The sequence below is a fragment of the Rosa chinensis genome, chromosome 4, assembly GCF_002994745.2.
Source record: "Rosa chinensis cultivar Old Blush chromosome 4, RchiOBHm-V2, whole genome shotgun sequence".
Lineage (NCBI taxonomy): Eukaryota > Viridiplantae > Streptophyta > Magnoliopsida > Rosales > Rosaceae > Rosa > Rosa chinensis.
The window spans coordinates 19739699-19861594 of record NC_037091.1 but is presented as its reverse complement, the minus strand read 5'-3'; the positions used below and the strand labels follow the sequence as shown (position 1 = coordinate 19861594).

The window sequence follows — 121896 nt, the reverse complement described above, 5'->3', positions numbered from 1 at the left end:
TTGTTCGCCAGACAGTTCCTTTCACTCCCTCTTAGTCTTTCAGACTCTCACCTTCTTTATTTCTCTCAGAGATCAAAGTAACCTACTTCTGTTAGTCTCCCTCTTCAATTTCAGGCAATCAATCAATTCAATGCAAGTATGATTTCAAATTAATCAATTCAATTTGGGGCAATTTTAAGGGTTAAGGATTGATATTAAATTCAATTTCGTGGGTTTTGATTTAGCAGTGGATTGAAGATTTCGTGGTCAAATGAACAATGCGGTCGAAATCAATTGCTCTGGAGGTCCAATTCGTATAAGCTGCGCAAGATTTGTCGACTTCAGTTAGACAATGGGTTGCTACAAAGTTGGAAGCTGCACATACTAATCCTCATTGAAAATATGACTACCAAACAAACAAACAAAAATTACGAAGACTAAGCTTATCATGGAAACAAAAATAATACACAAGGATACCACAAAGTCTATGAAAACAGTAGCACTAGATAAACTGAAAATATGACTACCACAACAACCAAACAAAAACAAAATAAAAACATCCCTGTTTTGGATACGGGCTCTCACAATAAATTACTCAAACTGTCATTTCATTAATAGTTAAGACCAAGATATAACCTAGATGTCCTTAGACACATGTTAATGGTATTACCTAAGTTGGACAAATCTTTGCATTCATATCAAGTATTATGTAACCAAAAAAAGAAGAAATTTTTTTTTCATTTACGTACATAAGTAACAAAATAAAAAAGATACAATTGATTGCCTAGTACCATTTACCACAAACAGCATAAATATCTTTTATAAGTTTAACTACCAATACATTGCTTTAACAGTTTAGGCAGTAGCAAGTTGAGGGGCGAGTCTTTCTCTAGTTGCCATCTCTAATGACTGCTTGAAACCTCTTCCCTTGTGAAGGAATATTCTAGGCATAATATCGTTGCCATTACTGTACACACATACCAACTGAGGATGACATAAAGAATGCAGTTGTCCCATGTTTCTTGCTAGTCTAAAGAGTATCATAGTCCTTCACCAAAAAAGAAAATGGTATTGTAGTCCATAATAAGTACTGGATGCACGAAACAGTTAGTCTAACAATGAGTGTTAAAAGTGAAAGTAAAAAAAACACACAAGGACATGAAGAGAACTCATGTTTCTCCCCTCCCACAGCTTAAAATATATATTAATAAGCAAAAAAAAAATGAAAAAATGAAAAAATGAAAAAATGAAAAAATGAAAAAATGAAAAAATGAAAAAATGAAAAAATGAAAAAATGAAAAAATGAAAAAATGAAAAATGAAAAAATGAAAAAATGAAAAAATGAAAAAATGAAAAAATGAAAAAAAGAAAAAAAGAAAAAGAAAGGAGACTCAAATAAGTAACACTAAGCAATTACATACACATTCATCAGATAACCTTGTTTTTTCCTTCCGCATAGTGATTGCAATGGATCCATTACTACACGTGGAATCAAAATCATTCAGTAAGCAAATCCAAATAAATTGCTACACCAATCTCTTTCTTACAGTGATATATATTGTCCATTCACCTGGTTTGAACCCCTTATATAAATTCCAAAACATCAAGACCTGAAAAAAAAAAGAAGTTAAACCTTCAATTGCAGGACAAACCTTAATCTGCAATCTGCATAAACATGCCTTATGCCCTTACCTTTGTATTGCTCAAGTCTTCCTCTTTCTGTTTCAGTCATGACAATTGCAAGTGAATGGACCCCTGCAAATACAGACGATGAAAATCATGAAATTAATCCAAATCATTTTCTCCCATTCATAGCAATTGCATACTAAACCAAACAGTATAATGTAAAAGCTTAACCAAACAGTGACATAAGAAGGGAAAGACTAAGCTAAAATGGGTCAGGATTTGTTCAAATTGTTTAGGAATTGAGATCAATTGGAAAAAGAAACCACAGGTGTTGGGGAAACCAAATTTAGTTCAATGGAGAAGAACAGAGGGGTTACCTGGAACCATAATTAGTCAGATACCTGAAAGATTTAAAGAAAACCACAGGAAAAACTCTATTAGGTGGGAAACTCCAAAATCTTTTGAAAACGAAACCTCAAAAGTTTTCTAAAGAACAAATAGTGTGCGAAAAAAATAATACGATATGTATTTAGTTTTGTACGAAAGAAACCTTAGGTAGAGTAATGTCCAAATCAAATCACAGGGGAGTTAATTGAATATCAAAGGAAGAAGATATGATAAACATGTTAAACAGAAATGAGGTTTCTTCTGATTCTTCCCTTGCAGTTCTAAATGCAGCAGAACTTGACACACTTGTTGAAATTTCATTAATTCTTAATATTTTTGTGGTGTCACCTCATAAAAGAAAATCTACATCCAAGCAATCCGCAAGCTAATGAAGAACATCTTAACTGAGGAATAGACTGAAATCTCAACCCAAAGCCTATAAGCCATATTCAACCCCAGCAGTTCATAAACTTTCAACAACAAAAACAAAGGAATAAAACTAAGTTCTATGAAGTTCAGAAACAAAGCAAACCAAAATTTCAAAATTGAAGCAGCTAAGAAGTTAGAACCCAAGAGACTATCCATACATTGGCCAGTCAATTCTTAGTTAAGATAGCCAACAAAAGCTAATACGGTATGGAGTACTATGTGAAGAATTGAAGAAATTAAAACAAAGATGCGAGGACAGTGATGATCGTGTACTATGTAAACAACATGAAATTAAATTGTTCTTTGAAAGAAAACCATACGAAACAAGCACAAAAATCAATTAGCAAGGAAACCCAAATCAAAGGAAAAAGATAACACACAATTACCGGATAACAATTCCGGGACGGCGCCTACGCCTACTTCAAGAAGGAGGGGAATCTGCAGAAGGCACCGATGCTGAGGTTTAATCAGCCTGATTCGATCTCTCCTTCCCAATATTCTGTGTCTCCTCTTCTCGTTTGGGTATTCATAATAGTTGCTTTCTCCTTCCCAATATTTTGTGGAGACCCAACCGTTCCATGTGGCTGCTGAGAAAAATTAGAGTATTTTTTTTTAGGTTTTAGGTTATTTCCACTGTATATCACGTGCAAGGCATGTGAGTGTAGTAAAACAAGTTTTATTGACCTAGACGTTTTTTTGGCCTAACGGATCCTAACAGCGCGTGTATTGCACGCAACCCAGGTGAGCACCCACCTAGGTGGGTGGAAGAAGCTCCAAAGACTTATAATATAATCATACAAAGACTTGGAGAACACGTGTTCTCCATGTTAGAGCATTAAGACAAAATAGATTAAATTTCCAGCAATCTTATCTTTCATTTGGAGTCCGTGTTCTCCGTGACGGTGCGTTTGGATAAGAAAATTATAAAATCCGTAAGAATTTATAAATGATGGAATCTTTAACTCCATCAATCTAAAATTCCATTAATTGCAATTTCTATTGTTTGGTTGCATCTATTTAGGATTTGAAATGTGTAATAAATTAAGAAAGTTTAAAACAAATAAAAAATAAAATAGAAAAAAATTCTTGTTTTGGAAATAAAAATTGAATACTGCAAAGAAATTCGTAAATAACACCTATTTTGGTGGAAATTGAAGTGAGGAATTTAAATAACGAATTCTTTCATTTTTTTCTACAGAGAAATTTAAAATTTCCAATATGATAATGCCAAACGATGGAATTGGTTTTTAGGAATTATGAAATCCTCACTTTCAATTAAATTCCATCATTTTTTCCCTCATCCAAACACGAAGGAAATTTTATAATTTTGGAATTCCTTGATTTGTTTTCATCCTAGTTTGACTTCTTCCACTGACGTGTTTTCTAACTAGTAATCAGCAAGGAATACCAGAAAAACTCTACCGTAACCTGGGTTTACAAGCAATAAACCTTAAAAAGATAAATCTAGAGTCCACTAGAGAATTGAGAAAAAACTCTCATTTTATTAAATTTGATATGATAAACAGATTCTAATACAATTCGGTAAGATCTACACTTAACATCTTCATAGAGCAATAAAGAGTGGTGGTTTTGACGATCTGCTCCGAGAATAGAGGGAAGAAACTAGGTTTTGGAAAAAGCACAGAAGTGGTTGCTGCCTGTCCGGCGGCGCCCCAACGTCGATCATAGGTCCCGGCCTCATCGACGAGTGGCAGGTGTTGCCGGACGGGATTATGGGGTCTCGGGGCTCCAGTTTTGGTCTCCGATTTGTTCTTCTTGGTCGTGTATGACTTTTCGTTCCTCTCAGGCGGCGGCGCAGGTGGGCATGATGGATGGATGGTTGGCGATCGACGTAGGCTTGGAGGCCAGATCGTGGCGGCGGTATGCCATGGATCGTATGGCGCCGAATATCTCTATGAGTTTGGTCGATAGGTGGAGAGTGCAAGGGTGTCTGACTATCAAGCGGATCGACGAAGTCGGGAGACAAGACCAGCGAGTTTCCTACTGATACTCGGTGTGGGCTCGTAGGGATCTGGCTTTAAGCCTAGATCCGGCCGACAAAAGTTGAGGTTGGTGTGGCTTGCTGCGTGGATTGCGTCTCTCCGACGTTGCGAGTTCGACGGGACAGATTTATGGTGGTGGTTTGCTGGCAGGTCATCTGAGGAGAAGGAAGATGTTTGCAGCGGCTGGTCTATGCCTTTGTTTAAAGTAGTTTTCTTGGTTAGGGTTTTTATTAGGTTTTTCTGGTCTGTAGCATGTCCCTACTCTTTTGAGGTAGGGTTGGGTCAAATTGAGGTGCCATGCATGTGGTGTTTTTCCTGGGGACGATTTGGTTTATTGTGGGTTTTATCTTATGGTCAATGTGCTGACGAGCGATCCTTGTACGTGGTTTGGCATATTTGGGACACGGTGTGGAAGAGGGCGTTGGTTGTTTTAGCGGTTGTCTATGAGGTGGTATCGATATTCTCGAGATTCTCGGTAGTTCGAGACGTTGGGCGGTATAGGTGGTTAGGGGTTAGGCCCTTTCGGCTCATGGAAGTCATTTATGGTGACGGACCCATAACTAGTTTAGGTTTTTGGGAGGAGAGTGGGGAATTCTTATCCACCACTAGTCATTCCCGTGTTATGTAACTTTGTTTTATTTTAATAAAGGTTTCTTATTCTCAAAAAAAAAAAAACAACTTATTCTAATACAAAGCATGATGGTGCTTATATAGGCATCCAAAACCTAAAATCATAATCTATCAAGAAATCCAAAAGAATCCAAATTTAAAAGGAAACTAAGAACTTAAAATAAAAAGAATCCTAAAACAAATGTAAAACTAGCCTAAAAATATTAAATCTTGAATCAGATAATTAAGACGATATATTTTGGCCTAAATCTGTTAGGGCTCACTAAAGTGAGTCTTGAAGATCTTGTCGTTCCCATTCTGGAAAGATATCATGCGTCTTAAACTGACGTTCTGGCCAAAAGTTGATCCAATCTAATTCACAATCAAAACCTGACTTTTCGCACAAGAAACCCGAAAAGTCCAAAACCAAATATTCTTTAATATTCTAGCGGCTAGTAACCTCATTACGCGTGAGTTACCTATTTTCCAATCACTCCTCTTGATTCTACGCTGCTTCTTTGCTTTTATGGTTTCCGACTAAATTGGGCCCATTCTTGTCCTACATCATTCACAGTAACTATTTAACATGGTCATAAAGTCTAATAAGCCCACAGCACAATAATTGTCGAAGAATGTTGACTTTTAGTGTGCTTTGTCAAATTAGGTTTACTTTCTATTGTTGTAATAGGAGAGAAGGTTCTAGATTCTCAATTCAAGTTAGAATAGGAATTCTTATACTCCAAGATATTGTACTTTGTAATCCCTATATATAGGGCTTCTATTATCAATGATAGACACACCAATTCTCTATACAACCTCTCTTGCATCTTATTTCCTTAAACACGTTATCAGCACTAGCCCTAACCCTGAAATCAAAACCCAAAAACCAGAAAAATTTCCCCACTGTTAGCCTCACCATTAGCCTTGCTACCTGCAGCCGCAAGCACCTAGCCCATGCTAGCCTCGCTGCCCCTGCAGCCCAGCGCGCCCCTGCACCTTCTCCCTTTAGCCTCACTGCCTCTGCAGCCCAGGTCCGCAATCGCCCCTGTGCTCACCTGCATCCGCTCGCCCTCTCGCCGACCCATTAGCCCCTCCTTCCTCGCTAGTGTCTGCCCAACGCGGCCCCGCGTTACCCTGTTAGCCCCGCTTCACCTTCTGTCGGTTAGCCTCGCCTCACATCTACCCAGTTAGCCTTGCTTCACCTTCTGTCGGTTAGCCTCGCCTCGCCTCCTGCACGTTAGTCTCGCCTGGTCTCCTCTGCTAACCTCACTTCAAGCTCCCGGTTAGCCTCGCTTCAACACGCTTGCATCAACACGCGCGTGTTTCAAGCTTCAAAACAAACATGTAAGTCTTTACAATTAAAGTTCCTGCTTTCTGTACTTTAAATTTCTTTCTTTTTTCTCGGGGGACTTCCAACCTCCCTTCTTCTTCATCCCACCTTTCTTGTAACATGGGTTCAATTCTTTAGAGCGGAATTGTGGGGAGTTCACACCATATATGAACTAAGAGCGTTCGTTAATTTCGGATATAAACATCATTGTTTCGGTCTAATCCAAATATTCTTAGAAATCGATTTCTTGGTAGTATTGAGGCTCAGAAATCTTATATTAGTTGTCGTAGAAGTTTTTAACTCTGAAACTAATCTATTCTCCTTTTTCTTTTCAGGATGTCGAATGATCAACAAAACTCGACTTTCCCAAGCTTGACTCTTCAAGCACAGATTACCGTAGTTGGGTGACCGATGTTGAGAACCATTTCACTACAAAAGGGATCTTGCCCATAATTCATGCACCAAATCCGAATGTCATACTATAGTGAACGCCAACAAGGAAGGCTACAGATCTCATCTTGATGTGACAACACATGGATGATTCACTCCAATGGGAGTACATGTCGATCTAGGATCCAAGAAAACTATGGGTGGCTCTAGAAGAGCACTTTGGCAATGTCCAAGATTCCCTCCTCCTTGACTTGAAGGTGAAGTGGAATAGTCTACGCTTCGCTGACTTCAAGTCCATCTCTAAATATAATTTAGAAGCTCTGTGCATCAAATCTATGTTGGCATTCTGTGGAATATCACAGATGAAGAGCTAATTTAGAAAACTCTCTCCACCTTCTTCGTCTTAGCGCTTTTGGTAGGGCTGGGATTTTAGCCCGGAAGCCCGGAACCCGACCCGGAACCGGCCCGGGACCGGCCCGAACGGTCCGGGCTTTAATATTTATTTTACATGTTTTTCAAGGCCCGGCCCGAAATAAATAAAATACGGTCCGGGCCCGGGCCCAAAAATAAAAAAAATAAAAAAGCCCGAAGGCCCAAAAATTGGTGCAATTGACACATGTTTGCATATTATTGGTAGGTGTATTCAGGCTTACAATATGTGTGCACAGGCGATTCCTAACCCAACTAAAACTTAAATCACTCAACCCTAACCGAGTCAGCGGCCTCACTCTCTCAGTCTCTTTTCGTTTTCGACTCACTCTCTCTCTCTCTCTCGGCCACCATCCGCAGACCCACCCCGTCGCCGCTTCTACCGCCGACCCACCCTTGCCGGTTCGATCTCTCCTACCCACTGTAAGTAAAACCTTCTCTTTGAACTTCATTGTTGGGATTGAATTCGAAACCACCTCTTCCAATAACCAAAATTGATGCGATTTCCTTTCAATCTTTCATGGCCGTGTGAAGAATCTTCGAGGAAGGTCTGCGAGGAACTGAAGGTCAAGATCTGCGAGGAAGCTTTTTGAGTTGCGGGGATTCTGGGAAGGTCAAGATCTGCACCGTCTGATATCACATGGAAGGTCTACGGCACCGTTATCCGACGTGGAGGACAACACCATCACCGTGGTACTCATAGCTCCAATCTCTCCCTCTTTCTATAAATCTTGCTCCTTTTTTTTTGTGTAATGTTTTTAGGGTTTTTAACTGATCTTGGTGATGTGGGTCTCTGCTGATCTTTCTTGTTGTTGGAAATCGCGCTTCGTGAAGTGAGGGAGAAGCTTTGGCTGCAGGAAGTGAATGCAGATAGTCCATTGAGGGGGTCAAAAAATGAGAAGTCTGAGGAATTTCGGATTGTAAAATTGCAGGAGTTGACGATTGCAAGTGAAAAATTACAGGCCTCATTCCTCAAAGGAACAGATTTGCAGGTTAATTTTGTATAATTTACCCAAAATTTTGGTGTTTTGTTTTTATTTTTTGTTGTTTCCAAGTTGTTGAATTTATGCTTTAGCTTTCAGTGTTGATATTGTTTTCTGTTTTGATTTTTTTTTTCCCTCCTCAGCTTCAGTGTTGAATATGGCCACTGATGATTCGACGATGGCGAAAGAAATTGTTCCAGCTTCTGAAGAAGAACGAAAAGAAGAAAAGCAGCCTCCAACATCACAGAAGATCAAGAGAAAGAGGATAGAGAAGAAAAAAGTGAAGCCATTGAAGCCAAGTTCAAGGAGTTGGGTTTGGGAACACTTTAGCATTCTACAATATTTGGAACTTGTTTTTTACTTTATTTGGAAGTTGGGAGTATTTGATTATGAAGTTGTTTATTTAAAACTTGGAAGATTTTAATCTGCAATTTGTTATGTTGGAGTGTGGATCTTGTTCAGTTGGACTTTGAATTGTTGGAATGTGGAAAACTGGAAGTTTGGAACTTGTTCTTTTTCATTTTGTTTCACTGTATCAGTTAGCTGTTATTTTTTTTTCTCTTCCTCCTAATCAGGTTATTGGGCCAGAAAACCCGGAAAACCCGGCCCGTAAAAATCGGTCCGGGCCCGACTCGGTCCTAAAATTAAAAAATCATTATTTGGGCCCGGCCCGAAAAAAGTTGCCATAACCCGGGCCCATCAAATTTTACCCGGGCTCGGCCCGATCCCAGCCCTAGCTTTTGGTTTCAAAGCAATATAAAAGTGAGTACAATGCTGGACGGATCACGAGGTTTCATCAGCTAATCAATGTTATGTCTATAGCTAAGAAACATGATAACATTCTCGTGAAAAATTATAATTCAAGGCTCGTTGGAACTAAGAGCGTTCACGAGGTGAATTATAATGCACCCAAAGGAGGGAGAAAGGAGCAGAACCCTAAAGATAAGGGACAAAACGAACGTGTGGGTCCATATGACAGTCCTAAAAAGGAAGGTAACCACTAAATTGGAGCGGGAACATATGGCAACTCGGGCCAACATGGGAGAAGAGGGCGTGGCGCAGCTGGTTATGGTGGAGCCGCCATAGGCCGTGGTGGTGGTGCCAATCCCCTTAGGGGACGCCAACAACATGCACAGGGTGCACCTCAATTGAAGGGAGGCAACCACAATGACATTTGTCATAAGTGTGGATCAAGTGAGCAGTGGTTCAAACAATGCAATGCAAGCAACAAGTTAGCTGCACAATACAAGGCGTATAGGGACTTGAGGGAGCAAGAAGCCTATCTCGCCACTAAGGGAGATGATGGAGATGACAATGACGTCAATCTCACTATAACAGACTTCAAATCTGGCGAAGACAAGCACATGGATGCCGCATATTTTGATTAGATAGTGTTTTAATTTTCCAAGAATTATGTAATGGCAATTATTCCTTAATCAATAAATGACAATTGCTTTAACTCTTTCTCGTCTAGATCCATCCAATTAATTGTGATGTCTAGGAAAGGTTTGAACCGAGAGAACGGTTTTACAAGAGAGCATAGCTCCACCAAAATATTGACTTATCTTACCTGATCACAACCAATTGGAGTTATCGAAAGGATGGAGTAATTACTATTTGTCTAAGTTTGATTTTATTATTTTGGATTAGATTTTGGTCAAGAAACTTTGATGTAATCATTGGCTATTATTAATAAAGTCTCGATTTATTTTATTGAATGTCTTGGACACAATTTTAATTTCGAACTTTATTATTTTTAAGTATGTTTCCCGGAGAGCCAGAATGCCTCGTGGATAGTGCCTAGTATGCATACTATACTTCGACATAGGAAATCAGTCATTGAGATGATGCCTACTCGATCTTCAGTGACTATGATGGCTGGGTCATCAAAATTGATTCATGGTTGAGGACCAGCTCAATTTCTGTTGCCAAATGGCACAATTATTAATGTCACCGAAGCTCTATATGCTCCTAGGGCTGGAAGAACCTTTTTGAGCTTTAAAGATATAAAAGCCAATGGTTTTCATGTGGAAACACATTGTGAGAATGGACAAGAGTTCCTTTACATCACCTCTAAGGACTACGGACAAAAACGAGTATTAGAGAAACTTATGTGTCGTTCCAGTGGGTTATATGTAACCACTATTCGAGTAATTGAATCCAACAATGTTATAAGAGATGATCTTTGGGATTCTAACACAAATAGGCTTTGGCATGACCATTTGGGACACCTAGGTGGTGACATGATGATCCGTATATTAAAGACTTCACATGGACATCCTTTCTTCAGAACGAAGAGAAGTAAGAATCAAAAGTTGATTCACGGAGAGACAAGCACCACTGCCGCGCCTCGGGAGGTCGCCGTCGTGCCCCGTCGGCCGGCCAACGCCGGTGCCGTGATCCCCTTACAGCAAAAAGGTGGCTTTGACGCCACTTATGATAATTTGACTCCTCTTTCTACTTCTCAAGTTAATTGTGACTTTGTGGCTCAACCAAAATCCTCATTGGTTGATTCTAAAGCCCATATTTCGTTCTACAAAGCCTACTCTTTAGCAAAATTAGGATCAAGACCATCCTATGCAAAGGGCACTAAAGAAAATATTCCATTCTTGCAAAGAATCCAAGGTGATATTTGTGGACCTATTCAACCACCTTGAGGACCATTTAGATATTTTATGTTGTTGGTTGATGCATCGACACGCTGGTCACATGTCATGCTTTTGTCCACAAGGAGCACTGCTTTTGCTAGACTAGGCACAAATTATTAAGCTACGGGCTCACCACCTTGATCATCCTATTAAGTCAATATGTCTTGACAATGCTAGAAAGTTGACATCAAAAACCTTTTATGATCGATTATTGCATGTCCATTGGGATTGAAGTTGAACATCCAGTTCCTCATGTTCATACCCAAAATGGACTCGCAAAAACTGTCATGCATTAAAAGACTTCAAATGGTTGCTAGAACATTGGTTATGCACACTAATTTCCCTATTTCGATGCTTGATACGTTTTCTGATATTGCTAAAGTGACGAGATCACACATACCTGCTGCAAACGTGCCTGCAAGGATTGATATCCCCAAAAGTGGAGGATATGACGCCATACCTAGGGGAGATAGGCATGACCCCACCGTACCTAGTGGAGATGGCACTGTGGCTAAGGCCAGCCTCCCTACAAGAAAACGAGGGAGGCCCAAAGGTTCGATGGATTCTTGCCCAAGAAAGAAAGCGAGTTTGGCACAAAAAGATCCATTAATCATCGATATAGATAATCCATCTCATGAAGATATTCCGGATTATGGTTATGTCTAAGAGACATCATCAGGGGATGCTCCAATGTCAGAACCAATTCTAGAGAATAGAGAGATCTCCATGAATTACACTAGTGTATATGAGACGTTGAAGAGAAACTCCATTATCCTTGACGATGCGTTTGCATATTCTATTGCTCAAGGCATCATGGAACATGATGATATCAAACCTCGCTCTGTTGGAGAATGTCAACGAAGAGCGGATTGGCCTAAATGGAAAGATGCGATCCAGGCTGAATTGGATTCACTAACAAAGAGACAGGTATTTGGGCCTATAACGCTGACACCACAAAGTATAAAGCCTGTTGGCCATAAATGGGTCTTTGTTAGAAAGCGTAATGAGAAAAATGAGGTAGTTAGATACAAAGCCAGCCTTGTGGCGCAAGGTTTCTCCCAACGCCCTGGAATCGATTACGAGGGGACATATTCTTCCGTAATGGATGTTATAACGTTCCGCTACCTTGTCAGTTTGATAGTTTCTGAAAAACTTGACATGCAGCTTATGGATGTGGTTACAACATATCTCTATGGGGATCTAGATTCAGAGATATATATGAAGGTTCCAGATGGACTTCAATAACCCAAATCAAGTAGCTCTAAACCACGGAGCGCGTTTTCTATAAGATTGAAACGCTCACTATATGGATTGAAACAATCCGAACGGATGTGGTATAACTGTCTAAGTGATTACTTGATTGGGAAGGGATATATAAATAATGAAATATGCCCATGCATGTTTATTAAAAGGACAAGTTCTGGATTTGCAATTGTAGCAGTTTATGTCGATGACATGAACCTAATTGGAACTCTAGATGAGTTAAGAGAAACTGCTAAGTACTTGAAATCCGAATTTGAGATGAAATATCTTGGGAAGACACGGTTTTGTCTCGGATTAGAAATCGAGCACCGTAGTGATGGGATTATGATCCATTAGTCAGCATCCACTCAGAAATTACTAAGACGCTTTAATGAAGACAAAGCAAAGCCTGTGAGTACTCCCATGATTAGCCGAAGTCTTGAGCCTGGAAAAGATCCGTTTCATCCAAAGGATGAGGACGACGAGTTGTTAGAGGAAGAAGTGCCCTACCTAGGTGCAATATGCGCATTATTGTATTTAGCTCAATGCACAAGACTGGACATCTCATTCGCAGTGAACTTGTTAGCAAGACATAGTTCCACCCCAACAAGCCGCCATTGGATTGGTGTAAAGACAATCTTTCGATACTTAAAAGGTACAATTGATATGGGCTTATTTTATCCCTACAAAGAGAAAAGAAATGACAGAAGTTTGGGATCGGACCCCATAAGGCAAAACGCCAATTTTCGTGATGTAGTTGTCGACGCCACTGCCCAAAGTGGCCGGCGTCCTACTACTCCTCCCCTCCATCAAAATGACAACGATATCTTGATGAGTTTTGCTGATGCAGGGTATCTCTGAGCCTCACAAAGGTCGCTCCCAAACGGGTTATGTCTTTACCATGGGAAGCATGAAAACGTTTTAGGATTTTCAGATTGTTAATTGCGATATCTATATGTGATGATGATTGTTTGTTAATTTTGTGCTTCAATCCCACCTTTTATGTGTTTATCTTAATTGTTTCGAAACAATTAGGGTTTGCATGTAATTGAATCTAAATTAAGATTTGCTAGCGTTCTAGGTCTTAATTGCTTAAGTGGAAAACCTATAGTTCCTTAGGTAAATCAACAATGAGTTTTGCATGATAAGATTAGTGTTCTAACTTGTTGTCTTTGCTTAAATCAATCAAATTTTCATTGATCTTTATGCGTTAAATATGTTTTGTTAGTGAGTAGTGTTCTATGACTAGCATTGCATGTTTAATAGGGTTAACTATGGTGCGTTCATCTAGTTAATTTAATTAAGGGAAGTAATAAGGACTTTGTATCTGTTCATCTCTGTTCTTGATTGATTTCTATCTTCATCATATGTTGATTTGTGATTGATAATTTGATATTCTATTTTTGTGTTAATGGTTGATAACTACGTACATTTCCATCTTCTCCATTCATTTACTTCTATCTTGATTCATGGTTTGATCGATCACATGAATTATATAGTTAGATTAGAATACAAACTTTTATAAATCCCCCCTATCTTGTAATTCTGTAAATATATATTTTTTATTTTTCTTTTATACTTTGTGAATAATACTAATTTGTTTAACGTTGTTGACAGGAAGTATATCCCAATCCCCAGCTTCGAACGATACCCTACGTACTTACACTTACTACAATCTGATGCAGGGTTTAAATTGGCACTCACTTTGAGTGTATCACTTGTATTGAGCAAATGAAATTAGGTTTCATCAAGGGCGACAACAGCAAGCATATATCGACTAAGTTCTTTAACAATCAGCAACAACAATCACTTCTAAAGATTGCAGTAAATCAAATCCGATCAGAGGATAATGTGGCGGATTTATTTACTAAGTCGTTACCTAAATCCACATTCGAGAAACATGTAAAGAGTATCGGATTAAGAAAGTTATCTGAACTCCCATGATTGTAGCAATCAGGGGGAGATGTCGACATCAGGAGGAGGATGATGTCTACATGTTCGATCTCGAAGAGTGAAGGATGTGTTGTGCTCTTTTTGTCTTTCGACCAGGGTTATTTTTGTCCCACTGGATTTTTGTTACTTGGCAAGGTTTTCCTAGTTATATTCAGATTCTATTACATTGTATGTACTCTGTAAATCCCTATATAAAGGGCTCCTATTATCAATAATAGAATACACAATTCTCTCGAATCATATTTTCCTACAACATTTATAGGATTTTAGTGTACTCTTAAACGTACATACCCTTGGGCCAACTCCCACTTAGACCGGCTAATGTTGCTGTGGGTTTGAACTTCTATTATAGAATTTAACGACGATAATTCAGATCATAAACTTAGAAAATGTAATGACGAGTTAATCTTCTTGCAGTAATTATTAGATGCGTAGAATTTACATTGTGGCACTTCCTTGAAATTCCAATATTAGTACCAATTAAGAAATGTCATGGAACATATAAAATAGCAGTTTGAATGTTTTACATACCAATGATAACTACTGCTTAGCATATATAGTTTGAGGAGCTGTACATCAAAAAACATCTGCCTAACTGCCTGTAAGTAACGTACATGACTGAAAGATATGACATTTTGCAAGAGGGAAAGAAAGAAAATGAGGAAGGCAGTTACTTCAGCCTACTTCACTAGACGCTAGCTATTTCAATCTTGTATTTCTTCATGATAGGAGTACCAAGCAAGAAGCTATATCCAGTTATCGTTTGAGAGGAATTAGTGTCGAACGCACTAGTGCTATATGCTACCATGATATATAGGAGTGCCCGACATCAAGTGCTGAAATGGGTTAATTGAAGGTTTAGGAATTTCGAGTGCTCCTTCCAGCATTTTCACTACCACACTCATCAAAGGCCTCAACTACTCATGCCTGTACTGAACACACCAGATAACTACTTTTACCATTCTCTCTGCTATCTCTTTATCTTTCTCCTCTATGCCACAAACTAGCATTAGCTCTACTAGTTGTCCGGCTTCAAACTTCTTCCATACCCACCTCGGAAACCAGTCTTGACTCTCCGGAAGATTCAGGTCTAGGTTCCTTCTTCTACCTATGATCTCAAATAATAGCATACCAAAGCTGTACACATCACACTTGTGGGTTATAGGAAACCGCAGCCAAACTTCTGGTGCAGCATAACCAGGAGTTCCCCTCCCCCCTGTCATTGTTATATGAGTGTTGTCTCTGTTGGACAGCTTGGCCAAACCAAAATCAGCTACTTTAGGAAAGAAGTTCACATCCAAAAGAATATTTTCAGGTTGTATATCGTAGTGAACTATCCGCTGCTGGCATTCTTCGTGCAAGTAAACAATCCCTCTAGCTGTCCCAACCGCAATTTCATGAAGCTTTTCGAATCCTAAAATCTTGTTTCCATGGAAAAGAAACTTGTCAAGCGAACCATTTGGCATATACTCATAAAAAAGTGCTCTGAGGTGTCTCTCAAAGAAGAAACCATGAAGACGAACCAAGTTGAAATGATGAATCCTGACAAGGGTACTAACTTCTGCCATGAATTGTTCTTCAATTCTCTTATCAGAGGCAATGTTCATCGTTTTGGTGTGTTGAGTGTTTAGATTCATTTAGGTCGCGTTTTGAACACCAGCCAAGCCCCAAATCACTCTCAGCGACTTCCTCTCCAACTCTTCACTCTCAAGAGCAGCCAATCCCAATCCCTTACTCGAAAAATTGATAACATCATAAAGAGCCCATAAGGTATGATCATTCTAACATCAATGTTTCCTTGTTTTCTATAGATTGTAACCGTAAAACCACTCTTCTTTGCGAGCACGATGGCTAACTACCTCTACCACTAGCTCTCAGTTTTTCGAGCAAGGGGAAATATAGCCCCGAAAGGTAATCAAATTCTTGTTCTTCATGTGCTCGGTGTTCTCTTATCACAGCTTGTTTTGATGATTGGAAGAGTTTGTAAGCAATATTATGGAACTTATTGTAATATATATACATATATATATATATATATATGGGAAAAAAATACAAACAGTACCCAAACTATGGGCCACTAATAACTTTCGTACCTCAACTTCAAAAACTATCATTTTGGTATCTGGACTTTTCACCCCGACCCAAGATTCATACCTGGGATCCACTTTGCCATTAACGGTGTTAAATTTATAAGGATAAATCTGTCATTTCACTGTTCATCTCTCTTACCATGGGTACTGTTCATAATTTTTTTTTTTCTTCTCTCTTCCTGCAAGTGAAAAGACAGATTTACCCTTACAAAGTTAACACCGTTAACGGCAAAGTGGATCCCAGGTATGAATCTTGGGTTGGGGTGAAAAGTCTAGGTACCAAAATGATAGTTTTTGAAGTTTAGGTACGAAAGTTATTAGTGACCTATAGTTTATGTACTGTTAGTAAGTTTTTCCCTATATATATATATATATATATATATATATATATATATATATATATATATATATAGCTGATTGTAATAAGAATGGAAATTGATCCCTATTCCATAATTAGCTAGGTTATCTCTTACATTGGAACTGATTGTAAATGTCTCTTATATGGATCAGTGGCCATGTGCTCGGTGATTTTCCTGCTCATCTATGAAATACTAATACCTTGTAGCTTTTATCTTCTATGTTTCAGAACTTGAATTACTGGTGCAGCCTGGAGGGTAGTAAATTTTCTGTTGGAAAAGTAAACCAAGCCTCATTTAAATAATTGCCTGTTCTATTGTAATAGTTACCTAGTGATGTGCTTTAGTGTGGTACTGTTGTTTGGAGTGGCTATAGGTGAACTATTCTAGGCTGCTGTCCTTTTTTTGGCGTAAATTACTCTAGCATGCTGGCTCTTTGGGTTTAGAGTAGCTTTTGCCTTAAACTATTAGTTGTTGCTGCACAGCTATTATATATGGCTGTGCCTCTTGTACTTTTGGCTAAAAGGGGTGTAAGAGTGTGACTAATGATATGTTCCCTTGTTGCTCCAGTATTCTTGACTTCGTGTGTGTGTGTGTGATAGATTTGCTTGTGTGAACTGTGTATTGTTTCTACATCTGGTATCAGAGCTTGAATAGTAGAATAGGTACAGAGAGAGCATGTATAGCAGAGCAGGTGTTGTGATCGATGGAGAACCGAGGGAATGATTTTCCTCAATGTCCAGTTGGTAAATTTGATGGGAAAGGGAACTTCCAGCACTGGAGATCTCAGATGGAGCTCTTCTTCAAAATAATGGAGTATACAGAGGTGGTGATCAATGGATTTACAGATCCAGGAGACCAAGCAAATCTCACACAAAATCAGAGGGAGGAACTGATTCGAAACAGGAAGAAAGATAACAGAGCCTTGATGTATATTTATGGAGCAATTGATTCTGAAATCTATGAGAAGATTGCACATGTTACCACATCGAAGGAGGCCTGGGATTGTGTGATCAATACCTTTGTGGGAAGAGATAAAGTGAAGAAGGTGAGATTGCAGACTCTATGATGACAGTTCGAGCTTCTTCAAATGGAGAAAATAGAAAGTATCTCTGATTACTTTGCAAGGACATTGGCCATTGTCAATCAAATGAAGGCCAATGGGGAGGTTATCAAAGAACTCCAGATTGTGGAGAAAATCCTTCGAACCTTGACGGAGCGGTTTGAAGGACAGGTCACAGCCATTGAGGAGTCTCAAGACCTTAATGCTATGACGGTGGATGACTTATGAGTTCCTTGCAGGCCTATGAACAAAGGCTGAATGAGAAGTTGGAAATGGTGATTGAAGAAGCATTGCAAACTCAGTTAAGCTTCAAAAAGGAGAAAAATTGGTAGTCCCGTGGTGAGTCAAGCTCAACTCAAAAGAACCAAAACTCAAGTTACAAGAGAGGTTTACAGGGCAGATTTGGAACAAGAAGAGGAAGAGGAAGGGGCTTTCATTGGAGTCAAGGAAGAGATAGAGCAAATGTCCAATGTTTTAATTGTCATGGATATGGTCATTACAAAAATGAATATAGCTTGAGAAGGTCGGAGAACAAGCAGTTTCATGCCAAGTTTGCAGAGGACAACAATGACAGTGAAGAGACTTTGTTGATGGCTTTTAGTGCTATGATTAATGGTGAACAGATCACATGGTACCTGGACACAAGCTGTAGCAATCATATGTCCGGTCACAAGGAGTTGTTCGTTGAGCTAAATGAGTCAATATGGTCAGAGATTACATTTGGGAATTCTGCAAGGATGCCAGTTAAAGGAAAGGGCAAGATTTCTATCCAGCTGAAGAATGGGATGTACAACACCATATGAGATGTATACTATGTGCCTGGCCTTAGTCACAACTTGCTTAGTGTGGGGCAATTATCAGAGAAGGGGTATGACATGAGAATTTTCAAAGGAGTTTTCACCATCAGGGATCCTCGATGAAAACTAATAGCAGAGGTAACCATGGCTCCTAATTGCTTGTTTCCATTATATATGTAGTATGATAAGTTACCTTGCTTTAGTTCTATGGAAAATGGTGATAATTGGTTGTGGCATATGCGTTTTGGGCATTTAAATTTCAATAGCTTAAATGCTCTTGCAAGGAAGAAGTTAGTCTGTGGATTGCCTCCTATTCATGTTCCAGACCAAGTTTGTGAGACTTGTGTTCTTGGAAAAAAGCACAGAGATACTTTTCCGAAAGGGAAGACTCTGAGAGCTCAAATGCCCCTTGAGATTATACACTCTGACTTGTGCTCTGTTGAAGTTCCTTCATATGGTGGTGGGAAATATTTCATCACTTTTATTGACGATTTTAGTAGGAAGACATGGGTGTATATTTTGAAGAATAAGTCTGAAGCATGTGATGCATTCAAAGTCTTCAAGGCTTATATTGAAAAGCAAAGCGGAGGAAAAATAAAGGTGTTGAGAACTGATCGAGGCCAAGAATATATTGTTTGTGATGACTTCTTGAAGAAAAATGGTATTAAACACCAGCTGACAACCAGGTACACGCCTCAACAAAAAGGCGTAGCAGAGAGGAAAAACAGAACCATTATGGATATGGTGAGATGCATGCTGAAATTTAAAAATTTGCCCAAGTATTTTTGGCCAGAAGCTGTTTCTTGTGCAGTATACATTTTGAACAGGTCTCCTAGTAGAAGCATTGATGGAAGTATTCCGTATGAAGTGTGGAGTGGTGAGAAGCCCAACATTCAGCATATGAGGGTGTTTGGATGTATCGCTTTAATTTGCTCATGTTCCAAATCACATAAGGAAGAAGCTTGATGACAAAGCTGATAAGTGCATTTTTATTGGCTATAGCACGGTGACAAAGGGGTACAAGCTTTATAATCCGGAGACAAAGAAAGTAATAGTGAGTCGAGATGTCACTTTTGATGAGCAAAGTGCTTGGGATTGGTGTTCAAAAGAAAAGAGACCAGCCACACTCATTCCATTGGAAGATGATTTAAGTGATGATGATCAGCAGGTTAACAATCCAGAAACTCAATCTCCAGCTAACCAAGTTCCAGAAGCAGAGTCTCTACTAGAAGTTGCATCAATAAGGCCTCAACGTGAGCATCGTTTGCCACCATACTTGAAAGACTATGAGCTGAACACTACAAGGAGAAGTATATCAGATGAAGACATTGTCAACTTTGCTTTGTATGCTGATTGTGATCCTCTTACTTTCAATGAGGCTTGTCATCAACAACATTGGGTCAAGGCAATGGATGATGAAATTCATGCTATTGAAAAGAATGACACATGGGAGCTCACTTCACTTCCAGAAGGAAAGACAACCATTGGGGTCAAATGGGTGTATAAGACCAAGTACAAGCCGAATGGAGATGTGGATCGCTTCAAAGCGAGGTTGGTAGCCAAAGGCTACAAGCAAAGACCAGGTATTGATTATCTTGAAGTTTTTGCTCCTGTTACTAGGCTTGATACTGTTAGAATGGTGATTTCCCTTGCTGCTCATAATTGTTGGAAGATATTGCAAATGGATGTTAAATCTGCATTCTTGAATGGAACTCTTGAGGAGGAAGTCTATCTTGAGCAGCCACTTGGTTATGTGAAGGAAGGCCAATCGGAGAAAGTGTATAAGTTGAAAAAGGCTTTATATGGCCTTAAACAAGCTCCGAGGGCATGGTACACCCGAATTGATTCCTACTTTGTGGAGAATGATTTTGAAAGGTGTCCATATGAGCATACTTTATATGTTAAAGCTAATTTGCAGGGAGATGTTGTTATTGTGTGCTTGTATGTGGACGACCTTATTATCACAGGTAATAATCCAAAGATAGTTGAAGAAATCAGGGAGGCTTTGGCGTATCACTTTGAGATGACTGATATGGGGTTGATGACTTATTTTCTTGGTATCGAAGTGGTGCAAAGTGAGAAGGGGATTTTTATCTCACAAAGGAAGTATGCTGGGGACATTCTTAAACGTTTTAAGATGGAGTTTTGCAACCCAATCTTAACTCCAGTTGAATAGAGATTGAAATTGAAGAATGATGGAAGTGGAGAGTTTGTTAATCCCACACGATACAAGCAACTTGTTGGGAGTTTGCGCTACTTGACGACTACCAGACCTAACATCACATTTGGAGTTGGACTGATAAGAAGATTTATGGAGTCTCCTCGTCAGTCACATATGCAGGCAGCAAAAAGAATACTGAGATATGTCAAAGGAACTCAAAGTGATGGTATTTTGTATGCAGCTCACTGTCTGAATGAACTTGTTGGATACACAGATAGTGATTGGGCAAGAGATGAAAAGGCAAAGAGCACCTCAGGCTATGTTTTTGATATTGGTTCTGGTGTTATATGTTGGTCTTCAAAGAAGCAGCAAGTGGTAGCACTTTCATCAGCTAAAGCAGAGTATGTTGCAGCAAATAGGTGTGCTACTCATGCAATTTGGCTGCGTCGAATTCTTGGAAACTTGCACCAAGAACAGAAAAATCCTACAACAATCTTCTGTGATAATAACTCAGCAATCTCATTGTCAAAGAATCCAGTTTTTCATGAGAGGACAAAGCATATTCATGCCAAGCATCATTACATTTGAGATTTGGTGAAGATGAAAGAGGTTGCAGTTCACTATTGTCCATCTGGAGATCAGGTAGCTGATATATTTACAAAGCCTCTGAAAACAGTTGCTTTCTTGAAGCTGAAGGAGCTAATGGGGATGATGAAGTATGAAGATCTCGGCTTGCCACCTGTTGGAAAAGTAAACCAAGCCTCATTTAAATAATTGCCTATTCTATTGTAATAGTTACCTAGTGATGTGCTTTAGTGTGGTACTGTTGTTTGGAGTGGCTCTAGGTGAACTATCCTAGGCTGCTGTCCTTTTTTTGGGGTAAATTACTCTAGCATGCTGGCTCTTTGGGTTTAGAGCAGCTTTTGCCTTAAACTATTAGTTGTTGCTGCACAGCTATTATATATGGTTGTGCCTCTTGTACTTTTGGCTCAAAGGGGTGTAAGAGTGTGATTAATGATATGTTCCCTTGTTGCTCCAATATTCTTGACTTCGTGTGTGTGTGTGATAGATTTGCTTGTGTGAACTGTGTATTGTTTCTACATTTTCAGCATTGGTAATCTCCTAAAACAGAACAGGTTTTGTGTATGATATTTCTCTATTTCTTGTAATTGCTTAGAAAGACTCGACTCGGGACTGGAGTCCTAATGTTTCTGTTTCTGGAGACCTTACTGTCAATGATTCCTTTTGATAGGGTGATGATAGTTTGGATAGTGATCTTCTAATTGATCTCCAAGGATGAAGTTGATTTCAATAATTGTTCTTGTTGTTTGGTCTTTCAACTATAAATCTTTGGATTTATTTTATGTTTGCTGATTTTGTTGAATCATATGGTTTTAGTACTTGATTATTATGAATGGATGACGCAGTCGGATTGATAACTAGGTTTACCAGCAATAAACCTAATCAAAAGATTCTGGAGTCCACCAGAGATAAAAGAGAATAATCTCAATTTTATTGATAAAAGATGATAGATCCGTTCTGCAGCCGCTTGCGGCTGCATAAATAAGAGAAAAGTACCCTAGGGCGACTAACAACGAAACCTAAGGCCCATGGATAAAAACAAAAACAATCCAAAATTAACTAAGAAAACCAAAAACGGGTAAAATAGAAAAATGCAGTTTTGAGGCCCCAAATGACCCCGAAAGCCCAAAAAAGGTCACAGGTCGTGGCTTAGCCACGAGTTTGATTTCTGGCGAGATTCCCTTTCCGGAAAGGTAAAGTGCGTCCCAATCGGACTCCGGAGGCCCATTTCACGTCTACTAGTCACTTTTCGGTTTCCACCTTTAGCACGATCCAATTGTTCTTGAAATTGGACCGCCATCTGTTCTACATCAGTCTCCTCCACCTCCAAAGAACTCGACCCCGAGTTCTCTTCAGGATAAAGAGCCTCATCTTCACGAAACTCATGCAGATCAGCAACATTGAAAGTGTTAGAAATGCCCATTGAATCTGGAAGTGCAACAACATAAGCATTATCATTGATCTTCTTCACCACCTTAAAAGGACCATATTTTCTGGGCTTCAACTTGTTATAGGTACCAACAGGAAATCTCTCCTTCCTCAGGAACACCATCACGTCATCACCTTCCTGGAACACTTTAACTCGCCGATGCTTGTCAGCTGCAGCTTTATACTTGGCATTAGTTTGTTCCAATTTGGCCTTAATTGATTCTTGAACAAACTGCACATCCTTGGCCATGCTTTCAGCAGCAACACTAACACCAAGAACTTTAGGAAGCTTTACCAAATCCACCACATGTCGAGGAACAGCAGTATAAACTAAGGAGAATGGGGACTTCCCTGTTGCACTATGCACAGCACTGTTATAAGCAAACTCCACCTGTGGTAAAGCATAATCCCATTGTTTGGGCCTATCTCCACAAACACTCCAAACCATGTTACCCAAGGTTCTATTAGTAACCTCTGTCTGTCCATCAGTTTGAGGATGAGCTGTGCTGCTACGGTTCAAAGCTGTTCCAAACATCCTCCACAAGGTAATCCAGAAATGGCTAAGGAACTTGGTGTCTCTGTCAGATGTAATGGACTTGGGTACTCCATGCAAATGAACCACTTCTCTGAAGAACAGTTTAGCTATATTAGAAGCATCAGCAGTCTTCTTACATGCGATGAAATGCACCATCTTAGAGAACCTGTCAACTACCACAAACACTGAATCCACTCCCCTTTGGGTACGGGGTAATCCCAACACAAAATCCATAGCAAGGTCCTGCCAAATATCATCAGGAACAGGTAAAGGTAGATAAAGACCTGTGTTTTGAGACTGACCCTTAGAGACCTGGCAGGTGTAGCACTTTCTTACGATAGTTCCTGCGTCCTTCTTCAACTGTGGCCAGAAATACCTCTCCTCAAGGCTAGCAATAGTTTTGTCTCGGCCCAAGTGCCCACTCAAACCCCCTCCATGCAGATCTCTAATCAGTTTTTCTCGCAATGAAGAACTAGGGATACATAATCGATTGCCTTTGAATAAATACCCTTCATTCATATAAAAATCTGCAACTGCATTATTGCTACTGCATTTGGTCCAGATCTCCTTAAAATCAGTATCTTCCTCATACAACTCCTTCAAGAGCTCAAACCCCACAATCTCCTGAGCTAAGGTGACCAGCAAGGAAGCCCTCCTACTCAAAGCATCTGCCACCCTATTAAGAGTACCAGATTTATGTTGAATCACAAAAGGAATTTTCTGCAGAAAACTCACCCACCTGGCATGCATCTTATTCACAGTTTTCTGACTATTAAGGTACTTCAAGGCTTGATGATCCGTGAACCGTAAAAATTCTCTCTGAATCAGGTAGTGCTCCCATTGCCTCAATGCTCGGAACACTGCATAAAATTCTTGATCATAAGTACTCCACTTCTGGCGAGCTTCACTCAGCTTTTCACTAAAGAATGCTACTGGTTTCTTCTCTTGTGACAATACGGCACCTACTCCCACGCCACTAGCATCACATTCAACCTCAAAAACCTTATCAAAATTAGGAAGAGCGAGAACTGGTGCAGTACAAAGCTTTTCTTTGATCAAGGCAAAACTCTTCTCTTGTTCCTCTTCCCACTGGAATTTGCCTTTCTTCAAACATTCAGTAATAGGGGCAGTAATGGTACTGAAATTCTTCACAAACCTCCTGTAGAAGGTAGCTAAACCATGAAAGCTCCGCACCTCAGAAGCTGTTTTTGGAGCTGGCCATTCTCTTATAGCCCGTACCTTCTCTTCATCAACCTGAATGCCTTCTTCTCCAACCACAAATCCCAGAAATAATAACTTGCTGGTGCAGAATGTACATTTTTTTAGGTTGATGTACAGTTTATTCTCCTGTAAAGCTACCAAAACCTGCTTCAAGTGCACCAGATGTTCTTCTTTGGTCCTGCTATATATCAGTATATCATCAAAATACACTACTACAAAGGAACCTATAAAAGGGCGAAGAACCTAGTTCATAAGCCTCATAAAAGTGTTGGGTGCATTAGACAATCCGAATGGCATAACCATCCACTCGTACAAGCCATCCTTGCTCTTAAAAGCTGTCTTCCATTCATCTCCTGGCTTGATTCGAATCTGGTGATATCCACTTCGAAGGTCTATCTTGGTAAACACTTTGGAACCCTCTAACTCATCTAGCATGTCTTCCAAACGAGGAATAGGGAACCTGTACTTCACAGTTATCTTATTAATGGCCCTGCTATCAACACACATCCGCCATTGATTGCCCTTCTTAGGAACAAGGAGGACTGGAACTGCACAAGGACTCATACTTTCTCGAATGAACCCCTTTTTCAACAAGTCTTCAATCTGCTCTCTCAAAATCTCATTCTCCTTGGGACTCATTCGGTAATGTGGCAGATTGGGCAAGCTAGCTCCAGGCACCACATCAATCTGATGTTGAATGTCTCTCATAGGTGGCAGCTCGTTGGGCAACTCATCCGAGATCAGCTCTTCAAATTCCCCCAATATGTTCTGCACTTCCTTGGGGATCACCACTTCTTCCTTTTCTGCAGACAACAACCCCTTTATCACCACTGGACAGAAAACCTCATATTCTTTAAAGGCCCTCTCCATCTCAAGTTCACTGCTAGACAAGGTTAGGAAACTCTCCACTTTCTTCACACCAGATTTCTCAAATTGACACACAGGAGCCATAGCAATTTTATGGTTATTCCACATAAACAACATCACATTGTCCCTGCCTTTATAAGTCACATCCACATCAAATTGCCAAGGTCGTCCAAACAAAATATGACAAGCATCCATATCAATAATGTCGCATAAAACTTCATCTTTATAATGCTTACTAATGGTTACCGGTACTTTGCAGGATTCAACAACTCGAACTTGTGGACCTTTCTTGACCCACCCGAGGGAATAAGGTGTCTCATGAGGTTGCGTAGGTAACTGCAAATATTCCACCAGTTTCTTGGCCACAAAATTTTCGCAGCTTCCATTATCCACAATTAAATTGCACACTTTGTTATTAATGGAACAAAGTGACCTGAAAATATTGCGCCGCTGCCCTTCTTCTTTAGGACATAATACAGCCCGCTGCAACACAATATTAATCTTCTCAGGAGATTCCTCCTCCGCAAACTCAGCCCCATCATAATCGCCATCTCTTCCAACTTCTTCTTCATCCTCATCATAATCATCTATAAGGGCAATTTGTCTCCTCTTAGGACACACGTTAGACATATGCCCCGGCTTGTTGCATCGATAACAGATATCTATTGTAGGTTTAGCATAGAGATTATTAAACCTCTGATTCGGGGCCCTATTTTGAGCACCACTAGAACTGTTAGAACTGCCCGCGCCTTTAAAAGGAGGATTAGAAGTTTTAAAAGCGTTTTCTGCTCTCTGCAGCGTGGTTGTACCCTTGGCAGTTGAGGCGTTAACCAAATCTGTACTCCTTTGGTAGTTATACCTTTGGAAGGAAGAAGCTCGTGAAGGCTTCTCCATCAACTCTGCCTTCAATGCTAGGTTCGTAACTTCGGCCATAGTATGAACAGTTTGTAACCCAATTCTCTCCTGAATGGAAGGCTTCAGTCCACTGATATAGCGAGCCACCTTCTGGCCTTCAGTTTCCCCTAATTCATTACGCTCCGAGTAGCGTAAGAACTCAGCTGTATAATCACCCACCGTCCTAGTTCCTTGGACACATTCTATGTACAGCCTATATAAAATCTGCTCATAATCATCTGGCAAGAACCTCTCCATCATCAACTGCTTCATTCTTCGCCATGTTCTAACACCCTGCTTCCTCTGCTTCTTTCGAGTGTTCTGCAATTTATCCCACCACACTGCAGCAGTACTCTTCAATCTCCATGCAACATGCTTAACCTGCTTGTGCTCAGGAACTTCCATGATCTCAAAGAACCTGTCCACCTGAAGCTGCCAATCTAGATAATCTTCTACACCCAAGTTGCCCGAAAAGAAAGGAATTTCGGCCTTGACTTTGCAATCTTGGTCAGCTTGTCCTTGTGGTTCATATTGTACCATATCTTCTTCAGACTCAGATTCTGAAGTATGAACAACAACCTCTCTACGTGGAGCCCTAACTCGCTGGCCTCCTTCCCTGCCTCTATTCCGATCGTTGTTGTTGTGGTTGTTTCTCTCTCCCAACAACCCACGAATTTCTCCAATTTGTTCGTCCACCCGATTGTTCATGGTGTTGATGGCAGCGGTAAACGCTGCCGTGAGAGCTTCGATATCCGATTTTGTGACTTCACCCATTGCTACGAAGGCAAATAAAAGAGACAGGGAAGACCTGCTCTGATACCACCTGACGCAGTCGGATTGATAACTAGGTTTACCAGCAATAAACCTAAGCAAAAGATTCTGGAGTCCACCAGAGATAAAAGAGAATAATCTCAATTTTATTGATAAAAGATGATAGATCCGTTCTGCAGCCGCTTGCGGCTGCATAAATAAGAGAAAAGTACCCTAGGGCGACTAACAACGAAACCCTAAGGCTCATGGATAAAAACGAAAACAACCCAAAATTAACTAAGAAAACCAAAAACGGGTAAAATAGAAAAATGCAGTTTTGAGGCCCTAAACGACCCCGAAAGCCCGAAAAAGGTCACAGGTCGTGGCATAGCCACGTGTTTGATTTCTGGCGCGATTCCCTTTCCGGAAAGGTAAAGTGCGTCCCAATCGGACTCCGGAGGCCCATTTCACGTCTACTAGTCACTTTTCGGTTTCCACCTTTAGCACGATCCAATTGTTCTTGACATTGGACCGCCATCTATTCTACATCAATGGATGACAATTTATAATGTCTTTTTTTGTTACAATACATGTTCTATGTATAAGACTAGTTCTATACATAAATACAGCTAATTTATACGTAAGGCCTTACGCCTCAAGGCAAGCGCCTTACTAAGCCTCTCCCGGCTACGCCTCAGCCTTTTAAAACATTAATCAGAGGTACCATTTAGAACCTTCACTGCCACGAGGGTTCCATTACTAAATATTCCTTTATAAACTGCACCAAACCCTCCTGATCCGAGCAAGTTGGTGAAGTATAATCCGAAGTTGTTGAGAAGTAAATCTGATGGGCTTTCTCTCTTTCCATGTCATTCAGAAATTTGTCCATTGTGAGAGTGAGAAAACTTGGTTTATCAGAAATCCTACTCTGATTCCTTTTCCTGCATACTGCAACCAATAATGTGATCTTCACAAAAACGACTACTGCAAAAGACAAGAAAACAATGAAAACCCATTAGCCTCCTAAAAGTAATTTTCAAGTATAACTAACCAGTAACTAATAAACCAAGAAGAAAAATAAGAAAAGGAAAACACACCGAATCCTACAAAAATGGCAACTAATCGTCCACTGCTTGGCGGTGTACTCCAGTAACTCGACATTTAACAAGAGATAGAGTACAGCAGAATAAATAGTATTCTACAAACTTGCAGATATGTAAGTGTGTAACAAATTAGATTACACGCGAAATGGACATTATATTTTGATTATTTTCAAGAAGAGGAAGGACAATGCATAAGAAATTCCATCCATCCTTGAGTTTGACCAATAAGACTACTCTAATGGTATTATGGTATGATTGGTATCCTTTCCTTATCCCATGAATATTCTTGAAGCAGTGTGGACTTTCCACGATGTCTCAGAAGAAACATGGTCGGCTGTAAGAAAAACATACGTCACAAAGTTACAGGAAGCTTGATCTGTTCTTGATCTGATTACTCCTATATAGTAATCGGTTCCAAAGTAATTGGGCTGGGCTTCAGCTTCTGCTCAGAAGCGAGGCCCCGTTGGGCAAGTATAAAAGAAGAGCCACCGATGGAAGCTAGAGATAGAGATAGCGGCGAACGCTAAAATCCTTAAGCTCTGTCTGCAGAGACGCAATGATTTCGGTGGAGGCGTCGGAATGACTATGTATTTCACGTATGAAGAACTCTGTCGTATCGTGAAGAGGAGAGCAGATAAAAGAAAGGCAACAGCACCATCCCCCTCTGTCAACCAACAGTCACCGTCTGCTGTGAAGCCGTGTAAGAATTCTCTCTTTTCGTATCGTTGTTAAAGATATACAGATACATGTTAATTTTATTTCTACAAATACAAATTCGTTTGCTTTATCTTTTAGTTTGGTGTTATAATCCTTCAGTATTCATATATTTGCTAGATTCCTTGATATGAATTTTAATCCATGTAAGAATTCTCTCTTTTTCGTTTCCTTGTTAAAGATTTACAGATACATGTTTTTAATTTTAGATCTACAAATACAAATTCGTTTGTTATCTTTAGATACAAATTCTTGAAGTATTCATATATTAATTCCAAAAAAACAAATCCCTATTTCAAACTGTTCGATCTCACCGATGTTGTACTTAATACTCTCTGAATTTACCTGTCGTACGATGGAATGGATGGCTATTATGTTCTGTTTTGGTTGTCCTTAGAATTGTAAATTAGGTATTAGCTGCATCTTAGCTCATCTGTTTGTAGGCTGCTTATTAGCTGTTGCAGTTTCCTCCTTGTTTTGGTTCCTCCTTTTCTTTTTCACTCTTTTTATCTTTGTTTGCATCTACTCAAGCTTTCATCTCTATTTCGAAATTCTGGGTCTTGAATTTAACACAATGTCTTTCACTTTTATCCTTGGACACAGCAAGACCAAAATTGTTGTCTATGTTAACATTATCACAATGAGATTTTGCTGCTTGTTTATTACTATTCATGTTTTTTTTTTCCTGGTTCATTTTTGAAATCTGATTCGAATTGATAAGAAGCTAGTGAATTTCTAATTAGCTAGCTGCGGTATGCTATTCATCTTCTTCTTCTTCCTCGTTATCCAATGATATAGCATTATAATTTTAACATTTCTAACCTTTCATGCTGACAAGAATGATGCTCCATAACAAGGAGTTGAGAAGTCTCATGTGCAGAGATGATTAGTTAGCGTGAGTGTTGGGTGTGTGTGTCGTGGATGTCTTTTGCTTCATGGATTATTTATGATGCGAAGAAATGTTGTGTCCATCACACATTATTCATTCCAATTCACCAACCAAATTTTTATTCAGCTATAAAACCCCTTACTAATTGGGAACTAGAACTACCGATATACAGAGATGGTATAGAAAAATTTCAATTCAACATTCATGTTAATGGCCCTAGCTATTACAATAATTACTAAATGTTCAGTTTGAACTCTAACAAGTTACGTAGTTTTTTATTCCTTTATAGCGATAACATTTTAATAGATATACATATTATCAGATATTGGAGATTACTAATTTGTAAAGTATTCTAATCGGCGGTGTATATGGATATTAATTTTGGAGAAGGTTTAGTTTGATTTTAGTTATTTTGTGACCTTAACTATTTATGTCTCACTGTGTAAATTGCTGTACGTATTCCATTCTCTAGCTAGATTCACTTTACCATGGACTATAACCTTTTACTGGATGCATGTGGAAGACCTCACTTTACCACGTACTCTGATATCCAACGTTGTTGTATTCCATTCTGTAGCTAGATTCAGTTTACCATGGACGAAGATCCTCACTTTACCATGCATGTACTCTAATTTCTAACATTACTGGTTATAAAAGTTGGTCATTTAATGATTTAAATGACATAGAACCAAAAAAAATAATAATAATAATTTTTTTTTTCTTTCTTTCTGAGAGAAGGACGTCAAGCTTTTATTGATGAACTTAATTCATACAAGGGTCATACAATGGGTAGCAACATAGTTGCTAAGAATAAAGGGAATTTGACCACTCCAAGAAACATCAAATTAAGAGCCAATTTAGCCAACATATGAGCAGCAAAATTAGACTCTCTATACACATGAGTAAAAGAGGACCCAAGTAAAGAATCATGAAGAAAGATAGAATCCTATAATTACTCACAGCAAGTTGACAAGCCCTTCTAGCATCTAGAGCTTCCACCAATGCCGGAGACAAAACCCTGTTAACTTTGCAGCAACAACCACCCACAATCAACCCATCAGAGTCCCTCCCTATCACCCTGATGCCGCCAGAACATGAATTCTTATCAAAAGCACCATCAATATTAGCTTTCAACCAACTGGAGGAGGAGACCAAGGTTTAATTACCCTTGGACCCTTGGTTAATAATAGACTTGATAACAGATTTGGAACGTATGGAGCTCTTAATTTTTATCCCAATTCTGGAACGTATCTAGCTTTTAATTTTAGCTAGATTGTTGATGGTATACCAGTTCACTCAACACCCTTAACAAATATTATCAAGTGGCTTTCGATGAATTTTAATGGGAGCTCTTGATTTTTCTGAAAATTTCAATGGAGTTTAGAGAAGAGGCAGTGGTGATTGTGTTTGAGATTCCATTTTGAAATTGTGGAAATTGATTTCGTTGATATGGCATGTAATATTCATACTCAAACATAAACCGAGGTCCTCTTACTTAAGAGTGCACAGAGGCGATAGAAGCAATACATGAGATTTTGGGTCTGGTGTTTAGGAAAAGAAGAATAGATGGAAGAAAACAAGAAAGAAGAACGAAAGCGAGGAAGAGCAGTACAGAGAGAAGAAACAAGTTTAGCTAAAGACAAGATAAAACTCAAAAATTTGAGAAAAAAATCATGTGAGTTTTCTTGCATGTGACCAATCAGTGCCCAGCAAAGGGGTATTTTAAGTATTACGTTCTAAAAAGCAGGAACAGTTTCGAAATAAGGAGAAAACTTTCTGGTGTTTGATTGGTCATATGTACCACGTGACTGGTGTCTGACGTAGGTAAGAATTTTTCTGTTGCATACCGTTGGATCTCATTATAGCCACGTGGCATTACCTCCTTCAAAGCTTAGGTAGCTTAGGTTATTTTGAATAAAATGGAAAATGAGTTGATGGTCATTTAACTTGAAAAGACTCTGGAAATAATTGCAGCTGCAACAACAAATCAATAACAGTAAATGCACAAAAAAGTGTCTTGGACTATATGCAGTACAGAATCTAATAATATCAGTGACTGATGTACTGAGAGATGAGCAGGTTTGGCAGCTTAAATTCTTAAGCTTGTTCCTGTTTTATATGCATTGTTTGAGTGGTTAATGCCCACCATCATTAGATTACTTAATCTAAGATCTAGCTAAGTGGGTTCGATAGGAAGGAATAGTTTGGACTTTGGAGGTTCCAAACTAGAGCAAGTCCTAAAGACTATTTGTTATTGATTAGTGCATAAAAATCACAACTTGTGTCTCAATTTTCTTTAGGAACTATAATTTCTGGAAAATTGGAATAATAATCACCTGTAACCGCTGATAATTGGAAACTCCTTGTTTTTCCTCTGTGAAGAGACATTCCATTCCCCATGAGACCCTCCAAAGGCACAAAGAAAGAGGCATTGGTATATTTGTACCCAAGACTATGTGTCTGTGACAATTTTTTTTTTTTTTTGTCAAACTGTTTGTGACAATTCTGTATAGTTTGATTCTTTAATCTTCCATCATTTGAAAGCAGATAGATCTTTGTCAAAACCATTTAAACAAGACCATTTTTTTCACCAAAATTGTTGGCCATTTCATTAGCTAAGATCCAATTGAGGTATATGGCATAACCACTCAGAATATACATTTTACGTATTTTTCGAATGTATATCAGTCCCAGATTAACTGTGAGATTTGGTTTCAATGCATCACAATTTCTAATAGTGATTTGTTTAGTGCACCAAAATATGTCCTCTATTGAGGTCCAAATTATGCAATTTCACAGTTCCCCTATAATAATATGGCACTTATTACTGTTAAAGAAGAGTACAATAAGATTTATCCTTCAAGCTGCAAAAATGGATCAGAGGGGGTAATAAGCGAGCCACCGATCAATCATCGCATAACATTCCTTAGCTTTGTACTCTGGAGCCACATGACCCGCACCCTGCATGAAGCGCACACATATAAATTTACAACTTCCATATAATTTACATTCTTTCCATAACTACAGGGAAAATAACTCAGGGAAAATAACTAAGGGGTAGTTCTTGCCTTTACAGTTGCATATTGCAGATTGTAGTCAACGTTTGAGAACTTTTCTGAGTATCTGCATGAGGAAAGCACAGTAAATTAGTCACAGAATTTTTGTAACAAAATTCTGGAATATAAAGAACACACAAAAGCAATAAAATGTTGAGAGATTTTGCTTGATCTTACCCAGCAACTTGACCATCTACATACCACGGCCGCCAAATCTCACTATTTGTCAAATTTAGATCACGGATCCACTCCTGGGTGCCGATGTGTGGAACAGACATGTCATGGTCACCACTGCAATGAAAGTTTTATAGGCATTGTTTTGGAAGTCTCTTAATAGTTATTCCAGGAAATATAAAACTGAATGACAGAAAGAAATTTATAGCGGGACAATTGTGGTTTGCAGCTACAAGATATGTCACCTGTATATAAGAGCTCGAAGGTTTGTGTTACTGAGATTCTTATGATACTCAACGCTACTTGTGACGGTCTTTGTGTAAGCTATGCTCATATTACACCTCTTCCAGACACCAATGGAGTTCTGTTCAGAATCAAGACATTAATCAGTTGCTGAGAAATTGCTAGGTACTTACTGGTCATACATTATTCAACTGGCATCTTATAACTTTCCTTTCAGGTAATAATTAGAAGTTTGCATACTAAATACCTCGCTGACATTAAGAGCTTTGCGGACACTGTGGTCATTAGCCCACACACCCAAGATCACGTAGTTGTAGTACTGTTAAAGGAGGAAGTAGAGAAGTTAGACTCATTAACTCACCAATACATATCTCTCATAAGAAATGTACTCGAGTAGTTACCCGGCACCACAATGCAGGAGTAGATTCTGTTAGAAAATTCTCAGGTAGTTCTCGGATTGATCTTCTTCCTTCTTCTTCTCTGTTGTTTGGTAAGGCCACTTGACAATTGGGTTCCAAGACATGCATAATATTAATTTGAAGAAGCAGCTGAAATGTCAAATGATTTTCTTAGTTTCTATAGACCATAGTAATGGCACAAAGGCATCTAACTAAAGATCAGCTTTTGCCTCTCTGACCTGATCAATAGTTGCAAGATCTATCACACATGCTGTGTTGTTATCGTCTACATTAACGTAATCACCGCCGCAGCTTTCTTTGGTAGCCTGAAAGACCACAGATGCATCAAATTTAAGATTAACTTAGTTTAAACTAACTTTCCAAACAAAAAAATTCTGAAGAAAAAAATTTCGAAAGGGAATACCTCATAAAGTTCATCTGATATGAGTGTCAACCTGTGTGCAAATGGGTTCACTGAGTTGACATCAATGAAGTCATCAGTCTTCGGGTTTCCAAGTATATAACCCTATAACATTACAAAGCTCAATATCATTATGCCTGTTATTTTTTCAGAGTTATTAAACAAGAGTTGAATTTACAAATACTTTTTCCTACTTAAAGCAACCAATTTGCATGTATAAAATGCATCAAAGTTTTGGAAATGAAAGCAAAATGAAAACATCCGAGTTCTGGAGAAAAGAATTATGTACTCGAAGGTTTAGATAGGGCTCCACTCCATCATTGTTACCTGCAGCAAAATTTTATTGGAAAACTTGTAAGAAAAAAAAAAACTAAAATACATAATGAACATATTAAATTTACTTTCCATGAAAAGTAAAAAAAAACACCGACCTCCAAAGGTCATCAAGTATGTAACTTACCATCAAAAAGTTTTTGTACTATTATAGGAAGAGGAATTCCTGAATAAGAATCGCCACCAATGTAGAGTATATTGTTCAAATATTGAGGATGAGCCAACAGCCACTGAATAGCAATTTAGGAAATAAATAAGCCTTAACAATACAGCAGTCCATATGAAACATACATAAAACATTTATGGTTTTGCATTCTTTGCGTTCACTCCTTAGTAAGGTGATGGCGTTTGACATAATTGACATCTTGGTAATTTGTATGAACACTTGTCATTCCAAACAGAAAATGCATGAAAAAAGAGGTTTATGGATTAAAAGGCAGAAAATCATGACTACATTTGTATTGATAACATTGTTTTGGATACGAAGATTTCATAATTTATTCATCATTGTCAAAGTTTAGGCTTTGGTTCTGTTAGAATTTTTCTCTAGACATTCCGCATACCTTCCGCAGAAACTCTACGCTCTGGTCCACGGCATCTTCATCATCTATATAGTAACCTTCTTGGGTTGTAGAGTAAGAGAATCCGGTGCCAACAGGTGAATCTACATATATTATGTTGAGGCCCTGCAAACGTCAATGCTAAGCTTGAGTTAGATAAACATGGCTAGAAAAGGAGTAGTATTGAAGCAAGCATATGAACTGTCAAACTGTGCACCTGTGTCCATGCATATGGGTTGACATGAAGTGAGGGTAGACTTCCATTGTAATCTACATATGTGAAAGATAGTGGACCTGAAAAAATGTAAAAAGAGAATCAATGTTGTAAGTTCTTGAATATATATCATTCCTCCTTGTCTCCATCATTGTCACTAGGAGCCTGAATGGACAAGACTTAATTAAGACTCAAAGAATGACAATGAATAAACCCCAAGTCCTTGAGTAGTATTCTTGTTGTTGGATTTTCATTTGGAGTTTTTCCTTGGACAGTTCAAACCCATTTCTGTATCAACCCAAGCACAAATACACTGTATTCTGTCATGATTTGGCGCGATGATGACTGGGATTAAGTTAGTTTGGGAATTTGGGAGTGCAGAGACAAGTGGTCCTTGCACAACTGAGAACGACAACTAATATATGCAAAAACGGTGGTGATGCAGCACTCCTATTAAGTACAAATGACAAATGACAAGATTAAAATTGGTTATACTCATTGTCTTAGTTCAGTTTCACTGAAAGATGATAGAGTGCATGTCAGACACAGACATAGATTCAACTATAAGCATCTGTATAGAAAATGCTTAATAGATAGTTAGCTTACTACCTACAATATTTGACTCAGGTATTTTCGCCAACACCTTTTCTGCACTCAACTGAACCAACAATCTAAGCTCCACTATTTCTAGTCTTTGTTTTTGTACGTGAAACTTTCTTTTCTCTGTTTTGTAGGCATTTTACTAGTGATAGAGCAACTAATATTAACAGAAAGAATCTGTCTTGATGAAACTAGTTTGTTTCATGATATGAGAGTGACATTTGTAATGAAATTATTGTGAAACACATTACACGCTAAGCTAGTATGTAGTGAACTATAATGTATGATGGTAACACTTGCACTTCTCTATTTGCTTTTTATGTTTTCTTGTATCTTATTATTAGTTCAATTCTCAAACTTAACCTCACCATATCTTGACTTTCCATGACTAGTAATTGGTATTTGAACTAGTATGTATTGAAGTAGCTAGACTAAACGATTGTATAAAAGTTCCATACCACTTTCATAAAAGAAGGCAGAGAGAACAGAGCAGCCAGGGCCTCCAGTGAACCAAAGCATAAGAGGGTCTTCGGAAGGGCTTCTCGTCGACTCAACAAAATAGTAGAACAATTGGGAGGAGTTTGAGTCACCCACACCCACATACCTACAAAACCCAATTACTCAGTACTGCTTCTACAACCTCCAGTTGAAGAGTTTATCAAGGAAAAAAACAACTCAAATGCAGCAGCTAATATAAACTTACCCAGTTTCAAGTGTGAATGGCAGGTCCCCTTCAAAACCAGGTAAACTGGTGACTATGGTTTGGGAGGTAGCAATCCCACAGAAACTTGACAAAAGAACTACATGCAAACACAATAATGGACCGATATATTTCTTAAGACATTGAAGGTTTTCTGGTGCCATTGTTGGTGGCTCTTCTGCAAAAATGCAGCAGAAGACTAGAAGTTGATGAAAGGAAGAGCAACAGGATCGGTGTAGTCTCTTGAAATGTGCTACATTAGAAGTGGTGCAAAATATAAGGGACAAGTTGGTGTATAGTTCGCCGCCGAGTCCAACTGGTATAAGAAAGTTAGTTATGCAACTGTAAATAATACTTGGTGATGAAACTTCGTTAAAACCTTACAAGCACGTGTGCAATGCGGCGTCATTTTTTAACTGAAAAACTCGATGACTCCATATGAATGGCAAAAATGGTAGCTAAAGAACATTAGCTGGAGAAGTTTTCATTCCAAACTAGACGCCTATTAGTTTTATATTGAAATCAACACGACAGTCCCATCTTCGATGCATTTCCCAGGGCCAGACCCCAATCTTCACATTTAATAAGAGCGGAAAAATAAATCAGAAAAAAAAAAAAAAAAAAAACGGTGGTGGGTGTGGCATTTTTGGATTGTGTGTTTCGGATAGGATTATTATTATTATTATTATTATTTTTCATGAATATATTCAAAGTTCAAACGATCGGATTGGATCAATATCAGTGTTACAAACAGCAGAGCTTATGCATTTTTTTTAATGCAACAAAGAAAACAAAAACTACATAACAAACTCACGAACACAACGCCCTCTCAGCTAATTCAAATGGAACTTTTGAGACACAGAAAAATAGAGAATTAAACTAAATAGAAAAATTATTATGAGTATGACCCAATGAAGTTATAAGAAGCAGAGCTTATGTATTTGAAGTTTGAAGCTTAACTGTTTTATTATAGCCAAACTGAAAAAAAATTCACTAGCAAATATTACCCTAAAACCCGTGCACATTTTATTCCAAGCAACTAAAAGTAAAAATTTTGCCTAAAATTGCTCAATTGTTGTACAAATAAAAATTGAGACTAATTTGTTCATGCTTAAACGCATTGTTAAAGGTTTCCTCAATATCATATAATTGATGGATCAAATTTCAACATGTGCGTTGCACCAACCAGAGTTTTGATAGGTTCATAACTAAAATAAGCACGTGAATCAATCAGACGGGATCCAACCTTTTCTTTCCTTTAATGGCTGCGCAATAGTGACACTGACAAGTTAGCTGCTACTTAACTTTCAACAACTAGAATTGTATAAACTCCCAACTGGGTTTAGGGCTCTAAGCTACAGCGCCTATTGTTGGTACAAAATCTGGAATTGAGCCGTCAAGGTTCCAAGCAGTTCGTTCATCAACTGGAATGGATCAAGGTTCCAAGCAGTTCGTTCATCAACTGGAATGGACCCAACTTTCCAAAGGTCCCAACTCCCAAATAGAAACCCTAGCACCTCTATTTCGACTCCCTCGGGTATAACATGACAACTCCAATTGGCCTAAAACATCTATATTGCTGTAACCAAAAAAAAAAATCTATATTGACTCCCACATAGCAGGGCATGAGTTCAAAGTATTGTTAAATCATTCTCAGCTTAGATTAGAACTCATCACAAACTGATCAAAATTACAAGATTTTCTTTCCGATATAAAATTACAAAACTTTGCAGGAACTGCCCCCTCCGATGGGAGAAGGTGGTATATTCCTTCTCATGATCTTGGACTTGGTCAACAAGGGCCTCAAAACTCAAGACCATAATCCTCACCAAGACTACTAAATCTATCGTCATTTATATAATAACAACCAGTTTTGCCTTCTGCCCCAGAGATCAATATCAACCAGACAACAAATCTTCTGATACTCACCTGAAGTTGAGATTGGCAGTACAGTAGAGGGCAATGAATCAAGTTATTCTACTGTGGTAGTCCTCCTTTCTAGCAGTGATTCCATAAACTCTAAACACAATTTAGGTAGGGGTAGAAGATTATGTGATGACCCACTAAAAATGGTCTCCCAAGGCCTTTGTGATGGAGCATATGGGGCTAACAATGTCTGGTCTCTCTTCATCTCAAATTGCGGTAGTTCCCCATAGATAGATGCATATCCATATCGCGCTGTTAAAAAATAATCATACACAATGTCAGTACAAGTTATGAAAATGAGGTTCCCAGATGCAAAAGGAATATTGGTTATAACCCCATCAGGCTGATTTTATTTTCTCACCAACTCAAATGACATTAACTATTTTAATCGTTTGATATTTCTACAGGAAATTCATGGATGCAGTTTATTTGACAAAGATAGACCAGTAAAAAAGTTTTACCTCCCTACAAAAATTAAATTTTTCCTGATGTACACGTAACTAATGTAAATATGTATGCCTTATCAAACTAGATGGATTATCATCTGATGCAAGTGCAGAGATAGTGTAGTAAGAGGAGCAAAAGTAATCACAACAGAAGCTGGGGTAATTCAAAATTACCATATTATCTGGTTATTAAACCCATTTATATTAAGGATACGTTTGATAAATCAAATGTTTTTACAAAGACACTTCTCTTCATAAGAGTACGATATGCAGATCAAGAGTTACTGATGTAAATAAGTCATAAAGACGAACTATATATTTCATTCAAAGCTTGCAAGTTTCAACCTATTCTGCCTGAAGAGTTTGTTTCATTACAAGACTCATACAATTTAGACCCAGGTAGAACATTTCATGTGCGACTAGAATGGCTCTTAGGCCTAGAGTAAGTCAACAGTCATTCTTAAATAAGTGATCCTCATTCTAGGGTACATGTCTATAATAATGCATCATGGTAAAGATCTGGTGCTAGTTTAGTATAGTTCACTCAAAGCAACTCCAATAACTGTATTAGAGGCAATGTCTCCAATAACCGTATAAGAATATACTCTTATACAAGTCCGCGTAACTCATCATTACCACTATATACCAAGCAAAAAAAGAATTAAGTTTTTAAACTGTCAAGAAATGAAATGCGGCAACAAATTCCATAAAGCAACCCACCTGTTTCGTCAACGGCAACACGATCCTTCCCCCTGGTCATTCTAAGTTCACGTGCATCGTAGTCATATGGATCAAAGAGGATGTACTCATGATCGGCATTTATATAGGCAAGCAAAGCTTGTGGTGATTTTCCATCCGCTATACTTTGTTGTTGAAAGGAGTTCCCTTTAAGGAAAGCAAGTCCCCCTCCCTTGGCCTGCAACACAAGCACAAGGATTAACACACTTCATTAAGGAATGAAAATAACATCACTTAGAACAGAGCACAGCATCAGGAACTCACACATAACATGTATACACATCTATATTAAAATACCAAAAGTTATGAATATATGAATCAAAAACAAAATCTTCCTTGAGTTGAACTTTTCAAAGGACATAGATTACCAGAAAGCAAAGGTCCAGACACAAGTAAATGCAAGCAGACCATGAAAGCAGCACGCTAGTAAATCCTAAAGTTCCCTGTTTTCATGACTATTTAGTTGGTATTCATGGAGGTATACATCCCAAAACGCATCTTCAACATATCCATATCAACCCTCAGATGTTTTAGACAGTGCTGTGTCCACGACATTCATATCTTTGTGGACAGAAAAAATAATAATTAAGTCAATGTTTCATGGAGATTAAAGATGAAATAACACTGCATAATCATTACTATACTATGCCAAATGGATTCCAAGACAAAAAAAAATGAGGTAGCATATATCAAAAATGCTCCCAAAAGGAGAAAGGATTCAAGTATATTATACCTTCCTTACGGACCACATAGCCAATGGAACAGGATCTGTTGCATTGAATAATAAGATTACCCCATCTTTTCCTTGAAAAATTGGTTCATTAGAGCCCATAAAAGTAGATGATTTTGGCAAATGGGCAAGAACTGCAAATGATGATGAATCTTTCGCACACGTAACATCTGCAGGATATATAAATAACAGAACATCAATTGCAATGTTGGACACTAGTTTCATCACTATCCCAATTAGTAAAAGGACCATTCCACTTGACATAGATTATATATAAGGAGGTAGATTGTTGCCTAAGATGCTCTGAGCTCTCATGAGTTCAGATACCAGTCAAGCTAGTTTAAAACATTATTGGCTCTTACTGATTGGGTTTCATATCCGTTAGGATACATTATACTGAATTTTACACCAGTATCAAGATAGAAACGTAACTCAAGTCACATTTATTATATCAAAAACAATAGTGATCAGGTGAGGAGGAAAAGAAGAATAAATATACACAACAATGAGAGAAGTACTTTGCAACGCTTAGGAGTTATAAAGAAAGATATTTAAACCTTCTATGTCAAGCTTGTATGACCAAGACTCAGACAGCTTTGACATGCTCCACACAGATAACTGTGGTTTTGAACCCCGGGAGATAGACAAAAGATAGTCCGAATTCCCAGCAAAGGAGAGGGTCACAATTGGCTGAAAGAGAAAACAAAATGCATATCTATACATGTGAGAGGAAGCAATGCAGAATCTGTAGTAAAATGAATTTTATCAGCTGAACTCAATAGTTTAGACTACTGTCAATATAAGATATGCAGTGAGATAAATACAAATAAATAAATAAAAAGAGCCATATTCTAAAGATCTCCCCATTTCAGGCGTTTAAAAATGTTTGAGACCCCTTCATAAAAAAAAATATAAAAAAATAAAATTTAAGACAGCCATCCTCAATAATGGAGTGGCAAGGAGGTCTGAAGTTCTTACACAAATTTTCATTATAAGAATGCAGTGCCACTTGTCCTAATCATACAGGTTCAATCAGTGAGGTTGATTAGAAAGCATAGCTGGTTAATTATTATAGTATAAGACCTGCTTAATATTTTCTCTCTTAAGCTTGAGTTGTAATTTTCTTGATTCTCTTTGTAACTAAGACAGGAGCTTGGGCCCATTCATGGCTTCCTCTCTGTGATTCTTGTATTACAACCTTGCTCAATATCAATAGATATTGAAGGTTTGTTATGAAGCAATTCAAATGGTCTTGGTAGAAGCCAACCCAAATGAAAAGATTAGAAGCTAGACAACAGGCCACATATCCCTAGTTTGTTTTTGAAACAGTATTTATTTCTGAAGACAGATTAAAGTAAAGACAAATAGAATCTGACAACTCACCATCTGCATCTCTCCAAGCACAGCCACAAGCATGTTGTTCACAGGGTCCCATAGTGTGATTACAGTTTCAGCTGCAACAGCCAGAACAGAACCATCGGCAGAAAATGCAGCAGCTGTCATTGGCTTTTTCCTGCAAGGTACATCATAATCCCTAAGAGAGAAATCTCATAACCGTTCCTATGTCTTATGCAGATACCAATAACCAAGAGTTCTAACACCAGGTTATCGATTTATGAAGATGAACATGAACTGTGTTTGTCATTTTCTTCTTCCAGAGAATTTATTGAATTTTGTTTTGCCTTTCTGGGTTTTCCATTTATAAAATCCATACATAAGGTATCAAATTGATGATGCAGTTCAGAATATAAAACTTTATCACCAAGTTATTGTCACATATTCAACTGCCAGAAAGGAGAACAGGGTGAAGGCCCTTGCAAGAAAGTTATCTTCCAAGGTAGAAGAACATACTTGTATGAACCTACAGCATAGCACATCCACCCGGAATGCTGTAGTGTATCTTGTTTCTGCTGAATCTCGTCACTGCAAACCCAAATCTGAAGCATTGAAATAAAATCATAAATCTCATAGGAAACAGATTAACAAATGTGCTATTGATCTCAAAATTACCTTGAAATCCCCACCATATGATGAACTGACAACCATTTGACGGGTAGGATGAAAAGCAAGAGCAGAAACTCCAGCATCCCTACAAATGACCAAAAAGAGTAAACATTAATTATCCTCTGATGCATACTCCACAAAACGTAGAGTACAACCTAATTATTACGTTTATTCAGCTTTAAAACTTTGAAACATGTAAAAGATTGTGAAAATCACAAAAGGGAAGACTTTTGCTCAGGTTAACAAGTCCAGCAGCGATAAACAGTTTCTCACTAGAAGGATCTCAATGAGTAATTGTGTAGAAAAGAAAGTACACAGTCCAATTTTCTTAGTAGATCAGTCAAGGTCGAACCTGTGAGGTTGATACACAATGGTGGACAAGTTGAAATTTTTGTTCTGCGAATCTGATGCCCAGAACTTAAGACACACAAGACCACCTATTCCATCCTCAGGAAGATTAACTTCCACTGTGCTCATCATAGAGCCATCTCCAGACAGAGACACCAAAGTCACTATTACCTGCAGCCATGATATTCCAAGATATGGTAAAATCAGCAATCATATGTTGTAGAAGATACGTGAACTAATGAGATAGTATCAAGTAAAATGAGCAGCTTACAGAGACTTCATCACCCGGTTGATGGTTTCTCTCACAGACTTGAACCTGCCAAACATACAATCCAGAAGAATTTAACTAGCATGTCATCAAAATAGAGCAGATGCTCTCAGGCCAAACACATCTATCTCTATCTATATACTATTTATATACATTTCATGTTAATGTATACTGTCGGAAAAGGGATGGTTCAATTACATGATAAATCCAATTCTTAGACCCCTAGGCCCAGAACTAATAGAACCAGAGCAATACCAATTTTTTAAATTTACATGGAGGGGGTTTGTTTGCAAAAAAGGGGATGCTAATTTCAATCCCCAAAAATATCAAAAGGACACGATTCAATTATGCCCAAATCAGGCAGAAATGTATTTATCATCAATGAATTGATGTCACAACGCTAATGAGTTAAATTCATCAGAAGGATTGCTGCTGTGGGAAGCTATCAATGTGGGAAATTGCCTTGGAAAGAGACATAAGAGAACAAAATGCAATAAAAAGATCTTTGTACCATTTAATCCATGAGAAACATCAAGTACCAATAAAACATCTTTACCTCAGAAATTTCACGGTCATCAAACAAGCTGTAAAACTGGATGCGATAGTTCTCTGTACGCAAGGCAACTAACCCATCAGTGTCATCAAAGGCAAACTTGCTGCATATGCCTTCATATACGTCCGGAGAAGAAAAAGGGAGCTGAAAAAGAAAAACAAAGTACTTAGAAGCTGTCATACTATTTTATCGTCAGATAAAGCTGCTAAAAGTACTTCCAAGGAATGGAACCACAAATACAGCAGCTAGCCTGCTAAACTATAAAGAAGGTAGCTTCAATACCAGTCTACCATATGTCATATCTGGCAAATTAACATTCAACCTGGACGTAGGGCTAAGGTTCATCTCAGGCCTCAAGGCAAGACGACTCAGGAATGCCTTCGGACAATAGTTTGTAAAAAATTTATCATGCGTATTAATCCCTACCAACTTCTAATGCCAAGTTAATGATATGTTTTTTCATGCTTATGCATTTGAAGTGTCAAGTCCATGCCTATCATAGCAGATTCTAAAGGCTCTGAAAAATTAATAAGCAATCAGGTTTTTATTGCACTTACCTCACAAACAAAGGAAAAAATCCCTCTTGTTGCATTTGCAAGTTTTTGATATTATTAGCAACATCTATATTCAACTTATGTGTAGTCCTGTCCTAAATTCTAATGGTGTACACTGTCACCAATTACTACTACCTACTATATAGTGAGTCAATAGCACACTATTATAGTCATTGAAAAAAAAAAGTGTGAAGCACATCAGAATTTACAATATAAACAGACCTTGATCCCTGAAATAGACTTTGTGATTTCCATTGAGGGCATTTTTAGCAAGTGAATTTGATTATCTGCACAAGATAGCTGAAAACCTTATATCAGTCAAACAGTAGAATTGATAACTTTCTTATGGATGGAGATTGTGTATGCTAAAATACTCCATCAGAGTATCTTGAAAGTCATACTTACAGCAGAAAGTGAAGGATCTAGAGAATCAGTTAAATATAGAAGTGGAGATCCAATTCTTGGTAAAAATTTCTTTTTCCCTGTGTCTAGCTGCCAGTCCACAAGAACTCCTTCCTTTCCACCTGAATACCAATATTGTGTCAATGAATGGTTACATAGATGTTGTAAGAAAATTGACAAAGTCGAAAAAAATATTATTAAAAAAATAAAAATAAAACAAGAAGAAGAAGGAAGAGGATGGAAAAGAAAAGAGCAAGGCTTTCCAGACCCATTTTCACCTGACAGCACTCAAAATCCACACACCTGAATATAAATACGCTCCATCAGAAGAAAAACGCAGGAGATTAATTCCAGTAGGATGCCAATGCCAAGTGGTGCAAGAGTCAGCATCATCATCTCCCCTGATCCCAGGTCTTCCTTCCTCATCATTCATTGATCCCTGATTTACTAGTTTGTCACCATCCGAAAATTTACGGTTACCAAACCCTCTCCAGATTAGAATTCTCCCAGATGTATCACCTGCAGCAACTAGCCTCTTTGTTGGATGAAGTGCAAGAAGTGTAAAATTTCTTGTATGGTGTAGTGTAATCTTGGCCACTGGGAGTTTAGAATCTTTAGCAGGGGCTCTCCAGATATGAAGCTTCCGCTTGTTCCGGATGCCAAAGAATTTTCCTGAGGGACTGATAGATATAACTTCTGGTTTCCTTGTCTGTCAAATTAAGCAACCCTTTGTCATACATCTTAAATTACAATAGGAGCGGAAGAAAATTGGAATGACATAACACATTATTATGTCCTGTGATCACTCCCTATAGACCAGAATTATATTCAGACCAGATTATTTTTAATTTAATTTTTTATCAAACAACCAATAACTGGAACTTCATTTCTCCAGAAATCCGTTTTGAGCCACTTGAAACTAGTTAAAGTAAAATACTCCTAGATAACAAGTTCCAGATGCTATGAACAGAGTCAGGTGTCAATTCTCTTCAATCTTTTAAAATGCACAAAAATAATATGATATCAAATAGTAACAGAGAAAGAGAGAGAAACACAAACATAATATGAAAATACTTAGATGAAGGGCATAACAAAACACCCCCCAGAAAAAAAAAAGTTCAACAGATTTTAAAAGCATTTTCTTGAGCTACTGAAGTTTCATTATACTTCTAAGACACACATCTAATACTGCCCTGCTTAGTCACAAGTTCATGCTACAAGGCTTGGTCACAGATGCATGTATTAGCATCAATGTCATGGACTTCAAATGTTTTACCATTCCAGTTTGATCTTGATAATAATATCAATATCTTATAGCCAAGAGATACATCCCCAAACAGATACAATCAAGAAACCCACACATTATCTTCTACCAAAATGCCATGGAAACACAGTCATCAACCGATAGAAAAAAGTGGGAAAACATAAAAATTATATTACTTTATGCAATGACTAATAACAAATGATTTCTTTTTAGTCCGCTTCGTACATTCATTTCCTTCGTATCACATTAAACCCTCATCAATCCCACATATATGCAATAACAACAAAGCCAATAACTTCAAAAGCACATAAATTTCAGCACACAACTACCCCACCTCTGCGAGAATAACACCAGCCAATCGAGACTCAGTCAAACTACACTTGCGAATCTGCCCACGCAAAGCCTTGGGTGCATTGTCTTGGGTGGTGTTTTCAACAGACAAATAAGCAAAAGCATCCGCCGGCATCACCTTCGAATCCGTTTGGCCCAACAACAATGCCGGAATAACCTGAAAAAAAAAAAAAAAAAAACCAAAAAAAATCAAATTTGTATACTTGACCAAACAGAAAATCAAGAGTGACAGAAGGTATTACCATGGAGTAAATAGGCATTTTGATATCAATGGTCTTCATCAACTCGGCGGCGGCAAAGTCCCAATACCTAACGGTGCCGTCAAGCGAGGCCGTCCAGCAGAAGCTGAGGGCTTTGTTACCGGGAACCACTATGACGGCGGTGACCAACGCCGTGTGGCCCTCCAACGACAGTATCTAATTGACAAAAAGAGACATCAATTTCAGGGGGTGCGGCGTGAGTGTAAATTGAGGAAGGAGGGGAAACCTACCTGTAAGCCGGTGGAGGTGCTGAAGACGGAGACGGCGGTGCCGGTGCAGACGAGGAGGCGCTTGGCATCGTTGGAGAAGGCCGGTGGGGCTGAGACGTAGCTCTTGCCGCCCCCAATCATCTTCGGCGGTGGAGTTTGAGAGTCGTCGAAGTAGGTTTGGGGTTTATGGGGTTTAAGGGGTTGTGGTGGCTACTCTCAACTTTTTGTGTTTCTTTTTTCACTGAAAGCGGAAGCCCTTGCCTTGGGTTCTTTGGGCCCAACGACTAAAACGACGCGGTTTATGTTTTTTTTTTTTTTTTTCTTTTGGTATTTTTGTGCTACGTACTCTAATAATTAAAGAGACCGGTCTTTTCCTGGTCATACGAGAGAAGCATATTCGAAGGTTGAAAATCTATAAGTGGCCGAAGAAATGGTATATGGAGCGATTGAGAGCAAATGACAGAGGTAATTCAATGTACGAAATCAATGTCTTCTGTGCGTTTAGAAGGAGGAGTACTCCTTGCTCTTCAATTATGGTTTTCGATTTATATTGCGATATGATACATTGTTGTTCGTAAGTTAAGTCATGTATGCGATACATTGCTGAACCCTAGTAAGAGCTCATTATTGTGGAGGGAGCTGATACACCATCGAGCTCATCAAGTTTATTTGGCATTTTCATGAGTTTCTTTCTCATTTTAACTCAATCTAGATATGTCATGTTGTACATGAAGCAAAAATAATGCAGCATTGCAGCTTGTGGAGAATACATAGTAATTAATATAGTATCAAGTGAGCTACTTATCGGCGCAACGCTCCAATTGATAGGTAATATCAAGAGCGAGAGTCAATAATGATCTGTAGATATTTTAGATTAAATTTTTGTTTATAAGTTATAACTCTACACAGCCAAAAACATTCCTACATTTAAAATTGTTTGTCTATCTGCTAACTAAAACCCTATTTTTGGCCAAAGGAAAAAGACTTGAATCCTACTTTTCATTACCCCAAAGACAAATAGAAGAGGAACACAACAACCCTCGCTCTCCCTCTTCTACCAGCAACCAGCCAACTCTAACAACAACAAAAAAGAAAGAAAAAAAAAATTTTCGAATAAAGACTATAGACATCAGTCAGTATATATAGAGACACAGTACCTTCGAACATAACCAGGTAGCTATTGACCGAAACAACGAAGAATTTGCATGAAGATATGAAAACGTAACCAATTCGATTCAGTTTGATCATAAATGTTTGGTTCGGTTCTTCCTGTTTATCCGAGCCACACCTGCTCTAGTAATCATCGGTACACATTCTCTCTAATTAATCTCTGTTCGCCTTTTGCAGCTAGCTGTCTCATGTTTCAGGGTTATCTGGGCTTTAATCAAAGATGGATAATTTCATTGAAACGAGTGAATGAAAAACTCAAGCGGACTTCATCTGTATTGGGTTGCCCTGCATTGCTACAACAGCAGGGATTTTATCTGGCTCCTTATTTAACTGAAATGATCAAGTGATCACTAACCTTGGCTATCAGGCTATCAATTAACAATGACTTCTTCTAGTTAATGATACTGCATGAAATTTTTGGTTCAAAAGGAACTTCGAGATGCACCTGCAGAATTCGCTGTGGTTTCCGAATGATAAAAACGTGGCCCTTTGACTCCCAAGCTGATCAGGAGCGACACCTGCAGGTAATGCTATTATTCATATATAGCAGCCATACATTGCTTCCTGTTGGCGTGAGTCATACTTACCTTATTTATGTATATATTCTGTAATATTCCGTGATATGTAATATTATGTAATATCTGTAGTATTATTAGGTTTACTACTTATCTTAGGAGTAGTACTTGTCTTATCAGGCCCAATTGTAATTTGTATATAATTCCTTCTTGTAAGGTGAATGATACATCTGAGAGTTATTCAGTCAAAATTATCTCTTGTTTTTCGTTATCTTTGACTTGGTATCAGAGCAGAGATCTGATCCTGGACTCTGACTCATTGTTCTTTGATCCTTGACCCTTGTTTTTTTGTGCTTGGATTTGTTCCTTGTCCTTTGATCCTTTCATCACCGTTGCCTTCTTATATTTCCAAGTACTTTATTGTTTTTTTTTTCCTTCCGCTGCGTATTCACCATGGTGAAAGATCAAGACGTTTCAACCGTGATCAAGCAAGATGGAGATGGTGAGACTTCTCATGGTTCCAACCAAATTTCTGTCTCTGTTAAAGATGATTCAACTGGAAGTTATGGAGGTGTCAAACTCAATGGCTCTAATTACCGAACCTGGAAGAAGATGATGGAGGCTCACCTTTGTGGAATCGATAAGGTGGGCTATGTTGATGGTTCGATTACTGAACCACCAATTGCAGCCAACAATTATTCAAAATGGAAGACTGCAAATGGCTCGGTAACCTCTATTCTTTACAAATCCATGACTGAAGATGTTTCACAGATGATTATGGGGTGTAATACAGCTGAAGAAATCTGGGAAAGCCTTAAGGAGATCTACTTTAACGGAATGGATTTTGCTGAAGTTTATGAGTTGAGTACTCAAGCCTCCCGTATGACACAAGATGGAAAACCAGTTGCCATGTATTTTGAAAAACTAAAGGGGATTTGGCAAGAAATTGATCAGATGCACCCATGTCGCATGAAGTGCCCGGATGATGTCAAGATTTATAAAGAGGAGCAGGATCTCATAAGAGTTCATGTTTTTTTGGCTGGCCTAGATCCAATATTTGAGAATGCAAGGAGTGAATTGCTTCGCCGGACTACCACACCAACCTTGCAGCAAGCCTTTGCTTATATTCGCAAAGATGAGACCCAGAGGGCTGGAACTAGAGTAGTTACTTCAGAAGTTGCAGGCCTTGCAATACAATAAAAGCCATCCAATCCCTCAAGTAATCGGTCACTCTCAGGCAATCGGCCTCCTGCTTCTCTGCGTCCCTCTCCTCAAGGTCCTCCTCCAGGGTTTTCCTCAAATCTGACTTGTAATTACTGCAAGAATCCAGGCCACATCAAAGCAAATTGTTACAGGTTAGTCGGTTTTCCAGCAGGCTACTTTGATAGGCCCCGACCTCAGGACAACAAACCCAAGGGAAAGGCTGTTGTTCATCTTGTTCAAGACCAAGACTACTATGCTGTGACAGAACGAGATTACACCAACTTTGCTGGTAAGGATACCGCATCCGTAAGTCACGGTGGTAATGGTAAAATTAGAGTTGCTTTAAAAATTTCTAGCTTTACTGGTGGCAATACTTGGATAATTGATTCTGGAGCATCTGACCATATGACCTATGATCGTAGTTTCTTTCTTTTTCTCAATCCACCCTCTATTTCCTCTGTTGTCAATGCCAATGGTGATTCTTTTCCTGTTTTAGGAATAGGGTCTGTTCGCCTCACCCCTTCTTTGACACTACATGATGTTCTTTATGTCCCTGATCTCTCTCATCATCTTATATCTGTGCCTCAACTTAATACTCAATCTCGGTGTTCTGTAACATTCTTTCCGTTGTATGTGATTTTTCAGGACCTCCTCACCAGGGAAATAATCGGCAGGGGTTATCTGAGGGGTCGACTATTTCATCTGGATTGCATGTTCGCCGGAATGAAGCCGGAGAAGGCAGTCCAAGCAGCGTTGATTTCGACTGGGGTTACTAATCGAGTTGAAGAATTATGGCTATGGCATCGGAGATTGGGACATCCTTCCTTTAGTGTCATGAAGAAATCTATGCCATCCTTGTTTCTGGGCATTGATGAGTCTAAGTTGCACTGTGAGTCATGTGTCTTAGCTAAAAGTCATCGTACTAGTTATCCTTTGAGTACTACTAGGAGTTCTTTTCCTTTTGAGCTTATTCATTCTGATGTATGGGGACCTTCCCGTGAGTCAACCTTGTCTGGCAAACATTGGTTTGTTTTGTTTATTGATGATTATACCCGTCTTACTTGGGTCTCTTTATTGAAATACAAATATGAAGTCTTCTCTGCTTTCCAAGAATTTTTTGCTCTTGTTCAAAATCAATTTGGAGCCAATATTAAAGTCTTTCGTTCTGATAATGGGGGGGAGTTTGTCAATTCTCAATTTCACCAATTCTTTCATTCTCATGGGATTATTCATCAAACTACTTGCCCTCAAACCCCTGAACAAAATGGGGTGTCAGAAAGAAAGAATCGTCATGTTCTTGACATAGCCCGGTCTCTTCTATTTAGTGCTCATATGCCTAAGTATCTTTGGGGAGATGCAATTCTCACTGCTTGTCATCTCATTAATAGGCTACCTTCCTCTGTTCTCAATGGTCAAACCCCCTATGCTGCCCTTTCAAATCATGTGTCTGTCCCTTCGTTTTCTAATCTCCCTGCTCGTGTCTTTGGGTGTGTTGTGTTCATCCATGTTCCTAAGAATCAAAGGTCTAAACTTGATGCCAGGGCATTAAAGTGTGTTTTTGTGGGCTATGGTGTTAATCAGAAGGGCTACAAATGTTTTCATCCCCCTACACAGAAAGTTTTTGTTACCATGGATGTCACCTTTTATGAGGATGCATGTTACTTTTCTCCCATCAATCCTTCCCTTCAGGGGGAGAAACACACTTTTTTGGAAGAGAAGTCTTGTGGGATTGAAATTCAGCCCATTGAAGCCAATGTCACTCCTGCAGAAACAGAAAAGGCAATTTCCGAACAGAGCATTACGAGTTCCGAAACAGAAAAGGCAATTGCCAAACAGAGCATTGTGAGTTCCGAAACAGAAACGGCAATTGTTGAATCGGCTACCCTTCACCATGCAACTGCCGAACAGAGCATTGCGAGTTCCGAAATAGAAAAGACAATTGCCGAATCATCTACCCTCCGAGAAGGCCAAGCTCCTCCACCCCTCTTAGATACAGATAACCCTTGTCAACCAATCCCTGAGGAGCGTCCCAGTCTTGAGGTTAGTGGTGTTTCTTCTAACTTTGATATTGGTGATAGTGTGCATGTTTTGCCTCCTAGGTCCACCCGTGGTAAACCACCTCGTCAATATGAACCAAGTTTAGATGTTAAGTCTAAGTATGCCATAGCTAACTTTGTATCCACCCACCGGTTATCCAAATCCCATACTTCTTTTGTGAATCAAATATCCTCTGTATGTGTTCCCAGTAAAGTGCAGGATGCTCTCAAGGATCCCAAATGGTCTCAAGCAATGAATGAAGAGATGGAGGCATTGGAGAAGAATAATACTTGGGAGTTGGTGCCACCTCCACAAGGAAAGAGAGTTGTTGGATGTAGATGGGTGTACACTATCAAACACAATGCAGATGGTTCAGTGAACAGGTATAAAGCAAGACTTGTTGCAAAGGGATATACTCAAACATATGGCGTGGATTATGAGGAGACCTTTGCTCCAGTAGCAAAGATTAATACTGTTCGAGTGTTGATGTCTCTAGCAGCTAATCTAGATTGGCCCTTGCAACAGTTTGATGTGAAGAATGCCTTTTTACATGGAGAGCTATCTGAAGAAGTCTATATAGATCTACCACCAGGATATGAGGCAAGCACAGGAGGTAGATTTGTGTGTAAGTTAAATAAGTCCTTGTATGGACTCAAACAATCACCACGAGCTTGGTTTGGAAGATTCTCTCAAGCTATGCGTCGTTTTGGGTACAAGCAGAGCAACTCTGACCATACATTGTTTCTGAAACACTGTGAAGGTAAATTAACTGCCTTGATTATTTATGTTGATGATATGATAATTACTGGTGATAATTCAGAGGAGGTTGAAAGATTAAAAGATCTGCTTGCATCAAAGTTTGAGATGAAAGATCTTGGTTCTCTTAAATATTTTTTGGGGATTGAGGTCGCCAGGGGGAGTTCAGGAATTTTCTTGTGCCAGAGAAAATATGTGCTTGATTTGTTGACAGAGACAGGAATGCTAGGGTGTAGACCTGCTGATACTCCTATTGAGCAGAATCATAAACTGGCTGAGTGCCCTAATCAAACTCTTACAGAGAAGGCTCGCTATCAGAGGTTAGTTGGCAGATTAATCTATCTCTCACATACTCGGCCAGACATTGCATATGCAGTTAGTGTTGTGAGTCAATTCATGCATAATCCAAGTGAAACTCATATGGAAGCTGTGATCCGTATTCTGAGGTATTTAAAGTCTGCACCTGGAAAGGGCTTGATGTTTTCAAAGCATAGTCATCTGGATATTAGTGGTTATACAGATGCAGACTGGGCAGGTTGTGTTACGGATAGAAAATCCACTTCTGGTTACTTCACTTTTGTAGGTGGTAATCTTGTTACTTGGAGAAGTAAGAAACAAAAGGTTGTGGCCAGGTCAAGTGCTGAAGCAGAGTATAGAGGTATGGCTCATGGAGTTTGTGAATTACTTTGGTTGAGAAATTTACTTCGTGAATTGGGATTTAAACCCAAACGAGCCATGAATTTGTATTGTGATAACAAGGCAGCGGTGGATATTGCTCACAACCCAGTTCAACATGACAGAACTAAGCATGTTGAGGTTGATAGACATTTCATTAAAGAGAAGCTCGATGCTAAGCTTATCTCTTTTCCTTTTGTCCACTCAGAAGAACAGTTAGCTGATATTCTCACAAAAACAGTATCGAGTAAGGCATTTCATGACTCACTTGACAAGTTGGGCATTCGTGATCTGTATGCGCCAACTTGAGGGGGAGTGTTGGCGTGAGTCATACTTACCTTATTTATGTAGATATTCTGTAATATTCCGTGATATGTAATATTATGTAATATCTGTAGTATTATTAGGTTTACTACTTACCTTAGGAGTAGTACTTGTCTTATCAGGCCCAATTGTAATTTGTATATAATTCCTTCTTGTAAGGTGAATGATACATCTGAGAGTTATTCAGTCAAAATTATCTCTTGTTTTTCGTTATCTTTGACTCTTCCAAGTTATATTCGGCTTCCCTCATTGTTAACTGTTCATAGAGATAAAGGTTTGCTGATATTAATTTTGTCTTATAAATTGCCTTTCGTCATCTCAACTTCTTCTGCGCTCTATGAGAATTGTTTCTGAATCTCAGACTCACTTGATTATCTATCATATTAAGCAACTGCTGTATGCAAAATTGGCTGAGTCTGATGCTGGGAATAGTAGTGCATATAAAGAGAGCCTTGATGATGGAAAATGAAAATGGTCGTTTCACAATTCTCCCCCATTTCAGCTAATAGCACTGCAGTGCTACCAAAGGACAGTGGTAATAAATCTTGGGAACTAGAACACTTGATTTGAAGTTATCATTTACTTTGCGGTCCCAATTTGAGCATGCAGTAGTTCTGATGAAAATTCCCTTTCTAATATTTTCAGAAACAACAATATTAGATTGAGCTATATATGCATAATATTGAGGTTTGTGTACTTGACATACCCCTTTGTTTGAACACACCCACATACACGAATACAAACACTACTTCTTTAGATTTAATTGAACTTTCCGTAGCATTTGATGAAGAAAATTTGCAAATAGCTGTGCTTTATAATGTCCAAATAACCATTGTTGTCATGACAGAGCTGTTGAAGGATAAATATTTTGTTGGAATCAGTACTTGAAGCAGAGGTAGTGTATAATGCCAAAGAGTTCTTTTCACAGCCTGAACATCAAATATGGTGAACCAAAAAGGTAATGTTGCATTTTGATCTTCTTCATTTTGTTTACGTTTGGAATTTTTAGCATTGTTAAATATATAATTGAACATGGTTTATGTCAAGGCATATTTCGTAGTACGTAATTGAATTTGATCATTAAACAAGGTTTATGTTACGACTTATGAACACATAAAACTATTGGGGATTCTAGCTAAGATATTTATTTTTCACAAACCAATGGAATTAGCATGTGTTTATTTGACTTTGCATATTCAACATGGTCCTAGTCTTATAGTACTAGCTAGATGGCTGCCATTAACCGTTGGTGAAATGCAACAGGATTTGCTTCAATTTCTCTTTGGGATTTGAGCACTTTTCTCTTATTTACCTTGAGGATCTCGCAGAACCAACCCTTGCTTGCTTGGTAGTGGACTCCTGTCTTCAAAGTTTCCTGCTAATTACAGGAGTGTACTTCTCTGTCATGAGTGCATGTACTCGCCATCTCTCTCTCTCTCTCTCTCTCTCTCTCTCTCTCTCTCTCTCTCTATATATATATATATATACATCTATATATATATGGGTAAATTCCTCCTATGGTACCTGAGGTATTGCTACTTGGACAGTTTGATACCCGATGTATTAAAGGGGACAGTTTGGTACCTGAAGTTAGACTCTGTTTGACACTTTGGTACTTCTGTTAATTTTTCTGTTAAATGTAAGGATAAAATTGACATTTAGAATATATGTATAAAAACATGAGTTTGTGGGTTGATTGACGTTTTTCATAATTTTATAGGTATGAATTAATGTTTATGAGTTATGTTGAAGGTGAAATATTCGAATTTTATGTTAAAAAAATATAAAAATTAGATATTTTTTTTGTACTATTCTCTATGAATCCACTGATTTTTCCTCCAAAACTTGGATTTTTCCTCCTCTTCATAAACACAATGCGATGATATTATTTGGTATTATTTTAGGTCTTCATCATTTTTAGGTCATTTAGGAGAAAATGAAAATGAATTAATGTTTTTGGGTTATGTTAAAGTTGACATAATTGAATTTTATGTTTAAAAAAATTTAATTGTACGAGACTAGTTTCAATGAAGTACTTATGGGTGTTCACTATATGATTACTATATTTCTTAAACATAAAATTCGAATATTTCACCATCAACATAACCCATAATTAAGCATTAATTCATACCTATAATATTTTGAAGAAAATCGACCCACAAACTCATGTTTTTTTATTATGTTTTTATACATATATCCTAAATGTCAATTTTATCCTTACATTTAACAGAAAAATTAACAGAAGTACCAAAGTGTCAAACGGAGTCTAACTTCAAGTACCAAACTGTCCCCTTTAATACATCAGGTATCAAACTGTCCAAGTAGCAATACCTCAGGTACCATAGGAGGAATTTACCCTATATATATATGTATATCCCTCTAACCGTGTGACGATATAGATAACTAAATGTTATATACACTCGAGGTATTATATTATGTATATATTTACTAGCTTTGCCAAATTCCTCATCATAAAAATCAAAAAATTAACGAGTAGAAGACTTTATACATATGTGAAAACAAGCCAAACGTTACACCAGCAAACATTAAGAAACAAACAAGAAAGTACAATACTCTAGCATCTAAAGTTCTAAACCTTCTCTGCATCCTAGCTATTCACACTATTACAATGACATAGTCTCTCTTTGACATTGTCTAGGAATTGGAAGTATGCATCTCTCCACTTCTTAAGCACTAAAGGACCACACACTCCCAAAAATCCTACAATGAACCCGAGAGCAACAGAAAGATTAGACTGTGGAATTTGATGTCCATTGTCCACGTGATCTTGGATATTCTTATTATCTGGATCACTGCCATTAATAGGCATGCACTCATTTGGAAGTGGGGCACCACAAAGTTTTGGATTCCCCTCCAATGCAGAAGCATTGAAGCTTTGGATCTGAGTGCTTATTGGTATTTGTCCTTCAAGATTATTGTTTGAAACATTAAAATATTTCAAAAAATTAAGGCTTGCCAATGACGATGGGATTTCTCCAGACAAATGATTTGTGGAGATATCCAATACCTCCAAGTTCTTGAGGTTGGATATTTGCTCTGGAATGTGATGTGCTCATAAGGGGCTAAACTTCCTTGGAACACTTGTGAATTGGACAAAGACCAAATTTTCTTGAATATGTCTTAACTTCAAAGTAAACTCCAAATTCACAATGGGGGGACTAAAATCCATAAACACATACTTCTTTTTCTTTTGCCGTAAGATAAAATATTTTTTTCAATTTTTTTTCTTCTTCTCTTCTTTCTTCTTTTTTTTTTTTTTTTTTTTCACGACATATACAGACTTGCATTTTTTTCTATGGACAAGTCTTACCCCCGCACTTGAACTTCCTTCTCTTCTCCATCTCATTCTTGACGCCAAAAACCTCTTGTATGTCTCAAAAATTAGCTCTACGTACTATGCTTTTAGAATAACGGTAAGGATAAAACTATACTAACGTTAGGGTTTAAGGATTATGAGGGTGATGAAATAAAAGGTTTAATGTAGGCTCAAAGGGGTTTATCTAGGGGGTTGCACATCTTGTGCACACAAATAGGGACACATGGCTATTTGGCAATGGTGGTAATTTTCTAAGGTGTCTTTATCATTTCCAAGGTCCAAGCATATATTGATAAAAGTCTCAACAAATATAAGAGTGAATTCTAGCATTCTATAGTACATTAAAATTAATCTATGGCAAGCAATCAATCAAGGTGAAAGAATAATGAGATCAACAAAATCATCGCCAAGAAAATAAGATGACATATATATTTTTTCATTTAACACTCAACAAAGAAAAGGAAAATAGGCTCAAATATCTCACATAGGTTATGCATGTATGAATCAAAAACTTATCTTAACATGCTCTTTTCTATACCATGTAAGCAAAGCCACATCCACTACACATGCATATGACAATCATACATCCTCATTAACCAAAGAATAAAGTCAAACATCATCTCAATTTTATGATCCTCTTAAGCCATGATTTTTGAAATATATACTCATCATAGTTGTTGAAAGGCATCTTAAGACTCAAAAAAAAAAAAAAAAAAAACAAACAAAGACGCAAAAAGAACAAAGAAAACAAATTTTTTTTTCATTTTTTTTAGGCAGAAATATCACTTTGGTCATCGAACTATGACTCGCTCGACACTTTGGTCATCCAACTTTTAAAAACTTCATTTTGGTCATCGAACTTTATCATCGCATATCATTTTGGTCATTCCGTTTGTTTTTTCTGTTAACTCCAAGGGTATTTTGGAGATTTAAAGTTTTACTCGCCATTTTTTTAACTTAATCCAACTTTTTCCGTCTAAACATAAAACTCCATCCAATTTTGCCAACTTTTCCCTCCTTTTATAATTCCTTGATTTATTAAATCAATATTTTTCTTCCTCTTATATTCCCTCCCTTTGAATCATTCTCTGACTTGATTATTTTTCTCTATTGTATGCTTTGATTACTGATGATGAATGCATGAATAAAAGGAGGGAAAAGTTGGCAAAATTGGATGAAGTTTTTTGTTTAGGCGGGGAAAATTGGATTAAGTTATAAAAATGGTGGGTAAAACATTTCATCTCCAAAATACCTCTAGAATTAACAGAGAAAACGGAGAAAATTGACGGAATGACCAAAGTGATATACGGCAATATAGTTCGATGACCAAAATGAAGTTTTTAAAAGTTGGATGACCAAAGTGTCGAACGAGCCATAGTTCGATGACCAAAGTGATATTTCTCCCTTTTTTTTATAAACCCACAAAACTAACAACATAATAGAAACAAAAATCAAAATTCATTCCCCCACACTTAAATCTAACATTGTCCTCAATGTTGAAAGAATTAAAGCACGCAATGCACATAAAAGCATGGAGAAGACATAAGTGAAAAATAAAAACAAGAAAGTAAAGAGAAGAGTTTAGAGCTCCCTGGGATTTATGAAGAATAGCACAAAACTGATGTTGAAGTAAAAAAAGATCGCAGAAGTCATCAGGAAAAATTTCCGCGCAGATTGAGCACTGTTCGGTATTTCTCAAATATCTCTTAGCTCACAACTCCGAATGATGATCTGCTTTTTTCGTTGAAAACTAGACTCGCGTAGCTTTCTGGTGATATGCAATAAGCCTAGTAAAACTTCCAGGAGGATATCCAGAATCTACGTCAAAAAGAAAGTACAGAACTTGAAACACCAAAAGATAAATACTTAGCAAACTTAAAACCAAAAATTGTAGAAACTAACTAAACAAAATATAAAATCAGATTGGTAATCAAGTTAGAATCAAAATCAATCGTCAATCCCCGGCAACGGCACCAAAAACTTGTTGTGAAATTTTAATTAAAACTCGCAAGCGCATGAATCGTCGTTAGTATAGTGTGCAAGTACGAGGTCGTTCCAACTGAGGATTGATAATAAATTTAAATTCTAACCTAATTAATCCAAACTATGAACACAAAAACACAATGAACAATGACTCGAAATAAGGAGGACTAAGCATAAATACTAAGATTAAGAGGCAAAGAAATATAGGAAAATATGAGCACATCAAATACCCCCACACTTAGACTTTGCTAGTCCTCGAGCAAAACAACAAAAAAACTAACAACACAAAACAAAACACACTAAGCCTTTCAACGCTAGTCTCAAAAATTTCATACTTTCGTGGAATTTCAAGATTGTCTCTCTACATCAACAAGAGCTCTAGTAGGATTTTAGGATACTTTGTGATTTTCCTTTCCATTCGTTTCTATAAACCCTAAACCTTGGCCCCATTACAACCTTAATTGTAAGGCCTCTTTGATCCTTGAAAATAGCAGCATTTGATCTGTGGAGATGAGTTATAAGAGTTGAACCTATGACTTGGGTCCATTTGTGCAAGTAGTTGATATCATTCATGAGATCATACTTGAGAAAAAAAAAATTTCAGAAAAAGCTTTTTCTTTCTATTATATATGAGCTATTTGTTTGTCTTATATATTATCTCTCTCACATATAACTTGAGTGAATATATGCTTTTGCATGAGCCAATGAATCTGAGAGAAGAAAGAGGGTAAACTGGTGAGGATTTGAGTCATAACTTGTTTGAAGCAGAATGTTGCTGGAAAATTTGTTGATGTGAAGTCCCAAATCATGAAGAAGCTGCAATTGGCCAATCTTAATAGGTATATTCCCACTAATGTTATTGTTTATATATATTGCTGGAGGGAAGTAAGACAATTTGTATTGTAAAAATGTTGCACCTTGGGACAAGTAGAGAGGCAATTCAAGTTCAGTATCGTCTTCTTGAGCTGCTGTCAGTTTAGATATAAACATAGGCAGCCTACAAAGATCCTTTGGAAATTCACCTGAAAGTTGGTTGGAACTCAATTTGATATAATAAGGCCTCGGAATATTTCCAACCAACTAGGAATTGACCCTGTGATTCTATTTAAAGACAGAAACAGGACCTCTAGCTTCTTGAGTGTAGATACCCATACAGGTATTTGACCAGTGAGCTCAGAGTTATGCAGAGCTAAAATTAGAAGATTTTCAAATCCATCAGTGCCAACCATGCCAAGATCAGCATGCATTTCCTCACCTATAAAACTCGATTTAAAGGATAAGAATACGAGGCTTCTACAATGCACTAGTATCTGTAGTGCCTTTGTAATATTGGTTAATCTATTTGTACCAACTAAAAGGAAGGACAAGGATTTCAATGATAGAATCTCAGGCTGTATTTCTCCCTCTAGATTGTTTTCACTCAGTCGAATTGCCTTAAGCAATTTGCACGAGTAGAGGCTTAGTGGCAAGGTACCAGAGAAGTTATTTTTCCTGAGATCAAGTTTAGTAAGCTGACTAAGTTTGGAGAAATCAAATAATGAGATATCACCTGCCAAGTTGTTGTCTCCATACGTAGGTCTATAAGGTTTGTGCAATTCATCAGAGATGGGGGAAAGGCCCTTCTAGATTGTTGAAATCAAGGAGCATGACTTGCAACTTGAATCGCTTACCAATACTTGTGGGGAGTCCACCACTCAAGTCATTAGAGCTAAGGTCAAATATTTGGAGGTTGACAAGTCTTTCACTTATGGCTCCATATAGTGAATTTTGAGGTAATGCAACCTCTTGGAGTGTTGAAACTATGTAGATGTCATCTGGTAGAAAGCCAGACAGGTCATTGTAACTAGCACGAAAAACCTGGAGTTTCGAACACTTCCCCAGTCCACGAGAAATACTGCCATTAAATTTATTCAAGGAAAAATCAAATAGCTGTATCAAGGGAGAATGAAGACAAATACAGGATGGGTTAGAACCTGAGAAGGAGTTGTTTCTTACATTGAAACTAGTTAAATTCCAAGCTTGTTGGAAGAAAGAAGGTGGAATTTCACCATGGAAGTGATTGCTGGACAAATCCAGAATCCGGATACTGGATCGTAGGCAAAATGGTAGCTCTCCAAAAAGAAGGTTATAATTGAAATCTAGGCTCTTAAGACTATTCAAGAACAAAAAAATTTTGTTTGATCTAGCGAACCATAAAGTAAATTGTGAGAGAGATTCAAGTGGGTGAGATATGTGAGATTTCCAAGTGATGATGAAGGGAAAACACCTCCTTTGAGTTTGTGGCCTTTGGAAGGTAAGCATAAATTGGTGACCAAACCATGGTCATTACATGTGATGCCCTCCCAGTGGCAACAATTACTGGAAGTCCAATTTAAACACTACTAGCAAAATAACAATACACACAGAGTTACTGTATTTAAAAGCCACAGATATCCGTGCGAAATAGAAATACTAACAGATAACCGTGTGAAATGAGCATAATTGGGCCCACAATAATTTATACAATAACAATATAAACAGAAATCCGTGTGAATAAACAACGGTAACAGATGTTTGTGTAAAAACTAAAACATTTTCACACGGTTATCTGTGTGAATATCAATTCACACTGATTTCTGTACGTATTATAAATTAGTTTATTTAGAAATCGTTAATTTTTTTTATTATGTGAATTATGGAGGGACGGATTTCTGTTACAACATGTTTTTGTACGGATTTCTGTGTGAAATGAGTAACACACGAATATTTGTGTGAAATGTTAACACGGAAATCCGTGTGAATAAACAACAGTAACAGATGTCTGTGTAAAAACTAAAACATTTTCACACGGTTATCTGTGAAAATATCAATTCACACTAATTTCTGTATGTATTATAAATTAGTTTATTTAGAAATCGTTAATTTTTTATATTATGTGAATTATAGAGGGACAGATTTCCGTTACAATAAGTTTTTGATACAGATTTCTGTGTGAAATGAATAACATACGAATATCTGTGTGAAATGTTAACAAGGTCCTTGTGAAAAAAAAACAATTACCTACATAATTCTGTGTGAAAAAGTTTATTAGAGACAAAATTCTGTGTAAACAATAGAATAACAATTGACATGGCAGTTATTAGTTACCGAGGTAAATACACACGGATTTCCATGAGAATTCTACTTATAATTAAACACTACAGGGAAAAAGGTAAATCTCTCCCTCTCATTTTTTTGGAGAAAAATCTCTCCCACTCATATCAAAGGGTAAACCCCGCTTTCTCTCTCTATCTCTCTCGACCTACCCAGCACCGCCACGATGACGCAGTACGACATCCCACCGCCATCACTGATTACTGCAAGAGGTTACTTCAGCACAAGGAGCTCAAATCCGGAGTCCGCGGAAGTCAAATTCGCACTCCAAATCCTCCTTATTCATGTTTGATTCTGCATCTGCAACCGGAAAGCGTCTCTCTCGCCATCTGCGAACCAGCTCACAAGTATTTGAAAGTCCAGAGGTATGCTTCGATTTAGGTTTTCTCATCTTTCTTTTGCTGAATTTGATTCAGTATTCAAATATTGCATCTTCGCACCTTGAAATTTTCTTATTCATTTTCGATTAAATTGATTTATGCTTTATCTCTCTCTCTCTCTCTCTCTCTCTCTCTCAGAGCTTCATATGTGCCTGAAGAGTTGAGATCTTATCATCGACAATTTAGCTCTCGTAGGATTGAAAGCAATATACAAATTCAAAGGCACGCCTCTAGCTATCTTATTTTATCATAATCGGAATTTGCTTATTTGAAATTTCTATGAGGCCAGTGATGTTGCTATTGCTATCTTTGTTGGTTGCTTACCTATAGTCTGTGTTAAGAGTGAAGTCTGAATGATTGTTACTCTCCACTCTAGAATCGTTTTTTTTTCTTTTCAATATGAATTTTGAGATCAATGCACTATTTTTTCTCTTGAAATGTTTGTTTTTGTGGAAGTAGGTGTTTATTGCACACCAGGTGTTCGATTAAATTCCCCTTAAGCTCGGTTTGGGGTTTTAGAATGGAATTATTAATTGACAAACTTGCACTTAGTTGCTATTAAACTCAATAAATGAAGACCACTAGCATAATGATGTGACTTACCGTTTATATTCAATTGACCTCTCCTCTGCTTAATATTTGCCTTAGATTAGTCAGTTTTCTAGTCACCTGATGAAGGAGAGCCACTACGTATAGACTCTTGTATTGCCCTTGCAGCAGCTAATTCCATCTCTAAATTTGAAATAGTCTTATCTAGTGTCCTGATTCAACATACCAAAAATAGTTTCCAATTAGTAACCAGAGAAATCAAAATTAGGGAAATTTAGAGCTTGTGTGTGAGCATAACTTACTGTATAGCATTATGAGTCTCATCCCTGAATGGGGGTAATTGAACTGATCAGAGTAGAGTACCTGGTCACATGACCTATCACTGACAATGACGAACGCCCCCTCCCTCACTCCGCGATACACCATCATCGAGAAAGAGTCGCCAAAGATGGAAAAGCTTGAGACTTTCATCCACGACTCGTAGTCACCGACCTTCATCTGGGCGCGGTTTGAGAAGATGATATGGGAGGCGCAGGACACCGTGTGTGAGACAATCGCCATCCAACTCGAGAATGACGTCACAAGTAGCATCAGAAACCGTTATTTGTTGCTCGAAATCCCAGATTTCGCCGTTCTTGTAGCGCTTCATTGTGTGCGATGAATCAAATTGAAACTGGAGTAATAAAAGGGGGTGAAGGGCACCAACGCACAAGACCAAATCAAAAACCCCAAATCGAAATGAATGTCGCAACCACCAAAATTAACCAATCCTAATCTAAAATATTGAACTTGACTTACCACCAGATTTATCGATTAAAGTACCTGAGAAACCACACCCCCTTTCCTCTTCCTTCAAATCCCTAAATTGAAAACTGTTTCTGTGTAAGAAATGGGATGATCATGAGAGCTTCCATCTCCGAATTCCGTACCTGCCAATCATGAACAGCAGAGGGAAGACAGGGCTAGCCGGCCTTCAACTCTCCGATGTCTAAGTCAGATACATGTAAGAATGTAGATTAGGTAGGAGTAAGTGGAGAATGGTGGCTTACCTTGAGGAGAGACATGTATTTATAGTGTTAGTTAGGGCTTGTCACTCCTTTGTTTCCAATGTGCGTCATTGGAGGAGCCAATTTTCAATTTGATTATAATGGTGAGGCCAGCCCAAGGTTAGCTCTCTAAGAGTGAAAACCAACAAAGAGAAGGATGAACATGGAAAAAGGCAGAATAATAACATCTAGAGGTTGAGTTTCACTGAAACTGGCGTTGTTTGCTCTTGTAGCTTTGCTGCAGTTGGGTGTCCACAACAGTTGAGCTATGGGTGCACATAGTGCCCCCAACTTTTGTGTCGGTCGCTGCCAAGGATCCAAAATCTATTTTCATAGTCTTCTCATGAGCGAGTTGGAGTGGTAAGGGGAGTGGTAAGACCGAATTGCGATGCCGAGAGTTGTAGGAGCCCAGATAGGAGGAAGTAAGTGTGCCCTTAGCTGGTGTGTGTTCGTGACAGGGTGATAAGATCACTTAGGCATGCAAGTATATCTGCTGAGTTTCCATAAGGGTGTTGTCAAATTTTAAATAAACTTCGCAAGAGCACGAATCCGTTGTAGTATAGCTTGTGCAAGTACGAGGTCGTTCCAACTGGGGATTGATAACCAACTCCTACATGTAACTAAATTGACTAAATTACACTGACAATTGACCAAAAAAGACACGCAAATGTTTTTGTGATTTTCGTAAACAAAGAGAAAAATAAAACTAGCTACCAACACAAATTAAGCAATGCAATCGATGTGATTTTTGAAAGAGTTTTAAGAACAACGATGACAAACACTAGGGCTTCCAACTTCATCGTCGCAATCCTATTAATGTTTCTAGTTTTTCCGATCGTTAACTAACAAATCAATGTTGAAGATTCCGTCATATAAGCCTTATGGCAGAGTATTTATATGCATAGGTTCTCCCAAGTATGAAAACTATCTTTGGTAGAGTATAGAATTCAATGTATCCCTAAAACATGGCATCTACTTAGGAACCTGTTTAAGCACAAAGAGAACAAAAGGAATCATGTAAACTGGTATAGCATGGCATCTACTAGACCAATTTATGGCTTTTAATCACAAGAAGCATTCAAGATTTGGCATGGGCATCTACCTACTCTTGCATCCATATAACTTGAAAGAAAATCCTAAAGGTAGCTAATCAATAGAATTTTGAAATCAGTAACAATTCTTATGGTGATTAAAAACTCAACATCGAATTCATAACTAATAATCATCAAACCAAAAACATAGAGTAGTCAAGATAAGGATCCATTGTGACCCTAGCAAAGAATTTAGCTACTTAGAGTCATCACAGAAATGATGATCTTAAGGAAAAGCATAAAATAAACTTGTGAAAGAGAAAAGAAGGAACTTGGTCGAAGGAAGCAGACTCCAACTCCACGCGAACTCAGAATCTTCACTCTTAATCCTCCCTTTCTTGCTTTGCGTCTTTTTCTTTTGGATAAATTTCAGTTTAGTACCCTGTGGTTTGGGGGTAACATCATGTTAGTCCCTGCTATTTCAATTTGATCAGCAACACCCATGTGCTTTCAATTTCAATCAGCCGTGCCCAAATTTTACTGTTTCGTCCAATTTGAACGTTAACTTTGACTGGATTGGCAAAGTAAAATTTGGACGGAACAGTAAAATTTGGGCATGGCTGATTGAAATTGAAAGCACGGGGGTGTTGCTGATCAAATTGAAAGAGCAGGAACTTATATAATGTTACCCCCAAACCACAGGGTACTAAACTGAAATTAATCCTTTTCTTTTTATACGGCTCAAATCCTCATTCAAGTAGGGATTCCTGAACCTCCTTTGACCTGGATCTTCAATAATGATGATGTGGCATACTGAAGATTTCCAAATATATGTGCTGGGCCTTCTAGACATGAACTTGAAAAAGATGTTACAGATTCCAGTCCAAGCTAAACTTCCTTCACTTAAATAGCCATAACTCCTAGAAAAGTCAATCGGAATCGCAAACCATAAAATTCCTCAGAAACTAGACAAATGGGGCTTTCTGTGCATATAGGTACAACTCCTTGTTTTATCCGAGTAGTTCCCAGTAATTCAACGAAGTTACGTGTTCTGCACAACAGTTTCTGTGTGAGTTAGCTCAGCTTAGCTTCTTTTCTTCTTTCTTCGAAACACACCTACAAAAACACCAAACTAACGTAAATGAACCATAAATAAGGAGAACTAAACATATATACCAAGGGTAAGAGGCATAGAAATACATGAAAATATGAGCACATCAAAGGGTGTCCAGAGAAGATTGATGGGTGAACACGGCCCCTCTCCCTTTTTTTTTTTACTCGCTGTTGAATTCAACCTTATTGGAGTTTGGATTTAATCGACAAGGGAGAGAACAAAAAATGGGTCAGCGACAGCAATAGAAGCTTTACCGAAAGCGATGTGATATGTTCATACACAAGCATAATTGAGATGAGTTGGTGAGAGCCGGTCGGCAAGGTCGAGGCACAGAGATTCCGAGACCGAGACCGAGATTTTTTTTTTTCTTCTGGAGATTCCAAGACCAAGAGCAAGGCCGCTTGCAGGAGGCCTAGATTAGGATCATTGGTAAGACTGAGCAAGATCGCTCGCAGGAGACCAAGAGCGAGATGCTTGTAGGAGACTAAGGGCGATAGTGGAGAAGACCGAGGGTGATAGCGGAGAATCAGAGTCCAATTTAGCACTGCTAGAACTTGCCTTGAACCTAAGTCTGGGATTTTAATCGAATGATGATAGTGGCGGTGCGTGAATTCATTCCGGTGGAGCTAATACACCCCAGAAGCATATCGAAGTCCCCCGGTCTCGACCATTTTTGTAGTTGTTCATTGGAATAAGACGGGTGGCCAGCTTGATTCTTATAAATATGATTAATTAGAGAAGAGAAGTTGCAGGCGACTATTTGGGTGTAGAGAGAAGAATCGAAGCTGGAGTGAAGAATGGTTTGAGGTCGTCTAGTGAACAAGGAGAGAGAAATTCTCTCTCTCTCTCTCTCTCTCTCTCTCTCTCTCTCTCTCTCTCTCTCTCTCTCTCGTCCATCCATCTCCTGTTTATGAAATTGGAGTGAATTGGCTTGCAAGTGTGATTAATCAAAAGAGGAAGGGGTTGTAAGTGTGGTCGGTTGCCGCCGGAGAAAATGCGAGGAGAGAGAGAAAAAGCTTTGGGTGCCCAGAGAAACTTCTAGGTGTCAGTGCTTTGGCGCGTGAGTCACTTTCCGACGTCGCTGGAGGATGCTGAGAACAGAGTAGACTCGCTAGAGGATGATGAGTGTCCTAGTGGTGGGGTGAGCTGCGACGTGGTATTAGAGACCAACCATGGAGGAGAGAGAAAATCCCAGATCCACTTTCTCTCTCCTCATAACTCACTGAACCAAAACCCAGAAGCTAAAAGAATATTAATTTGATGTGAGGAAGATGAAGATCAAGAAAGTGATGTGAAGATATGAGCTCTTGGTGTGTTAATAGAGGGAGATCCAAATGGAGAGAAAAATTGGTTGCGGGAAAAAATTTCCGGTGAAATAGTGAAATTGCTCGTGGTGAGCTATGTGGGTGTTTTCCACTTCGGAGGCCCTCCTTCTAGCGCCAAATGTTTATGTGGAAGAAATGGGATGCTCATGAGAGCTTCCATCTCCGGATTTCGTACCTGCTAATCATGAACAAAGGTCAGAAGGAAGACCAAGGTAGCCGGCCTTCAACCCTCTAATGCCTAAGTCAGATACATGTAAGAATATTGTAGACTAGGTAGGAGTAAGTGGAGAATGGTGGCTTACCTTGAATGGTGACATGTATTTATAGTGTTAGTTAGGGCTTGTCATCACCCCATTGTTTCCAGTGTGGGCCTAGGTATGGCCTACCCAATACTGCTAGTGTATGGTATCAACATCATGTTTGGGCATTATTGGAGTTGTTTGAAGTGGTTAGTGAGCCTTGTGCTTCCGATATTTGTGCCTGGAAATTATATATACCAACAAAAACCCTAATTGAGTAGATCGAACCCTAATCAAGTGTTTTCAGAAAATAGTGTTTAAGACAACGGGTTTTGAGAAGAATATGGGTTCGATTGTTTAAGAGAAGAAGACGGGTTCTACTTTCAGAAGAAGAAGATGGGTTTTGCTGTTTTTGTTTTGCTGTTTTTCTTGAAGACTAGCTAAGTGTTGAAAACGGAAGTGGGAGACAATGTGCATTAAGTTTGTCAGAGCGGTAAACAAAGGCGCATTAAGTTTAGTTTTCACTTTGTATAATCAACTCAGACAGCACATAAATGAATTTTGACTAAGTGCTGAAAACAGAAGTGGGAGATAATGTGCATTAAGTTTGTCAGAGCGGTAAACAAAGGCCCATTAAGTTTAGTTTTCACTTTGTATAATCAACTCAGACAGCACATAAATGAATTTTGATTGTCTAATAGTCTACACTTGAAATTTCAGCTTAGGGACCTAACAAGCAAATCTCCCACCTAGTGCGAATCACCAACTCATTTCTCCTGCCTAGGATTGCCATCTCACATTCACACAACAAAAATAGGTCATTCTGTTGTAGGAGCTTAAAATCATATACCAGCATTTCACCCAAAATTTGGCCTTTTTGGGGATAATGACTCTCATTTTGGGGTACATCTAATTTTCTTCCAAACTTGCACAATAGCCTGACAACGTGCGGGTACCGTGCAGGTTCTTAACGGGCCAACCCGGTAAGTACTCATTAGCTTAACGGGTTTTGCGGGCTAAACCTGGCAGGTTTGCAAGTTATCCTTTGGAACCCGTTAAAACTCGTTAAGACTTGTAAGCAGGTTTTTCTTTTTTACTTACTTTTTTTTCAAAGTAACTAGAATCAGTAACAAGAATATACAATTAATTACTACTTTTCCACCCTTAAATATACAATTAATTAAATAGAAAACAACAACATTACTACATCACAAGACACTGCAAGTAGCTTTATTGACATTGAAAGACAATCAAGTAGCAGGTTAACTAAATCGTGATAAACCATGAATAAGAACCATTGACTAGTAGTGAATAAGAAAATAATAACCTAGTTTTTCACTGTTTTGTATTGAACCAAAAAAACAGTGGCTAAATAGTATATGTCATACCGACTTACACCATGCTCCAACAGACCAAATCAATTACCAAGATCACAAAACAATCGAAGGAATCAAGATCAAAGCCTATAACTTCTCCAATCTACAAAGCTCGACCAATATCACCACACAAATTCGAAATACTCAAATACAAAGCCAGGATCAAAAGCTAATCTTCTGACACCAGTTTGAGTACAATAAACAACCAACAACATTGTTCTCAGATCAATTCCATCTCTAATTATCTATGAATTCACCATTTCGACAAACCAAAAATTCCAGCTTCAAAATCTCAACTCTTTTCTTCATTCCCCTGTTTTGTTTCAAATTCCCATATCTTTTCTCAGAAAACTCACCCAAGAATTCGAAAACAAAGAGAATGGATAACTCATTTACCCCAAGCTAATATCGGGTTTGTCAGAAATATCACAACAAAAACTCCATCATTCAAAGTTCAAACCTAGAACCAATAACACACTCAGATTTCAGATTACAAAATGCAATACCCAGATACAAAAACTGCACGGAATCAAAGAAAACCCAAAGCAAAAGACAGATCCAATACCTTGAAACAGATCCAAAAGACAGAGAGATCAGAGACCAGAGAGAGAGAGTTGGGTTTTGGGTGACGGAAAAGAAAAGGGCGCACGAAAAGGGAGGCTGTTGTGCTCGGCTGCTCGCGTTTTTTGTGGTTGTCGAATGACAGAAAGGGTCGAACTGGGTTTTTGGAAGTAAATGGGTTACAGTGGGTTTAGCACGCAAGGCCAGTTAATTTGCGGGCTTTTTGCATGCGGGCTTTCTTAGCACGGATTTAATAAATAGGCGGGTTCGTGCAGGCTTTTACCGTGCGGGTTTGCGGGTTACGGGTTTAAATGCTAGGCCTACACAACACAAACAAAAAATGTGTTGTATGATATTTTGCAACTTGCTCTCATACAACATATACAATTATATTGTTGTACAAGGTGAGTCAAATTTCGACCCAAATTTGAGCAAAAGTGGGAGGGAAATGTGTCGCCTAATTTTTTTTTCATTCAGACAAAAGATAAATTGACAGGACCCGCCCAGAATTTCACCCTAAAATCCGAGGTGGCCCTGTGGGGCCCACCTTAGGAATAGCTCTACCAAAAATTCGGCAAAGTCACCCCTAAAATGGACTACCCAAAAACCTGTAAAACACACAAACACTTCAAGCAAACCAATCTTATACTCCTGGAGCCACCCTGCCCCCAATTACCATTAACTCCACTTTCACAAAACACAAAACTCAACAATACTAAGCCCAAAGGTTATCAGAGCAATACTAATACACATAGATATATACAGAAGAGTAAAGGATCAAGGAATCCAACAATGGGGAAGTAGTGACAATTATGCCTCATATACCATGTACGCCCGACCTCCACTAATTCGCCTACAAACTGGGCATTTAAAACCGAATGGCCCAGGGGAAAGTAATTGAAAAACACGTTAGAGTGAGTGGACAAAAATAAATAAGTAAGTTTATTCAAATGAAAGTAAAGCTTTAATACTTTCCCATATTTATTCCTTTAAAAACTCGATGCATGCACAAATGGTAAAACACATTTAACTTTAAATCCAAGGATTTCAAAACGGTAAACCGACTAGCCTCGCTAGTCACAACATTCGAAAAATATATTGTAAAATCGAAATCTCGTTTCTCAAGAAGATAAGACCAGCCCCGCTGGCTACAGTGAAAATCGGACTAGCCCCGCTAGTCAAGCAACGATAAGATATGGGGAAGAAGTATCACCATACGAAAGAAGGGAGCCTCCTAGGCTTGGGTCGGAGTGTCCCACACTCTGGAGCATCCCATGCTCTGCTCTACTCACCCACGAACACATAGTAAGCAGGGAGGAGTACTAATAGGCTAGCTAGTAATAAAATATAGTGACCCAGGTATGGCGGGTAAAAACCATTCAAACCCAGTAAATCTATAAGGCTTCCCCATAAGTCCCGCGAATAAATAAAACACGGGTACGATTCCCAACCGTACCCGAAAATTCTCGTAAAAAGTTACATAAATCAACAGCGTGTCCCACACGCTAAAAGAATAATTAGATTATCAGCAAGGCATTCCCAATGCCAAACCGAAAGTCGATAAACAAATAGGAAATAACTTCATCGTAATCCCATTTCGAAAATCTTTCCAAAAATCTCAAATCAACGAATAGCAATATACTTAATTATGGAAATCACCTTGGAAAATTACTTCAACGAAATTTAACACAAATCACAAATTCAAAATCATGCATAACAACTTTAATTCGAAAATCCAATTGACATAGTAATAAAATATTTAAATCCGTTTAATATGCTCGATAAATTAAAATAATGATTTAAGTCACTAATTCATTTCCCAAATCAAATCAAGACAAATCAACAATTGCATGCATCCATATTTAAAAGCAAAGGTCCACTCACTATACTATTTAGGCGATCACGCATCCGAGTTCCTTCGTCGAGCAATAGCTCGGTACATCGCCCTGTACACAATTATATTCTGTGAATAACAACTCGGCCATATAATACGATTCCTAAAATCAAATCCTCATAATCACATCTCCACTTCTTCTAGGACTCAACCCAAATTATACAACTAATACCAATTTGCTAATTTAAAGGTTCCAAGGCAGAACCAAGAGATATCCAACGGTCGGATTCTCGTAAATCGATAATCGAAACTCATAATTTTTGAAAATTCATAATACATTCAAAACCTCACCAATCTTCACCAAACTTCATATATAAGCTCCACTATATTTATAGGATTTAATTGGGCTAAAATAGAAATTAAAATCCTACTTTACTCGCCTCCACGGGCCACCAACACTGGCAGCGCGTGGGGACCACGCTCCGGCGGCCACCACCTCCGATGGCCACCAAACTTTGGTAGAATCACCTACTCAACAGACCCAACAACTTTCTCAACTGAGAGAAAGTCCGAAAACGAGTAGAAGTACCTCAACAATTAAGGAGAATGTTGAACCCGATCGGTGAATAGTAATCCAGAAATTCATCTCTTCGATTCTTCATCCACGCTGCAAATCGTGGCTCAAGGCTAGGGGCATAATGATCCTTGGCAAAAACCGAACCTTCGACTCCGGTTTGGTGGCCGGAGACGGCCGGAATCTGAAAATATTGGCGTTTACTCAAAACTGCTACAGTGACCGTCCTCTTCTTCTCATTGCTGCACCTTCAACAGTTCAAATTAAGCTACCAAACGAACCCAGAAATGAAGAGAAGGAAGAGAGCTTTCCAACGACAGCTTATGCGTCAAAATCCATCACCGGATGGAGGAGTTATGGCCGGAAGAAGGTGAAGAGGTCGGAGAGAAAGAGAGAATCGGGGAGAGAGAAGAGAGAGGGCTCGGTAAGTTTCCGAAAAAGGAAACTTACCACAGTAACTCGGCTATTTATAGACAAATTATCATGAACAGTAACTTCCATTTTTCGCTTATAACTTTCGCATACGAGCTCCGATTTTTACGTACCACATATGCACTCGCTCGATTTAATGTCCTCTACAACTTTCATAAGGAAATTTTCTCAAATTTTGACCCAAACAAAAAGTCATCTTTTAGGACCCCCTAAAAGTACTGAAACGACAGTAAAAGTGAAAGTATAGGTCGTTTACCGTCCTAATGATTAGTAAATCGGTAAATTCAGGTTCGGGACGTTACACAAATCCTTATAAGTGTTGTACAATTAGCTTGGACAAAAAAAAAATCTAATTTCTAACGTCCTTATACAACTAAATCTCATTAAACCTGTTGTATGAAGCAGTTTTAATCAACACAAGAGGGGATTTTTTTTCGTTGTCTAAAAAGTGTAGTTTGATAAGGTTTTTGGCATAGTGAAATCAAACGCTTACAGAAGAAAACAGAAGATCAATATTGTAATCGTATCCATGGGGAAAGCCATTATTGGATATATATTCATGTTGATAGGGAAGCCAATTACCTATATATTCAGGTAAACGAAATTGTCCCCCTTCTAAAAGCTTTTCTTTTGTCATCTTTTTACTCAATTATGATAGAATGGAATCAAATTAATTGTCAAGAAAGTGGCATTTGTTTTAGGGTTTCATGTCTCTGTCTAGGGTTTGGTTGTTATTTGCTTCTTCTTCTATTTTTTTGTCTCCATTTGCAATTCTTTAATCTTTGTGTCTGATTGATGTCAGGATTCAGGAATGAAGTGGGTGATTATGTTAAATGACTTAAGTTTAGGGTTCGTCTGCTTGGTTGGTTGTGTTCTTAAATTCCCAACTAATGGGTTAAGTTGTTGTCCTTAAATGAACAAGGGACAAACCTGTGTTGGTGGTTTTGTTTAATTCCCTGTAGTTGGGGCTACATGAATGATTTAGGGCATATTGTTGTGACAGAAGCTGCTATACTATGCCAAAAAGTCCATCAGATGACACACTTCAAATGACAGAATACTCGTTCAATTTGAAAAATTGGTCAGCATTCAGACAACACATTTTTGTTGTTGTTATAGAAGATGATGATTTCCTATCTCAAATTTGGAGAGATATCCAAAATTTAATCAAGTACTTTTCCCTCTCAAATAGCCAAGCTCTAGTTGACTAGAAAATGTTGTGACATTCAGACAACATTTAAATGTCATCTGAGTGTGGAGCTTGTTTTAAAATTTTCTATTTTATTTTGACTTGTGCTTTTGGACATAGATCCCTCGCAATTAAGTCATTTTCTGTCATTCTCACTCGATCAGCTCTCTTGGTAGGAGCATTAAATGCGACGTTTATAATGTTTAAACCCTATATTTTGCTAAGTTATTTCCTTTAACTTGATCAATTTAACTTATTTAGTGTTTTTATAGGTAAAATGGAGTCTCAAAGGCCAAAAATGGCTAAGGAAGGCACAAGTGGCGCAGAAATGAAGAAATGGAAGTTTTCCCAGTTTGACTAGGAAAAGGAATCCCAGTTGGAGTAGGAGTCTGAAGCTGACTTGGACTAGGAGTTCTACTTGGATAAGGAAACCCAATTCTACTCAGAGTGTAGAAGCATCTCGGGAAACAAGTTTGTATTTGACTAGGAAACCTACTCGCACATGGAGTTCTACTTATACTAGGAGACCTGTGGAAGCTAGGAGAAGTCCTTGGAACGTTCATGAAGCATCTAGAAGTCTCGAGAAGGATCATATGTTGTGCACATGGAGAGGAAGTCACAAGGAATTCGGATTTCAAAGTAATATGGAGTTTGGATTTCTAGTTGAGTTTGGATTGGATTTTCCGTGATATTCTTGAAGGTTTTTGAAGTTTCTTGATGTTTCTACTTCATAAAGGCGTGGAAGACATGTGAGAGGCATGTGATGGCAATGGAAAACCTAATTGGACACAAGTTATGCTTTAAAGTCAAATCCATTACAGATTCGGAAATCTGCCTGTGGAGATCAGTCAACTTCAACGGAGTGTCAAAAATAGCTCAGAAAATTATGATCTTTATATGGTTGGAAAACTACTGATGTCTAGTTTCCAGAGCTTTTTATGGCCATTTTAGTTCACTGAGGTCAATTATGCCGGAAATCTATTTTGTGTCAAAGAAGTCCTAAATCAATAAGAACTTGGAGAAGTCAAGTAGAAACGAATTGGGAGAGCCTTGAGACGTTCTCCTATATATACCTAGTGTATTTGACGTCTCAGGGTTACATTCCTTTCTGCACAATTTCGATTTCTCACTAGTGCTCTTGAGTTTTCAGGTTTTCGCATCTTCAAGTTCCTAGCCGTGCCATCCTCCATCCTTGCCGTGAATTCCAACTTGTGCCACCACCTTGGAGCTACTTTGGGTCTTTGGGATGTGACTAAGGGTTGTTCATACCACCTTCCATATGTTTTCTTCATGGTTTAGTGTTCTTTTAGATAGATTTTCTGTTTTGATTTTCTTTTGTGTAAAACCGAAACCATGAGTATGTAATATGATTTTTGGATTCGATTTTGATGTTCTTTTTCAATGTTTGATTTGTTTGTGTGTCTTTGATTCTTGTTAAGTGCCAAAATATGGATTGATAATTTGATTTTGTTTTATAGAAAATTTTTATGTGTTCTTGTTCTTTGGTTCGAAACATAGGATGATTGCATGTAATTGGAGCTAGTAATTAGGTTAACGCTTCGTGACCCTAATTCAATAAGGTAGTAAAGGCTTTGTACAAAGGTCGAAATCAAATTATGCATGTAATGAAAAGACTTTCTTCGAGTACTTGAATTTACATGTTTATTGACTAACTTTCACTTGCTCTTAATGATTCGAATGCATGAGATCATGGGTTGCCTTCAATTGTGTGATACTTGTTTTCGGAATATATTGGTTAGGCGCTTCGTTTGATCAATTGTGTAAAGGGAAGTCAAATAAGGGACATTGGTCGCTTGTATCTTTGTTTCTTGGGTTGGTAACGTCCATGGTAACTACAAGGATAAAAGATTGCATGAATGAATTGATCTTGATTAGTTTTTGATAAATTGTTTTCCAAAAGTTCTTCTTTTCCCACCTATGTATATAAAACGTTTTCTTTGTTTTATGTTTTCTGAAAATTTATATTTTGATCTTCAAAACCCCCCTATCTTTACGTTTTCTTGTTTGTGTAAATAAATAAAATCAACTTAGGTTTTTAGGATTGCATGTTCACGTAAATACCAAGTAAATAATCTGAAAATAACTTAGTTAAATCGTAAATAATTACTTAGGAATTAGTTTTTGGTTGAAAATTACCTTAGTGTTTTCTAGGAATTATTTTGGTGGTTTTTAGGAATTTGTTTTGTGTTTTTTAGGGATTGCTAAAAAATAGCCATTTCTTTGGTGTTTTTTAGGAAAAGTAGTTATAGTTAGTTTTAAATAGGGATTCCTTGTTTGACTTGGTTTAGAATTTGTATCCTTGTTGTATATGGATTTCCTAATGTGAATATGACTTGTAAAATGTATTTAAGTAGGATTAGGATTTCTAAAACCATTCTAACTTGTGTTTCTTTGTTTGTTTCGAATTGTGTGAGTATATATATGTTAACTTTCGTTGCTTTCTCATTCTTTGATCTCTAATTTTGTGTGATACATGTATGTGTGCTCTCTAACTTGTGTTGTTTCGAAATTTATGCATGTTTGTAACTTGTAAACTTCTAATTTCATAATACTTGTATATGTTCTTATATTTTCGTGTGAATTTTGTATATTCTTTTCTTTAAATTCGTTTCACATGTTAGCACCCTCAATCCCCGGTTTTGAACGATACCCTTCTTGCTCTATACTAATGATGATATTTTTCAGGGTTTAAATTGGCGATTGCTTTTGCACGTATCATCTCTCAGCTTGAACTAGGACTCACGAAACTAAAAACTTCAAAAACTAGCCTCTCTCCTTCTCACTCAGCTCTCTCAGATCTTGATTCTCACTCTCTCCTTCGTCTTCTCGGTCTCTCGATTCTTCTTCTTAATCTCACCATATTCTTCTTAATTTCGATTTTAGGTTTGATTTCGATTAGGTTTTTCTTCTATTTGGGGATGGGGTGATTGGATTTTACTTTTCCTCTTATCCTCATCAAAATGACGAACACTGTTCGGTGTTCTAATTACTGAAAACCCAGGCCTCTCTCTCTCTCTAACTCTCAGCCTCTTTCACTGTCGACGACGGCGAAACAGTGACATTCAGTGACTCTTGTCTTGGTCTCTCCATGAATTCGAAGTCAATCACTTAGTGACTCATCATCTCTCTCTCAATCTCTCTTGGACGGTCGCCGCCACTAGCCCTCTCCATCTATCCTCGATGGTCAACGACACTGACCCTTTCTCGTCAAATTAGATCAGGTGCTAGCTTTGGTCGTTTAAGCTTTGTTTTTGAAAAAGGTGTTGGCTTTGGTGAATTTTTCCGGGATTTATGTGATCTAGGTTTTTGTTTGATTTGGTTTTTATTGGGTTTTTGATGCTTTTCTTGCTAGCTTTAGTTGCTGCGATATTGAAGACAAAATAAAAGAATAGAAAATGAAATGGGCTCTGTTTCATTGTTGGTTTGATCTTATTTGAGCTCCTGAATTTGTTTCTTTTGTTCAAATTTTGAAGATTGTAAAGAGTTAATTGGGACGGGGCTTGGCAATTGGATCCATATAGATTCCAAACTACTTTTACTTTCCCTTCATCTTCTGTTTTGAAATTGGTCTTTGTTGTTTGGTTTTTAAAATGTTGGACTACCATTTTGATTGAGTTCTTGTTGTTAGATAGTTTCCTTTGATTCCTCGCGTAGTTCGCATATGTTTTGGTACTTTTTCTAGAGCTATGAATTAAGTATATGTGATTTTGTTTTCTACTAATTATGCGGGCATTATGCTATTTGAATTTGAGTTTCTGAAATTACATATGAGAATAGCGTGAACTTTTTGAAGAGTTTCAAAGAGGCTATGGGCTGTCGAGCTAGCATGGAATATACGGCAGCCCATAGCCTCTTTGAATCTGATTGTTTGGAAGCTTAAGTAGATCAGTTAGGGATTTGAGTATTTCTTCGATTTCTGATTCTTTGGAGGTTGGAGAGGATAGATTGTGTCGGGATTTGCAGTATTTCTTCGATTTCTGATTCTTGGATTTCTTCGATTTTTGATTCGTTGGTGCTATTTGAATTTGGGTTTCTGAATGCAGGTTTGAGATGGTTTTGATTTGTAGTGACTTCAGTTGAGATTTGTAGCATTTGCTGCTGTCTTCTTCACTATTGGTGTGTTTTGTCTTTGTCTTTTTTTTCTTGTTTTGGGTACAAAGAAAGCTTAAGGCCTAGGAAGGAGAGGGCAAGGGCTACGCTGGCCTTGGGTTTTGAGTAAATGTTCTAAATGGGGTGCTTTAGTCCCAAAGTGAGTAGGCAATTTCCAGGACACTAGGATCAGTAATAAAGGAGTGAGCTAGCAGCAATGTACTTTTCAGGAGACCATTACATTATGATCTAACAATCTCTACTTGTATGTACTTTTCAGCAATCCAATGAAGCACTATGTCATGCTAAATAAAGTTTAGAGCCAACCACTGATTTAATCATATGGTATATCACTCCCAGAAGTAACTAAAACATAAGGAATAATTGAGCTTATTTCTTACATCTTAAACATTGCTTGTAATACCATGGAGGAGAACTAATTTCGGAAGAACTGCTGGACGCCCTTTTATTATTACCAGCTATGACTACCATGCCCCCATTGATGAATATGGTGACAAATTTGAATTCATGATAAATATGTGTAAGCATTTCTTTAGATGTATATTATAAGGTGTGAAAATTAAATTACCAGCTTGCAGTCATCTAACTCGTAACTAACTTGATAGATTTGATCAGGCAACCCAAGTGTGGTCACGTAATGGAACTCCATAAAGCTGTTAAGTTATATGAGCAAGCTCTACTAAATATTGATCTGACTGTTACATCCTTAGGGAGATATCCAATAGGTTTGTCAGTCTCTTTAATGGGTTGGGGAAGGGGATATCAACAGGTTTAAGTAAGAATGAGCTTGCCCTGACTTTTCTACAAAGAAAATCAGCATACTTTACGATAGAAAACTCTATCAGCTTACCTATTACTTACCTATGAATAATAAGAATGGTATCAGAAGGTTGGAAAAATTACTCTGTTAAATTATTCCCTAACCTATCATCTAGCACCATCTTGAAAAAAGAATTCATATTCATCCTTGAAGTTCCTGTTGATATCCAATTAAACTAAATTAGTGCTTTAATTTCCAGGCACATGTATCCTCTTCAAAACCAGGAGGTTGCACAGCTTTTCTCTCAAACTGCAATGCAATCTTAGCTGCAATGGTGACTTTCAAAGACTGAAACTGTGAGCTCCCTGCTTGGTCCATCAGCGTCCTTCCTGACTGCAAAAATGTTGCATTCAACACTGCCAAAATTAATGAAATAAACAATGGTCTCTCTGCAATGCTTATTTGCTATTTTCCACAAAATTTGTCTGACATCAAAGTGAGGCCAAATAGGGTTTTCCCTAATGAATTAGCTAAATCATAGGAAACTCTTACAACTGCAGTGTAGCTTCTTTCCATTTATATATATATATCGATCTTATACACAGACATGATGCTCATTGTGCACTTTATTACAGGTGGAACTTCAAACATCCCAAAAATAATTTTTTCCCACTAACTCTGAGTTCTGGTCATGGGAAACCTTTAGTGAAGACATTTCTTCATGGACAGGTGATACAACTCTCACAGTCATTGGTTTCTTAGATCAGTTAAACATCACTAGAGACTCCAATGATTATCTATGGTACACCACCAGGTGAGATTAAGTAACTGAACTTCATTTTCCATTCAATGTATTTGTGAAAAATGTATATCCAATTATATAAGAGAATTTTGTAGAACTGGATGTTTTTGGTGTCGACATAAGTCCATCTGAATCATTTCTGCATGGTGGTAAGCATCCAATTCTCACCGTGTTGTCAGCTGGGAACACTATGCATGTCTTTGTCAATGACCAGCTCTCAGGTATGTAAATTGTTTATATATTTGTGTTGTCAGAAATTGCACCAGCTACTTTTGATTTGGAAGGTAAATGGTCACCTAGGTCTACCTAAGAAAACTATGCCCCTATATCTAAATGTCAGTTATGTTTTGTAATGATAGGATCAACTTATGGGACTCTGCAAGACCTGAGATTCACTTTTACAGGAGATGTAAACATGCATGCTGGTGTGAATAAATTTTTGCTTCTAAGTGTAGCTGTTGGATTACCGGTTGGTTCTTTGATTTGCATTTTTCACTAACTTTCAATATTTGATATACCAATACAAATTTCGTGTTGATAGCTTGATATCATACTGTAGGTCCCTATAATTTGACTTGGTTAATTTGGTAAAGTTTGTATTTGAGTAAATTACATGAGTCAAAAATATATAAGAACTTTCAATATTTGATATACCAATACAAATTTCGTGTTGATAACTTGATATTATATTGCAGGTCCCTACAATTTCATTAATTTGACTTGATTAATTTGGTATAGTTTGTATTTGAGTAAATTACATGAGTTAAAAATAAGAATTCAATGTAATAAGAAACTTCTTGTGGTGTCTTTATACATCTGACTAAATCAGAATCTGGATATGTGATTTGGAAAACTATATGAATATAGGTTCATTGTTGTGATGTAAAATAGAGTGGAGGATACACTAGGGAGCATTTAGACCAGACTTATCCCCTGACTGATAGAAGCTTTTGTGATTTGGATTAGAATTTTCAATATTTATATGAAAACGTGGATATATACTTGGCTTGGATTTAATTTTTTGATTTGGTGTTTACGTTATGATATATTCGGAATGAATCCCAAACTCCCAAGTCGTCAAATTCTTGGTCATAATTCATGTGTTTAGTGACTTTAGTCCAATGGTAATTGAACTACTTCCGGTTGATTTTGTTGCAGAACAATGGTCCTCACTTTGAGACATGGAACTTGGGAGTACTGGGACCAGTTGTTCTACAAGGATTAGATCAAGGAAGTCGAGATTTATCGGGGCAGATATGGTCATACAAGGTCTATAAAGTTTAATTTTGCTGAATTAATTGTGTACTCGAGGAATGCCTCAACTTAGGTATGTTTCTCTTTATAGGTTGGGCTAAACGGAGAATCCATGAATCTCGGATCTCCAACTTCCACCTCTGCAGTGAATTGGACAAGGGTGTTTATAAGGACACAGAATCAACATCCATTGACTTGGTATAAGGTATGAAATAAGAACTACAAATATTGACTACTGCTAAACATTTTCATTCTTGTGCCTTTAGTACCATCGAGCAATTTTGGATAACGGTGCTACTTGAACCCTCAGGCCAATTTTAATGCACCTGAAGGGGACGAGCCTTTGGCTTTGGACATGGGGAGCATGGGGAAGGGTGAAGTACGGATAAATGGGGGGAACATTGGAAGATACTGGACTGTTCATGCTAATGGTAATTGCAGCGCGTGCAGTTATTTTAGTACATTCAGGATTAACAAGTGCCAATTTGGTTGTCTCCAACCAACTCAACAATGGTATGTATAAACTTGTTTACCACTGGATCAGAAAAAAGCATTAAGAACCAATTTACTAATTTCCTATATCTACCTATGTTTCAGGTATCATGTTCCTCGATCTTGGCTCAAGCCATCCCAAAATCTGTTGGTGGTTTCTGAGAAGCTTGCTGGCGATTTTACAAAGATTGATCTTCTGAAAGTCACCCACGTGTTGAGAAATGGCAGACCAAGAACCGAGGCAAACTGAAAGACCAAAAAAGCCTAAACTTAGCCTAGAGTGTACAAACGGGCAGTCCATTTCTACTATTAAATTTTCAAGCTTCGGTACTCCACCTGGAAGCTATGGGAACTATAACCATGGTACTTGTCACGCTCCAAACTCTACCCATGTGCTAAATAAGATACCCTCACAGTAGTGTCACGCTACTACTGTTTTGCTTCAGTTCAGGGTCAGTTTTTCCATTTACCCAATTTCAAGATCAGTAACACCTTGGGGTCAAACTTGCAGTACTGCTAGCTATTTTGCTACGTTGTTTACTTGGTTGCCCGGATTGTGTAGTGCTTCTAGTTTATTAGTTTGCAGTATAGTATGCATATATTTTGCTGGTTGCCCAGATTAGTAGATTTGGGCCATTTTGAACTGATGCTCATGATTAAGTTTGTGTGCATGAGACAATGGTGGATTAATGGAAATTGCAATGAATGATTTTGGATGTGGATTTTATGATTTCATGAATGGGCAATTTTAATTTCCAAATGCATGCATACCAATTGCAACATGGACTACTAACATGTGTTATCTCAAATTGCAAGCAACAACAAAAGCACACCAAAATATGTGGTTGTAGCTGCACAAAAACTAATTAGAAGTCTATTGTCTTTTTGGCATTGGGACAACAGAAAATTGTAGCCTAAATGGAAAAAACAACAACATAAATTAGATGAAAGTGTTGGCTAAAGCGTATAACAACAAATAAGTGTGGTTGGACTTAATCATAGACAATATAAAAGACCTAATATTTGTGGTCCCTTTTATATTCAGACGACAAATATTTGTTGTGTTAATAATCTCAAATGACAGTAAATTGTTGTTGTAATGAAACTGACATAACATAAAGAATATGATATCTATTGTCTTAACCATTTACCAACATCACATATGTACAGTTTCAAAACCTTTCACACAACAGTTAAGTGTCATATGAATGTACCCTAGACCGACACCTAATTATAGTCTGAAACAGTTTACGACCACAAATGTATGTCGTTTAAAGTCAGTTTACACAACATTCAATTGTTGTTGTATGGAAGAAGAGACTACATATGAGCCTTCATATTTCTTACTTAAGGGCATTCATGCCACACAATTAACCAGAAATCTGTCTTGACAATATGCTTCACACAATAGTATTTACAAAAGGCTGTGGTTGTTTTGTTTCTCAGATAACACAAAACTATTGTGTTACCACTTTTAAAGATACAGATGACATTGGTCCTGAAATGTAAAACTCATCAGACAACACAAGACTTTTATTTGTATCTGTCGTTTGATTTTTCAGAAGACAGAACATAAATGTTCTGTCTTCTGATACTCCCAAGACACGACACCGTACTAGACGACAGATTTCGATTCCTTCAGACGACAGAACAGTTCTGTCGTCTGATGGACTTTTTGGCATAGTGCTAGCTAGACTAGGGGTTAATTTAGGGATTGTGTAAAACCTCCCTCCATGGTGTATTATCATAGTAAACAAATCCATTCTTGCATTTGACAAAGGCATCACATTAACTTAAACAAATCACTATGTATTGTAAATGAAATCAAGTAATTTAGTATTTGGTTGTTATTAGTTTTTTTTTTTGGGTCTCCATCTTCAATTCTTTAATCTTTGTGTTTGATTGATGTCAGTAATGAAGTGGGTGCCTTATGCATTTTTAACAGAATAATGAACGAAAGTACTAAAAGGGTTAACAGAGGGATAGTACAGTAAACACTAGACTCTCTAAAAATTTGTAGGTTCCAAAAGTGCATTTCGTGATAATTCATGTACCATATATATGAGGAATTTATCCTCAAAACATTATGTTGATGACATGCTCACCGGAAAAAATAAAGACGTAATTAATTCCACAAAGTAATTCTTGAGCTCTTGCTTTGACACGAAAGACATGGGCAAAGCAAATGTAATACTCGAAATTAAAATTCAAAGAGATGATGATGGGTATGACTCAATCTCACTATTTGAAAAAGTATTAAAGAAGTTTGAACATTATGATGATAGACCTGTTACTACTCCTTTTTATCCCAGCACTAAACTTGAAAAGAATATTGGTGAAGGTGTAGCCTAATTAAATTATTCCCAAGTGATTGGAAGCTTAATGTATATCATGAATAGTACTAGACTAGATATAACTTATTCGGTGAGTAGACTCAGTCAATATACAAGCAATCCAGGAAATGATCATTGGAATGCTCTTGTAAAAGGGTTACTGTATTTAAAACATACCATTAAGTATGGATTACATTAAGAAATATCATGCCGTATTGGAAGAATATAGTGATGCAAATTAGATTCCAAGTAGCACCGAATCCAAATGAACAAGTGGATATATATTCACACTTAAGGGAGCGGCAATATCTTGGAGATCATCCAACAAACGTACATTCACGTTCAATAATGGAATCAGAATTCATAGCCTTAGACAAGGCAACCAAGAAGCAGAATGGCTTCGAAATTTCCTAGAAGATATTCCATTATGGCCTAAGCCTTTAACAACTATTTGTGTCTATTGTGAAAACATGGCAACTCAAGATGGAGCCAAAAATAGCATATATAATGGAAATTCAAGGCATAAAAGGCAAATAAGGCATAACACAATTAATTGCTCAATTATGGAATTATTTTAATTGATTATGTGAAGTCAAAGGAAAATATTATAGACTCTTTAATGAAGGTCTACCAAAAGAGCAAGTTGTATTTACATAAAAGGGAATCAGTTTGATGCCAATTCAATGAATTAACCTTACAGAAACCTAACCTAGTTGATTAGAGATCCCATGGTCTATGTTCAGCAAGCAAATGTGCTAGGGATATTCAGAAGTTTAGAACACACTATTACTCATTAAGTAAAACAATAAGTAGTTAGTTAGAAATAAGTTCCATGTGTACTGAATCACAGTCTAAAATGCATTCATGAACCACTGCTTGATAATACATCATACAGTTATTATATACATGATTGTGTTGAAGAATGTTGACTATAGTGTGCCTTGTCAAACTAGGTTTACTTTCTGTAAATGTAATAGGAGAGAATTCACAATTCAAGTTAGAATAGGAAACCTTATACTTCAAGACTATGTACTTTGTAATCCCTATTTATAAGGCTCCTATTATCAATAATAGACGCACCAATTCTCTCTACAATCTCTCTCGCATCTCATATTCTTAAACACGTTATCAGCATGAGCCCTAACCTTGAAATCAAAAACCCAAACCAGAAAAATCCTTCGCCATTAGCCTTGCAAGCCCCTAGTCCACATTCCACCCCCTGCACTCGCTCTAGACCAAACTTGTTGGCCAGCTCTAGGCCAGCCCGGTCAGCCAGACCGGCGACGTACCAGCCAACCCAGCCAACACCTTAGGCCACGCCTCGGCCAGCTCTAGCCACTGACCGGCCAGCTTCTGCCATCTTGGATTTTCTGTCCGGCCGACGTCCTACAACTTCCAACCATCGTTCTAGCCACCACCTAGCAGCTCCTAACCTACTCCATCTCGCACGTGCATCAAGCTTCCAAGGTTTCAAGCTCTGATACAAACAAGTAAGTATTTAAAATTAAAGTTCCTGTTTTCTGTACTTTAATTTTCCTCTTCTTTTCTCTGTGACTTGTAACCTCCTTTCTTCTACATCCCACCTTTCTATAACATGGGTTCAATTCTTTTTAAGCAGAGCTATGGGGAGTTCATGCTATATACGAATTAAGAGCATTCATAAGCTATGAACTAAGAGCGTCCGCAAGCATCGAAATTGACCATAAAAACATCATTGTTTCAGTCTAATCCAAACGTTCTTGGAAATCAATTTTTTGGTAGCATTGAGGCTCGGAAATCTTATATTAGTTGTCATGGTAGAATTACTCTGAAATGAATCTATTTCTCCTTTTTCTTTTTAGGATATTGACTTTCCTAAGCTTGATTCTTTAGGCAAGGTTTACCATAGTTGGGTAACCAATGTTGAGAACCATCTCACTACAAAAAAGGGATCCTACCCATAATTCATGCACCGGACCCAGAAGTTCTGCTTGAGTGTACGCCAACTAGGAAGGCTACAGCTCTCATCTTGATGCGATGACACATGGATGAACCACTCAGGATGGAGTACATGTCAATCAAGGATCCAAGGGATCTATGCGTGGCGCTAGAAGAGCGTTTGACAATACACAAGAAACTTTGATGTAATCATTGGTTATTATTAATAAAGTCTCTATTTATTTTATTGAATGTCTTTGGCATATTTTTATTTTGAACTTTATTATTATTTGCTGGTATCTTTTCTGGAGAGTTAGAATGCCTCGTGCATTGTGGCACTACACACACTATACTTTGAAATAGGCAGTTATTCCTTGAGATGACACCTACTCAATCTTCAGTGACTACAATGGCAGGGTCATCAAAGTTGATTCATGGTCGAGGACCAGCTCAATTCTTGTTGCCAAATGGCACAATTATTAATGTTGCCGAAGCTCTATATGCTCCTAGGACTGGAAGAACCCTCTTGAGCTTTAAAGATATAAGAGCCAATGGTTTTCATGTGGAAACACATTGTGAGAATGGACAAGAGTTCATTTGCATCACCTCTAATGACTACGGACAAAAGTGAATATTAGAAAAACTTATGCGTCGCTCTGGTGGGTAATATGTAACCATTATTCGAGTAATTGAATGCAACAAAGTTATAAGAGATGATCTTTAGGATTCTGACACATATAGGCTTTGGCATGACCGTTTAGGATACCTAGGTCGTGACATGATGATCCGTATATTAAAAACTTCATATGGACATCCTTTCTTCAGAATGAAGAGAAGTAAGAATAAAAAATTGATTCGAGGAGAAGCACAGATTGGCCCTGCGTCTCACTGCACCACCACCATGCCATACCGGCCGGTTAATGCCGGCGCCGCCTACCCCTGCTGCCCAAGCACAACTTTGACACCGAAATTGCTTCTTATACTCCTCTCTATACTTCTAAAGTCAATTGTGACTTTGTGGCTCAACCAAAATTCTCATTGATTCCTTCTAAGACCCATCTATACTTCTGTAAAGCCTGCTCTTTAGCAACATTAGGATCGAGACCATCCTGTGCAAAGGATACTAAAGAAAATATTCCATTCTTGCAAAGAATCCAAGGTGATATTTGTGGACCTATTCAACCACCTTGCGGATCATTTAGATATTTTATGGTGTTAGTTGATACATCAACACGCTGGTCACATGTCATGCTCTTGTCTACAAGGAATGTTGCTTTTCCTAAACTCCTAGCAGAAATTATTAAGCTAAGGGCTCACCACCCAGATCATCCTATTAAGTCAATACGTCTTGACAATGCTAGGGAGTTTACATAAAAAACTTTTGATGATTATTACATTGGGATTGAAATTGAACATCCAGTTCCTCATGTTCATACTCAAAATGGTCTTGCTAAAGCTGTCATTTAAAGACTTCAAATGGTTGCTAGAGCATTGGTTATAGGGGTGGGTTCAGTTTGCTGCAAATCAGTTTTGAGCCCAAACAGAGAACCGAACCGAACTTGAACTTCAGTTCGATTTGGTTTCCCATTTTTGAGAGTTTGAAACCAAGACCCGAACCGACGAATCCAGTTCGGTTCAGTCTAGGTTTGGTTTTTTTTTTTTAATATAAAAATTATATAATAATGATTTTTTTTTGCTAGGCCTGTTTGACAATCTAGTTTTTTTTATTTTTTTATATCTTTTTGTTGGTCTTCTAGGCCCTTGTTCACTCCATTTTGTACTTACAAAAATTACTCTGAAAACTAGCAAATTAGGAATTATCTTTTTGCTGCTCTTCTAGGCCCTTGCTCACGCCATTTTCTACTCACAAAAATTACTTTGTAAACTAGGAAATTAGGAATCAAGGCCATTGGAGCCTTTTCGATATAATAAAAATAGAAGAATAAAAGAGCAACATTGACCACCACATAATTGAAAAGAGTTTTTCTATTGGAATCTCCAAATTTATTCACTTGACCTCTATGCTTTTTATACCTCTTATCAAATTTTCAAATACTAAATTTACTCACTAAACCTGACTAAACTTCCTCAAATAACCTTACTCATATAATTTGTAAACAAATTATTATCTTTAAAATAAAAAAATTTAGTCATTTCAATGATTTAATCACTCTATAAATCTTAACTAAATATACATTTCTTAATCAAACTTGAGTTTCAAAAATTAATGTCTAATCAATAAGAAAATTCCATGAACTATTATGTTTTTATAATTTTTTTTTCTATTTTAGCTGTGCAAAAAAAATAATGAAGAAATCATTTGTTTTTATTCTCAAAAAAAAAAAAAAATCATTTGTTTGTTAATGTTTATTTTTTTCTGTATTTTTTGTACCACATGATAAATATAATTGATTGACTTAGATTTATATCATACATTTTTATGTCACATGATCTTAATTATATTTTTAATTCTTATTAAATATATATGAATGCTTTAATAAGTATGTAGTGAAATTGGAAAATGCAAATAGATAAGGAAAATAATAAGGAATACAATCTAATATTATTGAATTGGAAAGTCTACATAAAATAAGTATAATATTTTTTTGGTATAATTATTGTCTTTAATAGTCATTTTATAGTAGGTTATATATGTCATTTAACAATTCATAATATATAGAGTGAAGTCAAGTGAGTAGATTTGGAAGTCCCAATAGAAACTCTCAATTGAAAAACCCAAAAAAAAAAGTTAATTCCTCTTCTGTCCAATTAATTTATGCTTCTTGTGGATTCGAATAGTCCAGTTGTGAGTTTTGGATTTCTCACGAGATGCCAAAATTTCCTGCAATCAGAAAGTCTAGCTTATTATTAACTGCAGAATGACATTCATCACAAGACAAATTGAATTAAAAACCACAGCCTTGAATTGCAAATAACTATCAATATATCATATATCATATATATCATATATCATATATCATGGCACAAAAACTAAAATCTTGAGAGAAGAAACAAGAAAAGAACAAACCAAAATTAACCGACTGTGAAGATCAAATAAGAGTGAGTTCCAACCTTGTAATGGGTCTATATGGCCCAGATTTGACAAGTTTTTATCATCAACCCTCTCATTTCTGAACAAAAAATAACAAGAGTCTTACTTAAAACCCAAAGATTACGAGCTAATTAGGCATATCCAAGTTTCGAGAGACTAGTGGATACCAGAGCATCAGTTGCAACCTCAATGCTTATCAAGGGGAGACATCGACCAACAACAAAACTTCAATAAAGTACAGCAAAACTAATACTCTTACAATTTAAGGAGGCATGAAGGCCATTGGCTTGAGAATGAGAAAACATGAAAGTTATAAGCAAGCGGAGAGTATAAGTGACTAACCAGTTGATGCTCTCTTGGACTGATATGAAGTTGCTTTGTTGTTCTTCTTCTCAAAACCTTCAATTGCACCACTGAGATCATGAATTGCTGATTTCAAATCTTTAATAAACCACAACAATTTGGAGCAATTAAAGTACAAAAAACTGGTAGCAATCATCTGTAACTTAATACGAAACAAAAGTAAAGGCAAGAAGGGGAGATCTAACCAATCTTTGCTCCAATCAATTAATCCTACACCACAAACCATAAAAACCAAAATTATGAACGAATTACACCTCTGCTCCAATCATGAAATACCAAAATCAAACAAGACAACAAGAAATGCACTATACTTTGCATCATGAGATCAAGAAGAAATAGATGCAGACTTTACCTGTGAAATAAGCACTCAACCCAACCAAACTGATCCTTTCATTTGGCACAACCCCTCAGACCCATCTTTAACAGTCCCATCAGCTCCATCTTCCGTGCAACCCACAAAATAATATCATTAATTGCAAATAATATCCACATAATTATGTAAGTTCATTGATCAAGAAGAAAAAGATGCAAAATTTACCTGTGAAAGGAGCACTTGACCTAACCATTAACACTCGAGCCAACCTTAGATTAAAAATCCCAGTGTTATGAAAATAGGCTTAAATAAGCATTCCTGATCCGAGTAGGAGAACTCATTATGTGTCATGTGCTATACACGTGTGCAGTGGGTTAATTAGTCGTTAATTAGCTGGGTTGTTATTGTAGCCAATACATGGGAGCCACGTGTCCGGGTAGGTAGCTCATCCTTGGGTTATATAAACCAGAACTCTGTACTCCTTTCTTCATCGATCAATATATCTGCAATTTCAATTTCTTAATTTTCTCTTTAGCTTTCTTTTTCATCTGTTGATCATTTTCGGTAGTTAGGGTTAGAACCCTAACAATTTGTATCAGAGCTCCAAATCATGGGGCTGAGGAGCGCTCTACCACAATATTCATCTACATCGCCGCGTCTGCCTGACCCTTGTAATTTTGGCCTTTACGGCGGGGGTTACAGTTGCTCAGACTATTATCGTCTTCAAGATACCCACCAATTTCATAGAGAGTTCACTCAATTTTCATCCCAACCAAGCTACCCACCACGCCCATCATCCCAAAAAATCATCAGTGGGTATGTTTTCCCTCACCAGTTTCCACATCTTTCTGTTCAGTTGAGCGCCAATGCACGTCCGCCCTCGCCTCCTTCTTCCGCCCACCATTATCATTTTCAGCCCTCACCAGTTTCCACATCTTTCTGCTCAGTTGAGCGCCAATGCACGTTCTCCCCTGCCTCCTTCTTCCGCCCACCATTATCATTTTCAGCCCTCACCAGTTTCCACATCTTTCTGCTCAGTTGAGCGCCAATGCACGTTCGCCCCCGCCTCCTTCTTCCACCCACCATTATCATTTTCAGCAGCCTACACCACCTACACCGCCGGGCCACTATCCACCACCTCCGCCTCTTGTTCCTAACCCCCAAAACACGCCGTATCATTTTCAGCACCAACCTTCGGTCATAATCAGAGCCTCTCTCACCTCTACCTCCTTATCATGTTGCTTTGGTTTACCCCAACCCTCAACACGAATCACTTAACCCACCAGTCAATTACCCTCACTCCAATCATCTATTTCCCACCATCAAACTCAATCCAAGGCCAACATAATCTCTCAATAGACTTTGTCCTCCACATATGGCAGTGTTTTCAGTGGTGATAGAGACGGTACACCTACAACCAAGAGGCTCAAACCGATTCGGGTGAACCAAAACCTTCGGATAAGGTCCCAAATACTGATGAAGCGAAAACCCTTGTCTAGGCTCGCTCACCACAGTCGAACCCAAATTCATGGCGATTCAAAGACGGACCGATGTGGCGCTCTTTTGATTACATCCGCAGAACCCGATGCTTTCGATGTGCCAGTTGAGACATCTCCTGCTTTTGTTCCCGTGTTGATAGTTGCAGCTATGACTGGATGCCGAAACCTTCTAGTTTTATAATCAACACCAAAGTACCTTGAGCAGAAAACCCATCTGGGTAATCATGTAGACATGCTCGAACTCAACTCTCAACTGAAGCAGCTAGTCAAAATTTGTATTGTTAAAGACGCCCGGAAGATGTTCGATAAAAGGCCTAAGCGAGATGCAGTTTCATGGACCAGTATGATTTCAGGCTGTGCTACAGTCTCTGATTCCTCTAAAGCATTAGCTCTGTTCTCTAACATGTGGGTACATCCACAAGTGTTTACTCGTGTATCAAGTGTTTGTGGAACCATGCACTCTACATGTTACTCACCAAGTTTGTGTGTAAAGAAGAGAATACCATGCACTCTATATGTTTGATAAAATGCTGCAATCAGATGGGATGTGTAATGCAGGAAGGACCATTATTGCTCCTATGAGCATTCGAGACAAAGGTGGAGGACTCACTACTCATCGTGAAGTTGTTGATGCTTCTGATGAGATGGCGCTATGTTCTGTCAGTGCTGAGCAGGACAATGATGGTTTCTTTGAAGATAAGGGGCAGGTGGACTTCACAACTCCTTTCATTAATATCTAAATCTCTGAATATAGAAAATGAGGAAATTGTGAATGCCAGAGTTGAAGTAGTGGAAACCCTTTGTGAACGTTCTGATGAGAAATTAGATACTGGGGAGGGAGAGAGTTCTGATAAGAGGACAGAGAGTTCAAAGGGAAATTTGGATTTGGATGGGCTTTGGGACGATAGTGGTGGATTGTCCACCATGAAGATTAAATTTAAGAGTTTCTGCAAGCCTGGGTTGGTGCTTGGAGACTGTGAGCTTATTCATGATGAAGACCACATGCTTCAAGATCATAAGTAAAGTGTAACTGTGACTGGATTTCCCCAATTATTGTGGGATGGGGAAAACTCTTCTCAGGTAACGATTTTCAATCCTAGGTTGGAAGCTACTTTCTTGAATCGAAACTTAGTTGAATCATTTGCGATAATAGCGGTGTCAATGTTTGATTTCTCTAAGCATGCAAGGAAACACAAGGCCATTGATTTTGAGCAGTTCATATTGTGTCATTTTGGCATTAGTGAATTACTGGCAACTTTTGAAGGAGCAAACTTACAAGCTAGTCTACCTTCCTACAATGTCAACCACTAACAATCAGTTCTTTAGCATAATAGAAGGGAAGTAATCACAAAACATGTTTGGTGCATACTTACTAGTTCATTAGCCAACACCAGGTGTTGCTCACTAAGTGACGAGGAGGGAATACTGGCTTGCGTTGAAGTTTGGGTGAGCACAAGTGTCTCTTCCATATTCATTGTCACAACTTCGCTTTCAGCCATTCTTTCAAGAGAAATTATCTCCCCCACGGGTTCGTCACTACTCGGGTGGCCATTTTTATCAATGGTTAGTTCCACGGATTCCTCTGTTTCACTAGGAATGGCATTTTGGACGTTGGCCTTCTGCAAATTCATCATATAAAGTATGTCATATTTATGCTCAAGCCAATAGCCAATTATTCTCTCTGCTGTTGTGTCATACCTTGAATGTCTCTAGGCAACTTCGTTTGGCCACGCACAATTGTTCTTCACTCTCAGAAGATTGCTCGTCTTGTTTTGCTGATTGTTTCACTGGAGGAGATTGAGACGCTGAAGACATGGTAGCACCATCTGTTATTCAAAGGAGACAAAACATAAATGCCATTAGCCATCGGCCATGATTCCTTACATAATGGCCGACTGGAATTCAAATTGATTTCAGCCTACCTTTGGCTGCCTCAGTGGCCGCACTATGGATGGCCTTTCTCTTTGTGCTCCCTTTAGCACACTTCTTCAAAGACTCTTGGCCACCTACAATCAACAAACCCCAAGTTAATGAACAAACTAACAACATGTGCATAAATGAAAGTACACTTGGGGGGGCAACAACTTACTTATAGTTGGAAATGCTCTAGCAACTTTGCTTGTTATTTTACCACGCCTTACAGCTTTCGGCTTCTCTTGTGCCCATGGATTTCCTGCAAAAGCCGATCGCCTAGCCGACACCAACCCATCTTTAAAGCGGCTACCTACTCGTTTCGCCCACCACTCTCTGAACTGAGAGGAACTCTTGCTAGTTGCTACTCTTGTCTTCATGGGAAAGCTCATGTTGTACACAAACGCCTTGTTATTCTGCTCAATGTCGTCCTTATTGGAGAAAACGGCTCGCAATGAACTATATCGGTTTGACGATTCTGGCACCGGAGCCGGTACAGCTTGATAATATCCCAACTGACGACTGACATAGGATGGTGAATATAACTCCACTCCACACTTGAGTGTTTTACCAGACAAGGCACCCCAGAAGAGATCCCTCATACCTATTGCACTCTTCCAAGCTGAACACGCAGTCTCCCATCTCGTCTCACTTTCTAAGGCGTGTTGGCTGATATCCATTGCAAGGTAAGGTGGATACTTCCTACTGAAACAAACGGCAAACTGTTCTGCAGAAAACTCTGGACACTTGAACAACACCTCAAAACACTCTTCTGCCGAATGAGGAAGTAAATCAAGAGGAGCCAATTGTTGTCCAAGAGTAGTGTCAACAGCCAATGCTAAACCCGGCTGTCTGAAAGTGGGAAAGTAAGTGTGCAGCCACAACTGAAAAATCCACAATGGCCCAGACCAATTTGGGTTCAGTCCTTCGGTCAGACAATGGTGAAGACATCTGTATAAGTGGGCAAGCACAAATGGACCAAGAGCTAATGGCTGATCGCTCTCTTGTACTTCTTTACTTGCTAATGCTTCAGCCAACTTGTAGTACTCCACATTCACTTTTTTAGAAGTTGTGCACACTAAGTACTTACATATCCAAAAGGCAAGAAACGCAGCATGCTCTACATGAGTTACTTCCATTGTCTCCTGCTGGTTTTCCTCTTTCTCTTCTGGACTGCCAATACTATCAAGTGACTTATTTCCCAAGCCGCTGTTAAACACCTCAATCCATGTATTATAATTGGCAACGACTGGTCTGCCCTTACTTCGATCTCTTAGCTCACCACCAAGATCAATGTCAAACTTTCCTTCTGCAAATACAATGTCCACCACTTGCCCATGTGGCGGCAGGCCTATAATGGCCGCTATATCAATCAAGGTCGGACTAAGTGCACCAAACTGAAGCTCCAGAGAGTTTGTTTGAGAACTCCAAAAACACATAGCGGCAGCTAGCAAGGAGCGGTCACAAGGAATAGTAATGGTGGACAGCTTGATGGCGTCATAGATCCCAAGTCGTTTCCATATTTCCCCAAATCGCTTCTCGACTCGTTCTACCCACGGAATCCAATTGGCCGTTTCACCAGGCCATTTTCCTGGTTTTGTTCCCCACGCTCCCCATGCTTTTCCTTCACTAAAATAGCTAGAATCATCCACTTCATGCTGGCTCAAAATTTTTTCCACATCAGCCGGTATATCACTCTGGAAACTTGGGCCAAGTTGACGTACTCCACCTTCATTCGGGACTCGTTGTGTTATTCTATTCATGAAGGCCGAGGCATTCTTTTCAGTGGCTTGACTTAGTGCTTCCGCCAATGCAAATGAGCGTTTGGTGATACTTTTTTGCGGTCCCTTTCGAAGCCATTGCTTGGACAACCAAGTCCTGCATGATATAGAGCATAATTGATTAGCACACCATGTTTCTCAGAGTCCACCAAGTTTCTAGTTATTCGGTGCTATTCGCCGAAAACCACGAAACTTGGGGGGGGGGGGGGGGCAAAAGCATATTACATGCATATGAGCCAAGACATTCTCGACATATAAAATATATATATATATATATATATATATATATATATGGCCAATTGCACATGGAAAAGACTCGTTGCCCGAGGTTTATCAAATAAACTAATTGAAGGTTTATCAATTAGATTAATAGCACATAATTATATGAGTGAACAAAATCATTGCTACAAGATTGTACTATTAATGATATGAGAGGCCAATTTCTGAGACTACAACATATATAGGGGATTTATAATTGCAAATGCAATTAATTGACAGCAATTGCATCGTCAAAGAAAAAAAAATCCATGAAAGATAAAAAAAAAAAATGCTGAGACAATTGCAATCAATGCAGCATATATTAATTGCTTGTGGGAGGAGCCTCATGTAATTGCTGCACATTTTTATAATACTAGAAATGGTGGCCGCAACTATTGCATGTGGGAGGAGCCTCATGTAATTGCTGCACATTTTATAATTGCAAATTGCAATTAATTGACAGCAATTGCATCAAAGTAAAGCTGGGACATGCAATTCTCGGCAAATGAGCTGGGACAATTGAAATAAAGCTGGGACATTCAATGTTAATTAAATGTTTGGCCAATTACATCACATCAAGTCAGGGAAAAGATGATCAATGAGATCACCAATTGGCATTAACTTATCTTCCTCTAATGAAGATAATTATGCATCTACTCAATCATTACGGGGCCTTTGAAAACCAACAAAGACAAAAGTGTTGCTTGGTCCATTTTATTAAATTACATCTGGGGAATCTGCAGCACATTTAATGGCATAAGTGTGCTTTATATAATTGCAATATGTAATTGGATTTTGGTTAGAACTACTGAGCTAACGAAATTACAAGCAGAGAACAAGCTTTTGAGAGGGGTTTAAAGACATCTGCCATCTTGTGCTTTTTGCAGTCAGTTTAGTTCATGGCATATACTGTAGATTTCTGGAAAAAATAAGAACACAAGTGCAGAATGCTATAATTGCACAACTACCTACCCCAAGATACGAAATTGCATTTCAAAAGTAAGAAATATACCTGCAATTCAAGATTACCCAGTCACTATATAGTCCTGATAGAATTGGATTTGCTCAAAATCAAGAGATACCCAGCTATGATTTCAGCTCTGGAACAATAGGAGAGGTGATTATGCAAAGCTAAACTCGAAATATACAAGGGAGATTCATCAGATTCTTCAGATCTGAGTTTTCTAAATTACAAACTCAAATGTAAAAATTGAAAATATGTAGTACCTTGCGTGGTCACGGGGATACACTCGGCTTCATACCCAGATCACCATTAAATGAGGGTGTTGATGAATTTGAGGATATTGGAGCTGCAAGATTCAATTGGAGCTGAGAGATTCACTTACCAGAGGGCAGCTTGTTTTTACTAGAAATGGAAGAGAGTTCTCTGTTTGTGGTCATAATTGCAGATGAAGGGATAAACATTTCAAAAAAAAAAAAAAAAAAAAAAAAGAAGAAAAAAAGAAGCAAGAGGACGGGTAATAGGCTGACCAAGTTTTTGCTATTAGAGTTAGCCAACTCTTCTTCATGTTGGCTGACCAACTTTTCTTTAAGTGGCTGACCCACTTCTCTTTTCAATGGCTGATTTTTTTCTTGTGTTGGCTTACTCTCTCTCTTTGTTGGTCAACTTAAATTTTGTTCTTGTTGGCTACAACTTTTCTTCAAGTGGCTGCCAACTTTTCTTCATGTAGTGGCTGACCAACTTTTCTTTTCAATGGCCAACTTGCAGCTTTCTTTTGTGTTGGCTGCCTCTTTCTTTGTTGGCTAACATGCAATTTTCTTTTGTGTTGGCTGACCCTCTCTCTTTGATGGCCAACTCAAAATTTGTTTTTGTTGGCTTGCTTTCTTTTCGTTGGCCAACTTAAAATTTGAACTCTTGAGTTGGCTGACCCTCTCTCTTTGATGGTCAACTCAAAATTTGTTTTTGTTGGCTTGCTTTATTTTCGTTGGCCAACTTAAAATTTGAACTCTTGAGTTGGCTGCCACTTTCAATTTAGGTTGGTTACCATTCTCTCTTGTGTTGGCCAACAAGAGCAACAAATTGACTCCCTTGATGGCTTACTCTCTTTTGTTGGCCAACTTAGATTTTCTCACTTATTGGCCAACTTGAACTTTTTCATGTGTTGGCTTACCCGAAATAGCTTTATTAGCCAATTTGAAAATTTCCATGTATTGGCCAACATGAGCTGCAAATTGGATTCCTTGCGATATTTTTCGTTTGTTGGCTAATACTTCGCATTTTTCACTTGTTGGCTTCCATGACCATTCTCACGTGTCGGCCAACTCTAGTTCTATCAATCGGCCACACTCGAGTAAATTAATTGTTGGCCTTCGTTAGCCGATATGACTATTCGCTCTTATGTTGACCGATTCGAAAATTAATTGTCATTGGCTTCCATGTATCTATTAAATTGTTGGCCACCAAAAGCTATATTTCCTTGTTATCCACACCATTAACCTGGTTTGGCTTACTAACGAACAACTCACTTACCTACTCGAATTTCATTTTCTCAAATTTTCTCGAAGTCGATTAGGGGGCCAGGTTGACTCAAATTTCTCAACCACTCGGTGAATGTCGCCGATGCTTAAGAAAATTGGGGGGGGCAATGTTTGTACCCACATTTGCATGGTCACTAGGACATAACTAATGTGCATAGTCATTTCTAATTACAATGAGCCGCTCTACAAGTAATTTGGTCCGGTAACTAGAAATGTTGGCCGATGAATAAGTGGACACTTCAGTTGGTCCAACATGAGTCAGACGAAGCTAGGTTATTGATTATCGGCCGGCCCGTAGTCATTGGTTTATTGTCTAAAAGCCCGTCGGCCAATACTCTAATTGGTTTCCAATCCGAACTCAACTTAGAAAGATAATGGCCGATTGCCAGAAGAGGCCGATAAGCGATAAAGATGAAATTTGATCAAGTAGTATTTCAATCGACTTGAAGTTCATGTCAGCCGATGAGGAGAGTTCAATCCAAGATAAGCCTACTTCAAGATTAATTGCAGCCGTTGATGACGTCCATCAAAGCCAATCCGGATAGAGTCCAGCGTCAAGTCAGCCAATAATAAGTATTGAAGCCGAATCAAGATAGAGTCACTAAGGCAAGAGGAGGCCGAATTCCACTCAACTTCAAAGAGTCAAGAGATCAGTTCAAGTCATAAAGCAGCCGATATAAATAGAAGCATCGACAGAAGACAAACACACACAACTCCAGAAACTCAAGCCATCAAGCTTTTCTTATTTCGTCTTACCTTTTGCTTAGGTAGAATTTCCGTCTGTTACCTTAGTTTATTTGCTCTGCTAGTTACAATCTCAGTTACTTTATCTTTCTTGTAGCCTAGTATCGATTTCGAATTGTTCTCTTTGTTTTCTTTCAAACAATAGTTGATAATTTGCAGCCATTCCAGTTTTTAGTTTCGTTCTTATTATCTTTTATTTGCTCCTTATTGTCTTTATGCTTTACTTGTTTGATCGTGCTATTTACTATTTGTAGTCGCATAGTAGCTATTAACCTTATATTTACTCATACTCTCACGACTGCACCTAACTCGCCCGACCTTCAGCCACCAAGTCCTTAATCTAGAGGCATCGAACCGCAGCCGAGAATAAGTTCCTTCCTCGGCTAACGATTGCTTGATAAGTCAGATCTACATCCACTACACCTACAGTTGCACACTTGGCCTTCTGGCCGTGTGCTGGCACGCTCCGCATCTATTCATCGAGAAGGACATTTTGTTCCTTGATCCCTCGGCTTTATAGGCCGAGGTGATTTTCAGAGGCAACAACTTTCTATAGTTGTAATAGGAGAGAAATATTCCCAATTCGAGTTAAAATGAGAATCCTTGTACTTCAAGACTATGTACTTTGTAATCCCTATATATAAGGCTCTTATTATCAAAAATAGACACACCAATTCTCTCTACAATCTCTCTTGCATCTCATATTCTTAAACAGATTGACAAATATGGACACAGATTAGAGGCTCAAGAATTGCCCATAGTTGCATACCCTTGATGCCCAAGCATTATACCCAGGAAAGAAAATTCCGTTGTAACCATCATATGCTTCTTCAATCACTGACCGAGTCTTATATATGGTTGCAGTTGCTCTATTGGTTCTTTCTTCTTAGCCTTCTCCTTCTCAAGCAAGTAAATTCTCTCTGCTTCTGGTATAGCCAACATGATTGCGCCCATCCTCAAGTTCATTTCTTCAACGTTTTCCATGAGCCTGTCATTTGTAAACATGCACCGAAGGACACTCTGGATCGTTTCCCAGCTCTCGAATACCGGTAAAGCAATGATGACAATGGAACCAATTGTACCCCATGCTATTGCAATCACTGCCCAGAATGTGAAGTACCCTATGCTAAAATCCCCTGCACCCATTGACAATATAAGAAATAATCAATTTTAATTCTTATTGTGGCTACTTAAGGAGTGTTAGAATCATTATTGGAATCACTGCCCACTATACTAAAATCTCATGCACCCATTCACAATATAAGAAATAATCAATTTTAATTCTTAAGGAGTGTTAGAATCATTATTGGAATTATTACCTGCTGGAAGACTTAGAAGAGGCCACAACAAAACAATCACAAAAGTAAATCCAACACCCCATTTCACTATCCATGCTTTTGCTCTCAATAATTTCTCCTCCTTGTACTCTTCGGCTGGCAGCTCACTCTTTTCCTCCTCAACCAATGTGATCTGCTTGGTTGTGCCCCAATCGTAGTTTTGTGGTGACACAAAGCTACAGATAGCATGTATAGCACCACCAGTAAGTATAGAGACAAGGTTTCCAGTAAGCATTGGTGCATTCCTACCTGTTGTGTCAAGATTCACTCGGCCATATTCAATTTTCGCAACCGATAGCCAAGTGATGATCCCAAGAAGACAACCAATGGTTGCTCCTAGAATTGCTCCAATTGCATTTGCCTTTCTCCATAGAAGCATAAAAGCAATGGGAAGCACTGCAGAGCCAATGAGCACTCCCATTGCCAGATATATCCAATCCAATGAAACTCCTGCCTTGTTTAGTATCGCTGCTAACAACCCCATAAAGCATCCGAAACCAAAGATGACAGCCATAGAGACCTTGAGGATTGTCTTTCCAGTTGCATCTGGATTTATGTATGTGCGGTAGATATCATATGTACATAATGAGGATACTGCTATAAGCTCTGAAGAACCAGCAGATGTCACTGCCCTGTTCAAAATATAAGATAATTGGAAGATCAAAACTTCAAGTATTCAAAAGATCTTCACAAAAATGTATGTAATTCTGTTTTAACCAAAACATTTCTGACGGTCTATAGAATAATATGCTACTGCTGAAGTACTTGACATCAAGTTCCTAGACATTATGTCTATGAATTTCTTTGCAACAAAATATTAAATATATATAAGCTAAAACTCACATGAAGAGCATAGTAAGAAGAAGAACTGATCCTCCTTTTCCCATCAAAGCTATAGCTGTTGCAGGAGGAACAAGACCGCGACTTGCTTCACTTGCTGTTATTGGTAAGTCAAGGGCCAGTGCTCCCAGACCTAGTGATGTTGCCAGAGAGAATGGGACTGCAAACCAGACAAGCCCACCTAACAAGTAACCCTTGTGAGTTGATGATGCCCGTGCAGCTATGGCGCTTACCCAATATCCCTGAAGTTTCCAGGGGGTTACTTGAAGTGTGATAAACAAAATTTCTGAACTTAAACATGTGAAATTATGTCTTCTTAGTTGGTCTAAAAATTTTATGAACTTACATTGTCAACAAAAACAGTGCCAAAGTTTCCAACAATGTTGATAATCCCGAACATTAGCCCTCTGGAACTCAGCATTGTTAGGTACGACCCTTTGTAATTCCCACCAACAGGACCACAAGACTGCCCATGATGAGAAACTGGCTCCTGACAGATTCTTGATTTACTTGCTACCTCTACCAGACGGTCGTACATAACTCTGGGGCTACCGAGCTCATTGCTTGCCATATATACAAGGTAAACAAATATGACTAGAACCACGTGAACTGAAACCAAATACATGAAGAACAAATATGTCAGACTGACATGAATAGATAAAGAGAAATGCGTCAAAACAACTTAGAAGGGATATGTTAATGATTACCTATAACAGAATGTATATAGCTTGCCAAGAATATGGCTTTTAGACCTCCAGCTAAAGTGTAGACAACTACTCCAAGAGGTATCAGGAAGCAAGCAGCATAGATATTTACTCCGGTAAGTGCATTTACAACAGCAGAACCACCGAGCAGCAGCATTGCCGTTACAATAATATTTGTCAAAAAGCAGAAACTGAGGAAGACTATGTGTGCGGCTGTGCCCCAGCTGAAGAGAAATATTGATGATTACAATTGATTATCTATGAGCTTTTGGACACAAATCCTGTGAGGTTTGAAACTTGATGCATTAAATCAGTTCTTTTAATGGAACCAAACATACCGAGCTTTTACAATTTCGCATACAGTGTGAGCATGAGGAGCCTTTCTCTTGATCTCTATAGCCATTATACCAAACAAGAGTACCTATTTTTTAACCAAATCAAACAATCCTTATTTATCCATGGTATTAGAGGTCATTTTATTAATCTAATGAACTGACTCTAACAATCAGCAGTTTAAAAATCAGCTTGGACGTGCCTGAATAGTCGCTCCACTAGCATACCAGAAAGGTCCACTTACTCCATACTGCCAAGCAACATTTGAACTTTGCAAAATTGTAGCTGCCCATGTCCACTGTAAAATAAAATTTTGAAAACATAGGAAGCTCAATAAGTCCACCAAAATTACCCTTTTCCACAGAAAAATTGCAAATGGCTGCATTAATCCCAGGGACTGTACCTGAGATACAATCACACTTGCTATAAGCCCCGTTTTAACATTTCTTCCGGCTGTGTTGAACCATTCGGATGTGTACTTCGAACCAACATACCGCTTCTCCAGCCATACCTGATTCACAGATACAATAATGAAAATGATATAAATGTAACATTGACTAGAGTCTTTTCATGTCCTGCTATTCATACAGTAGTGAAAATGATTCAAGTTTCACAAAGCCTCTGGAGTCTTGACAATAGGGCTAGTTGGTCCTCTTATAAACCAGTATAATCGTATGTAAATATGTATACTCATTTTGCAGAACACAAAAATCGAGTGTAGAAAGTTATATCATCCAACAAAAAATCTATTGGCAATGAATAGAGAGGTTCATGACAACGACTTATTGTAACACAAGGATTAAGATTCTGTTGTGAGATCGATATACAATCAAAAATGTTAATAGAAAGGACCTGCTATTCCAAAATAACTGGGATTTATTTAAGGGTAAAGTTTTATTTTAGTTTGTTTTCTTACTACTGTTTTTTAAGAGCTAAAGCACACAAAAGTTGACTTGCTGGTAAATTTTATTTTCTTTACCCTGAAGTCAGCTCCAAAAATTGTTAGTTCTGGACTTTAGTTCAACAGAAAATTTTAACCAAACATCAATGACAAAGTTGTATTCATCAAAAGATAGAAGATGAAAGAAATAGGGGCCATATACATATACATACCAGGAAAGATGTGAAGATAGCAAAGAAGGCTCCAAAGCCAAGAATAACAGAATATCCAACGCTCTGACTGAGCACTGATTTCCCTTCAAAGAAGCTGCTTTGCCTCCTACAGCCATCTCCAGACACAACGTCGTAGTACTTGCCGGAAAAGTCGAACGGCGGACACCGTGACCCGGAGCTTGCCATCAAGTTAAGGCTAGCAAGCTTGCAGCTTCACGGCCTCCAGTTATATCAGTAATATATATATATTTTGTATCGATGCTTCTGTTCTTACATGGAAGACAAAAATAGCTGCAAATGAATAATAAGCTGATGAGAACAGAAATGCAGACAGCTGAGCTCGCTTTAGTTTCTTTTAAGCAGTGCCAAGCGTGAAGTACGTGCGAGTCAAACCAGGAGGTTTGTCTGTCCAATGACGTTTATATGGGTTTTGTATACAAGCATTCAGGGGCGGAGCCACGTGGGGACCCGTGGGTCCCGTGCTCCACTCACTTTCAAAGTGTCCATTGGAATTTATGGATTAGAATCTTCGGTCTTAGAGAGCAGAAGGAGATACTTCAGACCAGAAAGAAAACAAAGAGCACGAATCTAATTTGGGCAGCCAGACTAGTAAGCAAGCATGCAAGTAGCTATAGAAAGAACAATTATTGGACTTGTGATTGCATATTTCCGTGCGTTGAGTTGCTTGCAAGGTTTCAAATTTCTCCGAAACTATTGAAATTTCTGTAATTCGGAAGTGTCGAAAATAAATTCATATGTTATATCATTTCCATCAGGAGTTTCCTGAAATTTTTTGAAATTTTTCGTACATTTCCTTGAAATTCTTAATTTTTGAAATATCTACAAACACAAAATATATTTAAAAATTCACACCGAAATTTTGTCCCAAATTTTTCCAAAATTTTAGTGAAATTTCTCCAAAATTTCGGTGAAATTTGTATGCCATCGACAACGAAGTTTTTTACTCATATTTTCATAGAGAAAATATGAAATTTTGATTTTTTTTTCCAATCAAGTTGAATACAACAAAAAACCTTTTTGCTTTTATTTGCTACCAAAATCATTTCCAAAATTAATGTACTTGGGAGCATGATACTAAATGGAAGCAGTTCAATCATATGGATCGAACCACATCGTAGTAACACTTATTCTTAATACTTTATATTACTTTTGTTGTACTTGTTTATTTTCATTCATGGAGTTTTGGTATTACATCCCCCCAATTGTATTTTTCTAATTACTAGTGAAAAATGCGTGATGATCAAGCCTCCCACTGGGTTCCAGCCATAAAAAAAAAGTAAATCTAAATCACATTCACATTACCAATATACAGCACAATTATAATTATATATAGATAAAAACACTAGTTTAGCAACCTACTACAGTACTAGTTAATTACTCGTACATATTAAATATCATAATTCTATTATAAATGTATAATTTTAGAGAGGCTACATTGTAAATAGGTTTATTATAGGTTAGTTTAGTCTAAGCAAAAGTTTCATTCAAAAATATCATTTTATAAATGCAATTAATATGATCTCTTTATTTTTAACCGAAACTGAAATTTGAAACCTTGGGTAAGACTAGTATTACTAAACCAATGCTTTTATATGCATTGTCCGAATTCAACTTGTACACCATTTAGTGTGGAACAATGACAATTCAACTTGTATGTCATTCAGTCAAGGTTAAGTGATCTATATATTGTGGAACAATGACGATTCAACTTGTACACCATTGACAATTCAACTTGTACGCCAGTTAGTCAACGTTAAGTTAGTCAAGGTTGAGTGATCTATATATTGTGAAACAATGGCAATTCAGTTGGGTTCCAGCCAAAAAAAAAAAAAAGTAAATCACATTTACAATATCAATATACAGCACAATTATAATTACATATAGATAAAAACACTAGTTTAGCAACCTACTACAGTACTAGTTTTTTTGAAAGAAGAGAGAAGTTTTATTACTGAGTACGAGTAACATTGTACATAAGGGCATCCAGTATCAAACCTGGAGCATTGACAAACCACTCAAGTTGAACATTTGATTCAAAGCTAAAACCTGCCAACCTATGAGCTATAACATTAGCTTGTCTAGGGGCAAAATTAATGCACAGATCAACACTACAGGCCAGCAGGCTTTTAACATCAGCTATCAAGGCTCGCAAAAGAGATAAATCACAACTCAACGAGTTAATGGCCTGTACAGCCATCAAGCAGTCAGTCTCCACCATAGCGTTAGTAACATCCATGGCTTGCAGCAGTTCTAAACCATTCCTTAAGGCCAACAACTCGGCATGCAATGGAGAGCTTACAAAGTTCATTCGACGCGAAAAGGCAGCAAGAAACTAACCTTGAGCATTGCGGAGAACTCCACCTGTACCTCCAAATTGTACATTAGGTAGAAAAGCTCCATCCACATTCAATTTCAAAGTCTCTCCCGTAGGGGTTACCCACTGTTTAATTGTATTTTGTTGAGCAGAAGGGGACTTATGGAGAGGTTTATTAGCTTGCAAATATTCCTCATACCAGGCCATAGAGGATGCCACTAAGCTCTGACTAGTTTGAGATCGATTCCTCCAGAAATGATCATTCCGGTTTTTCCAAAAGCTTCATAACAAAATCAGCAGCTTATCAAATATACTAGTAGAGAGAGCAGAAGCTCGATCCAAAAGCCACTCCTTCCAAGACAGGGAGGATGATGGAGAGGAGAATGGAGGAGCACCTAGAATATCTTTGGCAATACTACATTCTCGAAATACATGTTCAAGAGTTTCTACAGATTCAGAGCAAACACAACAGTTTAATTCACCTGAATAGCCTTTGGATGCCAAAGTAGTTCAAGTAGGAAGCAAGTTGTGAGCAGCTCTCCAACCAAAAATGGCCACTTTGTTTGGAACCATTGGCTTTCCACAAAGCATTCCAAAGCTGTGCATAAGGATCACCAAGAGAAGTTGAAGCAAACACATTACCAATAGAAAAGTCACGAGCGATGACATAGGCTGACTTGACAGAAAAGAAACCACGTTTATCCAGTTTCCATGCAGCTCTATCAAACCCCATCTGCTCAATGGAATAGACAAAACTTGGGAAGCAACATCAAGATCAAAGCATGCATGAACAGTAGGGATATCCCAGGTATAGTCCTGCATGTTAATCAAATCAGAGACCAATTCAAACACTGTATCTGCCGGTTTCTCTAGGGAATGAGATGATACATTAGGTATCCAATCATCCTCCCAGATCTTCACCGACCTACCATTCCCAATCCTCCAAAATAAACCAGCTTGTAACACCGGTCGAGCTTCCATTATACTTCTCCATGAATAAGATGGTCTGTCATCCATGTCAGCAGTAAGAAAAGAGCCCCATGGATGATATACAGCTTTAAAAACCCGTGCAACTAGTGAATCTGGATTTGAGAGAAGCCGCCAACCTTGTTTAGCTAGCATAGCCAAATTATGAGCATGGAGATGCTTAAAACCCATGCCACCAGCATCTTTAGGGACACACATCCTTTCCCAGGACCGCCAATTTATCTTCCTCTTCTCATCTGTACTTCCCCAAAAAAATTGAGAACAAATTGTTGAAGGTCATCGCATAAAGACTTGGGTAGTAATTAGCAGTTCATAACATAATTAGGTAGAGTTTGAGCCACAACTTTTATTAATAACTCCTTACCACCTGTACTAAGGATCCTGGATCGCCAAATGACTAGCTTTTTGGTAAGTCTTTCTATCAGATAAGCAAAAATAGCCTTCTTATTGTGACCTACATGAATGGGAAGTCCCAAATACAAGCCATGTTCCTTTGCGCATGTCACACCAAGAATTGAAGAAAGATGATTTCTAACTTCTCGGCTGACATTACCACTAAAAACAACACTGGACTTTTGCAAATTGATCATCTGTCCGGAAGCCCTAGCATAGATAGCTAACAAGTTCTTGAAAGCTTGACATTCTCTAGTAGAAGCTTCCCCAAAAAGAAAGCTATCATCAGCAAAGAGTAAGTGATGAATTACAGGAGCAGTTGGCGACAATAGTAAGCCTTTGATAGTACCATTCTAAACCGAAGAACAAATTAATGAGGAAAGACCTTCGGCGCACAATATGAAAAGGTAAGGTGACAAAGGGTCACCCTATCGAATACTTCATGTTGGTAAGATGAAGCCCGTTGGGTTGCCATTCATAAGAATAGAATAACTGACCGATTTGACAGTAGCTAGCACAAGGTCCACCCATTGTCTACAAAATCCAAGTTTGAGTAAAACTGCTTCCACATACTGCCATTCTAACCTATCATAGGCTTTTGAGATATCAAGTTTCAGGGAGAAGAAGCCCTCAGACTGCCTTTTAAATTTCTTCATGAAGTGTGCTAGCTACTTTTGTAGCCACTAAAGTATTATCTGAGATAAGTCTTCTGGGAACAAAGGCACTTTGGAGCGGAGAGACAATTTGAGGAAGAATTCTTTTCAACCTGTTAGCCAAAACCTTAGAGGCAATCTTGTACACAACATTGCATAGTGCAATGGGTCTTAAATCAGATGGCAACTTTGGCTCTTTGATTTTCGGAATAAGCGTCAAATGAGTGAAATCAGATTCCTGTGCAACCTGACCTGTAAGAAGCACTGCCCTAACAGCCATGCAAACATCATGTCTAACCACATGCCAGAATTTCTGAAAAAAACAAGGAGACATACCATCGGGACCAGGAGATTTTGAAGGATGCATTTGGAATAACGCCTTCTTTATTTCAGAATTTGTATAAGGAGCTAAAAGATCAGCATTCATCTCATCAGTAACTTTGGGTTGCATGGAGTCAAGAATAAGAGCCAGGGCCTCACTATCCACATGCTCAGAGCGAAAGATATTATCATAGTAATCAATAAGAATGTCAGCCACCTCATTAGGTTGAGATGTCCATTGCCTAAGGTCATTGATCAAACCCTTCACTCTGTTCCGACATCGTCGATTAGACGCTCTTCTATGAAAGAAAGAGGTGTTACGATCACCTTCTCGTAGCCATTGAATCCGGGATCGTTGACTCCAATAAGTCTCATTAAGGGAGAGTAACTCATTCAATCTAAACTGTAGAGCCTTCTGCTCCTCAAAATGAGCTACCTCATAATCCTTTCTCATTAGTTCATTTAATTTTCCCTGAATGAGCTTCATCTCAGTTTGACGCTGTTGGAATACATCAGAATGCCAACGTTGTAAAAGATCACCAGTATGCTTGATTTTCGTACCAACTTGATCCATGAGATCACCGGTTACTGAAATCATCCAACCCTGTGCGATCACATTATCACAACCAGTATGCTGCAACCACATCTCTTCAAAACGGAAGCGCTTTGGGGTTCTAAATGAGGAGATCGGTTCTGGATTCACTTCAATGAGAAGAGGACAGTGATCAGATCTGCTCAAGGGCAATTAAGAACTCTAGAGAAGGGATATAATTCCCTCTAATGCACATTCTGACAAGGCCGATCAAGTCTTTCTTTGGTGAAATGATTGGACCAAATATATCGAGAACCAAGAAATCCCATATCCATAAGATCACAGTCCACCAAGGCCTGCCAAAAACGGTTCATCTGAGCTGCATTCCTTGGTGGACCACCAGACTTGTCTGCAAGGCAGAGAGTCTCATTGAAGTCCCCTGCTACAATCTAAGGCATGTTAAACTGGGCAGCTAGGGTTCACAAAAGGTTCCAGGTAATCATACGATCTGCAATAGTAGCTACTCCATACACCCCTGTAAATCGAAAAACTCCTTCTGAACCAATAGTACCAACTTCAACATCAATATGATTAGAGGAGTAGTTCCGGAGTCGCACGAGGATTTCATTTCGCCAGAAAAGACCGAGACCACGACAGTCGTCACTGTTTGGGGAACAGATGACTCCATCGAATCCTAGAAGTCTCCTGACATCAGAAAGAAGGTCTGGTGAAGCTAGCGTTTCGGAAAGGAAGATAATACCAGGGTTGTGCTGGCGGACAAGGTTGACAAGACCATCCTGAGTCTCCGTGTTGTTGAGACCCCTACAGTTCCAAACGAGGATCTTGAAAGGCAACATGGAGGAAGACGACAGAGATTGGCGTCTGAAGAAAGATCGGAAGAGTCGATCTGGGATTGCTAGGGTTTACTAGGGTCGAGAGGGAAACTCTCTCTTGTACGTGGATTCTAAGTTCTGCTTGTTCCTCTTGAGTTGACTTAGATACATGTCCTACTATAGTACTAGTTAATTACTCGTACATATTAAATATCACAATTCTATTATAAATGTATAATTTTAGAGAGGCTACATTGTAAATAGGTTTATTATAGGTTAGTTTAGTCTATGTAAAAGTTTTATTCAAAAATATCATTTTATAAATGCAATTAATATGATTTCTTTATTTTTAACCGAAATTTCTACTGAAATCGAAACTTTCTCCGAAATTTCCTTAAATTTGAAGTATCGAAATCGAAACCGAAACCGAAATTTGAAACCTTGGTTGCTTGACTTTAGTGGCTCTATGCCAATCCATATTATTGAGCTTATTTTTCGGAAGCAAAGTGAATATATTGATCACAAGTAAATTCTAAAAGGTTTTTGTCCATTTACCCTATTTCTAGGGATTTTTTTCCCACTTATCCCATTAAGTTTTTTTAATTCTCTTTTACCCAAAACACTCTAATGAGGACTTTCCTAATACCCCACTAAGGTTTTTTTTTTGTTTTAATAGCATTTTACCCTCACCCATTTGTTACTTAGAGAGAGAGAGAGAGAGAGAGAGAGAGAGAGAGAGAGAGAGACCTTATGAGACTTTGCCGGAGTCTGTCATCGGTCGCGGGAATCCCGCCAACTTTCACTAGAGTCCGATCATCGGTCGCCGAAATTCGGTCACCGATCGCCGCCCACAGGAATTTTCTGAAAACCTCTATTGCCCCCCAATAGAGGGGCAATAGAGGTCTATTGCCCCATAACAGACGTCTATTGCCCCTCAATAAAGGACAATAAACCTCTATTGCCCCCTAATAGACGTTTATTGTCCCTCAATAGAACTTTCGATTGTCAGAATGGGAACTAATCTTCCTAAAATTAGACAAATAAAACTTTGATTAAAGAAAAAAAATGAAGAGATTATATCAATTCAAAACGTCTATTGCCCTCTAATATACATTCAAATTTTTTTTCCCTTTCCTTCTGCCCCATTACTTTTAAAAAAAAAATAAAAATAAAAAAATCTGATTTGGGCACCCACCTCCCCTTCTCCTTCCAGTTGCAGATCCGGGACCGGAATAGTCTTGAATATGACTTATCAGAGCTGCGCGACTTCGAGCTGCACGAAGTCGCCGCCGGTGCACGATTCATAGCGCCGCGTCATGACAATCGCCAGCTTCTGGGCTGCACCTCCGCCAGATTGGGTTTTGCAAAACGATGGCGACTGGTGGTTCTGCGTCGTCGACGAGGCCGATCGGAGCAGCAACGACAAGTGGTCGTTCTATAAAAAGATCAGAGCGGTGGGTGGTTCTACAAAACGACTAGAGCAGAGACCGAAATCATTGTCGAGAATCGCCTCCAGGTTATCCAGTCGTTTTTCAGCCATTTTGGTATCCTCCAAGCGTCGACGACGGCGCGGATAAGAGAAAGACAGTGCCGGAGGAGAGAGAGGGCGCTGGAGGAGAGAAAGATCAGGATGAGAGAGAGAGAGAGAGAGAGAGAGAGAGAGAGAGAGAGAGAGAGAGAGAGAGAGAGAGAGAGAGAGAGAGAGATGAGGGGGTGGCAGTGGTTATAGTTTCTTAATTAGGCTGAGGGCATATTTGTCATTTTTATTTAATTTGGGTTAGTGGGAATAAAAATCTGTTACTGGGGAAAGTGAGATAATTTTGTCCAATTTTGGTGCTTTGGGTCAAGGACCCATTTCTAAAATGGAACATGTATATGTTGAAGGATATTGACTTTTAGTTGCCATGTCAAACTATGATTACTTTCTATAGTTGTAATAGGAGAGAATGTTCTAGATTCCTAGTTCTATTTAGAATATGATTCCTTGTACACAAAGATTATGGACTTGTACTCCCTATATATAGGGGCTCCTATTATCAATGAAAGAGACAACTATTCTCCTAATTCTCTTTTCCTTAAACACGTTATCAGCACGAGCCCTAACCTTGAATTAGAAGCCAAGTTTCCTCCACTTTTCCTTTCTTAATGTGATACCCTAGAACCCTACCCTAGGAATACTTTGAGCATACCTCCTGCGCGCCACCACCTCCTGCGATCCTACATGTCTGCATCAACATGGGCATGTATCAAGTTTTCAAGATCTCCGAGTAAGTTTTTAATAAAAGTTCCCGCTTTCTCACTACAACAAGATCCGGCATTAGTGACCAATGGAGTTGTCACAAAAACTAGCAATTTTAGTCACTAATTGTGTTTAGTAACCAAAAAAATGGTGGTCACGTCGTCACTATAGGTCCGTCACTAATTCTAATTAGTGACCACTTACAAAACTTGGGCACTAAAATCAAAATTTTAGTGACCAGTATAATCAGAACACTAATATTAATAGCATTAGTGGCCCAAAAATTTATCACTAAAGGAGTCAAATATAGTCACTGAAAGGTATTATTTGGTCACTAAACCTCAGTTACATGCATACATCAACTGGCCACTAAAAAATTTGTGATAAAAAAAAATATATTAAATTTGCAAATAAATAAAAACTAATAGCCATTCTAGGCCTTTTAATTTTGGTCTCCATTACACTTGAACATATGTAAATTATAATGAATACTCATCAAAATTGTAAAATACAAAATAATAGTCTACAATGATAAGAAGTCATGTGCAGAACTCTTAACTATTTGAGAGATGTTGTAGTGTTGTGCTTCTGAATTTTGACCCCCCAACACCATTCTGCATATGAAAAACATAAAGCAATTTGATATACTGATAAGGAGAATGCAACAAAATGCAATAATGAAAGATGGGCATATATATACTCATTGTTGTACTCAAATTTTGCATTATTAAGTAGGTGCGCTGAGAAGAAACTTCCACCACAAGACATTAATCGGATTATACCTGCATGATCATAGCACTATTTTATTCTAAGCAATTTCATTATAGAAAGAGGCAACATACCTTCAACATTGTATATTGCATTTTTATTAGAGTAAATCAACATAATACAATACTACATCCGACCAGCTTGTTTATAAGAATATGAAAATTGTTGAGTAAAAATTGCACACAGTGAGCGAAAATGTCACCCAACATAATTTCACTCGTATTCATTTAATGAATAGAGTTTTTATTATTTTGGGTTCGTCCCATTCAAGACAGAATGTGTCTCTTAATTACAATCTCTTATTACAAGGAAACACCCTTTGATTCCATTTATGAAGAAACCAATTGATGCGATATGTGTTTGTTTGTTTGTTTTTGTGGCTGCACCCAGATATTTGAATGGGTTGCCTATGTACTCTTGGAGAGGGATCAAGCCACTCGTAGTTTAAGAGTTTCAATGAGTGAATGACTCATTGGAAGGCTTTGATTTTGGAATGAGATCATAGTGTTTGTGACGAATTTGGTTGAAATGGACCAGGAATTCGATTTTGTGTTTAGAACGTGGTTGCATCTAGATAAATTTGGTTCTAGACTACCTACACACCCTTTGCGGGATCAAACCCCATGTAGTTCCGGCATTCGAGATTTACATAAGTAGATGATCCATTTATTTTGAATTTGTATTTGGGATAGGGTTTAGAGCCCTCGAATTTAGTTTAGACTCTATTTTTTTGTGATTTGGGAATGAATTTGATTTTTCTGATGTTGAGAGAATTTGACTGCAGTCACTGATTCATTTGGGACTGGCCGAATTTGACTGGTGGAGTCAGGGATTCTGTTTGCATCTAGTGGGTCGATAGACTGCCTAAATACCCTGTGAAGGGATCAAACCATTGTAGTTCATTAGATTTGACTTCTCGATTTTGTATCGACTTTTGTGTTCGACGGTTGTGTATATATTTTGAACCCGTCAAATGTATTTCTTTTGGACACACAATTTGATAGTGCCCGCTGATTTAATTTGGGCACCTCTAGCGCCGAGCTTTGTGGTCAGGCCTTAGAGATTTGGAATAGGCTTTTCAATGCTTTGAAGTTTGTAGATGGGTGATTCCATCGAGCATAAAAGCTTGCAACTGCTTTGGACACTCATGATTTTATATCTGCACCCAATTTGAAGCCCATACAAAAACTTGCTGCATATTTGCATGTTTGTTTAAGTAAAAATGGAATTGCAGGGAGAATTGTGTTGTATTATTGATAATAGGAGCCCTTTTATATAGGGAGTTACAGAGTACATGAAAGGTAATAGAATCCGAACATAACTAGGAAATCTAGAACCTTCTCCTATTACAACTCTATGACTAAAACCCTAGTTTGTAGAGGCACACATGATGTCGACATCCTTCAACACTCCCCCTAAGCTACCATACTGGAAACTACAACCCACCTGCAATCGAAAGACACAATCATAAATCATATTTTTTACGGCAAAGATTTTCGGTCGCAAATGATAACAATTAATCACGAAGGAACATTTTCCGTAGCAATAGGGTCTCAATTGCTATGGCAATTGATGCCGAAGTAAAAAGGCAAACCAATTAAGGTTTCTTTCTTAGTAGTGCATCTTGAACTTAGAATTCCCTTTGCATATTTTTTCTATGTAAAGAATATTCCCTCCATTGATTGAACAATTTCAATTCCCATAAAATAATGCATGATTCCCAAATCGACTCATTTCATATTTCATCATCTTATTAGACCTGAAATTTGAAATTATTTTTTCACAACTTCCAGTAAATACCAAATCATCAACATATAAGGAGACAATAAGAATGCTTGTTCTACCTTCAGTTTTTTGTGTAAAGGGCAGGTTCATTTTCACTCCTTTGAAACCCTTTTTCAGTGAAACAAGAATCGATCTCACCATACCAAGCTCTTGGGGCTTGTTTCAAACGATAAAGAGCCTTCTTCAGTTTGTAAACCTTCTACTCTTTACCTTGATGATGAAACCTTTTGGTTGTTCCACAAACACTTCTTCTTTTAACACTCCTTTTAGAAAAGCAGACTTTACATCTAGCTGGTGCAAAAACCAGCCTTTTTGTGCAGCAACGGAAATTAGACCTCTTATGGTCTCATCCTTGCTACTAGTACAAAAGTTTCATTGAAATCGACTCCAGGTATCTGTGAGTACCCTTTTGCCACCAATCTTGCTTTGTTTCTTTGTACAGAATCATCAGCATTTAGCTTGGTTTTGTAAATCCACTTTAAACCAATAACGTCTTTATTATCTGGTTTATCAACTAGCTCCCATGTATTGTTCTTCACAATTACATTGATCTCCTCTTTCATCGCAGTCCTCAATTCATCTTCTTTCGCAGCTTCTTCAAAATGCTTAGGTTTAACAAGCATGTGTTGCTGCTTTCATACACATCATTCAAGCTTCTTAACTTGCTTGGTGTTGAGCTTGGAGTTGATTGTGTATTTGAAGGTGCTAGTGAGGGTTGTTGAGGATTGTGAGGTGGTGACTGTTGCAGTGGATCATGTTCAAACTGATCTGGAACCTCTTTTTCATTTTGAGCAACAATATCTTGCACATCTTGTTGTAGGACTGAACCTTGATTCCAATCCCAAGATGATTTCTCACTGAAGAAAACATATTTGCAGATAATCTTTTTTTTTTCTTTTTCAAATTATAGAGCCTATAGGTCTTTGTATGTGAACTATATCCCATGAACACAGACTTTTCACTTGATTCATCAAGCTTCCTTCTCAGCTCCTTTGGAATATGTGCATAGCAGATTGAACCAAACACCTTCAAGTGATTGACACTTGGTTTTCTTCCACTCCAAGCTTCAATTGGTGTCATTTCTTGCACATCTATTATTGGATGCCTGTTCAACAAATACATTGTGGTGTTGACAGCTTCAGCCCAAAATTCTTGAGGCATCTTCTTGTTATGCAGCATTGATTTTGCCATTTTCACAATTTATCTGTTTTTTCTTTCGGCTACCCATTTTGTAACGGTGTATAGCTTATTGTGAGTTGTCTTTCCAAACCAATATCTACATAGAAATTCCCGAACTCATTTGATGTTTATTCACCTCCTCTGTCTGTTCACAATATTTTGATCTTGAGATCAGATTGTCTTTCAACCATTGCTTGAAACTGCTTGAATACAGACAACACATCAGACTTCTACCTCAGGAAATAAACCCAAGTCATTCTTGAATAATCATTAATGAATGTCAGAAAATATTTGTTTTCAGCCTCTATTATGGTTCTTATTGGACCACACACATCAGAATGAACTAACTCAAGTGGAACTTTGGCTCTCCATGCTCTCCTTTTTGGAAATGAGATAATGTGCTGCTTTTCAAGTGCACATCCTTCACACACTTCAGTAACTTCTTTGATTTTGGCAATCCCTGCGCCATTTCATTTTGATGCAGTTACTTGAGACTTTGAAAATTCAAATGTCCAAGTCTTCGATCCCAGAGCCAGGGATCATCCTGTAGCTCCACTTTTCTTGCACTCTCAGTTGCATACTTAAGAGTCAAAGGAAAAATTTTGTTCCTCTTCATCTCAACTTCTACAATCAGCTTCTTACTGCTCCCTCTCTCGAAGATCTTGCAAGTGTTGTCACCAAAGTATAGGTGATATGGGTGCTCAATGAGCTGACCTGACAGGTCCCGCCCTGAAATTTCATCCTGATATCCGAGGTAACCCTGCAGGGCTCACTTGGAAAGAAGGTTTTACCGAAAATTCGGCAGAACCTCTCCTAAAAGTAGGCAACCCAAAACCTGTAAGAATACATTTAAATTTCTAATAAAACGATTTTATTCTCCTAGAGCCACCCGGCTCCTAGAATCACAACAGCTCCATAATAAACAACTAAATTCTGAAATACAATATGTTCCAAATCCACAAATATAACACCCAAGTTTTATAACAGTTGTCCCACAGGTTATCAGAGCAATCTAAAAGAGGAAAAGAGTTCAAGATACAAGTAGGTTCAATAAATAACCTACAATATGGAAAACAACAGCAACAGATGCTATGCCCCGAATACTAATATGCCTAACCAGCTTCTCTGCAAACTAGGCATTTGAAACTGAAGGGCCCAGGTGAAAACATATAAAAACGTTAGCGTGAATGGACAAAAACAAATTCTTGTACTAACTGAAATAAAAATAAAAAAAATTTATACTTTCCCACAATTTGAATTACTTACAAAACCTCGATGCATGCAACGTTTAGAAAACATATTTCTTTAAATAAGAAATCTCGTAAAAATAGACCAGCCCCGCTGGTTGAGATAAAATCTGACTAGCCCCACTAGTTAAGTAACAGTAGGGTATAGGGAAGAAGAAATTACCATACAACAAAGGAGCCTCCCAGGCTTGGGTCGGAGCCTCCCAGTCTCGATGCTCGACTGCAACTCACAAACACAAAGTAAGTGAGGAGGACGCCTATACAAAACACTCAACTGCAACCCACGCGAGGAGGAGCCTAAACGAATAACTTATACCAACCCAAGTATGGTGAAGAAAAACCTTCGAAAACCAGTAAATCCATAAATCCATAAAGCTTCCCCAAAATCTCTCAAATGAAATCATGAGTACGATTCCCAACGGTACTCAGAAATTCTCATGATGATTAAATAAATCAACGACGTGTCCCACATGCCAAAAGAATGCTCTCGAAAACCATCAACACATAAGCAAGAATTAATATATGAATATAATTTCCTCGAAAATCCCATTTTCAAAAGCCTTTCAAAAATCTCAAAATTAACGAATAAAAAAAATATAATGTTTAATTCCGGAAATCACCTCGGAAAATAGTTCGTCGAAAATCATCATAAATCATAGATCCAAATCCTAGCATAACAAATTCATATTCGAAATTCATAACGGAAATCCAATCAATAAACCAAATTCTAATCCAAAACCAAATTAATATGCTCGATAAATATTATGATAAATAATTAAAGCATTAATTCGAGAAATAAATGCATGCATCAGTACTTAAAACAAAAGTCCATTCACAATATACAGCTAACGTGACTAAGAGTATGGATCCTTATCAAGCGATGGGTCAGTACCATGCCCTGTATAAAATTACAATTTGTAAATGACGGTTCGAAAGTTAAATATGATTCGAAAACGAAACCCAAAAACCCCTCGTAAACCAACATCTCCATTTCTTCTCAGGCTCATCCCAAACTTCACCACTAAGACCAATTCGTTAATTTAAGGGTTCTAGGGCAGAACCGAGAGAAATCCGACGGTCGGATTCTTGTAAATCGATAACCGAAACTCCACACTTCAGAAAAATCACAATCGATACTAAACCTTCTACAATCTTTGCAAAACACACACCAACATGCTCCACAAGTTACAAGGAATGCAACCAGCCAATTTTGGAGGCCAGAATCGGCCCCACACGCTCCTAGGAGCTATCAATAATGGCCCCAGCCAACCCCTAAACCAGGTATCAACACATATGCCAAAATCTTCCTCTCATCATGCCCAACAACTTTCACGACTACAACAAAGTCCAGAATTACCTTGATTGGCCGGAATTTAGCCTAAAAGGAAAGAGGCCGAAATTCAAACCTTAGAAATTTTCAAAGCTTCAATTCTTCCTCCACACTTCAAATTGGATCAAGAGACTTGAAAGGGTTGAAGTATGCCTCAAGAGCTTCAAAATGGAAGCAGTTTTGTCGCTGGAAGTGGACGGAATCCGAAGAAACAGCCGGCGATCGAAAACCGCTGCAATGTATGGTTTGGCTTTGATTATCTCTCCTTCGACCAAAGCGCCGCAGACTTCAAGGGGAGGAGGAGGCAGTCCAAACTTGACAGGTGGCACGTCGTCAGGTGGCCGAACGGCGGAGAACTGCCAGAAAAACTAAAACGGGTCGAGGAGAGAGAGAGAGAGAGAGAGAGAGAGAGAGAGAGAGAGAGAGAGAGAGAGAGAGAGAGAGAGAGAGAATTGACGTAGGGTAGGTTTCCGGACGTACCACAATAACTTCTCATTTTATAGAAATTTTATCATGAATAGTAACTTTTACATTTTGGGTCATAACTTCTCATACGAACTCTGATTTAAGCGTGCCACGTGTCCACGGACTCGGTTTAACATCCTCCACAATTTTCGTGAAAGAAACTTTTTCAAATTAGGAATGAAACAAAAAATCAACTTTTAGGGCTCGTAAAAGTTCGAAACAAGGTAAAAAAAAGTGTAAGTAATTGTCGTTTACTGTCCAAATGACTAGTAAGCTAGTAAATTGAGGTACGGGACGTAACATGACCAACACTTAGAAAATTTGAATCAAGATCTGTAACTAACATTACATCTCTGATGAACATTTTTCCATTTTTGGTTTCCACCGCAATACTTCCTTTGCCTTTTGTGTCAAACAACATTCAATTTCCCATCTTCACTTTAGAGATGTTGTTGTAGTCAATATCATAGAGAAGATTAGCATTCGCAGTCATATGATTACTGCAAGCACTATCAACAAGCCACACATTTTCATTCACCTATGTAGTTGCAGCATGGCTAACACAAAACATGTTGGTATCACCTTGTTCTTCAATGCAGTTAGCTTATTGATTGCCCTTGTAGTTGCAATCTTTCTTGACATGACCAAACTTTTTACAATTTGTACACTTTGGTTTTCCTTTAAACCAACGTTCGCCAGTATGAAGTTTTGAACAAATAGATTACTTTGAATAACTTGAACTGCTACTTCCTTCATTGTTTTTCTTCACTAACTGATCTGATTTGCCTTCCCACTTCTTGCCTTTATTTTTCTATTGCTTTTTCATCTTTTGGTTTCCCTGACTTGAATTAGAACTGGATGGCTCACAATTCTTATGATTTGAGCTAAGACTCAGTGATTAAAAAGCTTTTTCAGTTGGTTCATCATGACTCATTAATCTCTGATCAAAAGCCTTCAGTGGCCCAATCACATCTTGAACTCCTAGAGTTTCCATATCCCTAGTCTCCTCTGTAATACAAATTATAGCTTCATATTTTCTATTTAGACTCATAAGGATATTCAGTACTACTGTTTTCTCTGAAACATGTTCACCATAGGTTTTCATCTAGTTTACTATATCAGTCAATCTAGCACTGTAATCATTTAGCAGCTCATTATCATTCATTCTAGTATACTCAAAATCTCTCCTCAAAGATTGAAGTTTAACAGCTCTAACCTTTGAACTCAAGCAGCAAACATCCTAAGCTGCTTTGGTTGTTTCTTCATTTGAGATTCTTGGAAAGATCTCATATGAGACTGAATTTTGTAGTATCCCCAGAGCTTTTGCATCTTTCTTTATGTTTGCCTTAAGCTCCAATTTCTGAGCATTAGACATGTTTTCAATTTCTGGAACTGTATAGCCTTCATCCACATAACTGCATACTTCATGTGAGATGAACATGGTTCTCATCTTAATCATCCAGAAGTCAAAGTTCTCTCCATTGAAGATTAGAACTCTGTTTATTGATGAGTTGCTTACTTGTGTTTGATATTTTTTTTATCCAACAGTTGATACGACCAAGTTGATATTGATCAACAGAGCTCCAATAACATGTTAATATATTTTTGATTACTTTTACTTTGTATTTGAACAAAATATAATCGAAACCACAACTTAGTTGATTTGATTAATTTGTAGTAGCAAATGAAGCAAAAACAGATGAACAAAACTCAGCAAACGTTGTGCTTGAGTTTCAGAACTTGTTCTATTCTCTATGTTTTTGCTTCAACATTAACCCTTATATAGGGTACAATATTAACCTACAAAATATCTAGAGTGAAACAATATAAAACTAGATTAAAAGTACTTTAGATACAAAGTGTCTAGCTTAATTTTAGTGGAGCAAACAGTAATGCAAGTTGCTGGAAATATCTTTCACCGCAGCCAGTTGACTTAAATCTTCAGTGAACTAACTTAGTGTCCTTACATGAGCATAATTAGCTATAATGAGCCACGCTCATGCTACCGCCAGCATTACCAACTCCCACCAAAGGAGTGACTTAGGGAAACACAGTCAAGCAGGCTACCGCCTGATCCCCGGCTCACCCCCGGATCACAGATGACGCACCGTCACACGTCGCGCCAAGATAGCATCAGAAGCTCCAGAAGCTGGGAACTGAAGCATATCAGTCCCACATCGAAAACATGGAAGAGGTCAGCCTCTTCCCCACCTATAAAAGGTTCTCACCTCTCTCCTCATTAATTACGCATTTACTAGTCACCTACTGTTATTCTGTCAACGCAAATACATTGACTAACTTAGGCATCAGAGAAAAGAAGACCGCCCAACGCGGTCTCCCTCTGAAGCCCTTTGTATTTTACTTGACAGGTTGCGGAAGTATCGATTACAACACAAGTAGTGGTCCGCCCATCGGATCAGTGTTAACCAAGATTTAGCCACTGCTAAATCTTAGACATTAACATTGGTGCCGTCTGTGGGAATCCTTGAACAAAAGGCCACCCCACCACACTAATCACCATGACTAACGATAGTGGGAGAAATGCCGGGGAGCAGGCGGATCAATCTGCCAACCCCCACTAACCCCTCGACTAACATTAACCCAGCGGTTAACGTTAACCGAGCACTATTCAACACTCCGATCAACCCCTGGGCTCATCCCAGGTCCCGCTAACTCAAACTGCAGTGGAGACCCGACCGGGCAACAGTTGCCCACCAAGTCAAGATCTCGCCGCTATGTATGAGTTGGCATTGGCGGACCTCCACAAGGCAAACAGGGAGCGCGAACAAGAGTGTAGAGCGAAGGCCGAGGCCCAAAAGCAGGTGACCACACTGATTTCAAAATTCGACCAACTAAAAAAAGGCGCTGGAGGCAAAAGCTAACCTAGCGCAGAGCAAGCAATCGCGGAGCACCAGACGTAGTCGACCCAATACCGACGGATTGGTACTCGTACCAATCATACAGATGCATGTACCGTTGAACCTACCAGAACTGTTAGGAATGGGCCCACTCCCCTGCCCCGACTAATGTTGGAGCAAGAAGCAGAGTCACAGCCGCATACAAACCGCTCGGTAGCTAGGGCTAGAATTGAAGGTAATCCACCTGTCCCCAGGTGAGAACTGGTCCAGTGGAATCTCCCGGCAAGGCCCGCTGGCGACGCAACTGCCCTAATCCTGGAAAGGATGCAGCAATTAGAGCAAAGGCTAATCCGGGCGGAGGTAGGCGCCCCAGCGCCAATTCCAAATCTGCTCTTTGCGTCGAGGCCAGGGCCATTCACCGCTAGGATCCTGTAAGCCGTCAGACCAGCACATGCAAAGACACCAAAAATGCCACATTATGGCGGCATGACTAATCCCTTCGTCCATATGGACACATTCAAAAAAGTCACTAACAACAAGGGGTTTGATGACGCCACACTGCCACTTGTTAAGTGAAACGCTAGATAATGAGGCAATGAGCTGGTTCTTTGAATGCCCACCAGGATCCATCGACTCATTCCATGCACTATCAAATGCTTTCCTTTCTCGGTTCATCCTGCTGGCCCCCGGACATCACAACACAACTCAACTGTTCAACGTCAAGCAGGGGGCAGAGGAAACGTTGAAGGCATTTGTCACCAAGTGGCGAGCGGCGGCATCTCAGTGCCGCGATCTTGATAAAACAATGGCATTAGCAGCCTACAAGTAGGGACTCCTAAAGGGACCATTCACTACAAAAAAAAGTCATTTTTTTGCGATGTTAAGAACCCGTCATAAGAGGGGCCAAAAATGTCGTAAAAGGTTATTTGCAACGGACTTGCGACCGGGAAAGAAACGTCGTTAAAAAACGCGTCGCAAATAATCGAGGACTTTTGCGACATGTCACTCGCGTCGCTAATAATTATTTGCGACGGAATTGCGAAGGTTGACTTTGCGTCAGTAAAAATTCCGTCGTATTTACTTTTTTTTTTGCGACACCTTTTTGCTACGCGATAGTCCGTCGCAAAATATATATGCGACATATTTTTGCCACGCTACGGTGCATCGCAAAAGATATTTGCGACACTCTTTTGCTACACAAAGGTATTTGCGACACTCTTTTCCTAAACCCTAAACCCTAAACACGAAGGTATGTCGCAAAAGCTATTTGTGACGCTTTTTTGCCACGCGAAGGTCTGTCGCAAAAAAGATATTTGCAATGCCATATAAATGTCGTTAAAAATCTAATTTTTTTGCAACGACTTTTTGTGACTAATGTTTTCATGTCGCAATTAGTTTTGGCGATACTTATTACCGACAAATGTAAATGTCGTAAATAGTCTTTACGACACTGGTTATTATAATTTTCCCATCGCAAGAAGTTTGTGTCTAATTTTTTACAAATGATTTATAATAAATTCGTTTTGAGAATTTTAATTGATTTTTTATAACCAAAATAAATGTTAAGATTCATCGCAGTTGAAATGATACGAAAGAGTAATATATATAATAATTGTATAACAAATGCCTTGAGTCATACAAACTAAAATGTCGCTGCGCATACAGTAGTAGTCAAAATACTAAACAAAACGATCTAGTTTAGAGTAGCATGCTAATTGTAAAATTTATTATCTTGTACTTCCAGCATCAACACCTAGATATTTCTCCAACCTGGAAAAAAGAGAAGAAAACCCACTGATCAATATACTTAGCCAAATAATAAAATTATGTTTGTTATAATTTATTTCCAACCTTATAGTTATTTAAAATTCGTTTATTTCCAACCTTATAGTTTATCATGAAGTTGTGTTTGAAGACGAAGATAATTGTCGTTGCCCTTCCAAATCCAATTGACGATGTCCATCAGTATCTATATTACGCCTAAGCTGTTGTGGACTTGAGGAATCATGAATCTATGAAAGTCAACAGAGATGAAAGCTATAAGTAAAAATAAATAAATAACAAAAGCTAGACCCTAGGTATCTTGAAGAAGATAAACAAAAACAAAAAATAATAAAAACATACCTGTTCACTTGTACTTCCACTTGGGTTTACTTGGATACCAACATGAGCCATCAAAAGATTGAGACGATTCGATACATCATCGTACTTTAATTTCATGTCTCCCAATTGAGATTCATGGCTCAATATAAGATCATCTTGCTTTGTCTGATAGTTCTTTTCCATTTCCTCAATTTTCCTTTTCTCATTAGTCTCATAAGCTTTGGAATTACCAAACACTTGAGATGTAGTTACACCTGTTCCATACATGCGAACACGTCCATGTGCATCTTCTCCCATCACTTTAGTGAATATCTCTTCACGAAAAGTATCATCTTGTTCATCTTCTGGCCTCTCCTCCAAATATTCATTGAATTGACTCTACAAAATATAATTTTATTAAAAAATAGAATCACTAAGACCAAAGCTTAATTATAAACATC

General features: G+C 38.3%; 6 protein-coding genes and 2 long non-coding RNA genes across 30 annotated transcripts; 1 reads left to right on the top strand and 7 right to left on the bottom strand.

The window, feature by feature from the left end:
- Positions 1-777: 777 nt before the first annotated feature.
- LOC112197246 lies at positions 778-2956 on the bottom strand. 2 transcript variants are annotated; one of them, XR_005809939.1, is made up of 6 exons: positions 2808-2956; positions 1983-2006; positions 1672-1734; positions 1550-1589; positions 1417-1458; positions 778-1027 (listed from the first exon to the last, which is right to left on the bottom strand). It is a non-coding gene; the product is annotated as an uncharacterized LOC112197246 (long non-coding RNA). The 2 variants fall into 2 exon arrangements; XR_002935601.2 differs by having other exon boundaries at positions 1417-1589.
- An 11969-nt stretch (positions 2957-14925) lies between these two features.
- On the bottom strand, positions 14926-15615 carry LOC112198946 (rust resistance kinase Lr10). The gene has a single exon (XM_024340026.1). It carries the CDS (start codon positions 15613-15615, stop codon positions 14926-14928), a length of 690 nt encoding a protein of 229 aa, XP_024195794.1.
- Positions 15616-17160: 1545 nt separating this feature from the next.
- LOC112198945 lies at positions 17161-18320 on the top strand. Its single transcript, XM_024340025.1, has 4 exons — positions 17161-17502; positions 17611-17688; positions 17757-17845; positions 18032-18320. The coding sequence occupies exons 1-4, from the start codon at positions 17161-17163 to the stop codon at positions 18318-18320; spliced, it is 798 nt and encodes a 265-aa protein (XP_024195793.1).
- Positions 18321-32165: 13845 nt separating this feature from the next.
- On the bottom strand, positions 32166-36425 carry LOC112197242 (serine carboxypeptidase-like 18). The gene is made up of 14 exons (XM_024337861.2): positions 36161-36425; positions 35916-36061; positions 34861-34937; positions 34647-34769; positions 34211-34313; positions 34040-34077; positions 33754-33855; positions 33569-33655; positions 33333-33479; positions 33179-33250; positions 32934-33052; positions 32692-32805; positions 32527-32581; positions 32166-32419 (listed from the first exon to the last, which is right to left on the bottom strand). Exons 1-14 carry the CDS (start codon positions 36319-36321, stop codon positions 32336-32338), a joined length of 1428 nt encoding a protein of 475 aa, XP_024193629.1. The 5' UTR covers positions 36322-36425; the 3' UTR covers positions 32166-32335.
- A 1369-nt stretch (positions 36426-37794) lies between these two features.
- On the bottom strand, positions 37795-46462 carry LOC112197241 (WD repeat-containing protein 75). Of its 2 annotated transcripts, none has more exons than XM_040518285.1 (16): positions 46232-46462; positions 45984-46157; positions 45725-45898; positions 44430-44835; positions 44130-44248; positions 43947-44024; positions 43174-43314; positions 42621-42665; positions 42354-42520; positions 42008-42086; positions 41849-41934; positions 41381-41531; positions 40555-40687; positions 40001-40167; positions 39250-39445; positions 37795-38335 (listed from the first exon to the last, which is right to left on the bottom strand). In XM_040518285.1, the coding sequence occupies exons 1-16, from the start codon at positions 46349-46351 to the stop codon at positions 38130-38132; spliced, it is 2442 nt and encodes an 813-aa protein (XP_040374219.1). In that variant the 5' UTR covers positions 46352-46462; the 3' UTR covers positions 37795-38129. The 2 variants fall into 2 exon arrangements, with proteins under 2 accessions (XP_040374219.1, XP_024193628.1); XM_024337860.2 differs by having other exon boundaries at positions 41381-41510.
- A 40872-nt stretch (positions 46463-87334) lies between these two features.
- LOC112198081 lies at positions 87335-95243 on the bottom strand. 21 transcript variants are annotated; one of them, XM_040519206.1, is made up of 12 exons: positions 95086-95243; positions 94871-94958; positions 91998-93697; positions 91831-91914; positions 91607-91734; positions 91282-91527; positions 88635-91200; positions 88449-88537; positions 88282-88306; positions 88076-88174; positions 87754-87812; positions 87335-87523 (listed from the first exon to the last, which is right to left on the bottom strand). In XM_040519206.1, the coding sequence occupies exons 3-7, from the start codon at positions 93580-93582 to the stop codon at positions 91135-91137; spliced, it is 2109 nt and encodes a 702-aa protein (XP_040375140.1). In that variant the 5' UTR covers positions 93583-93697; positions 94871-94958; positions 95086-95243; the 3' UTR covers positions 87335-87523; positions 87754-87812; positions 88076-88174; positions 88282-88306; positions 88449-88537; positions 88635-91134. The 21 variants fall into 21 exon arrangements, with proteins under 21 accessions (XP_040375140.1, XP_024194868.1, XP_024194870.1 ...); XM_024339100.2 differs by having other exon boundaries at positions 88076-88146; XM_024339102.2 differs by having other exon boundaries at positions 88076-88132.
- Positions 95244-97707: 2464 nt separating this feature from the next.
- On the bottom strand, positions 97708-101801 carry LOC112197949 (urea-proton symporter DUR3). Its single transcript, XM_024338930.2, has 9 exons — positions 101429-101801; positions 100719-100826; positions 100518-100613; positions 100321-100403; positions 99986-100206; positions 99625-99887; positions 99282-99520; positions 98421-99070; positions 97708-98237 (listed from the first exon to the last, which is right to left on the bottom strand). Exons 1-9 carry the CDS (start codon positions 101612-101614, stop codon positions 97936-97938), a joined length of 2148 nt encoding a protein of 715 aa, XP_024194698.1. The 5' UTR covers positions 101615-101801; the 3' UTR covers positions 97708-97935.
- A 19185-nt stretch (positions 101802-120986) lies between these two features.
- Positions 120987-121616, bottom strand: LOC121052902. Its single transcript, XR_005810191.1, has 3 exons — positions 121478-121616; positions 121238-121365; positions 120987-121123 (listed from the first exon to the last, which is right to left on the bottom strand). It is a non-coding gene; the product is annotated as an uncharacterized LOC121052902 (long non-coding RNA).
- Between the last annotated feature and the right edge of the window lie 280 nt (positions 121617-121896).

Bases quoted from the DNA above. Each gene is read 5' to 3' on its own strand.
- LOC112197241 (XM_040518285.1), bottom strand. From the start codon at position 46,351: ATGATTGGGGGCGGCAAGAGCTACGTCTCAGCCCCACCGGCCTTCTCC. The intron at 44,025-44,129 runs GTAAGTATGACT...TAAGGTTTTCAG, and splicing joins TAGATCCTTCACTTTCTGCT to CTATCTTGTGCAGATAATCA. The intron at 38,336-39,249 runs GTGGGTTGCTTT...ATTTTTTAACAG, and splicing joins TGTTGCCGTTGACGAAACAG to CGCGATATGGATATGCATCT.
- LOC112198081 (XM_024339098.2), bottom strand. From the start codon at position 93,582: ATGAATAGAATAACACAACGAGTCCCGAATGAAGGTGGAGTACGTCAA. The intron at 91,735-91,830 runs GTAGGCTGAAAT...TTTGAATAACAG, and splicing joins GGCCACTGAGGCAGCCAAAG to ATGGTGCTACCATGTCTTCA. The intron at 91,528-91,606 runs GTATGACACAAC...ATGAATTTGCAG, and splicing joins GTTGCCTAGAGACATTCAAG to AAGGCCAACGTCCAAAATGC.
- LOC112197949 (XM_024338930.2), bottom strand. From the start codon at position 101,614: ATGGCAAGCTCCGGGTCACGGTGTCCGCCGTTCGACTTTTCCGGCAAG. The intron at 100,404-100,517 runs GCACGTCCAAGC...GTTAAAAAATAG, and splicing joins CTAGTGGAGCGACTATTCAG to GTACTCTTGTTTGGTATAAT. The intron at 99,521-99,624 runs GTAAGTTCATAA...TGGAAACTTCAG, and splicing joins GCACTGTTTTTGTTGACAAT to GGATATTGGGTAAGCGCCAT.
- LOC112198945 (XM_024340025.1), top strand. From the start codon at position 17,161: ATGGAGAACCGAGGGAATGATTTTCCTCAATGTCCAGTTGGTAAATTT. The intron at 17,689-17,756 runs GTCACAGCCATT...AGTTCCTTGCAG, and splicing joins CGGAGCGGTTTGAAGGACAG to GCCTATGAACAAAGGCTGAA. The intron at 17,846-18,031 runs GTAGTCCCGTGG...AAATGAATATAG, and splicing joins TTCAAAAAGGAGAAAAATTG to CTTGAGAAGGTCGGAGAACA.
- LOC112198946 (XM_024340026.1), bottom strand. From the start codon at position 15,615: ATGAACATTGCCTCTGATAAGAGAATTGAAGAACAATTCATGGCAGAA.
- LOC112197242 (XM_024337861.2), bottom strand. From the start codon at position 36,321: ATGGCACCAGAAAACCTTCAATGTCTTAAGAAATATATCGGTCCATTA. The intron at 32,806-32,933 runs GTGACATATCTT...CTTTCATTGCAG, and splicing joins CTTCGAGCTCTTATATACAG to TGGTGACCATGACATGTCTG. The intron at 32,420-32,526 runs GCAAGAACTACC...CGCTTCATGCAG, and splicing joins TGCAATATGCAACTGTAAAG to GGTGCGGGTCATGTGGCTCC.